The 133,123-nt window shown below is 35.3% G+C and overlaps 8 protein-coding genes and 1 long non-coding RNA gene across 10 annotated transcripts; 5 read left to right on the top strand and 4 right to left on the bottom strand.

The window, feature by feature from the left end:
* Positions 1–7,455: 7,455 nt before the first annotated feature.
* On the bottom strand, positions 7,456–16,279 carry LOC147401806 (protein NRT1/ PTR FAMILY 5.10-like). Its single transcript, XM_086443218.1, has 3 exons — positions 15,839–16,279; positions 8,558–9,108; positions 7,456–8,362 (listed from the first exon to the last, which is right to left on the bottom strand). Exons 1-3 carry the CDS (start codon positions 16,193–16,195, stop codon positions 7,534–7,536), a joined length of 1,737 nt encoding a protein of 578 aa, XP_086299344.1. The 5' UTR covers positions 16,196–16,279; the 3' UTR covers positions 7,456–7,533.
* Positions 16,280–19,374: 3,095 nt separating this feature from the next.
* Positions 19,375–28,149, bottom strand: LOC147401805 (protein NRT1/ PTR FAMILY 5.10-like). The gene is made up of 3 exons (XM_086443217.1): positions 27,717–28,149; positions 20,482–21,032; positions 19,375–20,286 (listed from the first exon to the last, which is right to left on the bottom strand). The coding sequence occupies exons 1-3, from the start codon at positions 28,071–28,073 to the stop codon at positions 19,458–19,460; spliced, it is 1,737 nt and encodes a 578-aa protein (XP_086299343.1). The 5' UTR covers positions 28,074–28,149; the 3' UTR covers positions 19,375–19,457.
* Positions 28,150–58,423: 30,274 nt separating this feature from the next.
* LOC147401804 (transmembrane 9 superfamily member 1-like) lies at positions 58,424–69,153 on the top strand. Its single transcript, XM_086443216.1, has 12 exons — positions 58,424–58,672; positions 63,557–63,749; positions 63,841–63,945; positions 64,156–64,173; positions 64,267–64,361; positions 64,471–64,623; positions 64,942–65,076; positions 65,262–65,428; positions 66,395–66,489; positions 66,657–67,030; positions 68,255–68,528; positions 68,725–69,153. Exons 1-12 carry the CDS (start codon positions 58,577–58,579, stop codon positions 68,790–68,792), a joined length of 1,773 nt encoding a protein of 590 aa, XP_086299342.1. The 5' UTR covers positions 58,424–58,576; the 3' UTR covers positions 68,793–69,153.
* A 3,447-nt stretch (positions 69,154–72,600) lies between these two features.
* Positions 72,601–73,185, top strand: LOC147401803 (uncharacterized). Its single transcript, XM_086441587.1, has 2 exons — positions 72,601–72,794; positions 72,900–73,185. Exons 1-2 carry the CDS (start codon positions 72,699–72,701, stop codon positions 73,008–73,010), a joined length of 207 nt encoding a protein of 68 aa, XP_086297713.1. The 5' UTR covers positions 72,601–72,698; the 3' UTR covers positions 73,011–73,185.
* Positions 73,186–80,084: 6,899 nt separating this feature from the next.
* On the top strand, positions 80,085–80,768 carry LOC147401802 (ferredoxin). The gene has a single exon (XM_086443215.1). It carries the CDS (start codon positions 80,146–80,148, stop codon positions 80,581–80,583), a length of 438 nt encoding a protein of 145 aa, XP_086299341.1. The 5' UTR covers positions 80,085–80,145; the 3' UTR covers positions 80,584–80,768.
* Positions 80,769–86,111: 5,343 nt separating this feature from the next.
* On the top strand, positions 86,112–90,462 carry LOC147401801 (Tetratricopeptide repeat (TPR)-like superfamily protein). Of its 2 annotated transcripts, XM_086443214.1 has the most exons (4): positions 86,112–88,043; positions 88,633–89,410; positions 89,784–89,866; positions 89,957–90,462. In XM_086443214.1, the coding sequence occupies exons 1-2, from the start codon at positions 86,257–86,259 to the stop codon at positions 89,348–89,350; spliced, it is 2,505 nt and encodes an 834-aa protein (XP_086299340.1). In that variant the 5' UTR covers positions 86,112–86,256; the 3' UTR covers positions 89,351–89,410; positions 89,784–89,866; positions 89,957–90,462. The 2 variants fall into 2 exon arrangements, with proteins under 2 accessions (XP_086299340.1, XP_086299339.1); XM_086443213.1 differs by having other exon boundaries at positions 88,633–89,866.
* Positions 90,463–91,784: 1,322 nt separating this feature from the next.
* LOC147401800 (ferredoxin-A-like) lies at positions 91,785–92,436 on the top strand. The gene has a single exon (XM_086443212.1). It carries the CDS (start codon positions 91,847–91,849, stop codon positions 92,273–92,275), a length of 429 nt encoding a protein of 142 aa, XP_086299338.1. The 5' UTR covers positions 91,785–91,846; the 3' UTR covers positions 92,276–92,436.
* Positions 92,437–102,494: 10,058 nt separating this feature from the next.
* LOC147401799 (uncharacterized) lies at positions 102,495–104,159 on the bottom strand. Its single transcript, XM_086444442.1, has 2 exons — positions 103,546–104,159; positions 102,495–103,461 (listed from the first exon to the last, which is right to left on the bottom strand). The coding sequence occupies exons 1-2, from the start codon at positions 104,157–104,159 to the stop codon at positions 102,495–102,497; spliced, it is 1,581 nt and encodes a 526-aa protein (XP_086300568.1).
* Positions 104,160–116,374: 12,215 nt separating this feature from the next.
* On the bottom strand, positions 116,375–117,082 carry LOC147401798 (uncharacterized). The gene is made up of 2 exons (XR_015178229.1): positions 116,951–117,082; positions 116,375–116,601 (listed from the first exon to the last, which is right to left on the bottom strand). It is a non-coding gene; the product is annotated as an uncharacterized LOC147401798 (long non-coding RNA).
* Positions 117,083–133,123: the final 16,041 nt, after the last annotated feature.

The following is a 133,123-nucleotide window of genomic DNA, read 5'->3' as shown; positions in this document are numbered from 1 at the left end:
AAATTTCATTAGAAAGTGGTCGAGATGACCAACGAGTCTTATAAACAAAGACCATCCCCCTTAATTTTCTTGAACTACTCCTCATTCTTTTTTCATATTCATCATTCCAGCATTATTAACATCATTGTGTAGCTTAAAATACCTTTTGAAGCAAATCAGTAATCCATAGAGTAGAACCAACAATGGAGTCGTCCCATTTTTAATGGTCAAATAGTCTCAGATTGTATCGATGATGAAAAGGTTTTCATCATCCCATCAACTAAGTCTAACATCTACCTAACAAAAAACCTTCTAAGTTTATAATTTTAGTAATCTTACCTAATATCTGACTCTATTTGAGTTATTTAAACAATCTACCAAGTCTAACATCTACCTAACAATGACCTTTTAATTTTATAATTTTATTAAACTCACCTTATCTAAGTTATCTAAATAAACTATTGCTGAGTATGTATCTATCATTCTCTCACCATTTCTCACCTACCATAAAGGCTAAAGCGAGTTGGTCGATTTCCCTATGTTCATCACATTTCATAAATTGGAAAAAGTATAGATATGCACGTAGGAATAATGAATAGATGAGGTTTGGATTAATATGAACTACCAACAACTTTTTTTATGGTATAACCACATTAGTTATCAAAATAGAGTCCAAAGTCTGATACAGGGTAAGAGTTCCATTTCATTGACAACAAAATAAGAAAATAAAAACTAATCAAATCAAAGAAAAGTAAAAGTGAAGCAGAATATACAAACAACAATATTAGACTATTTCATTCCACATTATTGTAGCCTTTACTAAGTTCCAAATTTCTTCTCTTATCAACATATTTACAAAAGACAACATTTTTAGCCTGTATCATGAGCATCATAGGCTCAAGTGAAGAGAAGTCTTCTAAATGCTTGGAAGTGAAGTTAAAAGTTTTGAAAATAATTGATGATGATTATAAGATGATGTATGCCTAGATATAAAGTATAGATGCAGCACCCTGCATCCAAAAAGATGAGAATAAACTCAAATACTCATATAAAGAGCAAAGTAAACACATTCTTGCTCTTTGTGGTGCAAGAACCTAAAAGAACTAAATTTAGAATTCATCTCTTTTCATTAAAATAAAATGGAATATCTCATGAACTAGAATTCTTCACATCCTACTAATATGGGGAAGGATATTATATATGGGAAACTCAAGTTTATTAATATTCTTCCTTTTTATTATTGCTTTTAAGCATACTAAAGTCCAAATCAGAAGGTTAAATTCAACAATTGTAAAAGCAAATACAGAATCCAAACCCAAATTAGTTATAGTTACCAATAATGCAGTTTTTACCCAAATTTGTCGTTTGACATCTTTTTCCTTAAGCCTAGACATAAGGCATATAGTTGCAAAAGGGGAAAAAATCTATAATACAATTAACCAAAACATATTCATCCACTACCCACTAGGCTACAAAGCACTTCAAAACAACATCTACAATACAAATAACCAAAACACCTTCACTATTCCCTTGAGTAAAATTAGTTTAACATGATCAAATTACACAGTTGAGCAAAATAGAGATGGAGTTACATCATTTGTAAACAAACTAATAAATATTTTTAGGATTTTTTAGTATTTTTGAGAGAAATAGACTTACAAATGAGATCTGGAGTGGTTTGATCGGTGGCACTGATAAGTGAGCTTCAATTTTTAGGATTTTTTTTACTTGAGCTCTAATTTCTTCTTCAATTTGAGCTCTGAGAGATTAAAAATCCATCAATGAAGTGACAAGAGCTCATTCAATGCTTTCAATCGATCTAAGATAGGAGATTGAGGGACATGAGTGAGAGTGAGAGTGAGAGGTTGTTTGACGCTCTCGATCGCTTGGTATTCTCGAATGTCTAGTTTGATTGAATCAAATCAAGAGGGATTTGTGAGTTTCATCTTCAACAAATCTGGTTTTTCTCTAAAACAACTGAGAAGGAGAGTTTGTAAGACGCCAAGTTTTTTTTCTTTTTTTTTAAAGAATCCGGTGGTTCGTTGGGCTTAAGCTGTAGAAAAAAAATTGTGCTTAAATGTTGGGTTTTGGGCCGACAAAAATAAACGTTGGTCATGGGCCACCAAATTTAACGCTATAATAACAACAAATTTTAACTTTTTTGTGGTAGTGTATATTCTTCTCTTTCTTCTTTGTTTTTCTATTTTGTTCTAACATTTAATGCCTTCGTCTTCAACTTCCAGTCAAAAAATTTGCTCTTTAAAACTCATCATCTTTAATATTTTCAACTTTATTGTTTATAATGAATTATATTTCTTGTAGATACATGGATTTCGCCATTACGACGGTCACCTCTACTAAGGATTGGAGTCACCACCATTCATTTTATAAGTGGGTGTGAATGGTCACCCGATGAACATTTTCGAAAAAATGACATTTTTGGCACGTAGTGACTCGCGACGGATAAGAACTAATCAAACTTTGAGATTCGGGATAAGCGGCTCGGTTGGAGAAAATGGAAGGTGTTAAGCACCCTTTTCTCCCTACCAAGTGGCGGTAACCTCAACTCAACTCGATCATTTTAATTGAAAATACAAAAATAAAAACAAAATGCCACGTGTTATGCATTTCTACCCTAAGTAGGGGGTTTGTTTTTGACTTTATTATAGCATCATCCCATTAAAGGAAATGATCCTTATAAACCTTTGCCTTGAGGACCATTCATCCTAAGTCCATCTAAAATAAAATAAAGAGAGGAAAGGATAATAGAAGAGGGAGGAGGAGAGGGTAGATAGAGAGAGAGGGGGGGTATTTTGTTGCACCCACCTTGAAGCTTCAATCTTTCTTTTCTTCTTCTTTTTCAATGTCTTCTAAGGTCTTTAGTAGTTTAGGAAAATGTTATTTTTTGTGTAATTGAAGGAGTAGAAAAGAGATGATGAGAGAATTAAGTGGAATGTAATATATATTTTTTGTGAGACTTGGGAGAAGAATTTTTGTAGTAAGAGTTGGGGGGGCCTTTTGGAAAGAGAGGGATGGGGTATTTATAGATGTTTGAGGATGGTTTGAGGGATATAATGGGGTGAAATGGGGAGAGAATAGTGAATGGCATATGTTTTAAAGGTGGGGGGGTATGAAATTAGGGATTGGGAGAGGGGTAAGTATGTAATGAGGGTAAATAGGTTGTGTTTTGATCCAAATGGTTTGGATCTTATCCAAACCATTTGGGTGAAGTGTTTGGTGAGATGAGATGATGGGTGTTTAAGAGAGTGGTTGATTGATTGAGTGGTATTTGGTTTAAGAGAATGGAGGGTGTAAGAGGGTGGTTGAGAGGGTGAGGGTTGATGTGATTTTTTTAGAGAAAATTTGATAGGTTGATGTGTGGGTAGATGAGGTTTAAGAAAAAAAAAATTGGTACGTAGTTGGATGAGGGAGGTGAGATGGGGTGATGACATGTGTCATATTTGATTATCAAGATAGTGATTGGTTGATGTGGGTAGTGGTTTGTGGGTTAAGATTATGGGTTGGATGTGAATTGGATATGGATAAAGGTTTGTAGGCTTTTTAGTATATTGGGCTTGGGTTATGGAATGGTTTTGGTTTATTGGATTGGGTAGGATTTGTTTTAAATTGGATTTTTGAGGGTGAGTATGTTTTAGGTGGTGTGAGATTGGATTTAAGTTAGGAGATAAGGTGAGAAATGTAATTTGTGAGTGTTGAGAGTTTATGAGCTTTAGGCGGGCTTAGAATTTCTTCAGATTCAGAGTGGAGCGGTGAGGGGTAAGGAAGGTGGACATGGTCCCAAGCCTCATTTTACATTTTTTATCTTTTTAGAAAATTTTTGGAATTATTGGATTGATCGAAATGCCACATGTTGGCAAATTGGACTTTTTAGGCCCGTCGGATAATTTCATTGAGAATTTGTCATTTTCGATTTTGGGAATGGCATGACGAATATTGGGAAAGCGTAGGGTAGACCGAGTCCTTTTGGTGCGCCCCCTAGACCCTTAGGGAGTCTTAAAGGCCTTGATTCTATCAAAATGCCATATTTCGATTGATTTGGGTTTTTGAGGTCCGTTGGCAATTTTTTATTGAAAAATGTGTATTTTTTGACCCTTTTGAGTAGGGGCCCATTGAAATTGAGATGTCTACACTTCCAATCCATTTATTTTCAACTTTGCCTTAATCTATAGAAAATTATGAATTTTTATTTTATTGCTCATAAAATACTATCTTGACTTGTGGTCGCGGTTAGAAAGTTGAAGTAGAGATATAATCTTAAAGTTGAATATATATGATTGGGTTTTTGGGAAATATGCCAGGTTTGGTCGGAGGGCTTATGACAAGGGTGTTTCGATCATTTTAATAATTTATTGACTAATGAGAATAATAGGTATCATCAATTTGAAAACATAGGGGTATCTCAAATATTCACCAAACCATTGACTATTTTTATCCTCTATAATTCTTAAAATAACTTATTTTGCATTCAAGTAGTTACAAATTTAATAAAATACGAAAAATGTATTTATTATTACTATAAAAAACATAAAATGATGAATGAACGACAACATGAAGTTGGTTTTTATATGTGAGCTGCTATTGACACCCCAACATTTACTTATTACACGCTTAATAAAAAATAATGAAAATTAAGTAAATGGTTGAGAATAAGTAAAAGTTTAGGTGCCAATAGAAACTCTCTCGTTTTTTTATAGATTTTTTTTTTTTTAGGTTTAGAATTTTATATAAGCCTAATCTTAATTGTAAATAAATATTGAAATTGTTTGAATGAGTGTTATAATGCTGAGATTATAAGTTGAGCCAAACCTTATAATGTTTTGAAGAAAGTGTTTTAATCTTTAACTGGAGTGTAATAACTGAAAGTTGGGGTGTCAATTGCAGTTCTCTTATATTTTTGGTAACAATTCACCGATTGGATCTGAAATTGTGAAATTGTTTAGTAAGAAATTACCAAATGGGCACACTTGATTTTTTGTTATCTTGGTACAGTGATTCAAAATAACACCAAGTAAGAAATTACAGATTTCCAATATTCTATAAATTGTAAGTAATATTTTTTAATGAAAAATCAAACATAAAATTGCATATAATAAACACTAATATATCCATAAAAAGTCATTAGTTTATCCATAAAAATCATTGATATATGTCCTAACTCCTAAAATAATTCATAATAATTATTATATACATATATATTTATTTATTGCATAGAGGGTTCGGTTCTCGATTTGATTCGGTTCTATATAAATTTGATCCAAGAACCGAATCAAATTAATCGATTCTCCATTTTCATAATCTGGAACCGGACCACAATTTGTTCCAAACCGAATCAAACCACCCCAAAGTTATCAGTTTGGTTCGATTCTTGATTTGAACTGAACCAAGTTGCACCCCTAATATAAATATAGAGTCGTCCTGGAGTGGCCTCAAGATTGGACCTCATAACACACATCTTGACATGAAAGTGGATATGAACCATAGATGTTTTTTCACTCATATCTCAAGGAAAACATCTATGGTTCCCATACACTTTCACGTTAGGCTGAGCGATGTGAGGTCCAATCTTGGGGTCACTTCACCATCATGCATAAATATAATTGAGGAACCTGTATGGCGAATTTTAGAGGATAAAATAAGTCTTATATGGAAGCAATGTTTGGTAAAATGCATTTGGTATAAAGTCGCTATTGAAGTAGTTTGTTAACTGATTTCGAAGCCATCAACCTCCAGTCACTCCAAAATTGAAGACTTTATAATAAATTATGTAGCACCATCTCAATCCCCAAACTTGCAAACGCTTTACCACAGTTTTAAAATTTGCTGAGTCGACTAAAAACTCAACGAGTCAACTTGGCTCGGAGGAACCAATTAAACGAGTCAATTCATCAAATTGGTTGAGTATACAGAGTCGGGTAAGAAACTTGATCAAATTATCTAGCTATATATATATATATATATATATATAGCATTTTGTGGATAGAAATTTTGTATTATTTTTTAATATGTAAGATTTTAATGTATTTTATTTGACTCATCTGAGTCAACTCGTGAGTTTTTTACTTGATTCAACTTCATGGACATCATATGAGTCGAATTGGGTTCTCAAGATTTAAAACTATGTCCTAGACAATCAAAATCAATTAGTGAGCTATTCTCAAAATTTTACAGATGTAAATCCCGAAGAATGAATTGCCTTGATTATTCTACAAAAAATCAAGTTGATTATTTCAATTAATATTTATGTTGATTGATGAAGACATTTTATTTCAAGTTTTTGTAATGACATTATTTATTTGATTTTTATATTTGGGAACTCATTTAAATGATTGGGGATTTAATTTGCTTATTAACGGTATTGAATATGGACAACTTGAATCTTGCAATTTCATGATTATTATTTTTTTTTTCTAAATGAGCAAAGGATTATATTAATTAAAAAAAATAGGGATTAGATTTTTGTAATTCAACAGTTCAGATTAGATTAGATTTTTTTATTCTTACAATTAAAACAATGGTATTTTGGTTATTTAAATGTTATAATGGTAGTTTGGATATTTAGATAGTAGACCATAAATTGAACAAATGTTGGAAGCATTTTGACTAGATCAACGAAAGTTCAGGGGGCAAACCTCATCTTGCATTCGGGGGGTAGGGTATCACTAATATCGTTTATTTTATAGGGTTTTTTGCTAAAATACCCTATTTTAATTTGATGATTCTTTTGGGAAAATAAATATAAAGCATACCCTATGGAAATTTTGAGAGTAATGTCTAGACATAGAAGCAATGTTTAATCAAATGCATTTGGTATAGGGTAGCCATTATGGATTTTGTTCATTAATTTGGATGAACATCAACTTCCAACACTCCAAAATTGAAGACTTCACCTTAAATGATGTAAGTAACATGCACCATCTCAATCCACAAAACTTCCATATCCAAGACCTTGGTTTCAACACTCATGAAGTCAACTTGGATCTCAATCCCCTTGTGGACTAAAAAATAAAAAATGAAAGGAAGGTTCTCAAATTTCATCGTTTCCCCTAATTTTCGTGAAGTATGTATGGAGGAAGTCTACTACTTCCCTTATCAACTTTGGACCAAACTTTAAAGGTAATGGACAGGATCACCATTGTCAATACAAGTTACCTTTGGACCAGATTGCGAGCATCACAGCCCTTTTTTCGCAAGATCTACGCTACAAACCATTGTTGTTGGCAAGATTGCCATTGTTAATCACTCCTCTTTTTGTTCTTCAAAAGGGAATAATCATGGGGTCAAAGTACAATATATCCATAGAAAATGGATTTTGCATTGATGTACATAGCGACATTGATTTCTTCCTGTCCATTTTGTTTCAAAAAATAATCCCTGAATGTGTTTGATGCGACGAACTATAGGGAATTTTTTTTTTTTGAAAGGTAAGTATAATCTGTTGATGTCTATAAATCAACCAAAGATTTTAAGAACAGAGGATCCTTATCCTCATCAATAATAATACTAGTAATGACAATTGAGCCAAGGTTATCCCCATCATATTGTAGTTGCCCTACTATAGATATAGTATTTTGAAAAATAAAAGTAGATGACCAAATCTATGGCGCTGAGTCCTGCAAGAAACCAATAAAAGTAATCCAAATGTGCTCGGTTGAGGTTGTTCGAAAACCAACTATCTCGACCGCCCGCACCAGTCGCCTTCTCAATCTCAGAAATAAGGAAGCTGCTTAGGAAGCTTCCGACTCCTAAGATGCTCGAGTAGAGGGCGAGACCTAGACTCCTTAACCTATCTGGCACTTGATCATAGAAAAACTCTTGCAATCCCACAATAGTGAAGACATCAACAATTCCAAATAAGATATATTGAGGAACTAACCACCACACACTCATAGGAATTGTCGCCTCTGGAATGTCTACCAAACCAAAATCTAGAGCAATTTTAAGCCTTTTCTTCTCAATTAGACCTGCCACCACCATGGAGATCACAGTTAAAAACATTCCACAACCAATTCTCTGAAGCATTGTTATCCCTGAGGATTTCCCTGTAATGGCCCTAGCAATAGGAACAAAGAAACGGTCGTAGATGGGAATGATAAGAACAATTGACATTCCTGTAACTGCTTGTAGTGACGCAGCTGGTATCTGAAAGCTTGATCCTATTGATCTGTCCATGGTGCTCCCTTGCTTAGTGAAGAAGGTTGAGACTTGTGCAAATACGACCCCGTACACTAAACATGTAACCCATATTGGAACCAACCGCAATACAGACTTCGCTTCTTCAACCTGGCTAATGCTACACACTTTCCAATCTTTTGTTGAATCATCCGAACTATCTGATTCTACAATCAATGCTTTGTCGAGAAATCTGTGTCATAAAGAAAACAAACCTTGTAATTGCATGTCAAATTAGATTATAGTAAACTAGTTTAAAAGCTGGTGCATAATTTCATGTATTGGGTCAATAATATGAATCCTAGAACAATCAAGAAACACAAGATTTACGTAAAAGACTTCATGTTTTGTTGTCCCGAAATAAGCAAAAGAAATTCATTTCTCTTACTTGAATTGGTGAGCACCAACATTGGGGGACGTTTGCATTGCTTCTTCTAGCACAATAGTGGATGAAGGGGTGATTCTCCAATTCCTTACTGCTGTTACAAACACTTGAGCGATTCGAACAAATGGGCTGCACTTATCTTCATTGAAACTATAACGATAAGTCTTGTATCCAAGTAAGAAAACAACAAGTGATGCTGCCATTGAAACACATGGAATACCAAATCCAATACTCCAATTCAGGTTGTCTTGGATGTAGCACATGATCAAGATTGTAATAGAGGCACCGGCACATAAGCCAAAATACCACCAGTTGAAAAATGAACTTTTCGACTTCCTCTCATCTAGGTCTCGCTCGTCAAATTGATCGGCTCCAAAAGCTTGGACACATGGCCTATGTCCAGCCTGTGCAATTGCCACTAGATACAAAGAGAAGAAGAAAAAGATGACTTGGAGAGTAGAAGGAGAAGAGCAAGAGATGTTGTTCTCAGTGTTTTGGCAGTCAGATGAGTTTAGGGAGGTAAGAACAGCTGATAGAGTTACCAATCCGAGTCCCTGTAATTTCATCCAACATGAAGATAATATTAATTGATGGAAAATACCAATGGTTTACCTATGATGACGATGTAATGAAATATGTGTTCATGATTATTTTTCATACCATTGATGACCATTCCTCAAATTTAATATATCTAAAAGTAAGAGTTGATGAATTTCCACACCTATGATAAAAAATGAATAAATTCATTGGCTAGAAATTACAAACAAATAAATTTAAGTTTATAGGTCCACGAAAATGGAGGATGAAGCACTCAAAAGCCTAGGGGATACAAAGGAGTGTGCCACGAGGCATTTCATGACCCTAATAAATACATCAGCCTCCTCGGGTAGGATGTACTACTATTTTATTTTAGGGAAAATTACTTAATAGACACCACCGCATGAGGGACTTCTTTCTAATCGTCCCTAATTTTTTTGAGGTAATCTGATGTTACAGATGGGCAGTGAGTGGGGGAAGGGGGGAGCTTGACTTGCTTTGATTAGGTTCTACTAATTTCCTTGGTTGGTTGGCCCGAAGGCTTGTTCTGATTGATTGAATCAGGTATGTAGATATGTGGAGGTTGATGGGATTTGGACCTCATCTACGCGGGTCTAGGAGTCGTCACCATTCAACGAGCTAAGGTGTGAATGGACACAATAAAACATGTTTTTTAAAATTCATTTTATGACTTCTGGTGACTCAAATGTGGTCTAACCATAGAGGTTAAGGTTAAAGAGGTTTGGTTTTGATACAAGGAAGGTGTTCGACACCTTATCTCACCTACCAAGTAGGTGTATGGCCAGAAATAACGTAAAAAAAAATGATTTTTTGAGATTTTTGAAGTTAGAGAAGATGGTAGAGTAGTTAAGAATCAAATGAAATATAGTTCGTCCTCTAGATTTGCAAAAAAAGTCAATGAGTAAGTCATATAACAAAATATATGCTAGCTGAAATTTTTTGTAGGCTTGAGGTTTTTGTGGAAATCAAAATGAATCTCACATTTTTGGCCTCCAAGCACTTATCCCAGACTTTTGTACACACTAGGGAGTATGTTTTTGTATATTAGGTTTTAAAGACATGTCCATGGATGAGACATGTTCATGAGGGAACCTTCACTTTATGAATGGAGTTGTGTCCACTAAGGACTATTTCTGTTGGTTTAGAGTGTAAAAAATAGATCTAAAGATATCTACACTTTTGACTCATAGCCTTTTAAAATAAAAGTAAAGTGGTATGTGTAATGATGTATGCATGTTATGTTCCATGAAACAACTTATTGAATGGACTTAGAAAATGGAGATTGCTTCAAATAGTGAAAACTTACTCTTTCCTCCTTAAGTCATTTACAAGAAAAAACCAAATTAGAAATTTAAAAATATTTGGAATTAAAATAACTTGCTAGGAATTTAAAGGTTCAAAATGGACTTCTAGTGGTAAGGATCCTCTCACAAAGGGATAAACTTTCAAAACAAGCAAGCCATCGAACTATGTTATTGTTAGTTTTATTGAAAGAAACTTGAAACAAAATTGGAGTGATAGGTGGTAAGGATCCTCCCACTGATTAACTCCCAATCCAACCTTGTCAATATAAGGAAAATAAAGAAATAGAGTTACACTACATTGCATGAATGTGAAAGTACATAAAACTAAAAGAATGGTGTGATAGAAAGGGAGATTTAGAGAGGTTTAACTATATAAAAATAGAAAATGAAGCTCTACACCTCACCTTAGTCTTCTTCTCTTCTTCTTTCTCTTACTCTTAGCTATTAGGATAGGTGAAGAAACAAATGGACAAAATTTTGGGGTACAAAAAGGCTTGAAGGAACAAATTTGACAAATTTTTGGAGTACTAAACTTTCCTCCTCCAATTACCTTGGATAGATCTCTATTTATAAGTTCTAAGGAGATCCTTGGGGATATAAGTATCAAATTTTCTTAGCTTCAAAATATTCTCAAGAATATCTCAATGAAAAGCTCCACATACCCTCAAATAATTTGTCATTGATGGTCTTTACACCTTTTTGAATCGTACTAATCATAATCATTAAAGGGTAGAGGTGTAATAGCTCATAAGGTTCTAGGGAACTTTATGAGGAAGATAGAAGTGTCTAAGTCTCTTGAATGTGATCAATTTGTAGAGATTCTAGTAATAATGGCATGTAATTTGTGATATGAATTTGGATTTTTAAGACAATTGCACTAGCTAAGGCTCTTAACAACTTGAAGGTATAAGTGTAAAAAGCCTAAAAGTTCTAAAGAATTCTATTGAGTGGGCAAAAGGGTAAAGGTGCCTTGATTATGGTCAATTTGCAAAGAATGTAGTGGATAAAGCCTTAAATTATGGATTGGGATGAAGGACCAATTTACCTAATTATGCCTCAACAAACTGAGGACAAGAGGGTAATTGACTTTTTGTGGGGATCAAAGGTTGACTATAATTCAAGATTAGAAGAATAAGAGAATTACTAGAACACCTCAGTGGGAAAATTATGTAAAGCATAATGTAAGGGCATAGTGGAAAAATGGGGATTTTCTTGAAGAATAAACTATTAATAGGAGGTTTAGGGGGGTAATCTCCTTAAAAATATCTAGAGCACTCAAGTGCCCTAATCCCTAATAAAACAGTCTAACCAAATAGACCTTTGGGTAGATGAGTTTCTATGCAAAATTGCATGAGTCGATGGCTTACCCAAGGTTCTGTGCAAAATATGTTAGGGCCATGGGTGACTCATGGCCCAAAAGAAAAATATCCTAACCCATGGGTGACCCACGACCAAGCTTATCATTAAACTTTAAAAAATCAATTTGAAGAGCTGCACTCCATTGAGGTGGGTCCCACTAAATTAAATTGAAGACTTGATAAATCAATGCTTTACCTCACTGGATTTCAAAAGCTCTCATCTCAATCCGGACAAATTGGAGTGTCTACAAATACACAATTTTTTTTTCTTTCTTAATGATCCCCGACTCCCATTTTAATTGGTGAGATCGATTATCCAAATTTTCAAGATGGACAATTCAAATCATTAAGATCGACATTTGTTCAAATTGTCAAGATGAGCTCAAATTATCAAGATCCACAAATCATCAAATTTGTTTATCTCAACAATTTGAGTTTGTTGTTTTATCGGGTGAGGAGCCATTTAGGAAGAAAGATTTTAACTAATTGAGTGGTTAAGTTACCATTCCAAAACTCATGGTCCATTTAGAAAGCAATCCCTTTAGAAGCATTGAAAGAGAACGGTCATTGTAAATCCCAAATTTCAATGGTGGGATTTTGATGTCCCTTGCACATGACATTCTCTCAACCGTTGAACCACGCATAGGAAAGACAGGAAAACTGCACTACAGAGGATCCGTTCCCATAGCTTGTAGGTGGCCTGTGCAGACGCACATTTATCATCCTTCTCATTTCAAAAATATCAAAAATAAAATATTCGATGATATGACAGTGATGTTAATAGTGATAGTGGTGATGAAATTGGTGGTGTTAATGGTAATGGTGAAGGTAATGAAATAGTTGTAATGATAATAATTATTGTGGTGATAATGCGGGCATTGACATTATTGTTCTATTAATTTATAAAAGAAGATCAAAGTCAATGGACAAATCATCAATTTGAAAAATTAAAGTGATATCTCAAATAAATATAAAGAGACATGTCATTATTTTTTTAAAGATGAAAATAGCATTTGTCACATAAAAAGATGGATTCCTCCAAAATTTTGAAGCATGTTTGCTTCAAAGTCAAACTTGTATTACACATTACAACTTACAATTTTACACTTTATAACATACAACAAATTTTTTATCAAATTTTATAAAAATTCGTTAAAGACATAAAATTCATAAATAAATAAATAAATAACAATTCATTTTATTCTTTTTTAACTTAAAATACGTGAATTATTTAAAATAATTCAATAATCCGAAGAATAATACTTTCATTGAAAACAAATTCGTGAAGTTTTCATGAATTAAACAGGAGATTGCTAGTAAGGATGGTGAGAGGTTATAGGAGAGACAAGACACAAAAGGTGAGCGATCAATGCACTTTTCTCTTGATGTTCAAATATGAATCTCCCTAATGAGCTAAGGAGTATTATTTGTAAGGATGCGTATGACATGGTGTAGTTTCTTCTCTTTTCGTTGGGGGGTCTGCTAACCCCCTTTAATCTTTTTTAAAAAAATGTCTACAAGTTTTGTCCCATATAGATTAAAATCAAATATTGATTGACTTAATGACTTCCCCAAGAAGAACCCAATCATTGGAATTGGATCTTATGCAGCGAATAATATTTCCTGTAGCGCTTTTAGACAGTTAGGAGAATGCCACATCCATTTTAAAAGTGTTGGGTCATGAAGAAAAAAACATAATTTCAATTTTCTTTTAATTAAATCAGATCTAAGACCTAAATATTAGAGGGCTGAGGTTTTATTTTTCTTTTCGTGTTAGTTTTTGCAGTGTGGATAAAGTGATACACGAAATACTTGCTACAGAGGATCTGCTTCCTTGGATCCTCCGTAGCGAGTATTACCTGTAGCACTTTTAGACAGTTAGGAAAATACCACATCAACTAAAAAGGAAAAACCAAGCCGTTGACAATTTGTTTAACATTGGAGGTTTGGTGGCCGTCCATTTTAAAAGTGTTAGATCATGAAGAAAAATAAAATAAAGAAGAGAAATTAATAATTGAGATTGCACTGCAATTGACTCTGCACTGCACATGCATTAGGCACTGAATCAAGGCAAGTGGTTTCTATATCTAAATTTATATTTTATTTTGAGAGCTGTTATTGGCATCTCAACATTTACTTATTACATCCCAATTAAAAATAATGAAGACAAATGCATAGTTAAGATAAATGTGAAAGTTGGGTGGGTACCAATAGAAGTTCTCTCATTTTTTTTTTTTGGTTTTAGATTTCTATTTTTTGGGTTTAGGATTTTATATGAGGCTAATCATAATCGTAAACAACTACCGAAATTGTTTGGATGAGATGTTTTGTATGTTGAGATTATGAAGTGAGCCAAAGTGCAAGATTAGGTTTAACCTTAATCAAAAGTCAACGTCCATTTTTTATGAATGTTATGGTAAAATTTTGATGTAATAAATTTTTAAGGATATTTTTAATATAAAAAAAAAAATGAAGAAGAAGAAAATAAAATTCACCTTAATTCACAAGAAAAAAATCACATTATTAATTGGTGCAATGGATCAAGTCATGTTCGTGTTGTGTTGAGGTAACAATATTCTGAAATTTTACCCAACTCAGACCCGACCCATTTAATAATCTTATCAAAAATTTAAATTCAAACTCAAACACTTATTGAATACGTAACCCGACTTGACCTGTGTAATATGCTCAATAAAATTATAATCTTTAGTAAAAAAAAAATAAGTTACATTTTCACCATCAAAAGTAAAATATCATTATAAAAAATAAAGTCAAACAACCACGCATAAAAACTTTAAAGTTCTCAGAATTTTATCCTCTATAGTGCATCGGATCATGATTTTAGATGCCACAAGGTAATGTAGTTAAAAAACTTTCTTTACTAACAAAGTAAGGAGAGTGTTTTTATTTCCCAACTAAAAACTTCATCCTTAATTATTTGAAAAATATCCTAAAACTTCTTCTATATTTTGTAAAATTTGAAATATATATATTATCAAAAAATATAACAAAATTTAAAAAAAAATAGACAATTTTAAAAATCTTTAAATAATTATTGATATTTGAAATACCTCACAAATTTCATGATTTAAATATGTTAATGAAAAAAATAACTAACCGTGTCAAAATGGGTTATGTGGGTTGACATCCGTACCCTAGGCATGACCCATTTAATAATCGTGTTAAATGTGGGTCGACACTATCATAACTCAAACCCAATTAGACTTTTGATCTAAATTCATTAATTTCATGTCATTTTCGAGACTTCTTCGTAGATCATGTTTAAATTGCCATCCCAAATTATTAAATTTTGATCTAATTATTTAAAATTTTGAGGATAGAGTTGTAATAAATTGACACTCCTTGTTCGCTCTTCAGTGTGGCATGCATAGAACCATAGATCTTTTACTTCGAGATTCACAAGAAAAATATCTATGGTATTATGCACTACCACGTTAGAGAGCCTACAAAGAATGTCAGTTTATCATTAGTCTTAAGGATATTTAGAAAAATAAAATTCCAATTATGATTTTTTGACATCCCCCTTGATATATGTCCCCAATCACATAATCATAGATCATTTCCTTGGGATATGTAAAATCATTTTTTTTTAAATTTGTATATCTTGAGACAAATGATCTACGATTAAATGATGGGAGTATAGGTCAGATTATCACGGCTAAAGAAAAATGGAATGTCACTTTAAATAAGGGTACATTTTGCACGGGGTAAATTTAATATTGTCAATTTAATAATAGTCTTTCACTAAAGATTAATGATTTTTTAATTCAACCTGACTGGCTAACCCAAAAACTCACCGACATGTCATGAGTAAAGAACAGTAGATTCTTTTGTTCGGGATACATAATTACCGACGGCAGGTCCGTCACATCGGTTATGTATCGCAAAGGACAGAATTTACGATTCTTTAGTCATATCACGTCGGTGAGTTTTTGAGTCCCCTCTCAAACGTTGAGTTCAAAAATCAGCACTAACTCTCGTTTTCTCTGTTGGTACCGTGTACACATCAAGAAAGTTAAAGAGAGAGAGAGAGAGAGACGAACCAGAAGGTAAAGGAGAGAAGAGAAGAAGATGGTCCAATAGCGTCCAAGGTAGGAATCAGCAACAAAAGCACCAATTAGAGGAAGCAGAGATGATGTACCAGACCACGCGTTCACATTCACTGCAGCAGAGACCGTGGATTGGCCAAGAGGACCAGTTAGATATGTTATGAGGTTCGATGAGATTCCATAGTAAGCAAATCTCTCTATGATCTCAACTCCAATAATGAACGAAGCAGATCTCCATCCACCATGCTTAGATCTATTATGAATTCTCCTTCCTTTGTAGTCCACCACTCCATCAACAACCACTTCTCTCCAAATCAGAGCACTACTTTCATCAGAACCAGAGTTCGCCATTTCTCACCACCTTCTCTTACTCTCTCTCTCTCTCTCTCGCTCTCGCTCTTTCTTCGATAGCACTATCAAACACTGAAGTATAAAATTAAAATGATATATTATAAATATTTCTCTTTTTTAATAAAATATCAGTATTTAAACAACATTTGCCAGATGTACCTATAACTAGCCATTCTTTTGGTTTTGGAGCTCTCTCCACGCATTCTCTGGTAAAATATTTGAGATACCTTTCGTTTTTAAATTGATCGCTCTCCACTTCAACACCTAACAATAAAAAAGAAAACCCCTTTTTTCCTCCCAAAATCCATCTTCAATCTAACCAACTTTATTGACCTAAAAATGTCCTTGTTTTTAACCTCCAGCTAAGAAAAATTCATGATTTTCCTCCCAAAAAAAGCATCATCTTCAACATTTTTTTTTAACTAAATACCCTCATCTTCATTTCTTTCCCACAAAACCTTGATTTTCCTCCGAAAAACCCATCGTCCTCAATCAAGTCAACCTGTATTATAAATTAACTTTATTAGCTCTATTCAACCTTAAATCCATTTTCAACCTCACCATAACCTTTTGTAAAAAAAATTATTTTTATGTTCAAAATTCATCATTTTTTACTTCACAAGTACTCCTATTTCTCTTGAGATTTAAAGGAGATGGAATGGAAGCTTAAAGTTGAGGACTTTTCTAGCCTCAACTACGGTTATGTTTGATAACACTTTAAAGTCTGAAAACTAGAAATCAGACTTCAAAAGTTTCATCGAGCGTCTTTCATTGCTGGTTTAAAACTTCTGAACTTCGATTCTAAATCTGATATTTAAAACCTGAAATGAAATAAACGAAAATAAAACTTTTGAAGTCTGAATTTTAAAAGTTGACCACCTCCATTCACACTAAAGTATAAAATGAGTCAAATTTTTATAATGATTTGAAATATGTATTTAATGGGTTTAGATCTTGGAGTAGATCCGAATAAAATAAGGGATCGAATATGATTTGATGTCTCTTGATCCTAGTGGGATGCAAATCCATCCATATATTCGTTGATATCTGAAAGATATATTATTTTAAAATTTATATTTTTCATATTTTCAAAGTATCATTTTCTACTACTTGAATACAATATGAATTCTTATAAAATAAAAAGATTATAATGATAAAATAAAAGTATAACAATCAACAAAGAAGTATAATGGAAAAAAGAGTAATTATTAAATTATCCCACCAATTATATGGGTTAAGAGTTTCAGAATGAGCTGATTTTTGGTGAGGATGATCTTATCATCATAGAGATCATCCTCATTAAAAATCAGCTCATTCTAAAACCTCTAACCCCATTAAAATAAGTTCAAGAATCATACATCATCCATTTTATTTTTATTTTTGTAAATCAATTTTGATGGGATTAGAAGTTTCAAAATAGGCTGAATTTTAGTGAGAATGATGTCCTCTTCATAGAGATCATCCTCACCAAAAATCAGCTCATTCCGAAACTTTTAACTAATATAAGACATGAAATTAGCTAAGGTGTGGGTTGCCCTTACTAATTTGTAGGGTGCTTTTATAATTACCCTAGAAAAAATGTTTAACATTCCAAAATTATCCAACTCAACCCAATCCGAATCAAGTAATTTGAGTTGGTTCGGGTTCGATTTAACTGAAAGCAGAACATTTTGGATACGGTTTACCTATTAGGATCCAAATTAAATTCAGATTCATGTAAAAAATTTCAGACCTCATTATGAAGATACTTAGATACAACAAGGGTACAACCCATTTTAAGCCTTGGGATCTAATGTTGAAGCCCTCTATCTGCATAACCGTTAGGATAAGATAAAAACTGCAGATTTGCTAAGCATAAGTTCTAATCTTCTAGAGATGAATACACTTATTCCTAAAAGATACATTTTCTTTTGGGAATCCCTAACATCCCAATGGTCATGTTGATGGAGAACCTCAATCGTGGGTCATACCAGCATTTTTCTAAAGTTAAAGATGTGAGTAAAAGATTTTTCCAAAGATGACTGATTTTGAGAAGAAAAGTAAGGGCTTTTGGTTGGAGGTTGAAGATGAGCAGATTTGATCATTTTTCATTAGTCTATTTTGAAGAGCAAGGTCAACGGTCACATCATCAATTTTAAAACATATGGATAACTTAAATATTTATCATTAAAAAAAAGTAAGATCTTTTTTTTTTTTTTTTGTTGACCCCCTCTTTGCTAATAAAATATGGTATGTCCAAACCACCCTAATTTTTATTCTCTAATATATAATTAGCCTCGAGAAAATATTAATTTTTAAACTAACACACTTAGCATATTTCTTTATAAAAAAAATAGAAAGAAGAATGCATGAGGTTGATTTTTAATATTTGTGATACCCTTTCCTTATTAACAAAGTAATACGACACCATAGCCCTCAAGGGCGGAGCCAAGATTTTGCTCATGTGGGGGCAATCAAGAGTAGAAAAAAATAGTTGTGGGGGCAACTCAGAGTGAAAAAAAAAAAAAAAAAAAAAATTTGTGGGGGCAATAGTGGTAAAATATTTCTTTATCCACTGTAAAAATCTGGCCATAGCACATTAATCTATAAAATTTGAAAACTCTTGTGGGGGCAAGTGCCCTCACTCTAAATCCGCCCCTGATAGCACTCTAAGTTTCATCAAAAAATTCGTATCCCCAAACCAAAAAACAAAAAAATATATATTTAAAGAAAGGTTCTCAAATTTCCTTGTTTCTCTAGCCCCATTGGGTCTAATTTTCATGAAGTATGCGTGGAGGAAGTCTACTACTTCCCTTATTGACTTTGGACCAAACATTAAAGGTAATGGACAGGATCACCATTAATGTCAATACAAGTTACCTTTGGACCAGATTGCGACCATCACTGCCCTTTTTTCGAGAGATTTACGCTACAAACCATAGTTGTTGGCAAGATTGCCATTGTTAGTCACTCCTCCTTTTGTTCTTCAAAAGTGAATAATCATGGGGTAAAAATACAATATATCCATAGAAAATGGATTTTGCATTGATGTCATAGCGACATTGATTTTTTCCATCCGATTTCTTTCACAAAAATAATCCATGAATGTGTTTGATGGGACGAACTATAGGGTTTTTTTTTTTTTGTTTTTTTTTTTTTTTTTAAAAGGTGAGTATAATTTGTTGATGTCTATAATTCAACAAGCAAAGATTTTAAGAACAGAGGATTCTTATCCTCATCAATAATAATACTAGTAATGACAATTGAGCCATGGTTATCCCCATCATATTGTAGTTGCCCTACTATAGATATAGTTTTTTGAAAAATAAAAGTATACAACCAAATCTATGGCGCTGAGTCCTGCAAGAAGCCAATAAAAGTAATCCAAATGTGCTCGGTTGAGGTTGTTCGAAAACCAACTATCTCGACCGCCCGCACCAGTCACCTTCTCAATCTCATAAATAAGGAAGCTGCTTAGGAAGCTCCCTACTCCCAAGATGCTCAAGTAGAGGGCGAGGCCTAGACTCCTTAACCCATCCGGCACTTGATCGTAGAAAAACTCTTGCAATCCCACAATAGTGAAGACATCAACAATTCCAAACAAGATATATTGAGGAACTAACCACCACACACTCATAGGAATTGTCGCTTCTGGAATGTCTACCAACCCAAAATCTAGAGCAATTTTAAGCCTTTTCTTCTCAATTAGAGCTGCCACCACCATGGAGATCACAGTTAAAAACATTCCACAACCAATTCTCTGAAGCATTGTTATCCCTGAGGATTTCCCTGTGATGACCCTAGCAATAGGAACAAAGAAACGGTCGTAGATGGGAATGATAAGAACAATTGACATTCCTGTAACTGCCTGTAGTGACGCAGCTGGTATCTGAAAGCTTGATCCTATTGATCTGTCCATGGTGCTCCCTTGCTTAGTGAAGAAGGTCGAGACTTGTGCCAATACTACCCCGTACATTAAACATGTAACCCATATTGGAACCAACCGCAACACAGACTTCGCTTCTTCGACCTGGCTAATGCTACACACTTTCCAACCTTTTGTTGAATCATCGGGACTATCTGATTCTACAATCAATGCTTTGTCAAGAAACCTGTGTCATAAAGAAAATAAACCTTGTAATTGCATGTCAAATTCGATTATAGTAAACTAGTTTAAAAGCTGGTGCATAATTTCTTGTATTAGGTCAATAATATGAATCCTAGACCAATCAAGAAACACAAGATTTACATAAAAGACTTCATGTTTTGTTGTCCCGAAATAAGCGAAAGAAATTCATTTCTCTTACTTGAATTGGTGAGCACCAACTTTGGGGGACATTTGCGTTGCTTCCTCTAGCACAATAGTGGATGAAGGGGTGACTCTCCAATTCCTTATTGCTGTTACAAACACTTGAGTGATTCGAACAAATGGGCTGCACTTATCTTCTTTGAAACTATAACGATAAGTCTTGTATCCGAGTAAGAAAACAACAAGTGATGCTACCATTGAAACACATGGAATACCAAATCCAATACTCCAATTCAGGTTGTCTTGGATGTAACACATGATCAAGATTGTAATAGAGGAACCCACACATAAGCCAAAATACCACCAGTTGAAAAATGAACTCTTCGACTTCCTCTCATATAGGTCTCGCTCGTCAAATTGATCGGCTCCAAAAGCTTGGACACATGGCCTATGTCCACCCTGTGCAATTGCCACTAGATACAAAGAGAAGAAGAAAAAGATGACTTCGAGGGTAGAAGGAGAAGAGCAAGAGATGTTGTTCTCAGTGTTTTGGCAGTCAGATGAGTTTAGGGAAGTAAGAACAGAAGATAGAGTTACCAATCCGAGTCCCTGTAATTTCATCCAACATGAAGATAATATTTATTGATGGAAAATACCTATGGTTTACCTATGATGATGATGTAATGAAATATGTGTTCATGATTATTTTTCATACCATTGATGACCATTCCTCAAATTTAATATATTTAAAAGTAAGAATTGTTGAATTTCCACATCTATGATAAAAAAATTGAATAAATTCATTGGCTAGAAATTACGAACAAGTAAATTTAAGTTTATAAGTCCACCAAAATGGAGGATGAAGCACTCAAAAACCTAGGGGATACAAAGGAGTGTGCCACGAGGCATTTCACGACCCTAATAAATACATCAACCTAGGATCAACAATGTTGAATGCTCCTCGGGCAAGATGTACTATTATTTTATTTTAGGAAAAATTACTTAATAGACACCGCATGAGGGACTTCTTTTTAATCGGCCCTAATTTTTTCAAGGTAACTTGATGGTACAGATGGGCAGTGGGTGGGGGGAGGGGGGAGCTTAACTTAGTTTGATTAGGTTCTACTAATTTCCTTGGTCGGTTGGCCCGTAGGTTTGTTCTAATCAATTGAATCAGGTATGTAGATATGTGAAGGTTCATAGGATTTAGACGTCATCTACGTGGGTTTAGGAGTCGCCACCATTTAATAAGTTAAGGTAGGAATAGACACTATAAAACATGTTTTTTAAAATTCATTTTGTAGCTTCTGGTGACTCAAATGTAGTCTAACCATAGAGGTTAAGGGTAAGGAGGTCTGATTTTGATACAAGGGAGGTATTAGGCACATTGTCTCACCTATCAAGTAGATACATGGTAACCAAAGGTTAGCTAGAAATAAAGTATATAAAAAAAATATGATTTTTTAAAGTTTTTGAAGTTAGAGGAGATGGTGGAGTAGTTAGGAATCAAATGAAATATTGTTCGACCTCTAGATTTGCAAAAGAAGTCAATGAACAAGTCATATACAAAAATATATGCTTGCAGAAAATTTTGTAGGCTTGAGGTTATGATGGAAATCAAAATGAATCTCACATTTTTGGCATCCAAGCACTTATTCCAAACTTTTTTACACACTAGGGAGTACGTTTTTTTCTTTTCTATTAGGACATGTCCATGGATGGGGCATATCCTTAAGGGAACCTTCATCTTTAAATGGAGTTGTATCCAGTAGGGGACTATTTTTGTTGGCTTAGAGTATTAAATATAGCTCTAAAAATATCTACATTTTTAACTTATAACTTTTTAAAATAAAAGTAAAGTGGTATGTGTTATGATGTATGCATGTTATGTTCCATGAAAGAACTTATTGAATGGACTTAGAAAATGGAGATTGCTTCACATAGTGGAGACTTACTCTCTCCTCAAATCATTTACAAGAAAAATCCAAATTAGAAATTTAAAAATACTTGGAATTAAATAACTTGTTAGAAATTTAAAAGTTCAAAATGGACTGATAGTGGTAAAAATCCTCCCACAAAGGGATTAACTTTCAATCCAAGCAAGCCATTGAAATATGTTATTGTTAGTTTTATTGAAAGAAACTTGAAACAAAATTGGAGTTATAAGTGGTCAGGATCCTCCCACTGATTAACTCTCAATCCAACCATGTCAAAATAAGGAAAATAAAGAAATAGAGTTACACTACATTGCATGAAAGTAAAAGTACATAAAACTAAAAGAAGAGTGTGATAGAAAGGGAAGCTCTGCACCTCACCTTAGTCTTCTTCTCTTCTTCTTTCTCTTACTCTTAGCTTTTAGAATAGGTGAAGAAACAAATGGACAAAATTTTAGGGTACAAAAAGGCTTCAAGGAACAAATTTGACAAAAATTTTGAGTACTAAACTTTCCTCCTCTAGTTGCCTTGGATGGGTCTTTATTTATCGATTCTAGGGAGACTTTTGGGGATATAAGTATCCAATTTTCATAACTTCAAAACATTCCTAAGAATATCTCAATGAAAGACTTCACATACCCTCAAATAATTTGTCCTTAATGGTCTTTGCATCTCTTTGAGTCTTACTAATTATAATCATCAAAAGATAGATGTGTAATAACTCATAAGGTTCTAGAGAATTCTATGAGGAAGATGAAAGTGTCTAAGTCCCTTGAATGTGATTAATTTGTAAAGATTCTAGTAACAATGGCATGTCAATTGTGATATGAATTTTGAATTTTTAAGACAATTGCATTAGTTAAGGCTCTTAACAACTTGAAGGTATAAGTGTAAAAAAGCCTAAAGGTTCTAAAGAATTCTATTGAGTGGGTGAAGGGGTGAAGGTGCCTTGACTCTGGTCAATTTGCAAAGAATGTAGTGGATAAAGCCTTGAATTATGGATTGGGATGAAGGGCCAATTTACCTAATTGTACTTCAACAAAATGAGGACAAGAGGGTAATTAATTTTTTGTGAGGATCAAAGGTTGACTATAAGTAAAGATTGGAAGAATAAGAGAATTACTGGAATGCCTCAGTGGGAAAATTATGTAAATTAATGTAAGGACATTGGGAAAAATGGGGATTTTCTTGAAGAACAAACAACTAATAGGGGATTTAAGGGGTAATCTCCTTTAAAATATCTAGAGCACTCAAGTGCACGAATCCCCAACAAAATTGTCTAACTAAATAGACCTAGGGTAAATGAGTTACTATGCAAGATTGTATGAGTCGATGACTTGCCCAAGGTTCTGTGCAAAATATGTTAGGGTCATAGGTGACTCATAGCCCAAAGGAAAAATATCCTAGGTCATAGCTGACCCATGACCAAGCTTATTGTTAAACTTTAAAAAATAAATTTGAAGAGCTGGACTATACTGAGGCGGGCCCCACTAGATAAAATTGAAGACTTGATAAATCGGGCTTTACCTCGTTGGATTTCGAAAGCTCTCGTCTCAATCCAGATAAATTGGGGTGTCTACAAGGTACATTTAGTCAAGTTTTTTCTTTCTTAATGGTCCCTTACTCCCATTTCAGTTGGTGAGATCGATTATCCAGATTTTCAAGATGGACAATTCAAATCATTAAGATCGACATTTATTCAAATTGTCAAGACGAACACAAATTATGAAGATCAACAAATCATCAAATTTGTAGAGATGATTTGTTGATCTTGACAATTTGAGTTTGTTGTTTTATCCGGTGAGGAACCATTTAGGAAGAAAGATTTTAACTAATTGGGTGGTTAAGTTACCATCCCAAAACTCATGGTCCATTTAAAAAGCAATCCCTTCAGCAGGGTCTATTAAGTAATTTTTCCTTAATTTTAATAAAACTAACTAGTGGGTCTAGCTTGTGGCAGCGGATTCGTTGTAACGCAATTGTCCTATATTTCCTTCTAGTACACTTGAAGTAGTGAAGAATCCATGTTGAAAAATACAAACTAACAGATCAGTCTGGTTATGATCATGATTTAGATCAGTTTTGGAAAAAAAATTTCTTTTTAAACCTGATCAGCAGCATTGAAAGAGAACGGCCATTGTAAATCCCAAATTTCAATGGTGGGATTTTGATGTCCCTTGCACATGACATTCTCTCAACCGTTGAACCACGCACAGGGAACTACAGGAAAACTGCACTACAGAGGATCCGTTCCCATAGCTTGTAGGTGGCATGTGCAGACGCACATGCATCTTTACTATTATATGAGTGAAATTGTGGAGACCTCAAAAAAAACCCATATTCCTATTGGTTCTTAGGCATCTTCTCCTCAATGTGGCTATTTTGTAAATTGGGAGTAGCTTCAGTACACTTTGACCAATATGAATGTGGGGTTTCTTGTCATCTCCTAAATCACTCTATAACGAGAGAAAACCTAAGAGTTTATTGACACCAAAATTTGGAGACCAAAAAGTCGCTACTTTTGCATTTAACCTAGTTATTAGCAAGATCATTTTCAAAAATAAAATAAAATTATCATCTTACAATTACGGATGTTAATGGATACCCATTTAACCAAAACCAATCTGGAATTGGAACCAAAACCAAGCTTCTTATTCCCTTTTTATTAGAACCAATTAGAGTTGGGTCCAAAATACAACATAAAAATCGGAACCATTAGGTCCTATTTGATGGGTACCCATGGGTACAAGGAATCAGTTTATTTTGAAAAAAAATTCATATTTCATTAATTTTAGGATTTTAATATTTTAAAATAAATACATGTTATATAAAAGTTCTTCATTTTTTTCATATAAATTCTATGTTGGAGCTTAAAATGGATCATCTCTTCTAAAAGTTTATTACTTGTAAAGAGAATATATTTTTATTTATAAAAAAAAAAAAAAAAAACCATGAACTCTTTTCTTTATTAGAAAAACATTGCAATTAAGTTGATATTTTTGTAGATTATATGTTAATTTTAAAAAAAAAAAAATATTTTACAATGAGCGTTCGGCGCAGTGACCCAGGCATCCCTCCAAAATGGGTGAGGTCTTGAGTTCAAACCCCCACCTTGGGCACCCATGGAGATTTATCTTTACTTACCTGGTATGTGTGATTTGTAGGACATTGCATGTATCCTTGGGATTTGGGTGAGATATAGTGTAGAGGCTAGTTTGTCTCACCCTTGCTAGTCGGACCTACGAGTCTGGAACCCTCATCATCAACAAAAAAAAATTCTTGAGAGCTGGAATTGATGAGTATACTTATTTCTTGGCGTTTTTTATTCCATTTATTTTATAACCAAAACCATAATTGACAAGAATAAAATTGTTCTGGTTCTACAAACATCAAGAATGGAATGGGATCCGACCCATTGAAACCCTTGTGATATTTATAATCACATTAGTTGGTTTTGAGTTTTTTAAATTTATAGAAATGTCCTTTGGTTATGTTGTCTTCAAAATCACCTTAGTTAATATTTTAAATTATCAAAAACTAATAATATACTAAATATTAAATATGATAGAAAATTAGGTAGTCTATTCAAAATAATTTTTTAAGTACTTATGAAAATTTTTAGTCATGCATGTTTACTACTTTAATAGTACCTGTGTGTTTGCATCGAAGACCTACAATAATTAGGATTTATGAATAGTTAAAAAAAATTATAATTACTTTAAAATAATCTAATGGTATATCATTACTTATCATTCAATATATTGTAAGAGTATTTTGAAATTTGAAATATTAACTACTGATTTTGAAGATAACACAATAAAAAGTTATTCTAACACGGTTACAACAATGATGAGAATGTAATTTTATTTCTTTTGATGAAAATGACCTTAATACTTGTAAGGTTAAATGTAAATGTGGGGCCACTTCCAATCTTCTAAATATTTGTGTCAACAGCCTTCTCTTGTTATAAAAGTAATTCTTTTTTTGTGCTTTAATTCTCTTCATCCTCTCCCTCATCGTTAGTGTGCTTCAATTGTAAGTCTCGTTAGCAATTTCAAATACTATAAAAATTTGATATGTGAAAAATTCAAGTTCTATTTGATTTTGAGTTACAAAATTCTAGTCTAAAATTCGGTCAAAAAGTCAATAAATGGAAAATATGCAACATATACGTTAATAGTGAAAGCGGTGATGAAATTGCTGGTGTTAATGGTAATGGTAATGAAATGGTTATAATGATAATAATGATAGTAGTGATAACGAGGGCATTGAGATTATTGTTCCATTGATTTATAAAAAAAGATCAAAATCAATAGACAAATCATCAATTTGAAAAATTAAGATGATATCTCAAATAAATGTAAAGGGGGCATGTCATTATTTTTTTTAAGATGAAAATGACATTTGTCACCTAAAAAGATGGATTCTTCCAAAATTTTGAAGCATGATTGCTTTAAAGTCAAACTTGTATTATATATTACAACTTACAAGTTTACACTTTACAACATACAACAAATTAAAGTAGTATTTTTCTTTTTATCAAATTTTATAAAAATTCATAATAATAAAAATAAAATCGTTTTATTCTTTTTTAACTTAAAATACGTGAATTATTTAGAACAATTCAATAATCCGAAGAATAATACTTCATTGAAAACAAATTCATGAAGTTTTCACGAATTAAACGAGAGATTGCCAACAAGGATGGTGAGAGGTTACAAGAGAGACAAGACACAAAAGGTGAGCAATCAGTACTCTTTTCTCTTGATGTTCAAAAATGAATCTTCCTAATGGGCTAAGGAATATTATTTGTAAGGATGCCAATGGGCAAGCACTACCATGTCTTAAGGGTATTCAGAAAAATAAAAATCAAATAATGATTTTTGACATCCCATTTCATATATGCCTTCTATTACAAAATCATTAATCATTTCCTCGAGATATGTGAAATCATTTTTTTTAAATTTGTATATCCCGAGACAAATGATCTACAGTTATGTGATGGGGGCGTAAGTCAGATCAGAGGAGTCCGGTTATCATAACTAAAGAAAAAACGGAACGTCCACTTTAAATAAGGGTACATTTTGAATTCAAGCCGACTGTCAAACTCAAAAACTCACCAACATGTCATAGGTAAACAATTTTGCTCGAGAGACACAATTACAGACGAGGTCCGTCCGATTGGTTATGTATCCCGAGGGACAGAATCTACTATTCTTTGGCCATACCACATCGGTGAGTTTTTGAGTCCCCTCTCAAAGGTTGAGTTCAGAAATCAGCACTACCCTCTCATTTTCTCTGTTGATATCGTGTACGCATCAAGAAAGTTAAAGAGAGAGAGAGAGAGAGAGAGACGAACCAGAAGGTAAAGGAGAGAAGAGAAGAAGATGGTCCAATATCGTCCAAGGTAGGAATCAGCAACAAAAGCACCAATTAGAGGAAGCAGAGATGATGTACCAGACCACGCGTTCACATTCACTGCAGCAGAGACCGTGGATTGGCCAAGAGGACCAGTTAGATATGTTATGAGGTTCGATGAGATTCCATAGTAAGCAAATCTCTCTATGATCTCAACTCCAATAATGAACGAAGCAGATCTCCATCCACCATGTTTAGATCTATTATTAATTCTCCTTCCTTTGTAATCCACCACTCCATCAACGACCTCTTCTCGCCAAATCAGAGCAACACTTTCATCAGAACCAGAGATCGCCATTTCTCACCACCTTCACTCTCTCTCTCTTCGATCGCACTATCAAAATCTAAAGTATAAAATTAAAATTATATATTATAAATATTTCTCTTTTTTTAATAAAATATCAGTATTTTAAAAACATTTGTCAGATGTACCTATAACTATAAGTTGCCATTTTTTTTGTTTTTGGAGCTCTCTCCACGCATTCTCTCGTAAAATATTTGAGATACCTTTCGTTTTCAAATTTATGAAAATTGATCGCTCTCCACTTCAACACGTAACAATAACCCTTTTTTCCTCCCAAAATCCATCTTCAATATCACCAACTTTATTGACCTAAAAATGCCCTTGTGTTTCAACCACCAGCTAAGAAAAACTCATGATTTTCCTCCCAAAAAAATCATCATCTTCAACATTTTTTTATCTAAATACCCTCAACTTCAATTTCTTTCCCACAAAACCTTGACTTTCCTCCGAAAAACCCGTCGTCCTCAATCAATTCAACCTGTATTATAAGTTAATTTTATTAGCACCATTCAACCTTAAATCCAGTTTCAACCTCACCCCAACCTTTTGTCAAAAAAAAAAAAAACCTTAAATTTTTGTATCCAGAATTCATCATTTTTTACTTCACAAGTACTCCTATTTCTCTTGAGATTTGAAGGAGATGGAATGGAATCTTAAAGTTGATGATTTTTCTAGCCTCAACTAAGGCTATGTTTGATGACACTTCTAGAGTCCGGAAATTATAAATCAGACTTCAAAAGTTTAATTCAACGTCTTTCATCGCTGGTTCAAAACTTCTAAATTTTGATTCCAAAATCTAAAATCTGAAACTTGAAATGAAACAAACAAAAATAAAACTTTTGAAATTTGAATTTTAAAAGTTTCCATTCACACTAAGGTATAAAATAAGTAAAATTTTTATAATGATTTGAAATATGAATTTAGTGGGTTTAAATCCTAGAGCATAACCAAATAAACTAAGGGATCGAATATGATTTGATGTCCCTTGATCCAAGTGGGATGCAAATTCATCTCTATATTCGTCGAGATCCGAATGATATATTGTTTTAAAAATTATATCTTTGTATTGTCAAAGTATCATTTTCTACTACTTTAATAAAACATGAATTCTTATAAAATAAAAAGATTATAATGATAAAATAAGAGTATAGCAATCAGCAAAAAAGTATGATAGAAAAAAGAGTAATTAGAAAGTCATCCCGCGAATTATATGGTTAAGGGTTTCAGAATGAACTGATTTTTTGTGCGGATAATCTCTTCATCATAGAGATCATGCTCACTAAAAATCAGCTTATTCTGAAACTTCTAACCCCATCAAAACAAATTCAAGAATCGTATATCATCTTCTCTCTTTTTTTAGTCGGTTTTGATGGGGTTAGAAGTTTAAGAATAGGCTGATTTTTTGTGAGGATGATGTCATCTTCATAGAAATCATCCTCAACAAAAATCAGCCCATTTCAAAACTTTTAACCAATATAAGACAAGAAATTGGCTATGGTGCGGGTTGCCCTTATTAATTTGTAGGGTGCTTTTATAATTACCTTAGAAAAAATGTTAACATTCCAAAATTATCCTACTCAACCCAACCTGAATCAAGTAATTTGAGTCAATTCAGGTTCGACTTAACTAAAAACAGAACTTTTTGTATATGATTTACCTAGCTAGTAGGATCCAAATTAAATTCAGATTCATGTAAAAAAAATCCAGATTTGAATATGAAGATACTTAGATACAACATGGGTACAACACATTTTAAGCCCTGGGAGCTAATGTTGAGGCCCTCTATCTGCATAACCGTTAGGATAAGAGGAATAATGCAGATTTCCTAAGTATCAATTCTGCTCTTCTAACGATGAATACACTTATTTCTAAAGATACATTTTTTGGGGAATCCCTAACATCCCAATGGTGGTGGTGATGGAGAACCTCAATCGTGGGTGATACTAGCATTTTTCTAAAGTTAAAGATGCTAATAAAAGATTTTTCCAAAGAGATTAAAGATGACTAATTTTGGGAAGAAAAGTGAGGGCTTTTGGTTGGAGGTTGGAGGTTGAAGACCAAGGTCAACGGGCACATCATCAATTTTAAAACATATGGATAACTTAATTAATATTTATCATAAAAAAAAGTAACATCTAATTTTTTTATTGACCCCCTCTTTGCTAATAAAGTATAGTATGTCCAAACCATCCTATATTTTATTCTCTAATATATAATTGACCTTGAGAAAATATTAATTTTTTAAACTACTGCACTTAGCATATTTCTTAATAAAAATAGAAAGATGAATGCACGAAGTTGATTTTTTATATAATACTTTAAGCCTTATTAAGAGTCCTTTTGCTCAAATGGATTACAACATCAGCAATCCAACACCATAGCGCTCTTAGTTTCATCGAAAAACTCATATCCTAAATAATAATAAAAACCTCAAAAACCAACTTTTAAGTTTGATCCAAGGTTTGGAAAATGGATGGGTACCGATCTTCCACATAATTTCAAAAATTAAAATTATAATTTAATGGTGAAAAATAATTTTTGTGGAACTTTTTTTTTTCAAAGTTGATAGAATTTTGTCCTCTACAACCCTGAAGCAAGGATCATGTTTTCTTACGCCACAAGGTGAGCCCAACCCGTAGTACGGCTAGTTGGACTCTTTATATTTTTGTTGTAACGATGCCTTTTGGGAGAAACATGATTGAAGCACACTCTATGACAAGTTTTAGACAAAGTCTTACATAGAAGACATGTTTAATAAAAAGCATTTGGTACGGGGTCGCCATTAATTATGGGATCTTATTCATTAATTTGGAAGATTATGTTAACCACCCATCACTCCAAAATTGAAGACTTTATAATATATCATGTAACACCATCTCAATCACCAAAATTTCCGATCCCTAGAACAGTTCTAAAATTTGTCATGTAGAAGCTCAGTCGGGTCAACTCAATTTGCTTTGGATTTCAAGGTGATTAAACATCAAAACTCGATGGAACCAAATCAATGAATTAACTTGGAAAATCATCAAGTCAATTCATCAAATTGGCCCAGTCAACTTGCCAATACATCGAGTTGAGTCAGGAACTCGAACAAGTTATCTAACTCAATAATATTTTTGTGGAGACAAAAATACCTTTTCATTTTTAAATATTAAAAACTATTGTTTAAATATATAAAATTTAATATATTTTATTTGACTCATCTGAGTTGATTCATGAGTTTTTGACTTTACTCAACTTGGTAGACATACAAAAGAGTCAAATTGAGTTTACTGATTTCGTCAATAAGAGAAGGTTGTGGCGAATCATTTCCAAGATCAACATATATGAACTGAGATTTGCTGTTTTGAAAGTTATGTGTTAAGCTGATGAACCAATGGCATGACGCCATGTGTATTAAATGAGCAAAAGTGATTGGTCAATAAGAGAAAATTTGGGAGCAGTTTAAGGGCTTTATTTTTTAATAACTTTTCAGTACGCATGGCGTCATACCATTGGTTCATCAGTTTAGCACATAGCTTTCAAAACAACAAATCTATGTTCAACATATGTAAGGACCTCCCATCCTCAGTCTTGGAGGGGCCTGAAACGAGTATGGTTTGGTGATATTGACCAAGTGGGCTTGAAAGGGTGATGACATATTTTGCTTTGTCATTTGTTTTTGACAAATTTGCCTTGAAATGCACCTTCAGCTCCTTCACCCATACCTTGCATTAACATTCTTAAAGATAACCAATGAAGATCATGGAGCCGAGTAAACACTCCCAACAAATCTTTAGAATAGTTGTGGAAACCATTTTAGTCATGCAATACTATTTAAGGACACATGCCATAAAGAAACGAAAGAAGGGCCCCACTTAGAGTTATACGTCAGTTTTTAAATCAACCCAACGAGTAAGAAATTACCGAGCTCTACACCCTGAGTTGGGAGTGTTACAGAAGAAAGAAAAAAGGAAGTTAATAGTTTGCAGCCCTACCATGAACAACGTGAAACACGATTTTAACCTATTACATAATTCAGTATCTTAGCAAGGCCAAATCTCCTCACTCAGGAAAGAATTAAATCTAAAAAACCACAAAAGTAAATTGTAAGTTCAATGCCAATTGAGGTCACCGGGATAAGGTGGCATCTTAGACTGGCAAGTGTAAGACACAAATTATAACTAGCTTGAATGAAACCAACCAAATCTATCAAACCTCAACTCAAACTTAAAATTTGTAGCATGCCAAAACCAATCTAGAGAAAACAAAAGCTCTCCCGTACACCAAGTCCTCTCGTTCATAGCAAGATACACAGGAATTATCAAGACAAGAAAGTATGACTTACCTTGACACTTCCACCCCTAAGGTACAAACTAACTTTACGAAAGAGCGAAGTCCGAGCTTCTTGATTCAGAACATATGTTAAAACAATCCACATCTGAACGATATCCAACCTGAGCCCACACCCATATTTGATCTCTGATTAATTCCTGATCTAAAACTAAGATCATATTTACCTTAGTTTACTCCCAAATCAAATCCTTAACTCATATCCAACTAGACCCGTAGCACATAAAAGTCCTTGAGCAAGTACCTATGTTAGAGCACATCCGATCACATGGATAAGTACAAAAAGGTCTGATCAAACTGATGGGACACCATACGTTAGAGACCTTTTACTTCACATTTAATGACATGCAATACTTATACATCAGAGGAAAAATCTCACTAACAAGTGATGGATTTACTTTCCAAAAACACTCAAGTACACCTTAACTAAAACAGCTCATTCTAAACGCCTGGACCAACCGTGTGATGACACTTGTCTCCTGAATTTGTCTTTAAAAAACAACCTACTGAATTGAAGGGGGGGTTGGTGATTGGCAAGTGGAAAAAAAAATATCCTATAAGAGAAAGATAACCCTGCAAGTCTACTATTCATCTTCTTCTCCATTTATTTCTATACTATCTGTGTACTAACTATATCTTCAGAGGATCGTTGGCAAACATCACATTGGGGGCCCATCCTCCATGCCTTCTCACCGTCTACCATACTAGGAGTCGCAAAGGAGTCGGAGAGATTTGGACCACCATCTTAAAGAAGGAAAAAAGGGGCAAGATCGAGGTCAAAACGTTCATCAGAAGAGGTTAACTTAGGCAGCATCAACGAGGGAATAAAAAGGGGTCAGACCACCATCGAAAGAAGCTGAAGACCATAAATGAGGACCAATCCTACCAACAGAAGAGATCAGCCAAACCACCAACAGCAACGAAGAAGGTACCTTGGATTAACCTTCCAATCATAGGATATTTTTTACTTCAAGGCGTGGAAGGTCATAAACTTTCTACAATCATCATCATCTTCAACACCAAGACTCTCAAATCAACAACAAAACAGATATTATTATGTCTCTCTCTTCTCTTCTCACATAACAGAACCCTCTTTTTCTATATCTCTTCTTCTCTACGATTTCATTCTCTTTATCTCTCCAAACTCTTGAGCAACCATATCAGGCGAAGATCTCTCTAAAACAAAAGTGACGTTCTCTCCAGCGAGGGCATCTCTTTCAAACTGTTGATTAGTAGCAGTGGTAGAAAAACCATATCCTTCTCTCTACAGGTATCTTTTCTCTTGTACTCTTTCTTTCTCTAAATACTAACCATATCTCTCTCTCTAAACCCTAGCTTTCTTTTGCCAAGACCAAGGCAACATAAGCTTTCTTAGCAACTGAGGCAACAGAAAGGATGTCTCAAGCTTTCATGCGGTAAGAAAGAAATTTTAACAACTTTTTTCATTCCTTATTTCATGAGAAGTACTGTCTTGAGCTTCCATGTGGCATTTTTTTGGTTTAAATGTGATTATTGCATACAATAAGTATTGGCCAAGGCATGAAGTAGTTATAAGACCTTTTTTGACTAATTTTACTTGGGCTATTTATTATTGATCCTCCACTTTTCTGGATGAGATTCTCAAAAAAGTCCTCTGTGGCTTTAACGAAAGATAATCCCTTTTCAATGGTTTATGCTTCAAAGAGACATTGAAAACGATTGTGCCTTTAGATATGTTAAGGATAAATCAAATAAGTTATTGGACTTGTGTCCAATCTAATACGCATTAGATTGGAATTGGATATGATCCAAATCATATTGAATTGATTCGAGGTCAAATTATTGTTTGGGTTGATTAGAATATGAAAAAAGAGATCCAATAAGATTTGGATCCAATAAGTTCTAGATCAACTCTTGTACTATGCTTACCAAGCCATAGGCTGCTACAACCTTCTTTGCTCAAGCTTCATTTAATTCAACAGTCAAATAGCAATGGGTGCAAGCATATTACAAAGATGAAATAAAATAGGACCCCACACAAACATAAAATAATTTTTTTCAAAAAAAGTACAGAGAATCTCTAAACACTTGTTTATTTATTTGGGAATAATTTGTGTTGTTTTATTATTGATTTATTTATTTATTTATTTGAGATTTTTTTTAACTATAGGATCCAAAAGAGGGGCACTAATGGATGCAACTTGGGAATGAATATGTGGTAGGGTATTGCTACCTTCCTTTAATCATACTTAGATGATAGTGCTTCTATGATTGAGTGGGGAAGAGAGATGGCAACTCATAACCAGATGAAGAGCTCATCTCAACTCAAATGGGTCCAATAATCTAGGGGTTCCTTAAGGAATTGGCACCTTCACTGAGCAATCCAACTGCTATGATGTTTAAAATGGCAATGGAGATTGGGGCATTTTCTTTTAACATCCTTTTAAGGGTTAAAATAGTCTATTTTTAGAAATTTTGACTCTTTGTTTTTTATGTACTATCTACATAAAAAGTCGGAGACGACGTCAAGTTTCTTAAGTCAAGTGAAACAGGTCTTTGTCAACCCCCCTTTTATATGTATTTATTTGTTTGCTCCCATTTTTGGAGTGGTTAGTTCAGCTATCAATGGGTGAATAAGGGTTTTACGTTGGGTATTTAAACAAGCCTTTCATACAAAAGTAATTATGATGTTTTCTAAACAAAGAGAGCCTTGTGTTTTTTCTTTATTGTTTCCTAAAGAATGGTTATATTAGTCATGAACAACGAAGCTTATTAATAAAATAGTTATATATGGTTGCTTAATGCATTCTATTATCTCACATTGTGTAGACACCCCATTTTTGCATTCGCCTGATTAATCAAGTCGTCAACCCGATCGCAAAAGTTCCCAATGATGGATGTTTATTCCAGTGTTTTATTTTATTACCAGATGTGTTTTAGAAATTCGGATGAGGTATCTCGAACTGACAAAACTTTAGAAACCACGCTACGCTAGGAAAATACTACCCCAGAAACATAGAAATCATCATCCTACAAACCAAAAAGAAGCTTCATGACAAAAATCACTAAAAATGATCAAATTACTAAAATACCCCTAACATCAAAACAACCTTAGAGCCTACATTACACTTAGGAAAACCCGTTCAAATACATAAAATGACAAATCAAAATCAAATAAATCATTTCGCCAATTTTCACAAAATTTGACAAAATTACGAAAATAACCCTCATAAAATTCACGACCATTTCACACAAAAAATTTAATAAATGATAAAAACCAACATTCCCATTGAATTCCTTACGAAAAATTGATTCCAAAACATCTTGGAACATGCAAAAACGACTTAAAACGTAAAAAATCCTCTCCGAGGGCAAATGGTAATTTCACAATTTAAATAATTAAAATTTTTGAAATTAATAAAAAAACCATTAAATAATGTAAAGTGAAACATTAATAAAATTAATTATAAAATTTAAACCAAAAAATTGATCAATCAGGTTTTCAAGAAAAATTGTTGATGGTTCGCAAGATATTTCTTTAAAGACCCATCCATTTGGGGGTCTAAAAAATCAAAGATATAATAGAGGGGGGTTCTCCAAAAATTTAAAGTCAATCAAGTAAGACTAAAGTCAAAATCCTAATCTAAACTAATCAAGTCAATCTCATAAGACTAAAGTCAAAACCCTAAATTAAAACCCTAAAGACTAAGTCAAAATCCTAATTGAAACCCTAATCAAACCCTAATGCTTCTAAAAACTTTATAAATAGGAGCCTCCACACCCTATTTTCGTATCAAAGAAAAAACCCTAGAAAAAGTAGGTGAAGAAACCTCCACAACCTCCCCAAAACCTTAATTTTGGAGCCCCAACTCCTTACCTAACACCCTTGTTTCGATTTTAGCCTAAAAAACACCCAAAAACCTCTCAAAAACATCTTAAAAATCCACACAAATTCGAAGCACCCATATCCAAGAAGGAGATACCTTACCTCGGAGATCAAAAATCAGATCCGGAGATAAGAACGAAGTAAGGAATACGGTACAAGGAGCCGTTTTCACCAGAACTGAGGGAATAACACTTTTGCAGATCGAAGGTAAGAATTTCATTATTTTTTAATCTAGGTTTGTCATTAGCGATGTAGATTTATTTGGGATAAGTAGAGACCGGCAATGACCGGGCGGGGTTGGTGCCTAACACCTTCCAACCCCGTAACATGATCCCCGGATTCAGATTTTTTGTAGTAGATTAGTTCATTATCTGTTTTAGAGTCAGTTTGGTTCCTAGACCATAATAACTAGGTGGCGACTCCCAAACCTCAAGGGTCAAAAGCGGATCCGCGCACCCCGCGGATCGAGGGCGCTTTCAGTGGCAACTCCGCTGGGGATCATTGAGGATCAAACTTGAAAAAAACCCAAGTGTGAGATGCATTGCTAGTAGGACCTTTTTTTATTTTATTTTATTTTTATTTTTAGTTATTTGTTTATTTGTTTATTTATTTATTTTTTATCATTCTCTTTGGCCTAATTATGGATCATTTGTTTGGGTTTCGAATACTTTATTTTGGCACATTTTCATGGTTCAAGCTATGATCATTCGGACTGACCTTAAATAATACAGGATGTCAAGAGGATAATAGTGTGAAAAAATGGTTGTTGAATCATTCTCATTATTTTGTTTATTTTTTATTTTTTGATCGCATTATTATTATTTTTTTTTCTTTTTCTCTTGGCATTATTTGGATTGATTTTAGTATCCTTTTTTATGATTCAATTTAAGGTTGTTTTGAGATGACCCTAAATAATGAAATATTCAAATTGACATAAATTGAGGATGGTAATGGTGGTTGTGATGAGAGTTATGATTATTTAACAAAAAAAAAAATTTGGATGATTTTTGGTGCGTTACTAAGCATATGCGGCGAATTGTGAAAAAAAATTATTTGTGAGTAATGCACTAAGAACGAAAAAATTACCTTTTTAATGTTGTTCGTGATGAAGAGAGGATTTCAGGAAAAAAATCAGAAAAAAAATTATAAATTTTTTTTTTTTAAACGTGGTATGTCATTAGCAGAAAACAGCTTTTACTGTTTTTATCTCCTTCTCCATGTTTAAAAAATGAAAAAAACAGTAAGCAGCAGTGAGAACGTCTCTCTCTCTCTCTCTCTCTCTCTCTCTCTCTCTCTCTCTCTCTCTCTCTCTCTCTCTCTCTCTCTCTCTTTCTGATCTCTCTTGTTCTTCCTTGCTTTTTCTCTCTTTCTTGATCGTTCATACGAGAGTCATATGGATCGATTGATCTGATCAACTTTTGAAGCTTGAGGAATCATGATTGCGAAGTTTTGATCTGTCAATTATTCATCGGTTTGCTCGATCTAATTATCTTTTTGACGAAAGAATGATCCATGATCAGTTAAAGCTTGAATCTTGGTAGATCTTTCGGTTTCCGATTGAATGAAATCATGGCTTTGGAATTTGGCAAGCATTTTAGATCTGTTGATTTACCTTTGAGTAAATAAAACTTGATTGGATCGATTGTTGAAGGTTTTCCGAGCAAATTCTCGTTCGATCCCTTCTTTTGATTGTGTTGAGTGATCGGATCGGGAGATCTGTTGGCGAAGGATGTTTGGGTCGGGTCGAGGTTTTCAAGCTTTATGCCTTTGAATCGATGGAGAAATCAGTTTTTGGTGTGAAATCTGTTGTTTAAATTGCTGAATTTTTTTACTATCATTACCTCAAGATTGGTTTGGATAGAAACTGAGGTCAAAATTAGTTTTCGACAAATCTATCATTCATATAATTTGCGTACTCTCCATGTCTTGTTTCAACGTACAGTTTGATTGCGATTTTGGATTGAGTGATCGAGAATTTTGAATTAATCCTCATATCTACTCAGATTTTAGATCAAGTTGTTGATTTGCAAAAGAATTAGAATATCGGATTATTCACAAATTCGATGGTTGATTGCCGGAATTTGTTTGAGTTGTGCAAAGCTTTCGAGCAACATAAGAAGGTGAATTTATCGGTTAAGATCTTCAACAATAATCATAAATCTAATGAAGGATTCCGGATCCAAATCTATCAATGAGATTCTTCCAAAAGAGAGAGAAAAAGAAATTGGGTGTGATGGTTGTATAAGTGTGTTTTTTTAAAAAAAAAAAATTTGATGGAACTTATTGGCAGGTTCTCTTTGGTGTTGAAGAAGATCAAAAAAAATTTTTGCACATCCAATTTTATTTATAGTATATCACATCTAGATGCTTGTTAATGATTTACTTGATTATAAATAAATTGGTGTGGCAAAAAAATAAAATAAAAATTTTTAGGCTATATTTTTAGTTTTTTTTTAATTAGTAATAGCTTTTAAAAATAAATAAAAATAAAAATTTCCTTTCAAAATCAATTTTGGCTGAGAGAAGTTTTTGTTTGTTGCTTAGTAAAACAAAATTCAATTTAAAAAAAAAAAAAAAGTCATCTCCTCATCTCAACAAATATCATTCTAGCATCAATTTAACATCCATTGAAATCTCGATGTATTTTGGATCACCCAAAATAACCTTTGATTGGACCAAAAAAGAAAAAAATTTATTGGTTATTCTTGTGCCCATAACTGATCGATAATTGATTTTTTTAAGTGATATGCTGATTAATTGATCACTGTTGTTATTTTTATAATGCCTTGATTGATTGCCTATCTAATGGTGCCATGATCGTGATAAGTTTGATGTGCGTATCTTTAATAATGTGATTGAAATAATGTTTGTTTTAATTCATGTTCATGTAATTCAATGTATGATGATAAGATCAGGCCCATGGGCCCATGTATTTGAAAAGGCCCCGGGCATACCCACCCTGTTTTGCACACACCACATGCACGTTTATTGTTTTACGCACTTACGCGTCCTATATAGCCAACGTGGCACTAGTGCGTGGCCTGGTCTCTTCGGAGATGCGACGTCATTCATGAAAACCACAACTCCAGTCACGTATCTTAGGGTATATCAAACTGGGGCATCAATACCGTCTGATCAGGTGATTCTGAGAAGTATATTGGTGCACCCAGGCTAGAGCGACCTAAGCCTTTGACCTATTGTGAGCCACACAGTCACATGTCCCGATTGCTAACGTAGTATTAATACGTGGTCGGTCCCCTCGTGGGATGCCAAACCATTTATGAAAGCTACAACTTTTGACTCGTACCCGTAGGTATAAAAGAGAATTCTAAGTATATCAATTGCACTTCTTATTCAAAACCGGTGCCTAAGCAAGATCTTGCCCCGCTGTACCCTACTGTACGAGGGGGATAGACTACGTCTATTCTAGACGAGAGGTATTTAAGTGGGCCCTTACTCAGCATTGTGCGCCACCTCTCAACTGGAGATCAAACTGGTTGTTTTTGGCTTTAAAGAAGTGGGTTGAGGTTTTAGATTATCACTTATACGGTATATCAAACCAAGTCACCACGTATCGAAAGGTATATAGGTGTACTTGGGCAAGGGTGGCCAGATAAAAATACATTGCACGTAGTAAGCTTAGAGTCTAGAAACCTTTCCTGTAGGTCATGACTTGAACTTATCATGGGTGTTCCCGGGTTGTTCATTGAATGGAATCTTATGAGACTTTGTGATTAATGTGAATGATGTGGATGATGAGATCAGAGTGTATGATTGTCCCCAAGGATCAAAAATGTTATTTTTAAAAATTAAAATGGGTGCACCAACCCAATAAAAAAATCCATTTTAAACTTGACCCAGTCCATCTCGATCCAACGATCATTATGGGTCGAGCCATTTAAATCAAAATGAAATTCAAACTTTTTTCTGATTCGGATTTTAAACCCATTTTAAAAGAAGGAAAATATTTTCCAGAAGAAAAATGTTTTCCAAAAGAGAAATACTTTGCAAAAGTAAAATATTTTCCGGAAGAATAAGATTTTCTAAAAGGAAATGTTTTCCCAAAAAGTTTTCTAAAAGAAAATGTTTTCTAAAAAAAAAAGAAAAGGAAGAAAAATATTTTTCAGAAAAAAATTGTTTACAAAAAATCTATTTTTGCAAGAAAAAATGTGTTTGTGAAAGTTGTTATTCAATGAAAACATTATTTGTCAATATTTTTCAAGAGTGCAATAAAATTATTTTTCTGAATAATCATTACATTGATGAATTGTTTAATGGATTGGTGCACAAAATTCAATAAAATCTTAAAAATGTTATTAAAGGGGTGACACTGAAATTGGTTAAATTCACCTTCAAAGAGGTTTAAGGGTTATCATTGTGTCTAAGCTCAATCGTCTATCGTCTAACTAGAATTGTAAATCCGGTCAGTTAGAGTAAACGTCAATATCAAATCAACAGTTAGAAATGACCTCAAAATTTCTCAACATCGTCCAGTTGTTCTTTGAAGATCATAGTGCTTCAATCCTACTGGTTATAAGCAATATCTCAGTCATCAGTCTTAATCAAACTCGTGTGGGTACTTGTCTTGAGTTTTCATGAGTCATTTGGGTTAACTTGAGTCCTTTTTTCCAGCAAGGTCATGTCTTCCTTAGATTGAGTCTACTCTTTTCTATTAAGTCAGGTTAGTTCATCGAGTCTATAGGTGTCTGTTGTCCCATCTGAAATTGATCGGATAAAGAAAATTTTTGAATACCTCGAGCGCATTAACGAATTAACTAATAATTTGATAGATTTCGTTTCTGAACAAGAAGATAAGAGTCGGGTTCAACCTTTAATCGAGAAAGGAAGGTCTTTGACCTCGAAATAAAAAATAATTCTTAAAGAGATTCAAATAGAAACCATCTTATCCCTAAAGGAACACGAGGGGATAATGAATTTACTAAGAAATTTCAAAAGACTTGTTCGTGTGATCATATGAGGGTATGTTAGGTACAAGCTTGGGTGTTGTTCAACACGAAATAGATACTCGTCTATATCGATGGAATCAAAGAAGATGTTATAAAATATATCAGCATTATCCTTACTACATCTTGAGTTTCAAATCACATATTATCAGTCGATATGGGAGTATCTTTTGAACTGATTTCTAATAATGGGTCGTACTTCAAAACATAAATCATTACTCTATGTTTCAAGTTGAAGATCCGGAAGTACAAATCATCCCCCTACCGTCCTCAGATCAATGGAACGGTTGAAGCAGTTAGTAAGAGTCTCAAGACTATCATCAGGAAAATGTGTCAATCACATCAAGATTGGTCAGAAAAATTATCATTCACGCTATGGACATATCGAACTTCAATTCGATCCTCTAGTGGAGCTACTCCCTACTCCTTAGTGTATGGCATGGAAGCAGTCTTGCCAGTTGAAATGAAAATTTCGTCTCTCAAGGTCTTGTTGGAAAATCATTTGTTAGAAACAGATTAGGTTTGTCAGCAGTATGAAGAATTAAACTTGATCGAAGAAAACGAGTTAAAGCCCTGTACCATGTGCAAGCTTATCTAAGAAGAGTCACCCGTGCATTTGACCAAAAGGTCAAAACTCATCATTTACAAGTCAAGGATTTAACTATCAGACTTCAAAGAAAATTGAACACTCATCCTCGATTATAGGAGAAAGTCTGAACCCAATTGGAGAAATTCATTCATTAAGGAAATACTGTCTGGAAAAGTCGTCAGACTTCAAGATCATGATGGAAGTGAACTACCAGAGTCAACCAACCTTGACCGGATCAAATGGTACTACATTTAAGGAGGTCATCTTTGGCCAAATCAATTTTCCTGCTACCCAATTCATTATCTCCTTTCTTAGCCGTTTGCAGTCTTTTCAAAAAAAAATTGTTTATTTTATTTCTTAGCCTGATCACCTAACCTAGGGGAGGGAAGATCCAAACTACGTTTTGGTCTGATCCCAAAAATTTGGGGTACATAGGCAACCTGAGAACTTACTTCAGGCCCGACCATATCAAAATAAAAAAATATATATAGATTCCCCGATAAAGGAAAAATCTAAAAAGAAAAAAATTCAAAAGAAAAAGAAATATCATCCAAAATGGGGAAGAAAGTTCAAGAAAAAAAAATTTAAATGAAATGCCACACAAGGGGCATTTGGGTTTTTTGAGCCTCAAAATTCCTTTATTTTTATGCCTAGTCCCAAGTCTACCTATAAAAGTCCTCCTAAGTACCGTGTGAAAAAGTCAAGGAGGGTAGCGAAGCATGATCAGACAGTAATTCTAGAACTTCAGAGGAAAAGAAAAAGATAAAAAAAAATGAAGAAGCCTGTTAAGTTGAAAACCCGGAAAGGGCGACTTAGGCAAAAATTAAGGCAAGCTCGCAAGGTTGAAAATCTGAAAGGACAACTTTGACAATAATCAGAGCAAAAAAAAAGCTTGCTAGATAGAAAACCTGAAAAGGCGATCTAGGCAAAAGCTAGAGCAAACTCACTAGATTGAAAACCTGAAAAGGCGATCTAGGCAAAAGTTAAAGCAATAAAGAAAAACAGAAAAAAAAATCCCAAGCTGAAACATCAGAAGTCCGAATCATCAAGGATAATACTTAGCTTAAACCAGGCAAAGACTCAGGAACCACAGGTATCTTATCTACGATCGATCTGAAAATGTTTACTTCCCCAAGTAAACCAAGGGAGAGAAAAGTGAATTCTATGATGAGTCTCAAAAGGAAATATTTTTTATTATCTTGAGTCTGACTCAAAATCTTCAATAAAATTAATCAAAATTAAAAGTTGGATCTTTATTGCGCTTGTGGTAATCAAATATTTCAAACCTTCATACAAGGGGCATTTTCTTTTTCCTCAAAATATGTAGTTTTTCCCCTTTATACTAGGGGCATTTTTTTTAATTTTTGCATGATGTGTCCAATGCCATGTTTATTGTCAAACTAGATGTAATTTATTCTTGAGCAATGCTAATCCTAAAAGATAATGGGAACCCCAAACTTAAGGCTACCCTTTTGATAACAGTTTTTCGAAAAACCCTTGAGGTTCAAAAGAAATAAAAATTCAGGTTTTAAATTCACAAAACTTTTTTGATAAAACCTTGAGGTTCAAACAAATGCATTCTGAATCTCACATAGGAGATAAGGCATCCATTCTGTCCCAAATCTATTCATTCCCAGATTCAACCACTCTTTTCCAGATTCATTTTCAATCGTTTCTCTCCCAGATTTATTTTTTTGTTTTTTGTTTTACTCAGCCAGATGCCGCCGAGGGTTTTCTCGAAACTATGCTCAGATGCCGCCAAGGGTTTTCTTGGAATTATGCTCAGACGCCGCCGAGGGTTTTCTCAGAACTATGCTCAGATGCCACCAAGAGTTTTCTTGAAATTATGCTCAGATGCCGCCGAGGGTTTTCTCGGAACTATGCTCAGATGCCGCCAAGGGTTTTCTCGGAACTATGCTCAGATGCCGCCAAGGGTTTTCTTGGAATTATGCTCAGACGTCACCGAAGGTTTTCTCAGAACTATGCTCAGATGGCGCCAAGGGTTTTCTTGGAATTATGCTCAGATGCCGCCAAGGGTTTTTTTGGAATTATGCTCAGATGCCGCCGAGGGTTTTCTCGGAACTATGCTCAGATGCCGCCAAGGGTTTTCTTGAAATTATGCTCAGATGCCGCCAAGGGTTTTCTTGGAATTATGCTCAGTTACCGCCGAGGATTTTCTCGGAACTATGCTCAGATGCCGCCAAGGATTTTCTTGGAATTATGCTCAAATACAGCCAAGGGTTTTCTTGGAATTATGCTCAGATGCCGCTGAGGGTTTTCTCGGAACTATGTTCAGATGCCGTCAAGGGTTTTCTTGAAATTATGCTCAGATGCCGCCAAGGGTTTTCTCGGAATTATGCTTAGATGCCGCCAAGGGTTTTCTTGAAATTATGCTCAGATGCCGTCGAGAGTTTTCTAAGAACTATGCTCAGTTACCACCGAGAGTTTTCTCGGAATTATGCTCAGATGCCGCCAAGGGTTTTCTTGGAATTATGCTCAGTTTATGTTCAGTTTATATTTACTTCATGTTCAGATTTGACTCATTTTAAACTCAAACTCTTTGAAATCTATCTCAGATTTTGAGTCAACACACTTGCACAGTTATTACATTAGTCAAGGAGAATTTTCTAAAATTCAAGGATCTGACACTGCCAGTGAGAGCTCACGCTCAAGGACCTGACATTTTTCTAGTTCGGGGAGAATTTTAGTTCAAGGATCCGAATGCCCCGACGAATTGCTAAATTAGGCTGCAAAATGAACTGTTACTAGCTTTGGCATTCGGATATCGCACTATCTACCAAAATAGATTTGCTATCTAGTTTGCTTCAACCCTCTACCAAAGAGGGGCATCTGTAGACACCCCATTTTTGCATCCGCCTGATTAATCAAGTCGTCAACCCGATCGCAAAAGTTCCCAATGATGGATGTTTATTCCAGTACTTTATTTTGTTACCAGATGTATTTCAGAAATTCGGATGAGGTATCTCGAACTGACAGAACTTTAGAAACCACACTACGCTAGGAAAATACTATCCCAGAAACATAGAAATCATCATCCTGCAAACCAAAAAGAAGCTTCACGATAAAAATCACTAAAAATGACCAAATTATCAAAATACCCCTAACATCAAAATAAACTTAGAGCCTAGATTACACTTAGGAAAACCCGTTCAAATACATAAAACGACAAATCAAAATCAAATAAATCATTTCGCCAATTTTCACAAAATTTGATAAAATTACGAAAATACCCCTCATAAAATTCACGATCATTTCACATAAAAAATTTGATAAATGACAAAAACCAACATTCCCATTGAATTCCTTACGAAAAACTGATTACAAAACATCCTGGAACATGGAAAAATGACTTAAAACGTAAAAACATTCTCTCCGAGGGCAAAATGGTAATTTCCCAATTTAAATAATTAAAATTTTCGAAATTAATAAATAAACCATTAAATAATGTAAAGTGAAACATTAATAAAATTAATTATAAAATTTAAACCAAAAAATTGATCAATCAGGTTTTCAAGAAAAATTGTTGATGGTTCGCAAGATATTTCTTTAAGAACCCCTCCATTTGGGGGTCCAAAGAATCAAAGATATAATAGAGGGGGGTTCTCCAAAAATTTAAAGTAAATCAAGTAAGACTAAAGTCAAGATATTAACGTCAATCTCATAAGACTAAGGTCAAAACCCTAAATCAAAATCCTAATCTAAACTAATCAAGTTAATCTCATAAGACTAAAGTCAAAACCCTAAATTAAAATCTTAAAGACTAAGTCAAAACCCTAATTGAAACCCTAAAAGAAACCCTAATCAAACCCTAATGCTTCTAAAAACTTTATAAATAGGAGCCTCCATACCCTATTTTAGTATCAAAGAAAAAATCCTAGAAAAAGTAGGATTTTATTTGGGATAAGTAGAGACCGGCAATGGCCGGGCGGGGTTGGTGCCTACCACCTTCCACTCATTTAACATGATCCCTGGATTCAGATTTTCTGTAGTAGATTAGTTCATTATCCGTTTTAGAGTCAGTTTGGTTCCTATACCATAATAACTATGTGGCGACTCCCAAACCTCAAGGGTCAAAAGCGGATCTACGCACCCCGCGAATCGAGGGCGCTTTCACATTGATACTTAAGAGTTTATTTTCTGTTTGTTGAGACAATTGTAATAGTCCTTGAGCAAGAAAAATGAAAGCCCTTTCTGGTACTCGGGTTGCAGACAACAATACAAAAGCATGGTATACTTTTTGGATTGCCCATCGGGTGCCAGTTAGGATAAATAGATCATGGACTACATATGTTCCTAGCTTCTGATTACCAAACAATATAGGGGAATATGACCTTTGCAGATGTGAGTGGATGATAATACATTTAAATATATGGTATGTTTTATGCAGCAAGAGTGATATCCACCAATGTTTGGTTGAAAATCTTGGTTAATTTTATTCCATTTCCATTCTTTGTAAGATTATTTGTTTTCAAAAAGTGGTTTTTATATGAAAAAAAAAAGGTTCAAAAGTTGAATGATCTTTTGAAACTTTTAGTGATCTATATACACTTGTAATAATAGAAGACTTGGTTTTAAACATAGTTAGATTGAAAAAAAAAATGGTAGGCATCAAGTTGATGGTAGTAACTCTCTAAACGTGGAACCAAACTCATTGACCAGAAGACATGTATTAATTCCTATATTTCATTTATCTTTCTTCTTGGATTTTCCATTTGCATGTCATGAAGTATCCAATACACAATCAAGTTCTTATTCCAAGTTCTAGAAGTCATGTCTTAATTCCCTTATTTCATCCATCTTTCTTCCTGGATTCATCTCCTTAAACAAAGAGACTCATTTATGAAGAAATAAAAATGATGTTTCCATCAATAATCGGAACATTCATGGAATATTATGTGCTTATGAGTACACATCAGCTCAGAAGCTATAAAAATAATAATGACATTCCTAATTATAAGAGGTTATATGACCCAACCAAAATGGAGCAAACACTACTTCAAAAAATAAATTGACCTTTATTCAAAGTAATGGTGGTGGAGCCCCTTCCATTGGTGGCCGTTCACCACAACCACTACTACCACTGGCTTCTTGAGTTTCTTAGCTCTCACCACCAACACTAGGAAGTGTAGTTATTCTCTTCCTCACCATGATGTCAAGTTGTCAACTACCCAAATGCAAAAAAAAGAAAAACAATAAAAAAATATATGGAAAGTATACAATGCAAGAAAAATTAAGGAAAAAAGCCAGATCCAATTAACTTTCGACTAAATTCAAATGTCAAATGTGCAACAAATTAGTTATCAATGAATATCCTTTTCACATTTATCATTGGTTCAGTCCTGGGATGGATAATTATTGAAATTACTAGTGGTCCTTCTCATTTGAGGGGCCTCATCTTGGGTTGATGAGTACCAACACGTAGATTTACATCATACAATCTTTTTTCAATAAAATTACAAAGAAATTATGGCCATTTAAAACAACATAAAAAATACTATAATTCTCCCATGGTATAATGAAATTCAAAAACAAACAAAAGAAAAAACTTATTTAAATTTTTTTTTAAGAAGAAGAGTTGGGGTTTAGAAAGAGAGAGAGAGAGAGAGAGAGAGAGATGAGTATGTTTTTATAGCCGAAAAACAATGTGAGTGTAGACACCCCATTTTTGCACTCGCCTGATTAATCAACTCGTCAACCCGATCGCAAAGGTTCCCAATGATGGATGTTTATTCCAATGCTTCATTTTGTTACCAGATATGTTTCAGAAATCCGGATGAGGTATCCCGAACTGACAAAACTTAGAAACCACACTACGCTAGGTAAATACGACCCCAGAAACATAGAAATCATCATCTTGCAAACCAAAAAGAAGCTTCACGATAAAAATCACTAAAATGATCAAATTACCAAAATACCCCTAACATCAAAACAACCCTAGAGCCTACATTACGCTTAGGAAAACCCATTCAAACACATAAAATAACAAATCAAAATCAAATAAATCATTTCACCAATTTTCACAAAATTTGACAAAATTACGAAAATACCCCTCATAAAATTCACGATCATTTCACACAAAAAATTTCATAAATGATAAAAATCAACTTTTTCATTGAATTCCTTATAGAAACTGATTCCAAAACATCCTGGAACATTGAAAAACGACTTAAAACGTAAAAAATCCTCTCCGAGGGCAAAACGGTAATTTTACAACTTTAATAATTAAAATTTTTGAAATTATTAAATAAATCATTAAAAAATATAAAAAAAAACATTAAAGTCAATCAAGTAAGACTAAAGTCAAGTAAGGCTAAAGTCAAAATATTAAAGTCAACCAAAAAAGACTAAAGTCAAAGTATTAAAGTCAATATCATAAGACTAAAGTCAAAATCCTAAATCAAAACACTAATCAAGTCAATCTCATAAGACTAAAATTCAAAACCCTAAATCAAAACCCTAATCTAAACTAATCAAGTCAATTTCATAAGACTAAAAGTCAAAATCCTAAATTAAAGCCCTAAAGACTAAGTCCATCTCATGAGACCAAAGTCTAAACCCTAATTGAAACCCTAATTGAAACCTTAAAAGAAACCCTAATTCTCCTAAAAAACTTTATAAATAGGAGCCTCCACACCCTATTTTCGTATCAAAGAAAAAATCCTAGAAAAGTAGGTGAAGAAGCCTCCATAACCTCCCCAAAACCCTAATTTTGGAGCCCCAACTCCTTCCCTAACACCCCTACTCCGATTTTAGCCTAAAAAACACCCAAAAACCTCTCAAAAACATCCCAAAAATCCACAACAAATTCGAAGCACCCAGATCCAAGAAGGAGATACCTTACCTCGGAGATCAGAAATCAGATCCGGAGATAGAACGAAGTAAGGAACACGGTACAAGGAGCCGTTTTCACCAGATCTGAGGGAATAACACTTTTGCAGATCAAAGGTAAGCTTTTTTATTATTTTTTTAATCTAGGTTTATCATTAGCGATGTAGATTTATTTGGGATAACTAGAGACCAGCATTGGCCAGGCGGGGTTGGTGCCTAATACCTTCCAACCCTGTAACATGATCCCCGGATTCAGATTTCTATAGTAGATTAGTTCTTTTTTATCCATTATAGGGTCAATTTGGTTCCTAGACCGTAATAACTAGGTGGCGACTCCCAAACCTCAAGGGTCAAAAGCGGATCCGCGCACCCCGCGGATCGAGGGCGCTTTCAGCGAGAGAGAGATCGAAAGAGGAATCTCATTTATAGAGACCAACAGTTCGTGCGAGTCAAGATGAGAAATCGATTGCTAGAGGGTTTCTTTAAATAAAGCTTACATACGATAACTATATTCTATTCGAGAAAGAAATGGATTATCCGTTAAAGTTTGCACTTGTTTTTGGTTTTTAAGAGGGATGGAGAAGACAAGGTCTAGAGATATGATTTTCAGGGTTTTTTAGAGAGATGAAGAAGACAAGATCTAATTTTCAATAGAGATGGACCAGACAAGATAGAAAGAAAGAGAGGGTTATATTCAGTGAGAAAAAAGAGACAAAATCTATTTTATTGTTGGTTTAAGAATGAGAAGGGTGAGGTCTGAAATGTCGGGGGGGGCTATAAAAGTAAAATGTATAGATTGGGTTTAATTTTTAGGGATTTACTTATAAATTGAAAATTCTGTACACAACAACAAGTTTACACTTTACAGCTGGTTTATTCAATCTTGACCGTCCCATCTTCTAATATCTAATGACTCAAAAAAATTGGTGCAAACCTTAACTCACTTTATGGCCTCTAAATGGCTCACACACACACACACACACACACACACACACATATATATATATATATATATATGGGAAATGTTCAGCAACAAACATTTTGACAAACATTTTGGCAAAACATTTTTCAAAACATGGGTTAGAAGTTTTGGAATGGGCTGATTTTTGGTGAGGATGATCTCTACGGTAAGGAGATCATCATCACCAAAAATTAACCCATTCCAAAACTTTTAACCCCATCAAAAATGGTTTACAAAAAATGGACGGTCCACGATTTTTCAATAGAAGTTTTGGAATTGGCTGATTTTTGGTGAGGATGATCTCCTCATCGTAGAGATCATCCTCACCAAAAATCAACCCATTCCAAAACCTCTAACCCATGTTTTGAAAAATGTTGTGCCAAAATGTTTGTTGCTGAACGGGACCCTATATATATATATATATATATGGGGGCGGTTCAAGGGCCATATGAGAAAAAATATGAAAAAACTTTCGTTTTTCAAAATAAGAGTTAGAGGTTTTGGATTGAGCTGATTTTTTGCAAGGATGGTCACTATGATGAAAAGATCATCCTCACAAAAAATCAGCTCAATCAGAAACTTCTAAATCCATCAAAAGTGATTTACAAATTAGTGATAAAAATTGGTAAAAAATCAACGGTCCACATTCTAAATCACTTTTAATGGGGTTAGAAGTTTCAGATTGGGCTGATTTTTTTTTTTTTTGATGATCTTCCCATCATAGAGATCATCCTCACAAAAAATCAGCTCAATCCAAAATTTCTAACCCATATTTTAAAATTTTATTAAAAACGACAATTTTTACATATGTTTTCTCATATGGCCCTTGAACCTGACCCTATATATATATATTCCTATAAAACTATTTTTATTTACTAGAAAATGATCATAAAGAACCTAAAAAAGAGCGAGTTAGTACTATATTTTTAGAAATGGTGAGTCAATCTAGAATAACACCTAATGTCTTACCCTCTTTGGTAATATGAGATCCCTTAGAGAGTAGTATAACTTGTGAGATCCAAGAATTTTTCTTCTTTCTTGGGGAATAATTATGTATAAATGCGGTCTTTGTATAGTGTAAAGAAAATCAAGATTCACATATATTGCCTCTTGATAGACATAGATGCGGGGAATTCGCTTATGGGCTAATTAGTAATCACTAAGAGTTTATAGTTGTCAAATGAATTATTAACGTAATTAGTTAAAGTGTTTGAACCTTGGTTAACAACCAATTTTGAGCTGGATAAATAGTCACCCAAGCGTGGTAATAACGACTAACCACAAAATTAAATGCTAACGATAGGATTCCACATCAAGGTAAGTTTGAAATATTCGATTGGTCATGTCGAAGCTGTCGTATCAACGTGCTCCTTAACACACTCTTATCGATCACATTGTCATGTTTAGATTATGTATATTTTATTTATATGATGATAGATAGATGTTTATACTTTGAAAGCATGTTAGAATTGATTATGAAATACTTGATCGAATTGATAGATTGATAGTTATATAAATTATTTTAATATTTATTTAGTTTTTATCCGGATGAAATGTTATATCAAAACCTACATGATTTAAATTTTAGTATGTTTATTCGTCACATATTGTAACTAATTGTTAGAATGATAGACATCTCGTTGAATAGCTCCTGTTACTCACCCTACCATTCACATTTTCAGATCATATGGTTTTAGAGGAGTCAGTCTTTGAGGAGGAGATTTATGATGCGATACCAGAGATAGAGTATGTGGATGAGCAACTGCCCTTGTCAATTTGAGTAGTCTTACAATTTAGTAGTTATTTCAATTTTATGTTTCAGTTTGAGACATTTATGTCAAGGCATTGTGTACCATTTTTATTTTTATTTTATTATTACTATTAGCTATCTTTATCTACCATTTTAAAGTTATCAATTTATGATATCATCAAATTAAGGATTACGGATTATTATTCGATTGATAGCTTTCGCGAAACTCTTATATAGTGTTTTTAGTAATTATCCTGCTATATTATAATTGTTAAATATGATTTGTTTTGTTATTATTACATGTCATCATGGGATGGGTTAGTTAATCACGTATCGAGATTCTAACATTTATTCATGGGGATTTATGTTAGGATTTTGAGGCATGACAAGTTTCGTCATAAATCCTAGACTTCTCATAATTTACAAGAAAATCCTATAGAATGACATATAATACCCCTTATCACCTAGGCTTTGATAGTCTTTAATACCTCTATAAGTCTAACCAATCTTGATAATTAATAAAAACTCACTAGTTTCTAAATAATTCTATGAGAGGGTCCAAAGGCCTTGGTTTTGGGTCAAATCCTAAAGAACTAGGTTAAATGACATGTAATTAGGTGATAGGATTTTAGACTTTCTAGACATTTAGGTTAGTTAGCTGTTTAACAACCTAGGGATAATCTAGTTTTTGCCTATAAGTTCTGGAAAATTCTCTAGGTTAGATAAAATAGTCAAAATCTCTTAAATTGAGTCTACTTTCATTGAATGCCATGAGATTCTCTTGAGCTCAAGCTAAGGATGATGGGCACAAAAGTAAAATTCGTCGAATTAAACTAAGCATGATAAGGTTAGGGAGGTAATAGTACTTATGTAAGGACCAATCCTTGACCAAGAGTCCTTGTTAGAAGAATTGGTTAATTACTTGAAAATCAAGATGGGAAGATCATTAAAAGGATTAAGGTGAGAATATAAGGGTAAAATAGAGGAAGTTCTTGAGGGAAAAGTCATTAAGGAGAGGGATTAAGGGGTCATTTTTCTTAAGAAAATTCGAGCACACATGAGTCTTGTAACTACTCAACAGATTTGGCCTAAAGTGAGTTTTAGCACGCCCAAAATTAAGCCTGGTTGAAGGCGACCTTCATACCATGTAAAATTTAACTATAGTCAAACCTTATGTTCGGCCAAACTTAAAAATGGCTTGGCCAATGGTAAGGTTCGACCAGGCTTAAAATTTCCTTTGAAAATGATTTTTGGACCATATTGCAACTTGATTGATGGGCCTTGACCCAAGGTATTTTTGAAAGGTTTTTAATACTCTCAGGCTTGGCATAAAAAAAAAGGAGTATCTACAAAAGATCTCATCAATTGCATGTTACTCACCCAGTAAGGCACTATATTCTTCCATATGCATATTCAATTCTAATATCAAGATTGATTGTACTTTCTTCTAACCATCAACAATACTTATTTCAAACAACTCAACAATCACTTTGAATCCATAGTTACCATCAGTACAAACATCCTTAATCCCTTCTATGTACGATTGAACTCAATCAAGAAATGTTTTCTTATACCTATCCATTAGTTTTGACCTTGTTCACATGATGTTGAGTTTCAATCTCAGCGAGACAAAAACTTTCGCTTACATTGGGATAGTTGACTGAGCATACTTAAAGGCAAATAATTCTCGTTTCATACTTGATTCAACCTTCAAAGATTTTCTATCTTTTGTACTTATTTTTCAAATCAGCTCAAGTAATAAACTTTTAGACAAATTTGCACTTTCATTAATCTTCTTCAATAGGTAAAGATGCTCGTCTTCATTTTCTTCATAAAAATGTTTGCATAACATCTAAAATTCAAACCGATCAATCAAACAACTTATTGGGATACATCTGGGATCATCAGACAGATGTTTCCAAAATCATGTATAGCACTTAAAGAGATGGGAAAAATCTTTCACGTTCAAATAAGATGATCTCATGGAGACATGGTAATTTATTAGTACTTCGAAGTACACATCCACAAGTATTAGCGTCTACTCAAACTTGATCAGAACTATCCATCTCTTCATACATTAAGTCTAATGCAATTTTAAAAACGGATCCAAACAAACCTAACAAAAAAGACTTTGATCTATGCTCATGCTTGACATGTGTCAAACTCTTCTCGAGAAAAGCTCTTATCTCTGTCATTTGAGTTAATATAAAGTTGTGTACTACTTCCTAGTTGCATGTGAAATTAGATTATGAACTACCAAGATATAGCTTTAATTTCGCATAAGAAGATTATACTTTATTGGTAGTTATATTTTCGAAATGCATTGTTATATCGGTCTATGTAACTATGAATCATTTTTTGTATTTTGATAACCAACTCTCTTTCACATAAATCCATGCATTGAGATATTGACTAAATTGTAAATAAAATCTAGAAAGACGGTCAATATAGTCTATCTCACAGTTAGAAAATACCAAATCATTTCAAATAGTCAAAAATAATTCACATTCGACATTTGTCTCAAATTAACCTTTGTAGATAGCCACCATATTTCTCAAAATGTGAAAATAACATAAGAAATTAATTGAAGATGAAAATAAATTCTCAATGGCATTCATCAAAGCTAACTCACGATCTCATAAGAGTTTTAGACATTCGAATGCCCATATATAATTTTTCTCATTCTTTGTTTCCATGTACACAAAGGAAATTGAAAATGTTAACCTAGTGCACGTCACTCTTGTAATTTGAAATAAGGCATTCTAAATTTATTGGTCTTATATGTGAAATCCATAAAAAGGACTATTGGAAAACATTGTGCTAGTTGGATCGAATTTGGATGAACCCAAAACAATTCCCTCAACACATTCGTAACTTCATCTCTTCTACTCCATTCCACGTATTCATTCTCATGTAATTGTTTCATCGATTGTTGAAATTCAATATGTCCATCTATTTCAATTAGTCAAATTTTTTTGTGTGCATTGTATATCGTTCTTAGTGTAGATACATTTGCATTGTTCTTCTACTTGATTACGTTGAGTATTTGTCTTGGCTTAACACTGCAACACATCATTTCTTTCAATGCAATTTCTTCTTAAACATTGAGCCTCCCAACGTATGAATGGCCTTCAAAATACTTTATCAATGTGTGGTTGTGGTATTCACACACAACACTATCCTTCCAATGATCATCTTCTAAAATCTTTAGTGTCTTTAATTAAAATGGGCACTCGCATTGTTTCATTCTAATATGTTTAAAATTGCTCTTCTTCGTATCATACTTCTTCTGATGGATTCTAAATTTCTCACTCCTCTCACAACAAAAAATGATTCTACGAATCCTAACCATACTGTCAGATTTTTAATAACGACAACAGTCTCTGAAGCTCTCCAAATTTCACAGTACCAATTGACAAGAGAATCACGATTTTCAAAAATCTACATTAAAATGCATTATTAGTTAAATGAATATAATTTATTTAAATGAAAAGAAGATAATTATTAAAAATAAAATTAGAGACAGATCATGTCAATAGTAAATATAATATTGGCTTCGTAGTTGGCATATTGTTGTGATGAGGATACAACATTAAAACTCTACAATAAGATAAATCAAATAATCAATCACAATGATCATAAATGAAGGCCTATTTTTGAAGATAAAGGGTGGACTGTTGAAGAGTATGGTTACATGGGATTCTCCATCTTTTGGGATGAAATGTTCAAAGTTTCAACTCCATCTTCTTCAATTTTTTGCCTTTGGTGAAGGTTTTCAACAAACAAATGGTAGGGATAGGAGAGAATGCAAGGTGATAAGGGAGATGAGAGAATTGTAGGAATGGAATAAAGTTTAGGGTTGTCAGAGTATGTTGTTGGAATTTCTCAACAAATTTTGGGTGGGAAAAATCGAAACCAACTGGTTAAAATCTAATGGAGGAAGATGAAAACAAAAGTAAAAAATTGTGGGGTGCTCTAATAATAGTAAAATTTAAGTATAATTCGCCACTTTTCAATTATTCGAGTTGCCCTTATTAATTTGTGGGGTGCCTTTATAATTACCCAAAGGTAAAATTATAATTTTTTTAAAAAACCTAAAGTGGTACAATTACTAGGGGTGCACATTGGATCGAGCAAATGGAGAATCGAACCAAGCCAAGGCATTTCAGATTGGTTTGGTTTTTAGCTCAACGATTTGATTTTGATTAACAATTTTAAAAAATCAATTGATTTGGTTCGGTTCTCGGTTCAAAGAATCCTAGAACTGAACCAAATTCATATATATATATATAGGGTCCCGTTATTTGGCCAACAGTTTGGCAAACATTTTGGCAAACACTTTTTCAAAACATGGGTTAGAGGTCTTGGAATGGGCTGATTTTTGGTGAGGATGATCTCTACGGTGAGGAGATCATCCTCACCAAAAATCAGCTCATTCCAAAACTTCTAGCCCCAGTTTACAAGTTGAAAAATCGTGAACCGTCCATTTTTTGTAAACCATTTTTGATGGGGTTAGAAGTTTTGGAATGGGCTGATTTTTGGTGATGATGATCTCCTCACCGTAGAGATCATCCTCACCAAAAATCAGCCTATTCCAAAACCTCTAACCCATGTTTTGAAAAATGTGTTTGCCAAAATGTTTGCCAAACTGTTGGCCAAATAACGCTACCCATATATATATATGGGTCCCGTTCAGCAACAAACATTTTGGCAAAACATTTTTCAAAACATGGGTTAGAGGTTTTGGAATGGGTTGATTTTTGGTGAGGATGATCTCTACGGTGAGGAGATCATGCTCACCAAAAATCAGCCCATTCCAAAACTTTTAGCCCCAGTTTACAAGTTGAAAAATTGTGGACCGTCCATTTTTTGTAAATCATTTTTGATGAACGGGCTGATTTTCGGTGATGATGATCTCCTCACCGTAGAGATCATCCTCACCAAAAATCAGCCCATTCCAAGACCTCTAACCCATGTTTTGAAAAATGTTTTGCCAAAATGTTTGTCAAAATGTTTGTTGCTGAACATTTCCCTATATATATATATAGGAAAATGTTTGGCACCCTACTATTTGCGCTACGTGTTTTGTCCTACATGGGTTAAAAGTTTTGGAATGAGGCTAATTTTTGGTGAGGATGATCTCTATGGTGAGAAGATCATTCTCACCAAAAAGCAGCTCATTTAAAAACTTCTAGCCCCATACTTACAAGTTGAAGAATTGTGGACCATCCATTTTTTGTAAACCATTTTTGATAGGGTTAGAAGTTTCGGAATGGGTTGATTTTTAATGAAAAAAATTAGCCCATTCCAAAACTTCTAACCCATGTAAGACAAAACACATTGGACAAAACGTAGGGTAAATAGTAGGGTGCCGAACATGCTCGTATATATATTGGAAGCATTCGGAGCCCCTAAAGAAAGCCAAACATTGTGAGTGCCAAACACTTTTCAAAATAAGGGTTACAAGTTTCGGAATGGATTGTTTTTTTGTGAGATTGATCTCTATGGTGAGGATATCATTCTGACTAAAAATCAGTTCATTCTGAAACTTCAAACCCTAGTTTACAAGTTAAAGAATCATGGACTGTCCATTCTTTGTAAACCACTTTTGATGAGGATTCGAAATGGGCTAATTTTTGGTGAGGACAATCTCCTCATAGAGATCATCCTCACAAACAATCAGCCCGTTATGAAGCTTCTAACTCATGTTTTGAAAAATGTGTGGCACAATGTTTGGCTCTCTTTATGGGCTTCCAAACACTCCCCTATATATATATATGGTCCCGTTCAGCAACAAACATTTTGACAAACATTTTGGCAAAACATTTTTCAAAACATGGGTTAGAGGTTTTGGAATGAGCTGATTTTGGTGAGGATGATCTCCTCACCGTAGAGATCATCCTCACCAAAAATCAGCCCATTTCAAAACTTCTAACCCCATCAAAAATGGTTTACAAAAATGGACGGTCCACGATTTTCAACTTGTAAACTGGGGCTAGAAGTTTTGGAATGGGCTGATTTTTGGTGAGGATGATCTCCTCACCGTAGAGATCATCCTCACCAAAAATCAGCTCATTCCAAAACCTCTAACCCATGTTTTGAAAAATGTTTTGCCAAAATGTTTGTTGCTGAACATTTCCCTATATATATATATATATATATATAATGGCGTTTAAAGGTCCTAAAGAGAGCCAAACATTTTTTCAATGTATGGGTTAGAAGTTTTGGAACGAGTTGATTTTTTGTGAGGATGATCTCTACAGTAAAGGTGATCATCCACACAAAAAATCAGCTCATTTCGAAACTTCTAACTCTAGTTTACAAGTTGAAGAATCGTGGACTATTCGATTTTTATAAACCAGTTTTGATGTGATTAGAAGTTTTGGAATGGGCTGATTTTTGGTGAGGATAATCTTCTCATCATAGAAATCATCTTTAAAAAACAATCAGCTAATTCCAAAACTTCTAACCCATACATTGAAAAAAAATGTTTGGCTCACACTAGGGCCTCCGAACGCCATATATATATATATATATACATTTATTTAACAAAAAGGAGTTCTCAATTTTTTTTATTTTCGTATTCTAACAAATTTTATTGCCAATTTGAATGATCCAAATGACATGACCCTAACTATTTAATGAGTTTTAATTATGAAGAAAATCACTCATACTATTAAGTAGATAATTGAGATTACAAAGATATTAATATTATATTGCTAATGTCATTCTATTTGTTGTGTTATTTGACTGAAGTCATTGATGATCGTGAATTTTTTAATTGAAAGATTTGACAATTGATGTCTCCATATTTATGTTTAGGAGACTCGAGAATCAAATTGAACCAAATCAATCTAAGGTTGGTTTGAGTTAATTCGATTGTAGGGATAGTCGGTTTGATTCCAATTTTAAATTTATGGAACCAATCAAGTTTGATTGGATTGAATTTTGCCCCCAACCCGGACCAAACGGAACCATGTGTACCCGTAACAATTAGCCATCTTGGTATGTATGCAAATGGAGCCACTCTAATTTGACATTTCGCAAATCTGAAAAAATAAAATAGGAGACTGAAGTCAGGTCTCTCTCTTTCTCCTCGAGAAAGAAAGCTAAGCAAAAGATAGCGAGCGAACTAGGGGGTTTTCTCTGTTTCTGTACATCCGATTCTACCTACAAATCCAACTACGATGCTTTCCACCGTCCGATCCTTGGATCTATTTGCTTTCTTCCTCACTCTTCTTGTCTTCATCTCTCTGACCTTCGCCTCAGAGTCCGATCACAAGGTAAAGAACAATTTGCTCTGAAATCTGTAAAGGCTTCTTCTTTTTTTTTTTTAAATTTATGTCAATCACTATTTCATTTTACTTAAAGTTTATGTCTCACAAGAATTGTAGATCGAGAGTTCGACCTAGAAATAGTTGTACTGGTGGTAGTGTCATTTGTTAGATCTCATTAGGTTAGATTTGTTTCTTTTATGTTGTATTTGATCTCATTTTTAACAAGAAATGTATGTTTCTTGTCATTTGGATATTTAGATTTGGCATATGGGTTCTCTCTCTGAGATATTTTGCTTGAATTTATTTTGGACTAGTTATTATTGAATTTGTTATGGTTCGTTGGAACTCGATGATGTTCTTTTGTAATTGGAATTCACTTTTTTATCCATTTTAAAAATGGGTTTGTTTGGGTTATTTGGAAAACATGCTTGGCTAGTCGTTTTGTCTAATTTGATCTACATTTAAGCCTAGAAAGAAAGTTGAGCGCACTTCGTAACAGCTGAAATGGGTTAGTGTATGGGATTCTTGGTTCGAGAAGATTGAAAAGAGCGTTTTGTGTAGTAGGCTTAGGGTATGTTTGGTAACACTTCTGAAGTCTAAGGTCTAGTTTTTGTTTTCTAAAGTCTTATTCTGGAAAAGTTGTTTGTTTATCATTTTTAAAAGCTTTTGGTTACAATAGAATTCTAAAACATAATGGTCAATTGACAATATTACTCTTTTGTAATTCTAATAAATTGTTAACTGAAAAACATAACATGTTATGCATAATGAAACCATCCATACATTTAACAAACAAAATCAAATGGAAAAGTGGATTGAGATGTGAACTACCTAATTAAAAGGAAAAGTGGAGAGACCTTGACAGCACAGTTGTAGAGGAAGAAGAGAAAGGAGAGGTAGAGAAGTTAAAAATAAGGGTTTTACGGTTTGAATAAAGAAGGGATAAGTGATAGAAATTACTGTTTTGAGGAGGGTATTTTAGGAAAAAATAATAATTCAGAATTCAGAAGTTTCATCTAGCGTCCTCCCATTGTTGAACCAAAAGTTCTGAATTTTGGTTCTTAAGGCTGAAATCTAAAATGAAACAAATGGCAATAAAGCTTCTGAAGTCTGAATTTTAAAGGTGGACCATCTCCATTCAGACTTCAAAAGTGTTACCAAACAGACACTTACTAAAAATGATCAATGTCTTTAATCAAGAAAAAAAGTAGATACAATATGATGCAAGACTGAAAACTAACCTAATACGATGAATTTTATGCTTGAAACTAAGCCTAAATAAACGCCATCCATAATGATAACCATGCAGAGGTCTCTATCATCCTCCTCTCGTAAACTCTCATAAAAAAGAAAGCTCCTAATGTACGATACTTCTCCATTACTGTGACTTTTAGCTGCCATTATTTGCATTCCATTCCTCAATGTACGGCATGAAATAATGACTGACCATCATTGAAACTATTGAATGTGGTTCTCACATTAGTGGTCCTCGAGGGAAAATTCCATCTATATAGTCCAAACTGTGTAATGCAGTGGCACTTCTTTCAAATTCTTTGCTTGGCACCTTCTGATTTCATGTTCTTCTATTTGCTTATAAAATTTAGATATGCCTTTATTGCTCACTGGAATTATGAAACAGTAACAGTGTTTGTATCAATGGGTGATCCTCAAAATGTTACTTCTGCAATGTCCACACTTTTGACAATTTTAAATTATGTTTATAGGGAGAAAAGGTACCTTTTGTTTAATTGGTAACTCTCAACTCTCAATTAAAATAAATATATTACCTTTAATGTGAAACATGGCTTATTTCCATCATTTAATTGGTAAAATTTTGCAGTCACTGTATTGAATATTTTCTAATTGACATATTGCATGAGAGACATTTTACTTAGAGGGAGGATGGGAAATAGGATTCTTTTGATGTGTTTTGGTTGTACCAGAAGTTAGAAGTCAGAAACTTCAAAGATAAAGCTAGTACATTATTTTTTATTTTTAACAATGTAGGGTATCTTACATCTCTTTTGGTATATGGACTAATCCTTATAGTCGCACACCTCAACCCTACATAAGTTTCCCAACATGCAACAAGCTAAATCAAGAGGCCACCCAGTTTCGAACACATGGCTAGATAGTATGCAATTTGCCTAGTTTGTAACACATGTTATTCAGGTATGATCTTAGATGCATACTTGCCTGGGGACACAACTGCATAGTTAGCAATAATTCATGGTTAACATCAGAATTTTTTCTCTATTTTTGTACTTCCAAAATTTAAGGATTTTTTTAAGTTATTTTAATACTAGAATTTGCAAGCAAAGAAAAAGAAATTTACTGCTCTGGACATCTAGTCAGTACTGGAATCGAGTGGATTTTTAGAGTTAAAAGTAGGGATCAGCTGTAGTAGGTTGAATAATGGATTGATGTTGAAGCTTTTGGAGTAATTTGAGGGTTATATTGACTGGTTAAGGACTGTGAGTATATAATGATGTTATAAATTGGAGGAAAAAAATAAAGAAAAGAAGAAATAGACAAAAAAGAAAATAAGAGGTTATGATGTAGCAGCAAATCCAACCCCCACTGTTTCAGTTGCAGCAAACTGTGTGTGTGTGTTTGGCATTTGCGTGTGCACGCTTGGAAGGGAGGTTTAGCTGCTGTAGCAGGAATTGCCTTTTGAAACAGCAACCACACACCAACAGATTGTGCTGGTTGAATAGCAGAGGAAGATAATAGAAGAAAGAAAAATAATGTACCTATGCACAATATCTGAGCAGCCCTCTGTTGATACATTGCTATTGGGCCTTTCTTTCTTTTGGAAAAAAAAATACAATAACCCAACCAGTAAAAAATGTTTAAACTCAAATTATCTTCAATTTCCTTTGAGAGGCATGCCTTGTGCTCCTCCTTGAAGTCGCCCTACATATAGTAGTTTATACAAAGTTTATATTAATGAGAGTTTTGACAACAGAGATGATATTCCTAATGATAGTAGCTGGCAGGCCATGATTGCGATGGAGACTATTTTGGATGCCAGGTACTCGGTCGAAGCATGAGCATGACTAACGACTTGAACACTTACAGGATGAAACCTTGGCAGTTTGCCATCTAGCCTACTCAGTTAGGAAGCTTATTGGTGCTTAGACATGCATGGCTTTATACAGTGAGCCTGGCATTGAATTATTATTAGGTTCGTGTAATCTATAGATTGATGAACGATTCTTTATCATCTTATGAGCGTATAATCCCCACTTTATTGTTTGGTTAGTGTGTTATTGTTGGTACGTAGTTGGACCTAGTCTGCCTGAAAAGATGTGACCCATTCTGCATAAAGTTGGTAGTGTTTTAAATGAGAGCATAGTCACCAAGTCGGGGTTCGGGAATAAGTCGGCAAGGGAAAAAGTCGAAAAAACGTAAAAATCGGAATAAAATTGAGAGAAAAGCAGGAAAAAATTGAAATAGTATTAAGATAATGTATTTTTTTTCTACTAAGTGGTGTTATCATTTATATCATCAAATCCTATTTTTAACTAAAAGAATAAATGGTCTTTGAAAAAATCCTTTTAAAAGTGACGATTAAATTATATTTTTTTGTTTAAATCGTGACTTTTTCAAAAAGTTAGGATTAAATCGCAACTTTCGTTTAAATTGCGAATTTTTCAAGAAGTCGTGATTTAATCACTAGTTTTTAAAATAACGATTTAAACACGACTTTTTGAAAAAGTTGACGATTTTAGTGACTATGGCATTTGAAAAATGCATCTTTCTAGGTACATTAAATGCATTGCATGCGTGCTTGATGTAGATAGACTTGCAGACACGTATCTCAATGCCTATAATCAATGCGTAAGAACCATTATATTTGAAGTTTTGTCATTTGGTCAGGTTAAGATATCTCCTGTGACCTTGGTCTCTAAAGTTGTCTAAACAATTGAGAAGTGGGGGATGCTGCTAGACTGATTACTATTATTACACTCACTTATCCTGTCACCGAGGAGAAAAGAGAGTGGAAAATGAGCAGAGATGGAATATCCGTATGATAGTCTCGTTTTAAACCGAGGATGTTTTATATGAAGAAGCTTGTGCTCAGCATGTTATATTTTAGGTTAGATCGATGTATGCAATGCTAGTTAGTTCCAAGGGGAGATCATTTTGAACGTACAAAAATACCATCTATATTGGTCTTTTCCTTTCCCTATGCATCTGCTTTAGATAAAACTCTTACTGTTCAAAATCTTATTACTTGTATATGTGTGTCATTATCGATTTTATGTGATGTGTAAAGCTAGTGGTGATAGCGCCAATCATCTAGTCATCTACAGCCTCAGGGCTCTGGGTCTATTTTTTATCACTTTTCTGCATTAACTGGATTCTTCTATTCTCTGTTATAGCTCTTTTTAGTAGTAGCTCAGTTATTCTTTTAATCCAAAGGTAGGATTCTATGGATATTGCTGGCATTTACAGTTTGTTAGAGTGTCTGGAAAGAAATAAATAAAAGGACCTTTGAGGGAAAGGAAGACTCCTATGTCTTTGGGGATTTTGTTTTTCAAATGGGATTCAACTTAGGAGGTGTGAGTTAGGAGCTTGTCTGAGTCTAAGTCGGTTGTTTTCCCCTTATGATTATTTTCTCTTTTGTAGGTCACCTCAAACTACTGGCTGCTTCTTGTATCTTTCTGGTTTTGGGGAATGAATCTGTTACACTTTTAATTTTTATTTTTTTATTAGAGGAAAAGATAAAAGAAAGTCATAGCAGGCATAGACTTTCTAAATAACAGCACTGTTTCTTTCCTGTAACTGTAAGCTGGTGTTTTGTTGTCTCGTGCTCACTGATATTTAGATGGATAATTTTTTATTGCATGTATATATGCTGATGTGAGGGGTTTGTTGCTGCAGTATCAACCAGAAGAAACAGTTACCCTATGGGTAAACAAGGTTGGCCCTTATAATAATCCTCAAGAAACATACAACTACTACAGCCTTCCATTTTGCCAGCCACCTGGCAGTGCTGCTCACAGGTGGGGTGGACTTGGTGAGGTTCTCGGTGGAAATGAACTCATCGAGAGCCAGATCGAAATAAAGTTTCAGAGTATGTAGACCACCTTGTTTCATCCTTAATTTTTTTTTTGTAGTATGGTTAACAAACAGCATTATTTGATCCCCTCTCCCTCTCTTTGCAGGAAATGTGGGTAAGAGCTCCATTTGTGATATTGAACTGGATGCGGAGAAGGTTCAACAGTTTAAGGATGCAATTGAGAATACATATTGGTTTGAATTCTTCATGGGTATAATTTCATTATATGCTTCCTTTTTGCAATGCTCTTCCCCTTCGTGATTTATAAATTTTGGTATATTTGTGGGACTTCTATTTTGTTTTATATATACTGCTTTGCTGGGTGACGGTGTTTCTATTTTGCATTTTCTTTTAATTGGAATGCTTACTCTATTTCTTATTTTTTTTTCTTTGTTCCCTTCATGCTGGGTTCACGTCACAGATGATCTGCCGTTATGGGGTATGGTTATGTCACTTGTTTGTTCAATTTTTGGGTCATTTCAAACAGTTTGATTTTATTCCTTATGCCTGGGTAAATTATCTCACTGATCAGGGTATATTGGTGAATTTCATCCTGATAGAAGCAATGATACCCAGCACGTGCTCTACACACATAAGAATATTACTATTAAACACAATGGAGATCAGGTTTCTGGCTTCTTTAATTCCATATGGATCATCATCAGTTTTTTTTTTTTTTTTTTGTTTCTTTTATGACTATTTCTTGAGTTAACTTTGCTTTTTATATTTCTTGCAGATTATTCATGTTAATCTTACGCAAGAAAGCCCTAAAACCTTGGAAGTGGGGAATACATTAGACATGACGTATACAGTCAAATGGATTCCGACCAGCATAACATTTGCACGGCGTTTTGATGTTTATTTGGACTACCCTTTCTTTGAGCACCAGGTGAATATTGGTTATTAGTGGCGGCATTCGTTTATATATTTTCTAACATGAGTGCAACAATAGGTGTTATTTATTTATTTATTTTAAATTTAACACTTTTTTTTTAAAATTGTACTTGCATTCTCTGTTTGTTATAATATGTTACTAATTACAAAAGTGAGACCTTTTTTTTTTTGATAAGTGAAATTAAGACATTGTTGATGGCCTCGTTGCAATGAGTTTTGTTAAGAAACTGCTATCGTTTTTGCTCTTGAATGTTTATTTTATATTGTTATTTATTACGTCCACTGAGCTGTATATTTGGGCTGCTATGTGCAGATTCATTGGTTCTCCATTTTCAATTCATTCATGATGGTTATCTTCCTCACTGGTTTGGTATCAATGATACTAATGCGAACACTTCGAAATGACTATGCAAAATATGCTCGGGAAGATGATGATCTAGAAACTCTGGTAATGTTTCAAGTTCTACTTTACCTGATTATAAGTTCTTTTCATTTTTAATAGGATATTTTGAATTGTTATAAATGAAAAACAAAATGTTTTGTTGAATTTTCTGTTATTCGTCTTTTGAGTACTTGTTAATAAATGCTAATAGTCTGAACTATGGTGACTATTTTCAACACTTGATCCATCAGGAAAGGGATGTGAGTGAAGAGTCTGGTTGGAAACTTGTCCATGGAGATGTTTTTCGTCCTCCTCGCAATCTGGTTCTACTTTCAGCAGTTGTTGGGACCGGTGCTCAGCTTACGATGCTTGTTCTACTCGTTGTCCTGTTAGCAATCGTTGGAATGTTGTACATCGGGTATGTTGTGGAATATTTTTGATCTGGAATGTACATTTATGTCTGTAGAGGCTTGTTTTATCAAGTTTGTTAATGATAAAATGCTTTTTATTGGGAAATATTATCTCTGCTCTTATTTTTCTTTTTTCAATATGGATTGACTGTCTATTTTTTTGGATTGGTAAATGATTTATTTATTTATTAAAAAAAGGTGGTTGATTGACCAGCCTATACCAAATATTAGAAAAAGAAAGTTACAAAAAGAAAAAAAAAGCAATACCCAAAAACCTACCATCTATTTTTGATCAATGAATAATATATATTTTGCTAGGCAAGCAAGAGTAGTGGTTGGCAAGAAGGTGGGTTGACTTGAACCCTTGTTGTGGGATGGGATCAACACTCCACATGCCTTGCCAACTTAGCTAAGTTGGCACCGGATTGTCCATGTTGGACTGGTAGTGATCCTATTATTTTTTTGATAAGCAAAATATTTCATCAATAAAACAAGGCCAGGCAAGATGACCAACCAAGCTAAAACACATACAACGAGTCTATCTAGATTGGATACAACACACCCTCTTCCAATTGGCTATCATATCTTCAAAAAATACACCCCTAAACTCCTTAAAGGCTTTTGACCAGAAGAAATCAAAACCTAGATTTGAGAGAAAAACGGAACGGGAGTCACTAGCTTTTACCAGTCTATTTTGTTGGCTGATTGTTTATCTCTGTCTGAATTGACTGTTTTGTGCAAGCTTTTTCTTGTTTGCGTTAAAATCTGCTTCATACTTTTCCTTGGCTATTCCATGGCCAGTTGACCTCTGTGCTTCGTTCATTTTTTGATTTGTTAAAATATTGTTTTTTCTTGTTTGCGTTAAAATCTGCTTCATTACTTTTCCTTGGCTATTCCATGACCAGTTGACCACTGTGCTTCATTCATTTTTTGATTTGTTAAAATATTGTTTGAAATGTTATTATTTTGGTTAGGCGAGGAGCGATTATCACAACTTCTATAGTATGTTATGCTCTTACATCATTCATTTCGGGTTATGTGAGCGGGGGGTTGTACTCACGCAGTGGTGGTATGTATTTCATCTTCGTCATCCACTAGTTAGCTCTTCCCTCATCTTTTCATGATGTATACCATTGAATTGTTCAGATTTTATTGTGTTTTCTGTCCAATTTAGGGAATGTTTAATTTATTATTTGATCATGGTGGTTTATATTATGTGCTGTGTCATCTGGTCAGGTAAAAGCTGGATAAAGTCAATGATCCTCACAGCGTCATTATTTCCATTTATGTGCTTTGGGATCGGGTTCATACTGAACACGATTGCTATATTCTATGGATCTCTAGCGGCTATTCCTTTTGGCACAATGGTGGTTGTGTTCGTCATTTGGGCTTTCATATCTTTACCTTTAGCTTTTCTCGGTACAGTTGTCGGAAGAAATTGGAGTGGTGCTCCAAACAATCCGTGCCGTGTGAAGACCATTCCTCGTCCAATCCCAGAGAAGAAATGGTATCTCACACCATCTGTTGTCTCACTCATGGGGGGTTTACTTCCCTTTGGCAGCATATTCATTGAGATGTATTTCATCTTCACATCTTTCTGGAATTACAAGGTACATAGTTTAGCTCTTTTTATATTCAAACAACTCGAGAAAAAGTTTTTACAAGAATTACAAGGTACAAGTTTTAAATTTTGAAATCAAATTTACGTTTCATTTTGAAACACCATTTTTTAAAAACATTTTTGAGAAAATTACGGTGAGTCCTGTTGTTACCAAATGCTGTTCCATGACCATTAAAGTGGAGATAACTGTATCAGTCCCTATCTGTTACTGTTAAGTGTATATTTTCCTCAACTCTCGGGTGTGTCATACCCCAGTTAAGCCTCGTGACCCTCTTATATTAATAGTTCTCCCCCTCTCCAACAGATCGATCTTTTGGATTGGTTAACATGGTATCAGAGCACTAGGTCATGGGTTCGATTCTTTTCACCCTTATGGGTTAGGGGGAGTGTTGATTGCATATTTTCCTGCACTCTCAGGTGTTTCATACCCCAGTTAAGCCTCATGACACTCTTATATTAATGGTTCTCCCCTTCTTAAACAGATCTATCTTTTGGAGTAGTTGGTTGGTTAACAGTTACGCCATGCAGTAAATATATTTATATTGAGTTATGCAGTTTGTTGGGGGATTTGGAAGGAGAGGAACATACATATTTTTTAGGGGAAGGAGCTTCACATTCAGGATCTTGTTATCTCAATATTGGCCTTGTTATTTTTTTGGGGCAAATTGTTCAAAGAGTTAAAGGGGGACTTCTTTCAAGATTTTCTTGTAAGATGGGATAAAATTTGTAACTTGGGTATAGTATAGGGATTTATTTAAAATTTTTTTTTTTTTTTTTTGAGCAGTGGAAGTTCACCTTGACCCCTTTTCTTTTCTTCAATAAACTTTTAAACTTTTTGAAAGAAAAGTATTGAATTATGAATTTTATAAAATTTTTAATGTATTATAAATTCTATTAATTCAGTAAACGTTTATCCTTTGATATTCTGAAAAACTTGCAGATATAGAAATTAAGTTACAAATTAAGTAGTATGAATTTATTAATTTAATTACTAAAGTTTTTTTTGTTTTTTTTTTCATTTATATATGTAAAGAATGTGAAATCGTCCTGAGATTCATCCATGTCAGCACATTCTTGAAAAGGAAATTTGTGGGTTGGGTCAAGGTTGATCTTAGTGCTACCTGACTTATGTTGATCTGGAGTACCGTGTGCTTGGTGTTGAGTTTATTTATGATCTAATTATGTCTGTTTCCTTTTTCTTGCTCTGACACAGGTGTATTATGTCTATGGGTTTATGCTACTGGTTTTCCTGATTCTCATTATTGTTACTGTTTGTGTCACTATTGTGGGGACATATTTCTTGCTGAATGCCGAGAACTATCACTGGCAATGGACTTCATTCTTCTCTGCTGCATCGACTGCTGTCTATGTTTACCTCTACTCCATTTATTATTACCATGTGAAGACCAAGATGTCAGGCTTCTTCCAGACAAGCTTCTATTTCGGTTACACTCTGATGTTTTGTCTCGGTTTAGGAATCCTCTGCGGTGAGTTTTTCTACTCAACTTTTTTTGTTAATATATGTTGTCTCGGTTTTTGTTTGGGTGTGTGCTTCACCGAGCGTGAATGATTATATTTAGTTCTATCTTTTGTCCATTTGGGAGATTTCTGTTTCATTTGAGATTTTGCTCTGTTATGCTTCGTAAAGTTGGGTTCATTTGTTGTCTGTGTCAATATGTTCAGGGGCTGTTGGTTATCTGGGCTCTACTTTATTTGTGAGAAGGATTTACAAAAACATCAAATGTGACTAGTAATGTGTCAAGACCAATAAAACCTAAGAGTGCTTGCTGGAATCGTCTAGTTGAATCGAAACACAAGTCTTTGGAAAGAAGCCTGGTCACCTACCTGATGGATGGACTCAAGGTGCAACATTTACATATGGAAACTTTGTGGCTTCTTGATGGGGCTTAGGGAGGCTTAATTTTTTCTTCTTCTCAGTTTGTAAGTGAAATCCTTCTTTCTTTTTTCCGTAGTTTAGTGATTTGTGTTGTAATCCAGAGTCATTTTACTTTTTGGATTTAAGTGTCAGTTTATTAGTAATGAGTAGAGACGACCACCCCATGTAATGTAACAATCGCCTGTTCAACTTTTATCCTCATGAATTTTTCACCATTTTGTGATACAAAATGAATTGTTTTTGTTGGGATGTTTCCCCACCACCCTGGTTAATAGGAATGCTTGCAACAACAAGAGCTATTTCACTTGGGATGCTCAGATGGTTGTAGCCTTGAAAAAAATACATTGATAACCTATGTAGACTAGTTGATCGCTCACTGTTCAACAAATCAGATTCCAAAGGAGTCTTTGGTCCAAGTGGATTCGAAAGAATTGTTGTTAAAAGCAATATGGAAATCAACGAATGCATCTAAGCTCCAGCTCCCTAAAAACTTGTGACAAATGAAAAAATATAAATTCATTAAAAAAAAAAAAAAAAATTACTCTTGTGAAAGGTAATAAAAAAACGACAGCCGATTTATGACTTGAGAAACAAATGTTGGAACTCTCAACAGAGCTAAAGCACTAATCCCTAGTCCCTACAGGTGCCCGTTTCAGCTGGAAAAAAACTTTGAGCAGGCAGGCTGTTTCAAAATTATCCTCTATTTTCAGGAGGTATTTCAAATTGTGGCCAAAATGAAGGGGCAGGAAATAAATTCAAAAGGTCATGTGTCTTTTAACGAGGAGGTTCCTCCAAAATTTTGAAGCGGTTTTTGAGCTGTTTTCACCACCACCAATTGTTACAAGTAATGGTTATTGAGTGATATTATTATTTTCTTGTGATAAATATTTAAATGTATTTTTGATCATTTATTTTATTTTATCTTTAGAAGTTTTTTGATAAAACTTTCATTAGTAACTTTTTATCTCCTATTACACCATTAATTGTCTCCCAATTGCAGTTATCTTGAGTATTTCATTCTAATCACCACTTTTTGACAAATAGTAACAAATATTTAATGTATTTTTGATAATTTAATTTACTTTAACCTTAGAAGATGAAATTTGTAAAGTAACTTTTTTTCCTATCACGCCATTGTAATCTCATAATTGCAATAATCATCGACATTTCATTATAATCACTACTTTTTAACCCATGAGAATCAAGTTCTATATATAAAGATGGAAAAATATTTAACAATATTGATGGAATGGGATTCTTTAGAAGTGATTTTCAACATTTGGAACTGGGGACCCATTATTTTGGGATTACTTATGGTTAGAGTATCTCCAATGGTAATGCTAAAATTGTCTTTAGTAATTTTAATTTTTTGAGATAAAAAAGTGAAAAAATATCAAATTTGAAATGATGCGCTCTAATGCATTGTCTTAAATTCAAATGCCATATTTTCATTTTTTTTCATTTTTCTCTTTATTCTTCTTTTCTTATTTTAATCACAACCATCCATTATATCAATAATCATTCACAATCATTCATTCTACCAATCATATATCAATTCACAACTATTCAACATATCAATAACTTTATCAATCACAACTATTTATTCTACCAATAATCCACAATTATTTATCCTACCAACCACATATCAATCACACTCATCCATTTTACCAATAATAATCTACAATCATTCACAATCACTTATTCTACCCAACTCCATTTCTTTTAATTTCTATAAATTCATTACTTTTATCATGAATACTCATATTCAAACACACTACAATAAGTAATTTAAAAAAAGGCATTTTGAGAGGAGATTTTGATGAATTTTCATCGGATGAAGATCGGAGAACGAATGTCGTGCAACTTCTTGTATCGAAGTTCTACGAAAATACACAACAAGACAGTCAACAAAAACATGTTAATTCTTCAAAAGGTTGACTACACATATATCGTGATAGAAACTCCAGTAATAAGCAACTAATTAAAGATTATTTTTCGAAGACGTTTTCAAATGTGTCGTTCATTATTTATTCGTATCTTAAATTCTATACAATAATGCGATGATAATTTCATCAAAAAAATTGACGCCATTGAAAATGCCTGATTATCTGGTCTACAAAAAATGACTGTGACAATGGCAATGTTGTAGCGTTGTGATGTGGTAAAAAATGTTGGAAAAAACTTAAAAATTTGACTTTTCAAAAAATTTAATAGACAATGGTAATGCTATAATATAAAACATCTTTTCACCAACTATGTCAAAATTTGAAATATCTCATTCGTAATGCTATATTTGAGATCTCTCATCTCCAAGGCTATGTTAAATGGGACTTCCAATTCTAAAATATGGCATAGTTTACAAAATCTGACCTCCAACGCTTATATGAAATGATGTGCTATATGTAAAATAGCTAGTACATCATCTCAAATATAGTATTACGAATGAGATATTTCAAATTTTGAAATAGTTGGTGAAAAAATATATTTTTATTATAACATTGATATTACAATTAAATTTTTTGAAAAGTCAACTTTTAAGTTTTTTCCAACACTTTTGACTGCATCACAATAGCTACAACATTGCCATTGTCGTAGTCATCTTTTGTAGACCAGATAACCTGTTGTTTCCGATAGTGCCAGTTTTTTAGATGAAATAATCATCGTGTTACTGTATAAAATTTAAGATTCGAATAAATAGTGAACGATACATTCAAAAATGCTTTCGAAAAATATTTGCTGTGTAACAAGATTATCATCGAAATAATATTTAATTAGTCACTTATCGTCGGAGTTTCTATCACGATATATGTGTCGTTAACTTTTTGAAGAACCATCATGCTTTTGTTGGTTGTCTTGTTGTGTGTCTTCGTAGAATTTTGATGCAAGAAGTTGCACGACATTAGTTCTTTGATCTTCATCCGATGAAGATTTATCAAAATCCCCTCTCAAAATGACTTTCTTTAAATTACTCATTGTAGTGTGTTTGAATATGAATATTTATGATAAAATGAATGAATTTATAGAAATTAGAAGAAATGAAGTTAATTAGGATAAATGATTGTGAATGATTATTGGTAGAATAGATGGTTGTGATTGATAGGTGATTGGTAGGATAAATGGTTGTGAATAATTATTGATAGAATGAATGGTTGTGATTGATAAAGTTATTAGTATGATGAATGGTAGTGATTGATATATGATTGATAGAATAAACTGTTGTAGATGGTTATTGATATAATCAACGATTGTGATTGATAAAATTATTGGTATGATAAATGATAGTAATTAATATGTGATTGATAGGATGAATGATTATGGATGATTATTGAATTAAAATAACAAAAAAAGAATAAAGAGAAAAATGAAAAAAGTGAAAATGCGACGTTTGAATTTGAGATGATGCATTAGAGCACATCAATTCAAATTTAATAATTTTTCATATTTTGATCTCAAAAATTAAAATTGCTAAAGTCAATTTTAACATGACTATCAAAGAAGTTCTTAGCTCTTTAACCCTTTTTGACAACTTAGTGACCCATAAGTACCCCATGGATTCTAGTGTACTTTTGTTGAATTCATGGGGATATTTGTGTCCATTGGAGGAAAAATTGGGAGACCTTATCTTTATGTACGACATTATCATTATCTGTTGAAGATAGGGTAAGATAAATAAGAAGATATGCCAAGGTAGATAATTAGTTTGAAAAAAAAAAACAAAAACAAAAAGTATTTGAGATTTGTGAAAAACAAGAAGAAAGAAATGGACACATTGCAATTAATAGGTCTCCCAGTACTGGGAATAGTTGCAGCTGCCGCTGTTACCTTTTATGCAGTAAGCTTTGCAGAGATTCGAGAGGTAGGTGTTCCAAACCCCACTTTTCTTCGTTAATGAAAAATATTAAAAATTCTTCCAATTCATTCTGTTGGGTTTAATTTTGTTTATATTTTTCATAATAAACAGAAATCTTTTAAAGAGTTGGATGATGAGTCAGATTCAGGGTTTAAGTCATCTTTGAGCTCTAGAGAACGTCGATCGAGAAGAAAAGCAGACAAAAAGCAATCAAGAAACTGAACTTAAAGTGTGCACTTCTGTTTTGTTTGTGGATTATATATATTTTTTATTATTCTCCTCCTCTTCTTCTACAAATCTATTTTATGTTTGTTAGCCATCTTCTAAAAGGGTAATCTCGTAAATAAATATTGGGCGGTAGCTTGATAGTCCATTTTTATTGAACTTCTTATATTTATATGGCCCCTCGCCTCAACATCATCCATCTCTACTTATAATATTTTTGGAGTTTCTAAATTATCATTTTCTCATCTTCTTCACATACTTAGGATTTTCAATGGAAATTACAAACATTTCTGACTATTTTTAATTTATTTTTACCGTTAATGATTAATGGAAATTTTGAGCATTTAAATGTATTTTTTGATTTATTACAACAAATAAAAAATAAAAAAATTTAAATAAAAATTGACAAACTAAATTGTGATTCGAATTTTTTTATTTTTATTTTTTGAAGATTTCATCTAACTTTTAGTTTGAGTGCCTTTTTTGCAACTATAACATATTCATTTTGAGTATTTTGAGAAGATATATTCAGTCTTGGGTTTCAACCAAAACAAAAAAAAAAAAAAACTGAATCACATTTATAGCGCCGAGTTCAGCATTTACAATGTCAAGTTCACCAATTTTTATTTTCTAAGTTAAACAATTTTATCATCGAGATCAACATTTTTTTAAGAAGGCTATGAAAATAAATGACCAATGAATTTCCAAAATTAAAAAGAAGTGAATTTACTATCTTCAAGACATGGCGCTCTAATTTGCTCAAAATCACAAGAGAGAGCTATAGAAGAAATAGCTGCAAAGGATCCATTCCCTAAATGTTTAATAGATTAGAAAACATGTTATAAGAGGAATCTACGGTCCTCATGTCTCCTTTATAGTAGTATGGTTTGACCTCTCATATGCAGGGGTATGAATTTTGGATCCCTTTTCAATACTTGATTAGAGTCAAGTCTCAAAGGAAGAGAGATTGGAAGTGGAATCGATTTGGTTCTACTAGGAGGAACCAATTTATTTTTTAATATTATTATAAAAGGTTGAAGGCTTCCCATCTTTCAAAGTTAATTGATATTTGGTAAAGTTTTTGAAATTCCCATATAATCTATGTTTTCTAATTTAAAATGTCCATCTTTCTTCTAAAGTCATTACTCGTAAAGAAGATGGATTAGTTTTTTGGAGAAAACCTAATTCATGTCTATACCAAAAACGAATTTTGGGTATGTTGCTGATGTTTTTAAAGAGGGAAATGCTGGAATAACACAAACAGAGACACAAATGATGTGGTGGTAGATGCTTCTTGCTCATATCTCGCAGAATAGCATCCACGGTTATGTGTGTGCCATGCCACCACATCATTGTGTCACCTTTGTGTTTCTCTTTGTGTCACCCCAGCACGACTCTTTTAAAGATAATGTGTTGTTTGTTTGAAAGAAATTTTTTTTTGCAATCATTTGTAAAATATATTTTCTCATTTTTTGATGAAAAAAAATATGCTTGTAAAGAAGATGAAATGTCTTATCAGTTTCGTTAGAATCAGAACCGATGGCTACTTGTGGTTTTTGACCGTTTCAATTCCAGTTGTTTTAGAATGGGAACTGAAAATCATCAAGAACTAGAATCGGAAAAATATGATGGTCCTGATTCAAGATACCTTAGGAAACAAAACCGACCCATCGACATAAAAAGCAATTTAATCAATAATAGAAATCCTAGCAGAGAGAGAGAGAGAGAGAGAACTATAGAAGAAAGGAAGAAACAATCATGGTCTCATCTCATTCCGGCCTGAGATGATTTCTAAGACCATAATTAACATATAAGTGGTGTAACATGATTTAAAATATTTGAATGTATTGGAATGCATCCGGATACATATTGACATCTCTATCATGGTCTCATCTCATTTCAGTCTGAGATGCTTTCTAAGACCATAATTAACACTTAAGTCGTGTAAACATGATTTAAAATATCTAAATGTATTGGCATGCATCGGCCGATACATATGGACATCTCTATCATGGTCTCATCTCATTTCGGCCTGAGATGATTTCTAAGACCATAATCAACACATAAATGGTGTAAACATGATTTAAAATATCTGAATGTATTGGAATGCATTGGCCGATACATGTCGACATCAGTTGAGACCGATATGAAACATTGACTCCAGAAGATTGAATGTTTTGGGAATATCATATTGAGTGTATCAGCCATATCAATTTTTTCTTTTACTGAAACATTCAATCGATATGATATTTTAAACCTTAGGTGTAAAGAACCCTTTCTTTTTCTTTAAGTTATTTTTTTTAATGAGTCCCAATCCTAATTTTTCTCAAACAAGTTTTAAACCGACAAGCTCATTTTATTTTTCAGGTTAACCTTAACAGGTAATATTAAAGGCTAAAAAATATAATCTTTAATGTTAAAATGGGTTCTCATGAAACTTCATTTTGCATTGGTTTTTCAAAATCTTACTCAAGTAGTAACATCGCTTAAACTATTTTATAAATAAATTTTGAACCAATTGAAAGAAATTCTAGATGGATTTTGATAACTAATAGAAGGTTATACTAAATAAGTAAACTTAAAGCAATTATGTTACCATTTTCACTAAGGTGGCAATAATAATAAATTTATTGAGAATATTATAAACTCTGAATAAAATATTTTAATGATCTTAGCTAGAGATCTCTCGTCCGAATACATTTGACCTAACTACAAGAAATTCGGTCTACAACAGCAGACTTTCCCACCGCTAAAAGTAGCTATATATCTGCCACTACAGTCTATAACGATGGATTAGTGGCGGAAAAACCCACCATTAGGTTAGATTCACAAATCATCTATAGCGGCAGATTTCCTTCTCACATGATTTCTCCCTTCATCTCTTATCTTCTTCCCCTTTTTACAATGGCCTTAGCCCCCTTTATATAGAAAAATCTTAATCCCCAAAAAGAAATCCTAATTATAATTAGATTACAATTGTTATTTTTACCCCATACAAATTAGTAATTATTTAAAAGGGAAGCATCCTCTTAAATTAAGATTCTTCCCTAATTAAATAAAGTCCTCTCAAACGATGTCACATGTCGATTGGTGCGAATGAACAATCCAGATGAAAGTCAATTTTTATCCATCCACAATAAACATGTCTAAGATTAGAACAAGTAGGACTTACAACTCACAACCAATATATCAGTAACAAAACAACTAACAAAAAAGATTCGATGAAGATGACTCTCTTACCAGCTCACAAAAAAAAAAAAAAAAAAAACTATCATTTAAATATGAGTCGTGATTTTCTGACACCCCCTGACTTGGCATGTGCTAGAATCATAGATTTTTTTTTTCTCACAATTGTACTTCCCCATAAATATGTGCAATTGTGTATCTCGAGGAAAGAATCTATGGTTCTAACACATTTCACATCAATGGGCGTGTGTTTACAATTGTTACTTTTACCCCATACAAATTAGTAATTATTTAAAGGGAAGCATCCTCTTAAATTAAGATTTTTCCCTAATTAAATAGAGTCCTCTCAAACGATATCACGTGTCGATTGGTGCGAATGAACAATCCAGATGAAAGTCAATTTTTATCCATCCACAATATACATGTCTAAGATTGGAACAAGTAGGACTTACAACTCACAACCAATATATCAGTAACAAAACAACTCACAAAAAAGATTCGATGAAGATGATTCTCTTACCAGCTCACAAAAAAAATAAAATAAAAACTATCATTTAAATATGAGTCATGATTTTCTGACACCCCCTGACTTGGCATGTGCTAGAATCATAGATTTTTTTTTTCTCACAATTGTACTTCCCCATAAATATGTGCAATTGTGTATCTCGAGGAAAAATCTATGGTTCTAACACATTTCACATCAATGGGCGTGTGTTTACAATTGTTACTTTTACCCCATACAAATTAGTAATTATTTAAAGGGAAGCATCCTCTTAAATTAAGATTTTTCCCTAATTAAATAGAGTCCTCTCAAACGATATCACGTGTCGATTGGTGCGAATGAACAATCCAGATGAAAGTCAATTTTTATCCATCCACAATATACATGTCTAAGATTGGAACAAGTAGGACTTACAACTCACAACCAATATATCAATAACAAAACAACTCACAAAAAAGATTCGATGAAGATGACTCTCTTGCCAACTCAAAAAAAAAAAAAAAAAAAAACTATCATTTAAATATGAGTCATGATTTTCTGACACCCCCTAACTTAGCATGTGCTAGAATCATAGATTTTTTTTCCCACAATTGTACTTCCCCATAAATATGTGCAATTGTGTATCTCGAGGAAAGAATCTATGGTTCTAACACATTTCACATCAATGGGCGTGTGTTAGAGGGGGGTGTCAAAAAATCATTTATATTTAAATATTGTGTGTTTTTTCATTCTAAATATAAACATGATACATTTAAAAGCAGGATATGGTTGATTCACAATTGATTGAGCAAGATATTGGATTCAATCCATGTCATTTCGCAAATCATAGACCCATTGGAAGAACTCATGTTGCAAATTTAGCTATATAACTTGCAAAAAAGCTTCGAATCACTTGTTCAAGCTGGCCATTGGCCCTCAATCTTTGACTCCTCATGTGGTCGTAATCATATACCAAACTCATGTCAATAAATCAACTTAGTTACTAGTCATATAGGATTCAATCGAATTTTGGGTTTAATCTGATCCATTGACATCCTAAGTAGAATCATGATTTTTAAAACTTGAAAACTTTATTCAACTCCAATATCCAACTTGTAGACATGGGATTTTCATTTTCGAAGATCTCTACTACTTGGATTTGGAGTCGTTATTATTCTTTTTTAGAAAAGAGTGTAAATGAGTACGCAAAAAATAGTTTCAAAATTCATTTTTGGTTGTAGTAGCTCTCCTATGAATATATAAGTGTGTTAGTCCACCTAAGATCTAGGTAAGGGGGTCTATATTAAGAGATAGGGAAGGTGTTAGATACCTTATTCCTTCCACCATAGGTGGTAACCTTTAAAAATGATAAATTTTCATTTTTATAAATTTTGAGAAAGAAAATCGATAGAGAAGGAAAATTTGTATCCTCAAATTTAGAGGGATTTTGTTTTGGCTTAAATCATGGAGGTCACCTCATTATGAAATGGACCTTATTTTGTCTAGGCCTACAAGGCTTACATTTTTAATGGAAATGTACTTCTAAAATTCAAAAAAAAAAAAAAAATGAGGAGGAAAGATAGGAGAAGAAGATGAAGATGGGAAGGATGAGAGAATTACATGGTCCTATTACACCTTACCTTGAAGTTTGTATTCTTTATTCTTTTCTTCTTCTTGACTTTTTGGTGGAATTGTTCTCAATAATGCATTTTTGTTAGACTTTTAGAGAGTTGAGTAGGGGTTTAAGAGGGTTTTAAGGAGGTTGTGATAAATGACTTTAGGGGTGGGGGTGTTCAAGCATAGGTTTTTTGACAGGGAGATAAGGATTTTTATAGGTTTTGAGGATCACTTTTAGGGTTAAAAATGTCAAAGATAGAAAATTAAAGGATAATGATATGAGGTGTAGACATTGGAGGATTGTTATTTTGAGGTTGGGAGAGGGGTATTTGTGGAAGGAGGTGGAAATGGGTCATTCTTGATCCAAATGGGTTGGATCCTTTAACCCATATGTATTGAGTATTATGCAGGGTTAAAAGGTATGGGTGTTAATCGAAAAAATGATTGTGTAATGGGGGTAACTGTAGATATTTTGGGAGGGTGGATGAGATAGTGACATGTGTCCAATGGTATGGGGTGAGTGGGTTAGATAAATTGATTAAGAAAATTAAGGTGTGGAGGGTATGGAGATGACTTATGTAGTATTTTGAAGAAAATGTGATGGGATTAGGTTATGACTTTGGTGTGGGTTGTGATATGAATTATGTAACTTTTAGGGGTGTTGATGAGGTTGGATTTTGGGAAGTGGGTTGTGGTTATGACAAGTGTCACTCATTGTATAAATTTTGATTGATTATGATCATAGACATGAATATGGATTTAGGTTAGAGTTAGGGCTTGGGCTTAGGATAATGATTTTAGATTGGGTTTTAAGTCTAATGGAGTTAGGGGTTGGGGGTTGGGTTGAGTTTGATTAGGTTATGGTATATATAGGATTAGGTAGGATTGAGAGGTGGGGTGGTGAGGGTATAAGTATATGGTGGGAGGTGGTCCATCTTTAATCCATAAGCCAAGCAAAGAGGTCCTAAGCCATTATTTGAAATAAAACAAGTAATTTTAAGGTTTGGGTCTTTAAGCCTATTGACGAGTTTTCTTAAAATAAAAATATGTATTTTTTGAGCCCTTTTCAAGTGGGGTCGTTCAAATTGGTCTACACAACTAATAGAGTCAAGTCAACAACTTATGAGTAGACTTGGATGAGTCAAATAAAATATACTAAAGTTATAGTATTGAAAAATAATTATTAATTTTTTAAAATAAATAGAATTGATACTATTTGTTTTCCAATAAATACTATATTTTAGGGTCTTCTTGGGCACACGGTAAAATGCAATAAACATACCTAGAAAATTGAATTTTGTACTGAAAATTCCCTCCTTTTTTTCCCCAGAATACCCTTAGATGCTTATTCCCAAAGTATACTTAGTGCACTTTAACTTGTGCCCTAAGGGCACACATTAACAAGACCCTATATTTTATCAAATTGACTCCTGTGAGTTGATGAGTTGGATCAATATTTAAGAGTTGAATCATTTGTTCTATTGAGTTGAGTCATCACATCATCAAGTTGAGTCAACTCAGATGGATTTCGAGTCGACTGGGCAACTTGTTTTATTTTTTTAACTATTATTTCAATCATATGTATGTGCTTTCTCAGATCTCAGCATCTCACAGAAGTGAGGACCATAAATCTTGAGAGCTCGTGGCAACCACAACCACCAACCAATACACTTTTGATCTTACACCATATAAAATGATAAAGAGATAAACCGAACCACACCTAAATGCCACGTGGCAGGATAGGATTCTTACCAATTCATTCTCTATTCCTTTTTTCTATCCCACTCTCTTCCTGTCATTAGAGCTCCTCCTCTTGCCCAAAAAACAAAATAATAATAATCTACCAAAATGGCAACTTCAGCCACATTTTCCGGCACCATGGTTAGTGCCTCGTTCGCTCGACACCAACCCACGACGAGCCTTCGGGCTTTTCCTAATGTCGGGCGAGCTCTTTTTGGAGTCAAGGCCGGGCGTGGCCGAGTAATGGCCATGGCATCCTATAAAATTAAATTGATCACACCCGAAGGGCCAACAGAATTTGAATGTCCGGACGATGTTTACATTCTTGACCAGGCCGAGGAACTTCAAATCGATTTGCCTTACTCGTGCCGGGCTGGTTCTTGCTCCTCTTGTGCTGGCAAGGTCGTGGCTGGGTCTGTTGATCAATCGGATGGTAGTTTTCTTGATGATGAGCAAGTAGAAGAAGGATGGGTCCTCACTTGTGTCGCTTATCCTGTAACGGATGTCACTATAGAGACTCACAAGGAGGAGGAGCTCACTGCTTGATTGCTGATTTAAATGTTTGCATTGAAGTTATTAGCTTCTTAGTTTTTTGCTTGTGTGTCATGTGGATTGCAAATGTTGATCGTTATAGCTTTTTTGCTTGATGGATTAGCTTATGAGCTTGTTCATTCAAATAATTTGGTAGTTGTGTTTGTTTAATGTTATTGCTATAATTCTCTTTCCTACTACTTATAGTATCCAAATTTAAATTCAACAATTATTTGGTGGGGGTTGGTTTAATTTAATTTGGCTTATTCCAGGAATGATTCCAATTTTTTTTTTTTTTTTTGGGAAATTTTGGTTCTTATACAAATGATGAAGTTTTTTTTGTTTCTTCCTAAAAAAAAACCTATCGACTTCAACCTCCCTAAAAACACCGTCTTCTTCTTGAGATTTAGAGGTTGACAAGATAGAACCTTGATGTTTAAGGGAGGAGGTGATTAATCGACAAATCACCGATTAATTCATTGATTTGCCAAATTAATCAACGAATTAATCGACTGGCTTATCTTGGTCTAGAGATAATCGATTCTATATTCTTCATCAAATAATCATAGATATTCAATGTTCGGAGAAATATGTTTAGTTCCCACATTTGTTAGATTTGGCCTAATGATAATTGGGAATATTTTACTATTATATTGAGGTTGATCTGAAATACCGAAAACAACTTAGTTTGGTTTGGATGATATTAACTCTAATGTGTAGATTATGACTAGTAATGTACCCACTGGAGTGTGCAGGCAGTGGCCTTTGTGCATATGGTGTCGAGTAACAGCCATGAGAGTAACCACATTGACACAGTTGGGGTTCAAAACTCGCTTTCACCTACTAATTACAGGCCTTCCATGGACCAAAAACCCAACACAGTAGAAGCTGCGAAGGAAGAAGGGCAAGATTGTCATCCTCTTGCTTAAGAAAAATTCTTGAATCCTTAAGAAAAATTCTTGAATCCATAAGAAAAAATGGAGAACTAGACTATCTAAGAAACAAAATTCAATTGATACTACTGAAGAAAAAAAAAAAGCCCCACGCAATTCATTTTTTGAAGCTTAAATAAAGCTACAGACTCGTAATTGGACCATATTTATCCAAAATAATAACGATTCGAGAACTTAAACATGTAAATGTGCCTAAAATTAGATAATCCAACTGAACCCAACTTTGAAAATCCTAAAACAATTAAAAATAGCATGACATTCACTAAAAATAATAGGTTTTAACTTCAAATTAAAAATTGATCCCAAAACCATTTTTTTAATATGCATGAGAATAGCAAATATATATACTAAAATAGCAATTCTTATAATCAGTCGTAAATTTGTGTTCATTGAAAAGTTAAAGTGTGCGGAGGCAATGGTATACATTCTGGTCTTGTTTCTTCTGCTCCAGGCACTATATGAAGTCTAATGTGATACGTGATGGATTATCACAAGTTCATGATTGACAAGAATGCATTAAATTTCTTGAGCCAATGATTCGATACCGGTGAGCGAAATCCGCATATCCTCTCCCTTCCCCGTCAACCTCACACCACCAAAACATGCTAAATGGCATTTATAAATTTTGGGTCTACTGACTCCATGACCCTTTGCTCTTATGCACCAAAATCAGCTTCATTGGAGATTCGTAGCCATTGGATATCAAGTACGGAAAAAGTGCACAAAAAGCTTAATTTTGAATCATAATCATAAACCCATAAAAGAGGTAAGGAAAGAGGCTCATGGAGTCCCCTTCTTTGCATGGATGGATGAAAGATAAAAATGATGATGGACAGCTTGCATGGTGTGGTTGTGCTGATGGATATATGTTTGGGGGGGGGGGGGGGGGGACAATCCCGCAATGTAGTGAGGTGATCTGTTCTGTTATGGGTTTTTTGGATTGTTCTACAGCTCTAAACTCAAAATTCCAATTGAAACAACATCTCAATCAGATCTAAATCAAAGTTTCAGATCTGATCGAGAAATTTGCTGAGGTTGAGAAATTAAGTTTTCTCATTAAAGATCAAAAATCAACAATGAAACACAAGGATCAACGATTGAGAAATTCATTTTTATTGAAAAACAAATAAGTTAAAATCCACGATAAAACTCAGATTCAAGAGAAAAGATCTAGAATTATACATATATAAACACAAACCCGATTGTACCAATTCAAACCAGATTTCGGATCGCTATACACTATGGCAATCTGAAATCACTATATACACTGTAGCGATCTGAAATTGCTATTCTCGACACTTGGATCTTCTTTTCTCCTGACAATCACTTATTTTCTTCATTTCTGTGGAGGATATTTCTTGCTAGGTACCAAAGGAGGACACGTGACACCTAGGGATTCGAGTCAAGTACAGAGATATAAGGGTAAGCTCGGTGACTCGGTTACAAACCAACCATGAGTTTGGGTTTTGGTTGAAGAAAAGTAGGGAATAAATCAAAATGAATTAAATCGTCCCTCATTCGGATCATCCATTTGCAATATCAACACATATTCCGAGGTAAACACGTGGCATCTTTTGAAAATGGTTATTTTCCTTTTTAATGTAATAATTAATTTAGGTAAGGGTAATCTGGTCCATTGTATTTTAGTAAGGGTGATAACTCTTTTAAGGTTTTTCTATAAATAGGCCTTGGAGGCCATGGAAAAAGGGGAGGGAGGTAGAGACAAAAAGGATGGAAAGAGGCCATGTAACCGCGAGTTTGATAGTAGAAAGGCTCCTCGAGCTCGTGGATGTAGGTACGATTGCCGAACCATGTAAAAAATCTGTCTTTTATTTCCCTTTTTTATGTTTTTATTACCATTTTGCGAATAAAATGTGAAAATCGTGATGGAGGTTGATCTATCCCAAAATCGGCCTCCACAATTTCTCTTGATTTTTTGGTTTTTTCAATCTTGAAATCTTCCATTTTTTCGTATTGTTGGGTTCATAAAGCTCTGATTCACTAATATGGTGGCTAATTCCTGATCGAAACATTAACACTGTGGGTGGCCCATTATGAGGTATGACAAATCGGAGAGCCCAAAATTACTGACCACAACCTACGTTCAAACTCACTTTCACCTACTAATTACTGACCACTAATCTCGTTTGCCTAGTATGAAAAAAAATAGTAACCATCAACATCCCTAATAAAGTTCCTCGGACCATTTATGGTTCATGAACGATTTTTCTCAAAATGAACAAAAGTATCTTTATTTGCAATTTTTTCTCGTTTTACAATGACTATTAGTGGATCAACTTAAATAAAATTAGGTTGGATCCAAAAATGAGCCAAAATTATTATTTTGTGAGCCAAGTAAACTTTCTCCTAAAAAAATTCTATCAATTTTCCCACAAAAATTAAAAAAAAAAAACATAAAATTTTCATCAAATCTTTTCTTGGTGCAACCATTCAAGCGCATGGTTAGCAATATTGGGTGTTATTCTTGTTGTGCAAGTGTCTTGTACTATGTTTCCTTTTTTATGGTTATAAAAAGAAATTATGTAATATTTTCTTAAGGGAATTTTTCTATTTTGGGATTTTTTATTTTTGAAAGACAGAAACATTTTAGCAATACCCTAATTTATGAATAAAGATATTTAGGATTGTAAAAACACAAGGATTTTCCTCTTCTAGGGTTTAAAAGAGAAATGGAGAAGGGTATACAAGGGTTTTTGGGCTTAGGTTTGGGATAAAAATCTTGAGTGTTTTTTCTTGTATTATTCTTCTTTGATTTCTTAGTGAAGAAGCTTGGTCCTAATTTGTGGACGTAAGCACCTTGTCAAACCACATAAATTCTTGTTCTTCATGTGCGCTATGTGTTTTTTGTTCTCTTTACTTCATTGTTGTTTCACAATCTGTTATCAAAGTCAATCGGGTTCGTACAAAGAGTTAATGAAGATTGACTATGCTTTTTTTGAGATCGTACTTTATTTTCATTTAGGGTTTAATACGATGGAAGTGAAGAGTTCGAAACACGAAGTTTGAGATCAAGAGATTCAATGGGAATGATAATTTCAATCTATGGCAAAAAATGGGGAAGGATATCCTGGTTCAACAAGAACTGGCTAGAGCATTGAAATGGAAATTTGGTAAATTAGAAAATATGACAAATGCAGATTGAGAAGACATCGAAATGAGAATGGTTAACACTATTTGACTTTGTCTTGCAAATGATTGTGAGGTGAATCTTACAATTCAAGATGACAAGTGAAGTTCCTTTTCTATAGTTAACTAGGTAGTCGGCTCAGGGAAACTACACATGATAATTAGCCATGTGATTGAGTTAGGATGGATGAGGATGATTTGTTAGTGTGTAGATAGTGGTGCTTGAAGGTCAATGTTTGTTTGCAGTATTAGCAAATAGGTAGCTGAGTTGAGTTGATTCAACTTTGAAGTGAAGTTACATCCCCTGCATAGGTGATGCAAAGTTCGTTGTGGAAGACATGTGCAGGGTTTCTCTCAAGGTGGTTTTGGTATTTAGACCAACGTGGAGCGATAGTCATGTGTGATAAATTATTGTCCCAAGTCTTTAGTGTGACAAAATTCAAGTCAAAGTGGAGATTGTTGTGCAATTGTTTTCTATTCTATTTCCATTTTAAGGTTACTAAAATGGAACTATGTAATATTTTCTTGAGGGATTTTTTCTAGTTTTGGGAAATAGAAGAAGTTTCTTAGCAACTCTTGATTTTATGGATAGGGTGTTTTCTTATTCTCAAATTTGAGAGAGAAATGGAGAGAAGTGTACAAGGGTTTCAAGGCTTGAGTTTGGGATTAAAATCTTGGGAATTTTTCTTATAACATTCTCCTTTGATTTCCTAATGAAGAAGATTGGTTTTGATCTGTAGATGTAGGCACATTGCTGAATCACAAAAATTCTTGTTCTTTATATGCGCTTTGGGATTTTTGTTCTCTTTACTTTATTGTTGTTTCACAATTCTTATTTAGTGTGTGAATTTTACGTTTTCACATATAATTAATAATATTATATATTATTTTTATTTAAGAGTCTTGATAGCACTATTTTTTTTTTTTTTTTTTTTTTCTGAAAACCCTAACCCATTTATTCTCCATCCATAAAAAGGGATAGTGAGGTAAGGGTTGGCAATGGGTCTAGTGTGGGTCAAATGAATCATATATTCAAATCCTTTTCTAACTCTATATCTTATTTTTTTCTACCAACTTTTGCAAAGGATATTCATATCGGACTATTTATCCAAATTTTTTAAAGGATATTCACATCTAACTTGTACCAAAAATTCAAATAGATATCCAAGTTGGATATATATACCTTATTGTGAAAATGACGAAAGAACCTTAATTTTGGTCTCTCATTGTGAATTTACTGTATTAAAACTTGGATAAACGGATGTTCAGATCAGATAAGACACTTATCCCTGTCTGACCCAAAAAAAATTCAGATAAAATAATTACAGATTACCCAAATTTTAAATGGGATAAAAAATACTGTACCCATACCCTAATAACTTGGGTCGGATGAGTTGGGTAAGCGGATATTATCTGACCCATTGTGTGTGTGTGTGTGTGTCATTCAGGGGAGAATATATATGTATATATTCTTTTTTTTTTCATCAAAACAAGATGAATTTTTGACCAATAGAATTTCATTCCAGCCAGAGTCCACTCTTTATTTCGTTTTTGTTGTTGAAAACTCTCCCTCTTTCTTCAAGTTTGAATGTTGAAACAAAAGACCCCAAAATGCAATTCTATTGCAAATACCTCATTGAATCGGTTGTCTAAGCAACTCATTTTCTACATTTCCCTCAACAAATCTCTAACCACATTGCCTCATCAGACACAACAACCACCTTCAATCCAAGATCCTCAACAACTTCATTTGGGTACCATCTCATTAGACTCCTCTACTTATACTAATCTCCTCAAATCCTCCATTAAATCTGGATCTCTAATTCATGGCAAACTCATACACACCCACTTGATAAAAACATCTTTTCATCAATGTATTTTCCTACGAAACAATCTACTCAATGTGTACTCTAAAAGCGGTGAAATCGATATTGCCCATCGCTTGTTCGATAGAATGCCCGAACGAGATGTCGTTTCGTGGAATTTGCTAATTTCTGGATATTCTCAAGTGGGCTTCTATGGAAAAGCTATGGACGTGTTCAAGAAAGCTAGAATTGCTCATATAAAACTCGATAAGTTCACCTACGCTAGTGCTTTGAGTGTTTCTGCTCGAACTGGGGATCTAGAATTAGGTAAGCTAATCCACGGCTTGATTATCATTAGTGGATTGGGTGCTCGAGTCTTTTTGATTAATTCACTTATCGACGTGTACTCAAAGTGTGGTCGGGTTGATCAGTCTCAAATTGTGTTTAATAATTCCTATGAGTTAGATGATGTTTCGTGGAATTCTTTGATTGCGGGTTATGTTCGAATGGGTTTGAATGAAAGAACCTTAGAGGTTCTAGTTAAGATGCACCAATGTGGCGTGAAGTTGAATAGTTTTGCATTGGGTAGTGTTCTAAAGGCATGTTGTTCGCGCTTCGATGGTTCAAAAGAATTTGGAAAAATGCTTCATGGATGTATAGTAAAACTTGGGCTAGATTTAGATGTTGTTGTCATGACCGCATTGCTTGACATGTATGCGAAGATTGGGGATTTAGAAGATGCAATTAGGGCTTTTAAGCTGATGTCCTATCGAAATGTTGTCATGTTTAATGCGATGATCGCTGGATTCTTCCGATCGGAGACTGGAATTTGTGAAGAATTTGCAGTAGACGCTTTGGATCTCTTCTCTGAGATGCGAAGGGAAGGATTAAATCCCACAAAGTTTACGTTCTCAAGTATACTCAAAGCATGTAATGCGGTTGAAGCTTTTGAATATGGAAAGCAAATTCATGCTCAAATCATAAAAAACAATCTCCAATCTGACGAGTTCATTGGAAGTGCTCTTGTTGACTTGTATTCTCTGTTTGGTTCTATTGAGGATGGACTTCGATGTTTTCATTCAACCCCAAAACTCGATATTGTCTCGTGGACGTCCATGATTGCAGGGTGTGTTCGAAATGGCCAATTTGAACATGCACTCGGTCTATTTTACGAACTTCTGTCATTGAGAAGAAGACCAGATGAATTTACGATATCGAGTGTGTTGAGCGCTTGTGCGAATTTGGCTGCCGCAAGATTAGGTGAGCAGGTCCAAGGGTATGCTTTGAGAACTGGAATCGGACATTTTGCAATTGTCGGAAACTCACTGATTTGCATGTATGCAAAATCAGGGGATATAGATGCCGCTAATCTGACATTTAAGGAGATAGAGAACCGTGATGTCGTGTCTTGGTCTGTAATGATCTCAAGCCATGCACAACATGGTTGTGCAAGTGAAGCTATAAAGCTCTTTGATACGATGAAGAGTTGTGGTATTGTACCAAACCATATTACGTTTCTTGGAGTTCTTACTGCCTGCAGTCATGGAGGGCTTGTGGAGGAAGGATTCCGGTAAACCCATCAATTGAAGAGTTAATTTGCATGAGTTTCAATTGGGGTTCAACTTGGTTTGGTTTGGTTTCTGGCCAAATCAGAACCAAACTAGCATAGGTCGGTTCCACTAAATAAGAACCAGAACCAAATTGCCTATAGAACCGAACCAAACCAAACCAATCAAAAGTCAGTTTGGTTACATGGGTTGTCAATATCGTATAAATCTGTTTGGAAGCAACATATTTTTAATTAAAAAGATAAAATAAATAATGAACATGAAATTTCATATAATAAGTCATTAATCTACCCATTAAAAAAACCATTAATTTATCCATAAAAAAGTCATTAATCCTTGTCCGAAAACCTTAAAAGGTATTAATTCATTAAGAGTTCGGTTCTATACAAGACTTGAACCAAGAACCGAACCAAATTGATTAGTTATCCATTTTCTTAACCCAGTACTGAACCGCAACTTCTAACAAACCAAACCAGATCAGTCCAAAGCCATTGGTTTGGTTCGGTTCTTGGTTTGAAACAGACGAAATTGCACCCCTACTTTCAATTTGAAATGACTGAAATACCCACTCAATTTGTTAATGATTATCAGGTACTTTGCAAGCATGAAAAGAGACCATGGATTGGATCCAAACGTAAAGCATTATGCATGTATTGTCGATCTGCTTGGTCGTGCTGGAAGACTGGCTGATGCTGAGAATTTCATCATGAACTCAGGATTCGATGACGACCCCGTAATGTGGCGAGCCTTGTTGGGTGCTTGCCGTGTCCATGGGGATTCTGTAACGGGAAAACGTGTCGCAGAGCGAGTAATTGAGCTTGAACCTCAAGCAGCCGCATCGTATGTGCTTCTATACAACATCTACTCTGATGCTGGCATACAATTGCCCGCCACAAAAATCAGAGACTTGATGAAAGATCGAGGCATCAAGAAGGAGCCTGGTCTAAGTTGGATTGAAATTGGGACGAATGTTCATTCTTTTGTAGTGGGAGATAGGTCACATCCGATGACTCAAATAATTTACGAAAGATTGGAAGAAATGTTGGAGAAGATCAAGAATGTAGGCTATATTGATGAGAGGTCTGTTTTCCATGACTACCACAGCGAGAAACTAGCGGTGACTCTTGGGATTATCAGTTTGCCAAAAACAGCTCCTATAAGAGTGATGAAGAACTTGAGGGTCTGCCAAGATTGCCATACAACGATGAAGTTTTTTTCAAAGACGGAAAGGAGAGAGATCATTCTTAGAGACCCAATTCGGTTTCATCGCTTCAGAGATGGTTCTTGTTCTTGTGGGGACTATTGGTAACAAGGTTGATAACAGATAATGCTTGGATTGACTAAAGAATGACTGATGAGTGAGATGGAGGTGTTACTTCCTTGGCAGAATATTGATCACTTTGGAAGAAATTTTTTTATGGTAAGCTTAAGTGAGGATCCAAATCCTCCAATTGGTGTGTTAATTTTGTCGCCAATGTGCATAGATATCTGACTGTGGCTTGGTCACGCTCATGCATCAACAAATCTAAGCATAAAGCACAGCAAAAGTAGGATTTTGATGCTCACTGATAGTTAGACGGTTAATTGGATCGCGTCCTTCTCGATTTTATATAATGATGTTGTGGTTTGTTTCTGCAATATCAACTAGAAGATACTGTTAGCCCATTTCATATTCAAGGCTGACACTTATAATAAATCCTCAAGAAGTGTACAACCCTTACACCTGGCAATGCTGCTCATAGGTGGGTTGAACTTGGGTGAGGTTCTGTCCAAAATATACTCATCGAGAGAGAGATCAAAATGAAAGAATGAAAGTACAGAATATGTAAGCATCCTCGATTTATCCTTAATAATATTATTATTTTAGTATGTTTAAATACTGTATTATTTGACAATTAGTTCCTTTTTTCTGCAGGAAATTTGGATAAGAGCTTGATTTTTTGTGAAGGCTAACAGTTTTAAGGATGCAATTGGGAATACATATTGGTTTGAATTCTTCGTTGTTACATCTTTGTAACATGTTTTTTTCCTTTATAGTTCACTCCCCATTCATGATACATACATTTTGGCAGATTTGTGGGACTGCTCATTGTCTTATATATGCTGCTTTGCCGGGTTATGGGGATTCTGTTTTGGTTTTTCTTAAAATTGGAATGCTTAATCTATTAATTTATCCTTGTTCCTTCCATGCTGGATTCAAGTAGCTGATGATCTGCCTTTATGGGGTTTGCTTTATATCACTTTTATTTGTTAAAATTTTCAGTCATTTTAAACAAATTGATTTGATTCCTAGCTGATGTCTTACATGCTTTTAGTGCTTCCTTCAGACATTTTACAAACTTACGAGAATCCGACACTTACATTAGTAGAAATTCTTTGGAGAAAGTATTATTGGATTCTGAGAACCTGTTTGGATACACATAAAAAATGTAACTTTTTTTTTTTTTTTTTTTTTTTTTTGAAAGTTAAAATTAAAAAGACCTTTTTGGATTCATTTTAGACAACTACTTTTAAAAAGTAAAAATCTTTATATTTTAAAAAGCAGAAGAAAATTACTTTCTAAAAATTACTTTTTCCCAAAATTACCTTTTTTTCCTAACTACTTTCTATCCATACGGACACTTAATATGAGTGAAAAAAGTTGAAGGGATTAATTGATGAAGCTTCTAAAATCGAGTTAACAAGTTTCCAAGGAAAAAAAGAAATTTTTGCAAAATGTGAAAACTTGATGAATGATTGTTTAAATTCAATTTAGAGGTTTATAATATGTTTTTGGAAACTTAAATTTGCTAAAATATATGTTTCATGTCTTCGTTGGGGGTTTCATCTGGCTAATCACCAAAGCGCTTTTTTTGATTTCGTGTTATTTCTTGCAAAATGATCCAAGGGTGTTGCAAGTATGATTTGGAGAGATTTATAATTATTAAAATAAGTTCCATAAATTATGTAGCACTCGTTTTACCAAAATTGTTAAATTTTCTAAAATGGGATTTTTCTCTGTCCCAAAGTCATTTCTCTCTTACTGAAAAATGTCAGGAAATGTATAGCTCACCATTAATAGATTGATCCAAGAATAATACGAGTCCTGTAACATCATTTCTGTTGCAGTTCAAGTAATTTCCATGGATCAAGAACAGCCATCAACCATAAAAAATGGGGGCAAGCGAGTTGCATCTAAAATTTTATTTGATTTTTCGTACCTGCCTACAAAAAAAAAACAAAAAAACAAAAAGAAAAGCGATGATACAAATGATATACCATCAACTGATGGAAAATGCTGGAATGACACAAAGGTGAGAAAAATGATGTGGTGGCGCACCCAAAACCATAGACGCTTTTTACTCGTATCTCGTGGAAAAGCATCTACGGTAATATGCACAACACCGCGAGTTTTTGTCACCCTTGTGTCACCCTAGCACGACTCTTAATTGATTGAAAATTCTTAAGTCGTTTAATATGATGATTTTATTTAAGAGAGAGTCTATTGCCACACCAATTCATACATAAATCATCAAAGAATTGTACATATCTTGTGTTAGGCATTAGCAAAAGTGTGCTGCAATAAAAGCTCTTATTTAATGAATTAGAGCTCATGGCAACCACAGGCACCTTCCAGAATATAGTATTAAAAGAAAGATAAAGCAAATCATGATATGGTGCCACGTGGTAGATAGGATTTCTTACCTTTGCTAACCCAATCCGGACTATTTCCTTCAAGCTCCTCCTCACATCATCATCTACATTATACTCTCTCAAGTCACTAGAGCTTCTCTTTCAACAAAAAAAAAAAAAAAATTCTACCAAAATGGCAACTTCAGTCACATGTTCCGGCACCATGATTAGCACCTCCTTCGTCCGACGCCAACCCGTGACGAGCCTTCGAGCTTTTCCTAATGTGGGCCGGGCCTTATTTGGAGTCAAGGCCGGGCGTGGTCGAGTAATGGCCTATAAAGTTAAATTGATTACACCCGAGGGGCCGCAAGAATTTGATTGTCCGGATGATGTTTATATTCTTGACCAGGCTGAGGAGTTTGGTATCGAATTGCCTTACTCATGTCGTGCTGGTTCTTGCTCTTCTTGTGCTGGCAAGATCGTGAGTGGAACGATCGATCAATCGGATGGTAGCTTTCTCGATAATGAACAGATGGATGAAGGATGGGTCCTCACTTGTGTTGCTTATCCACTATCCGATGTCGTGATAGAGACCAACAAGGAGGAGGAGCTCACTGCTTGATAATCTAAAATGTAAATGTTTTACTCTTAATCTTGAGGATTGGTTCCTACTCTCTCTTGTCTCTCAATCCCTTCTTTTAATTTTCTTTTTATCTCTTGTTTGTTAGTTTTGTATCCAAGGACATGGTTTTATTAATGGTGTTGTTAAAGCTTTTCTCGTGATGGGTCTATCTTATGAGCTTATTTCTTTCATCTCTTCCTCACATTTGGTAGTTTTGTTTGTTTTAAACTAGAGATGTGTGTGATAACCATATTTAAAATCTTTTTGTCAAGACATCATCTAGCTCAAGAGAAAATTCAAGAATGGCTCGATGGACATTTTAATAGATAAATACGAGAGAGAATGAGATGGTTCAAAATTTTGCATAGTTTCAATATGTTTTGATGGAATATATTCCAATTTTGATTGAGACTAGAGTGACGTGTTTGTTGGAAAAATACTACAAACATAATAAACATGGATGTAGGATTTAATCTTGAACAAAACATAATAATCGGATCGAAAAGCAATAAACATTAAAATACATGAATTCACTTCTTCGATAATCTGTAAAGATCACTTTGACCTTGATCTGTGAAAAATAAGTGTACTACTCCAATTCTGCCTACACCTTTGGTGATGAGAACCTCTATCTCAATAATAAAATAATATGTGTAGAAAGGAGGGGATGACCACCTATTTATAAAAGAAGATATTAGGTTTTCTACCATCGTAGAATTCTAGTATTAGGTGAATACTACTTAAACTTTGATAGGATGTTCACTAACCTATCATATTTTATGTTGGTAATCAATGCCAGACCACAAGCATGATTTTCAATTTTAGCCTTAATGTTTTGAATAAATTACAATCCAGTGTTTATATATGCGAAAAGATCATAAAATAATTTTAATAATGAGTGGTGACTTCAATAACAAGGCTACTTGTTCGATGAGCGCCGCGTGGAATTGAAGCAACAAATGCTATAATTCATCCAGAGGTAGCATTAGTATTGGTCCCACTCACAATTTCGAAACACAAGCACACATGCGGTTTTACCTGTGTATACTGCTTAAACATGAAACACAAATGTCACCATAGTCACGCACAGTTTTTATTTATTTATAAGGATGAGTTACAGAAACCTATAGAAGGGAAGTGGTTCTTGAGCTACTAAAGACGCAGGAAATAAAGAAGAGAAACAAAAGCAAAGGAAAAAAATGTGAAAGAGAAATATTACGAGAGTGTTTGGTTCTGCTAAGTCAGACCCATGAGGAAGCCATGGTCATTATTGGTTGCATCTAGAACCTTTTGCTCAATCTCGGGAACTTTGAGGACTTTAATATTCACCTCTTTTTATTTCTTGGAGTGTTTGATCAAGAACCTTCATGAAATCTGTAAATGCTAAATCTTGCTCTACAATATTCCTCCCTCTCCTTTCTCGGGCGGACCTGCGAATTAGTCCACTCCGACAATCAAGTTAGAGACTATAATCAAATCTATAAAACTTAATCGAATTTTCAGAGAAAAGAAGAGGAGAAGAATCCCCTTTTTACCCATGGTCCTCTGATTTTTTATAAACAACCAATTTGATCGTTTCATGTCCCATTCTCTGAGGTAACTCAAGGCAGTTAGCTTACCCTCTGACATGTCAGCTGCGGGGGCAATTGCAACTGCTCTGTCAATCCTGGTATAATCAGAGTTGATCTGACATGATATGGGTTGTCAGAGCTGTCAATCAATGGCACATCTGTCAGACTCATCTTGCCGACTTATACTGACATTTGATACCCACAGAGCAAGCCATCCATGCTACTTAATGGACTGGTGGTGTAGGTTTGAGCTAGACATTCGTGCATCCGAGGAGTTTTATCAACTGGGCCCATATAGCAGTCCATCCGAGCTTCGAGTCCATATCTCCGAGCATTATTCGAGTCACGTGTCTATATTCAAGAATTTCCCCCAATAATACCCCCTCTCGGGGACTCGGGCAAAATGCTCGGGTGCTTGAGAAATTATTCCAAAAAGTGGAAAGTTGACACGTGGCAAGCTCTCAGCGTGCTTCGGCTTCGATTAATGATTTTATTACGACGAATCGTTACTTAGCTCGTTCGTTTTTCGAGGGCGGCGGTCGGTGGGGCTGTTCTCGTAAGGCATGATCTGCCTGTTAGTTTATACGGCGCAATTATGTTCAATGTACATGTGGCGCTCTACAGTTTGCTTGATTCGCATGCGAAGGTCGAACGGTCATATCGGATCTCCAAGCAATTAATGCCTCATCATCATTTGCTTAAGAGATCCCAACCGTTGATTTCAAACGCGCATCTCGAGGCCCCTCAGGTCTATATACCCCTTCCATCTCATTTTTCTCGTTTACCTTCATTCTTTCTGCCATTACTCTGCCTCTCAGTTCTCTCGCGCCCTCTCAGCTTCTGCTTGTGCCTCTGTTTGTGCCATCGTTGTGCCTCTCAGTGCCCTCGCGCCACCAATTACTCAGACATCCAAGGTCCCCAGATTCCTTGAGGAAGAGATAACAAGGTAACCAGATCAAGGTCTCTCCCCTCTCCTTTGCCCCTTATCCCCTTTCCCTATTTTCTCTTTAAAATGGCCAGGGGGAAGTCTTATTCCCCCGTTCGCCCTCCTCTGGACATCGTTCGGGATGCCTTTGGTGTCCCCAGCAGTGTGGGTCTGTCTTATGTGGATGAGACCCTTATCCAACGCGGATGCTCCCCAGGTACCACTGTGGTACACTGGGGACAACTGAAGGCTGGCCTCCGAGTTCCCCTTAGCAGGCTAACTCGAGAGGTCTTGAACTTCTACAGGAGGGCTCCCGATCAACTGAGCGAGAACTTCTTCCGTCTAATTCATGTTTTCGAGCTAATGAATGACAGACTGGAAGAAGGTCTACAACTCGGCTTGCCGAACATTAGGGCCCAATTTGACCTCAAGAAATGTCCCAACAGGCCAGGTTTCTTCTATCTTTCTAAGAGGAGAGGGAAGTCGTCCTTGATCGAGCTTCTTGACTCGGACAAAGAATGGTTTTTATTTCCGATCCGATTGTCCAGTCAGTGGGAAAGCGCTCCCGGGGACGAGCTTCCCCACTTGACACACCACTACTTTAATCCACACGGTGAGTCTTACTTGTTACTTCCCGTTTATTTTTCTGTAGTCTGTATTTCTTTATCTTCTGGAATTCGTTACTTATTGTTTAAATGTGCATGCAGGTCCGAGCAAGGATAAGTTCCTAGGAGAATCGGTGGTAATCACCCATCTCCTCGCAAACCCCGGCCTCTACGACCAGGTCACCGCACTTCTACCTCCAACTGTCCGCTCCTCCGACATGGCTCTCCAATCCAAATGCCCTCCACCAATCCTGGGCTCCGACTTCGAAGAGGACATCGCAGAGGTTCCCCCCACCCTGCCCACTAAAACTCCCGGGGTGGGGCGTGATGTCATGGAAGAAGAGGAAGACCATCAACTTCTTCTTAAGAGGTTGAGGAGGGGGCCCCGCTCCCTGTCCCCCGTGCTCCTGGTGCTATAGTTGCCTCCCCCTTCTGCTGCCGAGGGGGCAAGTCAACCAGTCGAGCTATCTCAGGCATCCTTGGCTGGTTCGGTACAGAGGGGAAATCTGCCCCCTCCTTCCCCATGGGTAGTACAACCCATGGTCGGGGGAAGGCCGGTATGGACAGGGACTCTGCCCTGTCCAATCCAGCGGTAGCCTGGGCAATTTTCGAAGCGTCCGCACTACCGCGAGACGTGGAAAAAACTCGTCGTAGTTTTGCCGGTAACTCAGCAAAATTTTCCAACGATGCCTTCTGAGCTCTGGTCGCGGTAAGTTTTTCTTTCTTTTTCCTTCCTTCAACACTTAATTTCTACACTGGCTACCTTCTAACTCTTTTTCTTTTTTCTTACCAGGCGCAACATGTCGTGGCCAAGCTTGCGACACTTGTGCGGATATCCTTCATGCCGCGAAAGGTTGCATTCTTCAGCTTCAGGCTGAAAGGGATGCGGCTGCGGCCAATTCCTTAAAGCTCCAATCGAGCTTGGATAGCGCACTATCCAAGCTGGAGTAAAATAAAGACCGCTTGGCCCTGGCGGAGAGGAAGATCGCTTCCCTAGAAGAGCTGGTGAAGGCGAAGGAGGTGGAGCAAGAGAGAGCTCTCCAAGACCAACTCAACTCCCTCCAAGCCCAGTTGGACTCTTCAGAGGAGGCTTGGGAGAAAGCCTACAATAAGCTGAAAGCGAAGCTAAGGAAAGTCAAGGCTGCAGCAAAGATGCCGGAGGTGACCCCAGAAGCTACACCAATCGCTGCTCCCGAGCCGACTCTTGAAGTTCCAACTGCACCAGTTGATGACCAAGCTTCCGATGATGCCGCGGCCGTAGTAGAAGCAGATGCATGATTTTTTCTTTCTTTTGTAATACACTTTTTATAATTCTCCATGTAACTTTCTTTTTGTATTAATGGAATTATATTTTGCAATTCTTGTGCCTTCTGCTTTCTGTTCTCTCCCTTTTTCCTTTGCTTTCATGTTGAAGTTTGTTGTTAATTCCAAATGGTTGCCGTGGAAATCGGCACTTGGGGGGGCGAGGTCTACCCTTACACAATCCTTTCAATCTGGGCCAAGGCTTTGACTTGAACCAACTCCTTGGTTGGGCTCGGCTCCTATTGGCCGAGGCTTTCTCTTAAACCAACTCCTCAGTTGAGCTTGGCTCCCGTGGGGGGCCAAGGCTTTGACTTGAACCAACTCCTTAGTTGGGCTCGACTCCTGTTGAGGGGCCGAGGCTTTCCCTTAAACCAACTTCTCAATTGGGCTTTGCTCCCGTGGGGGGCCAAGGCTTTGACTTGAACCAACTCCTTAGTTGGGCTTGACTCCTGTTGAGGGGCCGAGGCTTTCCCTTAAACCAACTCCTCAGTTGGGCTTGGCTCCTGTGGAGAGCCAAGGCTTTGACTTGAATCGACTCCTTAGTTGGGCTCGACTCCTATTGAGGGGCCGAGGCTTTTCCTTAAACCAAATCCTTAGTTGAGCTTGGCTCTCGTGGGGGGCCAAGGCTTTGACTTGAACCAACTCCTTAGTTGGGCTCGGCTCCTGTTGAGGGGCCGAGGCTTTCCCTTAAACCAACTCCTCAGTTGGGCTTGGCTCCCGTGGGGGGCCAAGGCTTTGACTTGAACAATTAGATGTAGGTGTAGATAACTCCTTGCTTATTGATAGTATTGTTTTAGGTTGAATACATTCCATGGCGACTGAATTACATCCCCTGTCGATGTCTCTAAGTAGTATGTTCCAATTTCCCCGACTTTGCTTACGATGTAGGGTCCTTCCCAATTAGCCTAGAGTTTTCCACTGTTAGTTTCTTTCGTATTGGAAAATACCTTTCGAAGCATCAAGTCGTCGACTTTGAATTCTCTACGACGCACCTTCCGATCATAAGACCTATTCAACACCTACTGGTATCGTGCCAATCTTTCTATGACCCTTTCTCATGTCTCGTCCAACAAATCCAAACTCTGAGCTATCATTTCGTCGCTCAGCTTAGTTTCGGCCACTTGTATTTTGGTAGTGGGAATCTGAATCTCGGTCGGGATGACAGCTTCTGTCCCATAGGCTAGTGCGAACGGAGTGAACCCTGTTGCCCTCCTGGCCGTAGTCTGGTAAGCACATAGGACGCTGTACAACTCGTCCACCCATTTTTCTTTATGCTCAGCCAATTTCTTTTTTAAGTTTCCGAGGATTGTCTTGTTGGATACTTCTGCCTGCCCGTTGCCTTGTGGATACCTCGGGGATGACTAGAGTGACCGAATCCCGTACTCCTTGAAGTATGACTGTACACGATTACCCTTGAATTGTGTTCCGTTGTCGGAGATCAGTGCATAAGGGATTCCGAAACGTGTTATGATGTGCTCCTAGGTGAATTTGATAACTTCCTCCTCTCTAATTCGAGTGAGTAGAACAGCTTCGACCACTTAGTAAAGTAATCTGTAGTCACTAGGATGAAGAACTTACCCCCTTTTCTCCGAAGTAGAGGTCCGACAATGTCCATCCCCCATATGGATAATGGCCAGGGTGACTTCATAGGGTGGAGCTCGCTGGCTGGTTGTAGATGCATGGGGGCATGTTTTTGGCATTTATCACACGTCTTCACGTACTTCTTACAATCTTCCTGCATTCTCGACCAAAAATAGCCCTGATTGATTACCTTATTGGCGAGTGATTGTCCTCCCGAATGGTTGCTGCAGATCCCCTTATGGATTTCCGCCATTATGAGCTCGGATTCCTCCTTATTAAGGCATTTCAGAAGTGGTCCCCCGAATGACATTCTATAGAGTTCTCCTTCAACGATGGTATATTTCCCGACATGCCGTAGCATTTTTCTTGCTTCCTTCTTATCCCGTGGCAGTACTTTAAAATGCAGATACTTCGTGTATACTTCCATCCATCCCAAGGCTCGGCCTACCTGTGCGCACTCCCCTTCGTCGTAATCAATGCTTGCTTTAGGTAAGTACTCCACCGGTAAAGCCCGACTTTCTGTCTCCCCTAACATTGAAGCGATGTATGCCAACGAATCTGCATGCCTATTTTCATCCCTCGGTATTTGACATATCTTTACTTAGTCGAATCTTTCCATCTCCCGATTCACCGCGGATAGATATCTCGCCACCCGCTCATCCCTTGCTTCGTACTTACCATTGCACTGATTTGCTATGAGTTGCGAATCGGTGCACACCGTAATTCGGTCCACTTTCAGTTCATTAGCCATTTTCAGCCCATGGATAACTGCCTCGTACTCAGCCTCATTGTTGGATGCATCGTATCCGAGCTTGATTACCTTCTCGAGTCTGTCGTTACTCGGCATTACTAGTACTATTCCTACGCTTGATCCAGAATAATTCGACGAGCCATCGACAAACATTCTCCAACCTGCGTGTTTATCCTATAGTTCTGTTTTTTCCACTATCTCATCTCCTTCTTCTAGCTCTTCCCAGTATAGGTCCTCAACCGGGAAATCTGCTAAGAAGTCGGTTAGCACTTGCCCTTTTAGAGCCGTTCATTACTCGAACTGCAAATCGTATTATCTGAAAATCACTGCCCATCTTGCCATTCTCTGGGATTTCTCCGACCTGTGCATCATTTCCTTTAAAGGACTATCCGTCACAACTCGGACACGGTGTGAGAGAAAATAAGGCCTAAGCTTGTGTGCTGAGTAAACGAACGACAACCCCACTCTTTTCTGTCTTTGTGTATCTCATCTCTGATGGACCTAGTGTTTTGTTGACGTATGTTCTGTTTGGAAAAGCTGTATATAAAGTTGCTGATGCTGAATTAAGTTGCTGAAGCTGAGAGAAAGTTGTTGTTGCTGTTGCTGAATTGAATATATTGTTTTGTAACATGCTATTTAATTGTGCTGTTAAGATGTTGAACTGTTTGGTAACCCGCTGTCTAAAAATTGCTGGATGAAATTAAAAATAATATTAAAAAAAGAAATTATTTATTTGATATAAATACTAATATGTTAACAATAAGTATAAATGTTGATAATTTTGTTACTGTGTTTGGGCCCACTTGTTGAACATGGAGATTGTGCCTGCTCAATTTTCCACCGGTGCTTATCTTGATGAACTCGTACATACTCGATGATTCCTATAAAATATGTTGTTATTTCCTAGTTATTCTTTATTTCTATTTTGTTGTTTGTAAGCAGATTTTCTTGGCCTCCTTTGTATAATTGATTTATTTTTTCTAACAAACTTCTCAAATAATTTTTTATTTTTATTTTTGGTTAGTGGGTTCAAATTTGTTTTTGATGTTTTTGGTATTGGATGTAAAATCGATTTGTTTTTAGTATGGTATGAGTACCAAAAGATCAAGGCCTAGGATTCACGTTGTTAATTTTAAAAGCATGACGGTCTCTCTAATATCGATAGAAAATTTGGGGAGTTAAATAATTTTTTTTTCCTTTTTTTGAGTTTCTATTGGCATCCCAACTTTTATTAATTATAACCCAAATATTATTACACTAGTTCAAACAATTTTAATAGTTGTTTTACAATTATAATTAGGCTAGTATAAAATCTTTAATCCAAAAAATAGACATCTAGCAAAAATGAGAAACAAGAAAGGGCTTTTACTGGCACCCCAATTTTTATTTGTCCTCAATTATTAACTCTCTTTTTTTTCTTTCTTTTAATTTGGGTTTAATAAGTAAAATTTGGAATGCCAATAACAGTTCGTTATTGAAAATAAAATTGAATGGGCTCCAGCTGGATGCAAATCGTTAGTTTGAAAATTAGGCGAGGTGTATCAAATATCAATTAAAACATAGGTTTTAAAATCTACTTTTATGTATTTTATAAGTGCAGACAACAACTTTGGTGCAGTGGGGTTATATATTATATTATTATTTTTATTATGTATGTTGTCAGTATGAGAAAAAGGGGTAAATTCTAATATACCTCAAAGGTAGGGGGTTAAATCAGAGTTTTTTTTTTTCTTTAAAAAATTCAATGACTTGCCCCTGGGTAGCTCTGCCCCTAACCCCATCTCAAGCGAGAGTTTTTGAATTGGTGGTGTTGACGTTGAGTCTTCTAAGTTGAAGGACGAATAGGTCAAAGAGACTCGTGTGTGGTGTCGAAGAAGGTTGAATCATGAACCTGATCAGGGTTTTGGGTTTTGTAGGAGATGGGTTGAGATGGTGGAGGTGAAAGGGGAGTGGGAAGGTGGAAGAGGCCATTAGAGAACTTTGAAACAGTGAAGTAACATAGAGGATTGAAGAAGACGAGTTGAATTTCACAAACCGAGTTACGAACTCGGTGCTTCAATCAAGGGAGGAATCGGGTAGAGTTTTATCAACTGTGTGATTTTACTGAGGCTCGTTGAAGAGTTGGCAGTCGAGAGAATCGGCTGATTTAGCCGAACGAATCGGCAACTAAAATGTGTTCTCATTGATTCCAAACACAGAAGTTTCAAAAACGGAATGAGTTCGGTGTGATTTTAGCCGTGCGAAGGCTTTTCCAAACGGAGTAGTAGTAGATAGGGTATTCCCGTCCCAAGTCGACTTTGAAAAGAACCGAGCTTACTAACGATGAGCTGGTTGCCAAATAGATTCCTAACTCCTCCCCTTCCTCTTGAGAGGTAAGGATTGGTGATTGCCCTAGGTACTTTTTCAAGTTGTTAAACGCCAATTCACATTCTTCGTTCCAGGCGAAGTTCTTTTCTTTTTATAACAACTTGAATAGTGGGTGGCATTTGTCGGATACTCGGGAAATAAACCTATTCAACGCTGATATCCGTCCTGCAAGCTTTTGTACCTGTTTTTGATTACTCGGGCTCGGCATCTCCATCAAAGCACGGATTTGATCTGGGTTGGCCTCAATACCCCTTCTGGTGATAATGTGTTCGAGGAATTTCCCTGAGGAAACTACGAACACGCACTTCTTCGGGTTCAGCTTCATCCGAAAACTCTTCAATCGGTCGAAAGTCTACTCGAGGTCTGCCATATGGCCTTCCGCTTTCCTACTTTTTACTAACAAGTCGTCAATGTACACCTCCACAGTTCTCCCGATCAATCCCTCGAACATTCTTGTCACGAGCCTCTGGTAAGTGGCCCCGGCGTTCCTCAAACCGAACGGCATGACCTTAAAGCAAAATAGCCCTTGCTCGGTGATGAACGACGTTCTCTCCTGATCATCTGTTGCTAAAGGAATTTGATTATAACCTGAGTATCCGTCTATGAACGACATTCTTTTATGCCCGGCCGTAGCATCGACCAATCTATCGATTCTTGGCAGGGGGAAACTATCCTTTGGGCATGCCTTATTGAGATTTGTGAAGTCGATGCATACTCTTACCTTTCCGTCCTTCTTCGGTACTGCAACTATGTTGGCTATCCATTCTGGATAATCTACTTCCCTGATGAATCCCGTCCTTAATAGCTTCTCGATTTCCTCATTTACCCCTTGCCTTTGACGGGGTGACAGTCTCCTTGGCTTCTGTCGAACAGGTCGGAATTTCGCATCGACGTTCAGTCTGTGGCATACGACCATAGGGTTTATTCCTGATATATCCTCAAACGACCATACGAACACGTCCTTGTTTGCCCTTAGTAGCTGAACCAATGCTGTTTTCTCCCCCTGCAACATTGTAGTGCCGATGTTAACCAACTGATCTCCACTATCGCCGAGGTCTACGGTCTCAACTTCCTCAACTGTCGCCATCCGTTCCTATTGTGGCTTCTCCTGTAACTACTAAAATATTTCTTCTTCAACAGGTGAGTCCTTCCTCTTCTTCTGGGGGATGGCCCCGGCGCCCCACTCTTGCTTCAAGGTCAGGTGAAAACACCGTTGCGCCATTTCCTGATCACCTCTGATCTCCATTACCCCTTCCTCGCTCGGGAATCGAATTACTTGGTGATAAATTGAAGGGACTGCCCTCATTTCGTGTATCCATCTCCTTCTAAGGATTGCGTTAGAGGCTGAGTCTGCTTCAATCACCACGAATCTCGTCATCACCACTTTCGTTCCTACCGTGATGGGGGGTGTGATTTCTCCCACCGAGCTATTGGAAGCCCCATTGAACCCGTAAACCACTGTCTGGGCCAGTTCCAAACTATCCGAAATCCCCATCTTTCTTGCTGCACTCAAAAAAAGAATATCCACTACGCTTCCAGGGTCCACCAGTATTCTACGAAGCTTGACGTTCCCAACTGGGAGTGTTATCACGAGAACGTCCTGATGGGGCATTGCCGTTCCCCTCAGGTCATCTTCCGTAAAAGCTATCACCCGTGCATCCGTTTTACTACCTATCATCTCGGCTACCCGTGCCCCCGACGCTACTTGGTTGACACCAACCATATGTCGGATCCTTTTTACTCTCTTCCGAATTATCTGTTTGGACGGCCTTCCAGCCCCCAACACTCCTGTGATGGTATGCACTATCCTGCGCTCTTCCGACTTACGGCGTCCCCCTTCTTTCGGCCACCTAGGTCTGGGTTTTCGTTCACCTCCCTTGGGGGTCTCCCTTCTTCTTTCTCTCCCAGACGAGATGTATTTTTTGAGCTTCCCTGCTTCAACCATATCCTGGATGATATGGCGCAACTTGTAACACTCCTCGGTTGGGTGGTCCTCTACTCCGTGAGATTCACAATATGGTTTCCCGGGTTTCCCCCTATATCCTCGAGGTGGCTGGATGAAACTGGGGTCGCTCCTTATATGCCTCAGTATCACAGATAACTTTTCATTAAGCGGTGTATACACCCGGCCTCTCTTCCACCTTGAATGGTCATTTAACTATCTCCGCCTTTTCTTTCTCTCTTCCCCTCCGAGCTCGGCCAGTGCTCTTGGTACTTCGTGGCCTCCTTCGCTGTTGGCCATTATTTGAGTGCTCCGCCTTCTGCCCTTCACAGATTCCTCCACGAGGATATACTTCTCCACCTTTGAATACAAGTCATCCAAACGGGTTGGATTAGACTTAATCAATGACTCGTGTAACCGTGTTCCCGGGATGACTGCTGTGATGTATGCCGCACATGCAGTTGCCTCGTCCATGCCTTCCACATCTATCACCTTTGTTCGGAAACGAGTCACGAAAAATCGGATACTTTCCTCGACTTCCTGTCGAAAATTGAACAAAATGTTAACTCCGACTTTCTTCTTTCGCAGATGCACGAACTGGCCAATGAACGCTTCCTCTAGCTCAGAAAAATTCATGATGGACCCAGCTGGTAACGCCTGGAACCACATCATGGCCTCGTGCCACAGAGTTGATGAAAATAGCTTGCAAAATAACAGATCATCGTTCTGGTATAGCACTATTTGGCTTCTATAGTGAAGAATGTGATCCATAGGGTCCCTTGTTCCGTTATAGGTTTCAAACTTCGGGGCATGGAACGCCCTTGGGGGTTCCGACCTCATTATCATTGGCGAGAACGGTGTCCCCTTGAGCTCCTGAATTACGTTACGCACATTTGCGCGGGGTCCTTTCCACGTGCAAGTTCCTCGTCCCTCCTCCTTAGCATTTCCTCCACTTCCTTTCTCATCATTAGATCCTTAACTTCTGAGCTTCTTTGCTGCGTCTTTGCTACCACTGAATCTTCGGTCCAATCTGCCTCCGCCCGCGCTGTTTGGACGGTATGATCCCGACTTTGTTCTGCACCTAGGCCTTCCTCAATTCCAGCGCACTCGCCTAGTTTTGGCCAAAGTTCCTCATTCTCCCTCCTTATATTTGTTATTTCGTCATTCTGCTTCTCTAACCCCCTACGCATTTCCTCCCTCATCTCCATGAGTAAGTTGTACATTACAAGCATAGGGTCTTGCACATTTGGAGGTGAGTCTGCTGGTAAGGGGTTTGATGGCTCTCCGCGTATTTCGCCCCTGTCTCTTCCCATTTTGGTCGTTCTTCTCCTTGTAAGTTTTTCACGGACGGCGCCAAATTGTAGATGCTAAATCTTGCTCTACAATATTTCTTCCTCTCCTTGCTCAGGCAGACCTGCGAATTAGCCCACTCCGACGATCAAGTTAGAGATTATAATCAAATCTATAAAACTTAATCCAATTTTCAGAGAGAAGAAGAGGAGAAGAACCCCCTTTTTACCCATGGTCCTCTGATTTTTATAAACAACCAATTTGATCGTTTCCTGTCCCATTCTCTGAGGTGACTCAGGGCAGTTAGCTTACCCTCTGACATGTCAGCTGTAGGGGCAGTTGCAACTGCTCTGTCAATCCTGGTATAATCAGAGTTGATCTGACATGATATGGGCTGTCAGAGCTGTCAATCAATGGCACATCTGTCAGACTCGTCTTGCCGACTTATACTGACATTTGATACCCACGGAGCACACCATCCGTGCTACTTAATGGACTGGTGGTTTAGGTTCAAGCTAGACATCCATACATCCGAGGAGTTTTATCAACTGAGCCCATATAGCAGTCCATCCGAGCTTCGAGTCCATATCTCCGGGCATCATTCGAGCCACGTGTCTATATTCGAGAATTTCCCCCCACAAAATCCATGGATAAGATTTTTGAGTAGATCGAATAAAAATGGCTCCAAGTCTCTTAGACCTTTGGAATTGCAGAGAGATAGAAAGTTGAATTTTTTATTTTATTTTTTAAAACATGGTTGCTGTTGTTTCTCTCTTCGATTGAATCGAAAAAAAAATCTCTCAATGGTGAGATCAATCACACAAAATTGATTGCAAAGATTCTTGATCTACAATAGGTCCTTGATTAGTACTCTTCATGATCGTTATAACCAAACTACCCTAAAGAAAGAAATTGTTCTTATATCCAGATTACAGAAAAAGAAAGTATTTCTATTCATGCATGAGTTTGAAAATCAGAGATCCTGATAATTGCTGCATCACGCCCAATTTCTAAGTCTAAGAACCTTTGTGAGAAGAGGAGCGAAGGAGAAATGACATAAGGAGAGAGAGATATCCTTAGTTTTTATTTGATTTGATGCCTCTCCACCACGCACAGATTGAAGAGAAAAACTTCTTTTTTTATTTACTAACAACGCACCACACACAACAACACCGATTAAAAAAAAAATTAAAAATTCATGACTCATTATCTCAACAACCATCACTCCATCCTCATTATTTTATTAACTTTTTTTTTCTTTAAATCTTGAATTATTTAGGATCATCCAAAGTGTCCCTCGATTAGATCATAGAACAAAAACAAAAAAACAAAATAAAATGCCAAAAATCCAATCCAATGATCCACAATCAAGTCAAAAGAATAAAAATAAAAATAAATAAATAAATAAAATAAAAAAACTAGGTGGATTTAGCAATGCAATTATATTTGGGACTTTTCAAGTTTAATCCTCAAAATTATTTCCAGTGGAGTCGCCACTAAAAACGTCCTCGATCTGCGGGTGTAGATTCACTTTTTGGCATTTTGGGAATCATCACCTAGTTTAACGGTCTAAGAATCGAAACATGACTCAAAATAGATAAAAGTACTGATCTACGAAAATAATGGGTCTAGAGATCACGTTACGGGATTGGAAGGTGTTAGACACCAATCCCGCTCAACAAATATTAGTCTATACTTTTCCCAAAAATTTTACATTGTAAAAATGACCTAAAAATTAAAATAAATAAAAAATACATTTTTTTTACTTAGATGATTGCGACGGTTGATTTCCTTAGAACTGGCGAAAAGCGTTTTTCGTGTGAGTCTTCTTACTTTTGTCTTCGTTGTTAAATCCGCTTCCGATCTCCGAGATGAGGTATTCTCCTCCTAAATCTGAATATTTTCTAGTTTTTCTAGGTGTTTTGAGGGTTTCTAAGTGTTTTTTTTAGGATTTCTAAGTATTTATTGTGTAAAAAATAGGGTTTGAGTGTAAGGTAAGGACTTAGGACTTCAGATTTAGGGTTTTGGGAAGGCTGAAGAGAGTTTTTGACTCTCTTTCCTAAGGTTTTTCTTGACTTGAGTTTAAGTTGTGGAGGCTCTTTTTTGTAGAGTTTTTGAAAGTTTTTCAGTTTGAGTAAGTTTCTTCAAGATAAGACTAAGTTGTTTAATTAAGGTTTAATTAGGTCTATTGAATTAGGATTTTAATTCTTACGTACAATGAAGATTTTTAATTTTTTTTTAGAACCCCCTAATTATATTTTTAATATTTTGAGACCTTAGATGGAGGGATATTTTATAAATATTAGGTAGGTCCCACTTGAATAAGTAGGCTACCACTCAAAATTTGACCCATGGGTTTGATTGATTACTTTTTTTTGTTCAAAATTTTAATTTAATTTATTAAGATTTTACTTTACATTTATTAATGTTTTAATTATTAATTTTGAAATTTAAAATTTTTAGGGCTGAAAAATTATTGTTTTGCCCTCAAAAAGGATTTTTAGGTTGAGTGGTATTTTTTTGATGTTTTGAAATCAGTTTTTTTTATAATAAATTCAATAGGAGTATTGGTTTGTGTCATTTATGGGTTTTTTGAGTGAAATGGTTGTAAACCCTACGAAGGGCGTTTTCGTAATTTTTTTGAATTTTGTAAAAATTGACGAAACAATTATTTGATTTTAATTTGTTATTTTATGTGCTCGAAAAGGTTTTTTAAAAGAAATGTAGGCTCTAAGGATATTTTTATATTGGGGGTTTTTTTTGGTAATTTGATCATTTTTAGTGATTTTTCTCATAAAGCTTCTTGTTGTCTCAAAATGATAATTTATATATTTTTGGGTTATATTTTCTAACGTAGTGTGATTTCTAAAGTTTTGCTTGCTTGAAACGCCTCATCCAAATTTCTGAAACATATCTAATAACAAATAAAAAACATTGGAATATTCATCCATCATTGGGAACTGTCGCAATCGGGTTGACGAGTTGATTAATCAGGTGAGTGCAAAAATGGGGTGTCTACAATACTGATGCTGACTAGGTTGGAGCCATAGATGATAGGCAATCTACATCTGGTTACTTTACTTTTGTAGGAGATAATTTTGTTACATGGAGAAGCAAAAAAACAAAATGTTGTTGCTCACTCAAGTGCAGAAATTGAATTAAGATGTATGGCGCTTGGACTTTGTGAAGCATTGTGGTTGAGACTTCTCTTGCAAGATTTGGGTTATCCATCTAGGCACCTATTCGACTATATTGTGACAATAAAGCAGCATGTGATATTGCCCATAATCCAATTCAACATGATCGTATAAAGTATATCGAGATAGATAGATTCTTTATTAAGGGGAAGTTGGATGAAAAAATTGTGAAGTTGCTTAAGTTTTGATCTGAGGATCAACTAGCTGACTTCTCACCAAAGCACTCTCAAATTGAGTTTTTAAAAATTTTAGACCAGTTGGGCATGTGTGATATCTATGCACCATCTTGAGGAGGAGTGTTGAGATTTCCTTTATTGTAATTCGGATTGGACAAATCGTATAGTTGTAGGACATTGATTTAGAGCTAATTTATAGGGAATTAGTTTCCCGATTTAGTTATCTAATTACGCTAGGATTGTGTTCTATAAATTGAAATGATCTTGATCTGTAAATAGAATTTGAATACAATTTTAATCCCCATATTTATTTTTTTGAATTTAAGCACATATACCTTATAGTGGCGGATAAATTGGTCGCTATAACCGCTTATAAATCCACCGCTATATGTCTATTATGACTGATGCTAATTCCATCATTAAATTTGTAATGACGACTGAGACAAAATTGATTTTTTTTTCCGTCACCAATCCATCGCAATAGGTTGTAGTAGCAGATTTCCCACCCTATAACAACTGAAATATTTATTGCGATAGACCTTTTTTCTTGTTGTAATAAACATTTGGGGGTACTTTTATTAAAAGAAATTTGTTTAACTAGGCACACATTAACAACACCATAAAAATAAGTTTACTTGATCATTTTAAAAAAAAATCAAGTTTTTTCAAAGAATGTTTTCCATGTTAAATTTTGGAGTTGCTAGTGCCGCACCAACTTTTACTATTGCCACACTAATTTAAAATCTTTAATAAACAACATGGGGTTTGAGAAGTAACTCCAAAAACAAGCTATTGTTTGATTTGTCTATTGTTCTTCTCATCTCTCGTCTAAGAGAAAACAACCATTGTTGACTGGAACAAGGTTCTCTCTCTCTCTCTCTCCAGCAACTTCATTCTACAGTAAAACCTTAGATTTTCTTTCACAAAACTCAGCGTGAGGGATTTGAGTAGTTTTCCACAATCAATCACCAAAGAGTTGGCATGGAGGAAAAAGAGGAGGGAGCACTCCGCCTTCTTCATCATCAAAAAGGCGTGACTTCTCAGACCTATGTTTCCATTGTTGTAAAATTTACACATTCAAGTATTCAACATGACTTTCATTGTCCCAATAGAAACTAATCAACGCATATCTCAAACATACATATTCATGTTAAATCAAAACAGGGTATGGTTATTTATCTTGTGCAATCGCAATTTCTTTGATTCAATGTACTTGGAGGTGCGTACTTTAATCCACGTTCCTCCTCGCTTTTAAAACCCCAATTGAATTTGATCCATTTTATTGCTAGACTCAGCTTTCCCCTTCTCTTTATGTAGATCGGCTGGGTTAGTGATTGATGGATATCACTTCTTTTATTTTGTTGTTTCTCCACAAATCTTTATGTGTTTAACTTACTCAATATGGGTTAGTCAATCCCTTTTATAGATGAAAGTTGAAGACCTAGAATCATTCCTTTAATAGATTTCCTATTCATCAAGGTTTCCTACTTAACTTTAGAGAATATAGAGTTCTAATTATATCGGATTTCTATTAATATTGATATTCCTAAATATCATAGAATCCTTGTGCGATTTGGAATCAAAACCGTGAAGGTCAATGAGGCCACGTTCATAGGTTTCTAACATCCAGAACTTAGAATCCCCCCACCCCCTCTCCCTCTCTCTCTTTATTGTACCATTGCGATTTGGGGATTAGGATTACCTGGAACTAAAAAAATTGTTTGCAAACACAACTTAATATGATGAATAAATAATAGATTTTTATTCTTTATTTCCAATTTTTGTTCCAACACTAGAGATTCAAATCATTCTTTACTTGAATCTATGGGTAATTTCCAACAAAGAAGGTTTTGTAGGTAATTTTTTACTTGAATCTATGTTGATTTAGTAGGCGTCAGATGTGTTTGATGAATTGTATAAGAGAAGAATAGATACAACTTGAAAATCCAACAAGATTCATAAATGGATTGATTAGCACATTTCATATAGTTGCTAAGTTCCTCCTCCAATTTTCAATGTGATAATTAGAGATTCAAGTAATTTCCTACTTGACTCTGTGGGAATTTCCAAGGAAGAAGGTTCTATGGGTAATTTTGTATTTGAATCTAAACTGATTTAGTTGGCATCAAACGTGTTTGATGAATTGTGCAAGAGAAGGTGTAAATTTTGGAAAGTGTAAAATTCCTTGTCTTGCACAACTAGGTTAGTTGCCTTTCTACTTGCTATTGTTGTGTTTTTACTCAAAATTCTAAATGATTTGCACAACTAGGTTAGTTGTCTTTCTACTTGCTATTGTTGTGTTCTTAGTTAAAATACTAAATGATTTTAGATATAGCAGATATGCTATTGAGCCACTGTTTATGGTGATGCATTGTCCTTAACAATGGATCTCGGATGTGAATCTCATATAGAGAGAGGTATAGAACACATCAACTTTTGGTATGAAGATTTTGTGCTCAATATTCATAGATGTGTGGTTCTTTGTGAGACATTGACACGAGAAAAATGTCAAGACTTTGTTTTGTCCTTAAGCATTGGTATGTAGTAATAAAAAGGTGTGTACATTTGTTTTTTCAATAAATGGTGCACATTTTGTTTTTTGTTGTGTCACATATAATTTAATTAATTGGTGTGGCAATGGTAAAAGTTGGTGAGGCAATAGCAACTCTTGAATTTTAATCAAAGTAAAGAATGGTGTATGATGTGGCAATTTGTGTAGCTTTAGACAGATCCATGTGGAAGTAAAATGCCATGTTAAAACTTTACTCTAACTCTCCAAGACTGTTGAGGGCCCATGGAGTTTTTATTTAGAAAACCTTGGTTCAATTATGTTTTTGACAAGGGGGCGGTTGCTTGCACACATCGAAATGGCTCAATGCACCCACTTAAGTGAGTTTTGTAAAAAAGAAAAGTAAATTACCATTTCACCTTTTCATTTTACCTTATTGCACACCCACCACTACCTACCGAACAAAACCCCCAAACCCACTTTCTTCTTCTTCCTTCCTTCCTCATCCTCCTCTTCTTCTTCATATTCATCTCCTTCTAAGTTTTGTGAGAGGTTGAATAAATGGAGATTAGGTTTTAGGTTTTTTTTTTCAAGTTATCTTATTTCTTTGAAGTTTTTTTTACTTTTTTGCATTTAATCAACAGGGAAGATGGAAAAACTACTATTAAAATCTCAAAACGATGATTTTGAATCAAAGACATCGAAGATTTTTTGATAGTTATGTTCGATAGGTTCAGACCAAATTTGTTTTAGCACATTCGGTAGGTACCTACCGAATATTACAAATTCAATTCAGTAAGTACCTATTGAATCTTACAAAATTAATTCAGTATGTACCTACCAAATAAAATTTTCTCATGTGAATGACTTTGCCTCGGTTAGAAGTGTTTAGGGTAAGAAAAATGAGAAAGATCAAAGCTTAAAACTCTCATTGAAATCTTTTTAAATGCGAAAAAGAAGAAAAAGTGAAAGCGAGAGCGAGAGAGAGAGAGAGAGAGGAGGAAAGAGAAGAAGACTGGTTTGGTACCATTAGGTGAGTGAAATAAGCAATTTAGGTTCAAGTATATTTAAGTGTGTGTAGATAGTTATTTTAAAGTTAAGGTGGGTATCCTTCCTAACTCACTTTTTTGGTTCTTTATCCACTACATAAGTGTTATCTTTGCTTAAACTTGGAATTAGATATTGGTTTCTTAGTTTGTTTTTCGACAATTCATTTGCTTCAATTTCTGGAAATTTCCCAGATTTTATTTCATATTTGAGCAATTTTAAGATCTCCACTAAATTCTATAAGGAATATTCGACAACTTGATGGAAATTCCATTTTTTTTGTTAAATTTCTCCTAATCTGAATCTCTGATGGGGTTATTTAGACTTTCCCTCTATATTTTGTCAATTTAGATATACCCCTATGTTTTAAAATTGTTGACATGCCCCCTTGGACCTGAGAGATTAACGTAAATGACCTAAATGTCACCATCTTTAGCCTCTCAAGCTAATATTCTTCCCCAAAACCCCCCAAAAGACCAATATGTTGGACGAGGGGAGAACTATGAATATAAGAGGGTCACATGTCATAATTAGGGTATAACACACTTGAGAGTGGATGAAAATATACACTCGAAACTCCCCCTCACCCATAAGACTAGAAATTAAGAATCGAACTTGTGACGTATACGAACCTAGCGTTTTGATACCATGTTAACCAACCAACTACTCCAAAAGACTGATTTGTTGGAGGGGGGGGGACTCTGAATATAAAAGGGTCAAAGGGCTTAATTGGTGTATGACACACTCGAGAGTGGAGCAAAATATACTCTCAACAAGAATGAGATTTGATTGATTCTCTTGAATTCTTCGATGAATAACAATCAACTCTAATAGGATTTATATAGAAAAACAAATCCAAGAGATGTAATCCTAATCTAATCAAAGCCCTTAAAATACGATATTTATCTTAATCCTCACATGAGAATGATTTGTGCATTACAATGCACCTTATTACTTTGCATCATACTTAATAATCTAATAAAACCTAGTCATCTGTAAATTAATTTTTCTTTCCAAAATCACTCATATTTAACATTAGGGTGAAGTTTTCAGCCCTCTTCTCCAAGCTTAAGAGTCTATCTTCTTCAATCTTTATATTGCACAACTACTCGTTTAACTAATTTTGTCCCCACAATTAGTCATCTTCAACTTGAGGGTGGAGTTTTTCTTTTTCAACCTTAGTGTAAAGTTTAAGATCTCATTACTTCAACCTTCAAACTGCAAGAATGAGATATGGTTTTGAAGAAAAAGAAAATCGATGGACTTCTAGGTAGAAAAATCAAGGGTTTCCACTTAGACATTGAATGAATATAGAAACTCCTTCAACATTCAACCCTCATAACAAGATAAGTTTTTGGATGAGAAGAATTGATTATTATTATTTTTTTGTATAGAAAAATCAATGATAGTAACCCAAAAATCAATATTTCTCTATAATAGAAGGAAGATAATGGATTGAAGAAGATGTTAAATAAGTAAAAATAATATATCATTTTGGAATTATACTTGAAAATGATAGAGTTTTTAGGTGAGAGATAAGAGATTTTGACTTGAGGTTGAAGACAAGGGCATTTATGTCATTTCAAGTTAGTCTTTACACAGGACCTAGGTTAAGGGGGGCTTGTCATCAATTTGAAAAAGAAGGGGGTATCTCTAATATTGATAAAATTATAGGAGGCAAGTCTAAATCACCCAATCTAATGATAAGAAATGATATCTCATTAAAAGTTAAATTTTGCGAAGCTTAAAATTGTTTCACTCATCTGTTTCTTTTGATTTTAGGTTTTGAAATACCTTGGAAAATAAGCATTTTTGGTAGAAAAATAATTTTTTGAGGTTTTTTGGTAGGAAAATGAAGTTTGAGGTGTGTTTAATGCATCTTATTCTTAACATGTGCCTTACATGATAACAAAACCCTTGATTTTTTTTATTTTTTAATTTTTTCTAAATTTAAATTTTAAAACGAAAATGCCAAAGTGACTGTGCAGGATGGACACTACATTAGACAACTAACTGACATGAAGATGTGCACAAAACCATAGTGAGATATGAGTGAAAGACATCTACAACTTTGTGGATAACTCTTCATCAGCTCAGTGTCTAACGTAGTATCTTGTGCACTCTAAGACAATTCATTTTTATATTTATTAAGTTGTCGGAGGTTTGTCTCCATTTTTTTTTTTGCTTACTCTGGTCTGCCATTGCTTATGGGTTTTCTTTTTAGGGTTATTTGATCAAAATTAAGCATTATAATTGATATTTTAATATACTTCGTGACAGTAGGTGTAGTTGTCCCTTTGTTAATATTTTAGCTAAATAATGTATGTTTCTTTTTATTATTTTACAAAGGATTTTATTAAGAGCTTTAGATAGGAGAATGAAAGACTATGAGGTTGGCCCACCAGAGATTCATAAAATGAGAGAAAATGAAATGAAGAAAAAAAAAAAAGGTGAGGGGGTGCAAACCATCTCCTTTAAAATAATATCAAAGTAAATGACCTCTAGAGAAGAAAAAAAGGAAAAAGGCAAATAGATCAACTTTGGAAGAGGTCCAATGAAAAGCAAGACAAGGTCCAAATAACCCCGAATTCCAAACAACCTAAACAAACACTAAAATTTTTGGATAAGTTTTTCTATATTGTTTTGCCATGGATATTGGGATGGAAATTAGGGACATGAAGTGAACATGGATGCTAATTCAAACAATAAACATTATGATAATTGACAATTCCAAACTGGTCACAATCACATTACTTTGGAGCCACACCCATAATTTTTCATACCTATAGCTTTCCAAGTTTCAATCTATCAAACAAAACAACACTTAGGGAGTAATAAATACTCTAATCAAAGAATCATAACATCACCTTAATACTAGAAGAACAAGTGAATGAACAGGTTCGACTTAGTGATAAAAAAGAAATTAAAAAAAAAAAAAAAATTAGAAGAAAGAGAAGAGACAAAGATTGCTAGAGTTGCAAATAGACTACGGATTTTAGAGATTACAGTCAAAGAAAAATATGCATACATGGCTAAGAATCATTATGTAAATAAAATGTTACAATAGGGACAATTTTATAAAGAGTCGTTCTAAACTGACTTCGTTGGACATTCCGTTGACGTAACAGTGTTGATTTTTTCCTCAAGATACAATCGGTTTTCTCCACACTGCCATGTCAGCATAGTGTTGAGCGAGTGTCAAATGAAATCAGTTCAACGTTTTCTTTTATGAATGGTATAGACTATCATATGTCAATACTAGAACAATATAGAGAGCAAGGGCGAAGCTAGTAAAGAGCTTGTGGGGGCAATTGCCCCCATAGAACTTTGAGACAGTCATGTATTTTCAACTAAATACATGCCTCATTTGCCCCCACTCACTCATCTCCCTCCTTATTTGCTCCCACCCCATCACCTCCCTCCAGTTTTTGTAAGTTTTGTACCAAAAAAATCCTTTTAGCTTTGTTTTATAAAACACCGTACACATATCCCCTGTTTAAGTAAACAAATAGAAATATCACCGTTTTAGTATAATTATGTTTGCTTTCAAGATTTACTTTATTTCCGTAGCATTGAATATTTTGATTATCAAAAAGAAAAACATAACAATGGAAGAATTTAGAATGACAATAATATTTTCATGATCTAGACTAATAGTATTCGATTTCTCCTTCATACAGCTCCAAGAAAGAAATTTTCAGCACTCAAGAGGCCTTGTGTACTAAAACAGTGATATTTCTATCTCTTTACTCAAATGAGGGATATGTATACTATTTTATAAAACAAAGCTAAAAGGGTATTATCGTTTTGTAAAAACTTATTTACCAAAATAGTAATTTACCATTTTGGTAATTAAATTGAATAGTGTACTGTTTTGATATATATTTTTTTTCAATTTTCAGTGCACATTTTGGTAAATTACCCTAATAAATTTCCCACTCCAATATTTGAGATGACGTGTGAGATTATGAAGATAGTTCTAACCAATCTTGGGGGACCTATACCAGGACCTGTCTTCTTGGACTTTGTCATTTAATTCTTCAGCCTTGTTCTACATTTTTCTCTGTTATGAAGTTTTGACATTCAATGCATATCTGAATGCTCTATTATTCTGAATAATGGACTCCATGTCATTTAAGCCATGTTTGGCTAATCTATGCAATTGTTACAATTGCGGAAAGTGTTCTCTTCTCGGGAACTCATATATCATCCAATTTAATTTATCAAAAGCTTGAAAACATTAAATAGAAGATATATACTTGAATGTTTTGTTACAGAAATTCTTTGTTTGCTGTTATTCACGGGTGTCTTAGCCATTTTATTCCCTGTCGAAAGCTCACACACTATGCTGCAACCCTTCTGATCCCACCACGAAGACATCGAGTCTAGTCATCTTGGGTGACTTAGTGTTTCCTCACTTCATATTTTACGAAAAAAAAAATATTGCTTATGTGTTTTGGCCTATGCAACTTGGGTTCTACTGATGCCTGTTTACATGTACATTATTTAATTAAAAAAGAAAATGAAGCTCTGCCTCTTCCCCTCTCTCTCTTAGGATCTATTTGGCTTATTAAACCAGTGAATGTTACAAACCTCACTGATTTTTAGTTGTTTTGAAGCCATTCTGAATTTCAAAGTACAAAACTAGTACTATTCCATCACATTAACTCCCCAAAAAAAGGTTTAATAAGTGTAGGAAAATTGCAATAGTTGTGCCTTGGAGGTTTGTTCAAATGCATCCATAGTTTCAAATTGTAAATATTTTTTTTTTTTAAATGTGGGTTTATCATTCAATTAATGGTTTTGATTTCATTAGGCATAAATTTTCATTAAACATGGAGAATCAACTAATTTATGATGCTCTTGAGATTTTTCCGAAAGGAAGACTCAGCAGTTGTAATAACAAACACATTGATAACCCTCTTGAACATTGGCAAGACAGACCCCATTTCCATTCTTCAATTGAAAGCAGTGTTGCTTGCATGATGGGAGATTACAGCCACCAGGGTCCATCACTGCTACGCATCTCCTACTGTTTTCTACTTCACTCTTCATCATCTCCACTGCATTCTCACAAAAACATAGTAATTAATTAATAAATAAAAAACAATACGAAAAATTAATATTGACAACGTGACTTCAAACAAAATCGAACGAAGAAACAAGATTTATTTAGTCAATCTAGTGCCCAACACCATTCAATATCCCATGAACAATTGAGATGGGAAGATATTCCTTATGGATGATGGGATAGGAAACCTGTACTTCTATTCCCATCTCAGTGATCCATAGGACACTCATCATTGGATCCTAGAAATGTCCTTTTTTTGTGGTGGTAGAGGGGGGATCAGACTTTGATGATGATGAGACCCATTGTTGAAATCTACATTAGAATAAAACACATCAATGTACCTGACGAAAACAAAAATATAACTAAGACGCCAAATAGAAGACAAGAGAGCTTCATGGCCATTACTTGGATTCCCATTTGAATCTAATACTCAGTTTCTTTATATAAACAATTAAATTAGGGGATGCAAATGGGTTTATATTAAAGTGTTGGCTCACATTTTACCAATATGGAAAGTTGGATTTATTAAATGTTTTAGTGGGAAAAAAAGAGAAAGCACATGTTTAGTTGAAAACCCACTACTGGTGGGCTCTTCTCAACACAATTTATGACCCAACCCTACAAAATCTCCTAAACCTAACCCATATAATGAAAGAGATGACGTTTCATGTGCGCTCTACAGCCCACTTGACACTACCCTCCAGCGCATTATAACACCTAAAATGTGAAATTAAAGAGAAGGCAGCACTTTAATCGACTTTTCTGACCTCAAATGCACGTCATGATGCATAATCTGAGATGTAAGGAAGAAACATTGGTTCCCTAGGGGATCAGTACATGCTACCTAATTAAGGATCCATTTCCATAGGACACCCTAGGTAATTTCCTTCCATCTTAGTCATTCATTTGATGGAGAGTCTTCAGCTAATATTTTTTACTAAAATAACAATATCATTTATTTTATGACTTAAAATTGATAATATCCATGAGAAAGTAAAAGATAATCAATTTTGTTTAACTAATCTGTGCCATGAAAAGACAATAAGGACTTGAATAATGATGAATTGACCTCAAGATTGTACCTCACATCGCACATCTTGACATGAAAGTACATAGGAATCATAGATGTTATTCATTGAGATGATTCCTATACCCTTCCACGTTAGGATGTGTGATATGAGGTACAATCTTGAGGTCACTCTAGCATGACTTTACTTTATATATATTTATCTCATATTCATAACTTGAGAGCATTTCCTCTTATGCTTGGGATGGTTTGAAACCTCAAATTAGCTAATAACCAAACAATTCTTTATCAATATTATTGCGTACTAGTAATAATGGTTTAAGGTGCTTTAGCAATTTTTATTAAAGTTTTAAATAAATTAAATAATTGTATAAACATTTTAGTTTTGCTACTATGACACAAGTATTGCTTCCAACTTGTCATATAATAATCAATATTTCATTATAATCATTGTTTTTATCTATTTAAGAAAAGAAAATTACTTCATAAAATTGATGAGGTGAGATTCGACAAGGTAAAGGCGTTACATAGAAAAGTTTCATGTGCCACTATACTTATGGAAGGACGATGGGATTCGAACCCATCCACATGCCCAACGGCCTTATTCGGCCGACCCGGAGAATGGACTTCCAAATTTTGGGAGTGGGCTTCTTACATTGTGGTATCAAAGATATTGGAGGATTGGCTCCCAAAGCGATGGAGAAAAAAAAAATGAGACCCAAAACAGAAGAATATGACAACAAATTAATACCATTGACCTTGTTGTCCACTTTGAATCGATCACCTCATTGATTCATTCGGAAGCCGACTAGATTTTACGTTAAAAATCAGTTTAATCCAATTTGGGCGGGTTTGACATGTTTGAGTCAGTTTAGCACTCTTGAGTCTGAGCTGACTTGGATGATCCGATGTTATTTGGATGAGTCAAGCACCCTAGATTGATTCAAAAGATTTAAATAAATATGTATTTGACCTTAAACGCATTTATTTTTCTTATTGAAACAGGATTAATTGATGGTGCTACAACAAAAGTCACAACTATTCAAATAATCAAAGATCCACTTGCATCTATATGAAACAAAAACACCAGCTTGAATCATACCAGTTGGTTCGGCCGAGTTGAAGCGTGGTTTAAAACTCTTCCAAGACTAAGATGACTCACAAGAGTCATCTCAGTATCATTCAAGAATGAGCAAGACATTCAATGTAAATCATCCTCCTTATCGTCTTGATGGATAACTGACATGATTTGGGCAATCTTTTGAAAATATTGACAGAGCGAGTAAATTTTGACCAAGTCAATTGATTTTTTGTATTTTTTTATTAAAATAATTATTTTTTAATTGAAATATATATTATATGTATAAAAATATGATCTTGTGATTAAGCATCTTCTAATCCATTTATTTTCTAAATTTTTTTATTATAAATATTTGTATATAAACATATTAATAAATAATTGTAAATCAAGTTGAATTATTTATCTCGTCTGAGATGAGAGGATCCAAATGAATCCACTCAATATTCATGGGGTGAGACAATCTGATACCAAGTTTTAAAACCATGAGTTGAAGTAGCATCCAAGATTTTTGTTTTTCGAATTGGTAAGTCTTTTTTGTTTATTAACTTATATTTTCAAATATTGGACAAGTCAATGGACAACTCGATCCTCAACCAATTTAGGGCCGGGCTTTGCACCCATCATTTGTGCTCGTTGCACCCACTTAAAACAGATTTTGGAGCTTGGAGTAGGTTGGATAAATTATAGACTATAAAGGTAAGTGGGTGCATCGAGCATAAATGGTGGGTATAAATAGGACAATCCATTTTAAAACCATGCCTCAAATCAAAATGGGTTAAAATAATGGTGTAAATGGGTCGGTTCAACATATGCCTAGAATTGAAACCTAAATAAAATCTTGATTCGAGTTCTTATTGATTTCGATTCTAGGTATGAGATCCTTAGAATTAGAACCAACCTGATATTTATTAAAATAGATTAAAAAAAAAATACGTATCTTGTAAAATAGATAATTATTTATAAATATAACAATTTAACTTGTAATTACACAATTGAAAATTAAGATTAATAATAAAATTTTCAAACAAATCAAACTTTTGAGAATAAAAGTGTAGAAAGTTACATTATAAACCATTTATTTATGGTTGAAAGTGTGTAAATATATGAAAAATGAATGAAAGTAACTATAATAGAGAAAAGGTAAATATTAATAAATATAATAAATTTATTAATCGGTCACCCATCAGATATCCTATTCTTAACGGATCCTTAAGATGGCTACCCATAACCAGACCCAAAAATGATCGGATCTATGTTGGTAGTTAGGTTAAAGTTTTTGAACTAATTTCTGTTGCTGAAAATTGAAATGGATGAGTTAGAAGTCTTGTTCGTTGGGACTTGAGCGAGGAGTATGAACTATGAAAGCCTTCGCTTGTCCTTCATTCATGCCACGAAGCATACGAATCCCAAATTGAAGAAGAACAACAACAACAATATAAAAAACCCATCAAATTGAAGAAGACTCACTTCTCTTTGGCTTGAAATTCCAGGTAGTTCCCCCTCACTTCATCCATCCTTGTTGTCTTTTATTTTTTTGTTTTTGTTTTTGTGACGATCATTTTCATGAAAACTTTTGGATGCTCAAGTACCCATCAATTGGAATTAGTTTTCTAATGCTAATGTTATTAATTACTAATTATAATTCTATGGGTTCTTTTACTCATATAAGCCGTTTTTTTTTTTTTTGAATTCCAATCACAAGATTCATACCTTAATTCATTCTAAGCACATGCAGTCTGTAGCCTGTACCAATCAAACTAAATAGAAATTTTTACTAGCCAACTTTAAGACTGACCATGTTGTGTGGAGCAGGATGTTGGGAAGAAGTCAATAAATATTTTTGTAGAATGTGTATAGCAGAGTTGATGATGTTGAGATGGATAATTCTATAAAAGATTCCTGTTGGAGATTAGAAAAAGATGATTGAGATAGTTTGGGCATGTACAGTGAAGATCAACGGCGCACCACTGAGGAGTGCTTTGGTGCAAGTTGAAGGCAAGAGGAATGAGGAAATGAGTGGATGGAAGAAGTAAGAGAGGATATGAAGATGTATTACATGATCAAGGATATGGCCAAGATAAAGTTGAATGAAGAAATATGGTTTTTGATGCCAAACCCTATATTTGGGATAAGGTGTATGGTTGATGCATATGTTTAGATTTTTGAAATTTATTTCAATTAGCCAACAACCTTTGGTAGGGCATCACTTCCATTGTGGGAGCTGACTTTTTTAACCCCATACAATTGCCATAGTGCCATGGTTTAGGTCCCTCTAGTGTATCCTATGGGTACAACATGTCTTTCTGAGCCCAAGGTTCTTGCGGTCTAAGCCCGAACTATATTGTCCACTGAAAAGACAACTCATTTAGTTCAATTTGATATTAATATTATTTGTGGGTAAAAATCTGGTGTTTTGATCTCCACTACACCTTGACTAAGTTAACTTGATCCCCTTTTATTGGAATCGGTCCTCTTACAGGGTCTACTCACAAACGGCACTTTGATGCTCAAGTAAGAAGTTGGGAAGTCGTCAATCACCATCATCATCATCTTACGGCTTATCAAATTCCTACCACTACCAATGAAGAGAGATTGATCCTTTATAGAATTTTGCCAACCTTGCCAAATGTTAGTGTTGCATACTCCTAGTTCAATATGTTTCTAGGTTATGGAAGCGTGGTCGTGTAGTTTTTCATTATAGAATTCCATTCCTGTATCTTTCTATAAACACGTGCATCGCTTTCCTTATAGTTATAAAGTTTGTTTCCCCCACGAATCTTGTCCCTAGAATTTAAGGTAAGAATCTCATTTACCTATAAAAAAAGGGTGAGGATCTCATTTACCACAGCCTCACGTGCTTACAACCTTCCATATTTATTGGGTTTTCTGGGGACTCCAGGGCACTTATGAACACCAAGTCTCGCTCTCGAACCTTATTATTATAGAACTCCATTGGTTGGTAAGCATGTTGTGACTTTGACTGCCCAATCTTAGCTCTAGTTTTTTTTGCTGCTCATATGCATGTATCCTCATCTCCTCCAATAAAAAGTTGGGGCCTTGGTTGCACATATTCACTTGTTTTAACAAGTAAAAATCTATGCAACAAAGATGCCAAGAAGTGTGTTAGTGCCCAACAGTAATATAAAGTGACAGACAGACTAACTGTACCACCTCTTCATATGCATGTACCCTTTTCTCCTCCAATAAAAAGTCGGGCCCTGTTTTGGTTGTACTGACCTATTAACATGTTTTAACAAGGAAACATTTATGTGACAAAGATGTTATCCAGTGTGTCAGTGCTTGACCTAAAGTTTCAGTTACACTACCTGTACCATCTCGACAACTCGACGTCCTCTACAGTTTTATGCTGGGAGATATGTTCTTTTAGAACATGTTCACTTCATGTGAAGTGTACAATATGGAAGGACATATTTACATGATATGATATACATTACGATCACATAGAAAATATAGAAATAATAGCTGAAAACAAAATATTAGAATAAATTAAAGATCTTTTTAGTTAAGTGTCTCTGCATGTATCTGCTGTATGAGTACAACAGTAACCGTCACAAAATATTCGTGGAAATTGGAATGTAACATTCCTTTTTACAAAGATTAAAATGTGTGAAGACAGGCAGGCAATATCAAAATAGAGAGGAAAGACTGTAGGTTTTGAGAGGAAACTCTCAGATGCTAGATGAAAGAGAAAATTAATAACCAACAACCTGTTTCTTGCTTCTTCACTAGTCTCTTCTTTGGGGGCTCCAAAAAAGAAGACTGAGGTTATCAAGTGAAGAAAGGACAATGAAAATTAAGAAAAAAGTGTAGCATCCTTATACTCATAAGGAAATCTCTTAACTCCCTCATCCATATCTAATTTTTTTCATTATGTTCATCTCTTTTATATTGTACGAATCTAGGTTATTTGAGAGATTGTGTACCACAATTCAATGCCAAGGGCAGCCATGCACACCACGTTAAACATGGAAAATTCTTAGTAAGCAGGTGTCCTTGTTGCATAGTAGGGGGGCAGGGGGAATGAAAGAATGGCTCTAATTGAAAAGAGAGATGTTTTAGATCAACTAAACTTAAATCTGTAGCTCTCAATGTATCTATATATATATATATATATAGGCCTTTACAAGAAGCTTCTAGACTGAACTATGATACAGTTACAACTGACTAGGATACAGTTTCAACAGAACAAATGAAAACCTAACGAATTACCTAGTGTAAGACAGAAATGGGAAAACTATAGTGTACTGTTTATACCCTCCCTCTAGCTGAAGATACACCTTGTATCATAAGCTTGTCTCTGATACATGCAAACTGAGAAGAAGATAGGACCTTAGTGAATACATTAGCTGTTTGATCAATGGTAGACTCATATTGAACATCAATTTCTTTATTGAGAACCTTTCCACATATGAAATGATAGTCCACCTCAATGTGTTTTGTTTGATCATGGAAAACTGGGTTTGATGCGAGAGCTGTGACCCATATATTATCACTCCAAATTACAGGCGTAGCAGGTAGTGTAACTGACAGGTCATGAAGAATCATTCGAATCCATGCAATTTCGGTTGCAATGGAGGCAAGAGCACGACATTTGGTTTGCACCTAGAAAAATACAATATCCTGTAGTGGATCAACAATCTGCCAAATCACCTGCCCAATCAGCATCATCATAGCCACTGAGAAGTAATGGACCAGGCTGAAAGTGAATACCATACTGTAGGGTGCCGTGCACATAACGTAAAATACACTTGACTGCCTTAAAATGATGCTCAATAGGAGCATGCATATGTTGGCAAACTGAATTTACATCAAACGTAATATCTAGTCTGGTAATAGTAAAATATTGCAGTGCTCCCACAAGTCGCCTATAAAGAGTGACGTCCAGAAAGAGTGTGGAAGGAGCTGTCCGGTCAGGCTGTTGTGAGCCAATTGGAGTAGCACACGGTTTACAATTACCCATGCCGGCATGTTCCAAAATATCCGCAGCATACTTTCTTTGTGAAAGGAACATTCCCGAAGGGGTTTTTAAAACTTAAAAACCCAACAATGATTAAGAGAGCCCAGACTTTTCCTATCAAAATTATTGTGTAACTCGGAGATCATTGTTTTACTTGATGTAAATCCTTTGGAAAGTAGAAATTGAGAAAATTGCTCATACCATGGTTGTGGTGCTTATTTTAGCCCATAGAGTGCCTTTCAGAGCTTACAAACATGTGTTGGACAGGATGGATCAATAAATCCTTGGGGTTGCTGCATATAAATTTCCTCATTGATGTGTCCTTGCAAAAAAAGCATTGCGGACATCAAGTTGCTCAATCGACCAAGAAAAATGAAGTGCTAAAGATAAAATAAATTGTATTGTAGCTTGTTTCACCATAGGACTAAAAGTCTCATGGTAATCTACACCTCTCAAGTTGATGAAAGCCCTTCACCACCAGGCGTGCTTTGTAATGAGCAATGCGACCTTGTGCATCACGTTTTTACTTTACATACCCATTTACACCTGATAATTTGTTTATTAGGAGGTAGATGATCAAGTTCCCAAGTACCTTGACGTTGAAGAGCCAAAAATTCCTGAGACGTAGTTTGTCTCCATTGTTGAAGTTTAGCAGCTTCGATGTAGCAATTGGGCTTTGTACTAGTAGATCCAACAGATGAAACAGTAGACAAGCAAAAAAGGCTTTTTTGGTTTTTTAATTCCATCTTTCATTCTAGTACGCATAGGATGTGAAGGATGTGATGGCTCTCTGGATAGCATGGTTGGAGGTAAGGGTGTGATGAGATCTTATTGATGAGTGTTGTATTGTGGTCATTTTTACATGTTGGATCTAGGTAATATGGAATTGGTTCAGGTGTAGGTTCGCTTATATTGTTATCTTGTATATCACTGATATGTGATGTAGGATTAAGACCCACTAAAGGAGTTGTAGGCACAGGAGCATGGTGTCCACCAGACCCAGAAAAGGGAAATAGATGTTCAACAAATTGTACATGGCGAGAGACATGAACGATACCGGTAGAACAATCTAAACATCGATATCCCTTGGGTCGACCACAATAAGCAATGGAAATACACAGTTTTGAACGAGGTTCAAGTTTGACTTTCGTATTGGGCCTAAGCCATGGAAAACACATACAGCCAAAGACGCGTTGAATATTGTAATTTGGTGGGCGTTTGAATAACAGTTCATAGGGCGAAAAATTACCAAAAGGGGTGTGGGTGCCTATCAATTAAGAACGCAGCGGTAGATATGGCATCATTCCAAAACTTGGTTGGCATTGAGGCTATATTAAGAAGAGCAAGAGACGTTTTAATGACATGTCTATGTTTTCATTCTACAACCCCATTTTGTTCTGGGGTATGCGGACATGATACTTGATGTCGAATTCTGCTAGAGAGAAGAAAAGTCTCCAACTTGCAACTGGTGAATTCACCACCACCATCACTATGGAAGGTAGTTATTTTGTGTTTTAAAAGAGGTTCAACAATGGATTTTAAGTCCTTTAATGTATTGAACACATCAGATTTCTTAGTTATTGGGTAAATCCATGTAAATTTAGAATAATTGTCTCCAAACAACACATAAAAGCGAAGTCCTTGAAAAGAAGCTTCTGTGGCTGCCCCCCACCCCATCAGAATGCACCAACTCTAAAGGAAAATTTGATCTAGTAGAGGAATTATTAAAGGGGAGTTTATGACTCTTGGCTAGGGAGCGGCCAGTACAATGCAAAGTATCAATGCCTCTAGAGGACAAATTTAAAAGAAAAAACAGACTGTAAACAAAGCTTTGATGGATGACGTAATTTGTTGCCATGTAGGAAGACTTGAATTAGAACTAAAAAGAGATTGAGGAGATTGCGAATTGGTTCCTTGAAATGGGTATAGACCATGCTCACTATGTCCACGAAATATAATCCTGTTCGTGTTCTTGTCCTGTATCGCAAAACCATGAGCATCAAATGAAATAATACAATTATTATCTCTAGCAAGTTTGTGAACGAAAATGAGATTGGTAGAAATTTGTGGAACATGTAAAATGTTCTTAAGTTTGAAAGATTTCAGAGGAGTAGGAAGAAGACTTTGCCCAGTGTGATGAATTGAAAGGGAATGCCCAGTACTTACTGCCACATTGTCCGATCTGTGATAAGGAGCATGAATGGACATGTTTGACATGTCGGATGTTACATGTTTACTTGCCCCAGAATCAATTTACCATGAGGCTTCGGATTGCAATGGATGTGATGCAACAAGTTCTGACTGCAGAACAGACAAAGGAGCAGATTGTGGGCCTTGAAATTTCAAGTCTAGCATGTGGTAACATTCAACTGCAGTGTGGTTTCTCTTTCCACTGATCTGACACCATATTCTTGACTTGTAAGAAAAACCACCACGCCTGTTAATGCCATTGCTATTGCCACGGTGACCATGCCCTTGAAAATTGTTGTAGCCTCTGTAATTACCAGGATTAGCATTCACACTGTAATTATTCTTGTTAGAAGTAAAGTGTTGAGAAGAAGATGCAGTTATGGCTGTGGAGATTGTACTCGAGATCTGTGCAGCCTTAGTTGCTGCTGTGGCATAAACGGATTCCTCAATCTGAAGAAGACGATGTCATTCGTCCAAAGAGATTGCATCTGGTCAAGTTCGAAATGAAGTCTTGAAAGAGTCATACTCAGATGCCAAACCATTAAGAATATGAAGAAGTATGTCTTCTGGATCGAGAGAGCATAGAGCTGCTGCAAGTTTATCAGTGATAGTTTTAATGGAGCTAGAGCCTTTTTCAACATGCTGGAGATCATATTTCAATTGTAAAATGTTGATTCTAGATCTAGAGGTATATCTTTGTTCAAGAAATACCCAAGCAGCCCTAGCTTGTTGAATATCAAGAAGGTATGGAAGAACAGATTCGCTCACAGTGGCAATGATACAAGTAAGGATTTGTTGATTGAAAACAACCCATTCGGCATACCTAGGGTTCTCCACCATTTTGCCATTGGATGATCTCATCTTTTTGGGTGGTGGATCTTTGGATCCATCCGCAAGAAAGCGAATCTGATGTGCTCTGAGTGCTGTGAGGAATTGTGTCTTCCACACGAGATAGTTTGAATCATTGAGCCGAACTGTGATGAGAGAGCTCATATTGGAGATAAATGCTTGAATAAGAGAAGTTTAATTTTTTTTTTTTTTTTTTTGGATTAGTATAATATTTTGAAGAAAAGAGGGAGAACAAAGGAGGGAGGCCGAGGAAGCCTCTCAAAGAGCAGCGAAACAAAGGAAAAATCTAAAACATCAATGATTACATAAAAAATTTCATCTAAAAACAAAATCATCAAAAGTAATCCCGTAAACTCTAAGTTCTGTTTTGACCAAAGGTACAAAAAGCCCAAGATCTCCAAGAAATTGCCGTGAGAGCTTCTCATCTTACTATTGAACACCTTGTTATTTCTCTCATTCCACACCCCCTAAACAATAGTCGAGGGAAGCATAGTCCAAAGGAATCTTTTTTTTTTCAGGAGAAAGCATTAGTGGCCCACTCTTCTAACGAGGAGAACTTATGAGGAAAGACCTAGTTAATACAAAATAGACCAAGGAAAGTTGATCAAATATTATGAGAAAAAGAACAATGAATTAAAATATGATCAACAAATACCCTACCCTTTAAACAAAGGGGATAACAATTGGGAATGATCCAACCCCGTGCAATCAAATTATCCATCGTAAGAATCCTCTCAAGGGAAACCAACCAAACAAAAAAAGAGATTTTAAAGGGAACTGACTTGGACCAAATGATGGACCCCAAGAAGGATTGCTCAGCAAAAGGGATGAGCCACTTATGGAAGGAACTGACAGAGAATCTCAAATTCTTTGCCCTCGTCCATTCCCACCTATCCTGTTCACTTTCGTTAAGATGAAACAAATGCAAGAGATCAAGGAAAGATGTCACCTCTGTTAGTTCCCAATCATTAAAGTTTCTCCTAAACCGCAAATCCCAAGTAGAGCTGGAATTGTTGCGAATTAAACATTGTTGGATCGAGCAGTTCTTCTTCAGAGAACAGGTGTATAAGGATGGAAATTGAGTTTTCAGAGGTGATGTGTTATACTAACTATCCTCCCAGAATCTGATCTTGTCTCCCGTACCCGCTTTGAATCTGATCCCTCTCTCGAAATCCTCATTCACTTTTAGAATCCTCTTCCAAACATTACACCCATACAAGTCTTTAGCCTCGCCGCTATACTAGCCTAGCCTCTTCTCCCTGTACTTGGCCATAATGACCCTCCTCCACAGACTACCCCTTTCCTTGCCGAACCTCCAAAGTCATTTCCCTAAAAACGCTTTATTAGCTAATCTAAAACCCATAATCCCCAACTCTCCATTCTTCTTGGACATGCAAATCACCTTCCATCTGACCAAGTGATACTTCCTCCTACCATTTTTGTCATTCTACAAAAAATTTCTTATGAGCCTTTCTAATCTAATTTCGATGGACCTAGGAAGTGTGAACAAGGAGAGACAGTAAACCGGGATATTCGTCAAGATGCTTTTGATCAAGGTAACTTTCCCTCCTTTAAGGAGAAAATAATTTTTCCTTGAATAAGAGAAGTTATTTACCATTAGATCAAAGATCAAGGAAGAAAAGGAAGTAAAAAAATTTGGATATTTAGATTTGCCTCAAGTCATTGAAGTAGCAGGAAGGGCTAATGCCTTCATGATGGGATGAATGCCCAAGGAACGAAAAGAATCCCAAGGAAGGAGAGGAAGGGAAGAAGGAGAAGATGTCTGCTCAAAGTAGTTGATGACCCAAAGACTCTTGGTGATAGAGAAAGGATGGATTTTAGCTACATCAACAAGGGCTCATACCAGAAAATCAAACCAAAACAGTGTCTTTAAGCTTCCTTCAGGGATGTTTAAAACAATATCAGTGATCTTGTGGGTGGGATCTGTCATTAATCTCAAAGCAACAACTCATGAGAATGTTGATAGAATGTTGGCAAAGCTCTGTTAACTCCTATATCTTTCACTCTTCGTCTCTGATTCTCTCTTTCTTTCTCTCTCTCTCTCTCTCTTGCTGCCACCTTCTCTCCTCTTCTCCTGGATCTCTCTGAGGTTACTAGCAATTCATCTAGTGACATTGCTGGTCGTCTTCAAGATTCAGAGAGGTCTTACCTCGTAAGTGTTTGATAAAAGTCCTAAACCAGCTGTAAACATTCAGATCTAGAAAATGTTTGCATTTTTGAGGCAAGACATTAGGTTGGACCTGCTCTGGAAGTTTGAGCAGGTGGCTGTTGCTGCTATGTAGTTGTACCGATTATGGATGTTGGGGCTGCTACTGTATAGTTGTAGTTTGCTAGTTGATGAGTCTGGAAGTTCGAACAGGTGGCTGTTGATGCTGCTGGGTCGAACCAGTATTGGATGAATTAGTAGATGGCTGTTGAGGCTGCTGCTGTGTAGTTGAAGTTATAGTTATTAGTGGACCAGATGAACTAAAAGTGTTCGAGGAAATGAAAGTTAATCTCAGATCTGTATACAGAGAGGAAAAATAAAAGATTGAACACCGAGTATCAAAGATGAATCAAGGAATGGGAAGCAAAGTTCTGAAGATCGAAGCCAAGAATTTTGAGTTTAAAAGATGTTAGGTGAAGAATTGCAAAGGGTTACTAATCAAGGAATCTAGAAGACGTTGGACCTCTCAAATGACTTTGCTTTTGGAGGAAGGGATGTGGCCCTATAAGGTTTTAAAAGCAGTAGGGGCAGCAAGTGAATCTTTTAGAGACAAGTTCTCATTCGAAGGGAATTTTCTCCTAACAACCAAAGACGCTGACAAAGGAAGAAGATTTCTGAAAATTCAGAGATTTTCAAACTTGACCAAAAGATTATCAGTAGTGTTCCCTGAAGGAAGGGAAGGTGGTGGGTGGAACGAAGTTAGTTTGGCTTTGAAGCTTCTTTTATAATTGGAGGTAACCATGTCCAGCTGGAGAGGGGAAAACCAGGGACCTGTTCTTGACACGCGATGGATAGATGTAGCTAAAAGAAGCAGAAACATTTTCAATAGTTTGGGAATGAAGCTTCGTCACATATCACAAAGAAATATGCTCAGATACTGAAAGAAGAAAATGTAACAAAGGAGAACAAGACATTTTATGAAAGTGCGAAAGCATCAGTATCCCAAGTTCTAACTGACAAGAGAGATAACAGTAAAGGAGCCTTTGGTAGATGGAGTTGTGCACTGATTTGTGAAATGAAGTCAGAGGAGTTCGACTGGGCAGAGTTTTTGAGGATATGCAGCCTTGCTTTAAGATAGAAGGGGACTTTCGATAGGAAGCTTATTAGTTGGGGTAGTTATAAGAGAATTCCATTCTTCGGGAACAGATTTGAAGCCTCAACAATAAGAGATTTGCACGAGGTGGTAATCAAAGACAATTGCGTCTTTATCAAGTCCTGGTTTGCAGACGCCAATAGCCTTGACTCAAGCTAGAGAAAATCTGTAACTTAGATCAAAGTTTGAGGGATTTCATTCCACCTTTGGGATGAATATGCCTTCAAACTGATTGGTAATCAGTTAAGAGGTTTGAAAGAAGTGGATTTCAAAACCAAATGGTGGGAGGACTTTACCTTCGCAAGGTTGAAGGTGGGATTCCCAATATGGAAAATCTTCAGGAGCTTGTGCATGTATTGTGGAGGTTACAGATTCAGAGTTGGGATAGAAATCGACACAGTAAAACAAGATGAGGTATTGGTCATTACTAGTGCAGTTGATACTTTAACAGTAAGGACGAATAGGTAATGCAAAAATCAGAAGATTGTTAATCGATCAGCTCCTCTTATGGAACCCAGATCTGATTTGGAAGCTCAGAGGGAGAAGGAGAAACCTGGACTTAACATGATAGGGCTGGAGGAATCAAAGCCTGTGGAGGCAACCGTATAGAATAAGGTGGTCATATTTCCTATTTGTAAATCAGCGAAGGGACAGTCTAAAATATTTACACATGGGGGCAATGCAGTGCAAGGTGTGAACATGAAAAGACCACGTTGTAGGGGTATAAAGCTGGTTAGGAGACTTGGACAGGTGGCACGAATTCTAAGGTACTGTAAGCTCTTGCGACGGGGAGGAGTGATGGAACGTAGCAAGAACGACAACCATGTTCAAATCGTAACATGTGGTAACATCTTGTCTGTAGATGGGGGGCTCATATTGACAACCTAGATTAGGGAACCACAAAGGGTAGGAACAACTCATGGATTTTAGTTCAAGAACAAGGTCAACAAACAACGAGTCGGGCGGGAAGCGCATCTTTGGGCATAGAACAGGTTGTGAAGATAACAAAAGCATATAAACAGAAGAAAGGTGAAAGTGTTCAGTCCAAGCACCATCTTATTGCAATAACTAGAATCTGGGACAGACTTCGAGCTGATCTTTGGCACCACCCTGCTAGATTGAAAGTTGTGGGACCTCCAAGTAGTAATAATAGAGGGATTGTTAACCCAAGAGCTTCGAAGGTGGGAGACTTTACTCCCCCATACACTCTTCCTTAGGTCCTTTCCTTGTATCCTCGTGATAATTCCTACCTTGTTTTCCATAAGGGTTTTGTGTTAGCTTCTTTGAAATTTTCTTGGGATGCCTATCTGTTTGTTTCTCGTGGTTTTTTCTATGTGGACAGGTCTCGATTTTCTGTAGCTTCAATCGATTCCTTCCAATCCTTTGAGCTTGTCTTAGAGCAAGAGAGAAGTAGGGAGAATAGGAAAAATATCAGTCAGTTAGCTTTGGTATCACTACATCCTACTCAGAAACCAATCGAGGTGGAAGTTGCTCATCGGACAAAGATGTATAACAATGGAAATTGGGCCGACAAAGACAAGGGTGAGCCATCAATGGCAATGCGTGAGGAAGAGGTAATTAGGACAGAATTGGAAATTGTGGAATGGCTAGCTAGCAAAGCCCTGAACTTGGTAGAAGATTTTGGTATAGTCCCAGAGACAGTGAATAGAGAGTGGTTGTCGGGGACTTGAGAGAGAACTATTCTAGAGGAGCAACTTAATTGCAACAATAGAGTGTATGAAATTGAGAAGTTTGGGTACATAAATTCGGCGAATAATCAAGAAATTTGTAGCTATAGGGTTAGTGAGCATAATGAATTGGTGGTGATTGCCCCCTTAGAGATGACAAGGAGATTACTCAGAACAAAAGCGAATAAGGAATTGGTCAGGGTGAAGAAGAGGTAGGTTGTTTTGGGTCTTTGTTTGGTTTCCATGACGCTTCTGCTCCCAACACAAAGTTGCTTGGCAGACGTTTCCAGTAACTAAGATCTAACACAATAAGGACCAGGTGCCCGAAATGGCCAAATGTTAAGAACAATGGAGTACCCTTGTTACACAGTACCTATAGTTCATATGAAACTTCTTAAACTTTCAAAACTATTCAGAATATTAAAAAATATAGGCATCTCTTTCAATGGATAAAAATCACGAATATAGTTCTATCCACTTGCAGTCTCTTTTGAAGCCGGAACATCTAATTCCCAATCACCATGTAGAAACTGAAACCCAAACCTAGATTCCTTGGATCTTACCAGTGAGACGTGATGTTCTTTGTAAGCTTATTGATTTGAACCATGAGAGGTTTCCATAAACTTATTCATGTCTCACATCAGTTAAGGCCTTTTAATGCATGTTTTCAGAACTACATCCTTCAACAATAGACAAATCTCGGTGATTAGTATAAACAGGACACTATAGTTTTATCATATCAATCTTACACTAGTTAATTTGTTAGGTTTTCATTTGTTCTGTTGTAATTGTATCCTAGTTGGTTATAACTGTAAGTAGTCAGTTGTAACAGTATCATAGTTCAGTCTAGAAGCTTCTTGTAAAGGCCTATATATATTGATACATTGAGAGTTACAGAGTTAAGTTTGGTTGATCTAAAACATCTCTCTTTTCATGGTATCAGAGCTATACCATGGACTCGCATCCTCTTGCTTGAGCAGCCATTAATGACTATCAAGCAATCTTCAATCCAAATTTTTTTTATTTTTTGATAAGTATAAAATATATTAAAGAAAATAGAGGAACAAAATACAAGAAGAGAGGACCGAGGTAGCCACTCAAAGAAAAGCAAAAAGGAAAGAAAAATACCAAAACATCAAAGATAGCACAAGGAATTCCATCTAAAAACAAAGTCATCGAAAGTAGTTCCTGCAAATTCTATGTTCAGATTTGACCAAAGGTACAAAAAGCCCAAGATCTCCAAGAAAATGTCATGAGAGCTTCTTGCCTTACCTTTGAACACCCTGTTATTTTTCTCATTCCACAACCCCCAAGCAATAACCGAGGGAAGTATTGCCCAGATGAGTCTTTTTCTGGAGGAGAAAGCATTATTGGCCATTCT

This window comes from Akebia trifoliata, chromosome 5 (assembly GCF_017979445.1).
Source record: "Akebia trifoliata isolate Shusen 1 chromosome 5, ASM1797944v1, whole genome shotgun sequence".
Classification (NCBI taxonomy): domain Eukaryota; kingdom Viridiplantae; phylum Streptophyta; class Magnoliopsida; order Ranunculales; family Lardizabalaceae; genus Akebia; species Akebia trifoliata.
This window is presented reverse-complemented; position numbering and strand designations above follow the sequence as displayed.

Coding starts and splice junctions, on each gene's coding strand:
- LOC147401806 (XM_086443218.1), bottom strand. CDS start 16,195: ATGGCGAACTCTGGTTCTGATGAAAGTAGTGCTCTGATTTGGAGAGAA. Junction 9,109..15,838: donor CTTCTCTCCTTTACCTTCTG/GTTCGTCTCTCT, acceptor ATGAAATTACAG/GGACTCGGATTGGTAACTCT. Junction 8,363..8,557: donor GTTGGTGCTCACCAATTCAA/GTAAGAGAAATG, acceptor TTTATGACACAG/ATTTCTCGACAAAGCATTGA.
- LOC147401805 (XM_086443217.1), bottom strand. CDS start 28,073: ATGGCGATCTCTGGTTCTGATGAAAGTGTTGCTCTGATTTGGCGAGAA. Junction 21,033..27,716: donor CTTCTCTCCTTTACCTTCTG/GTTCGTCTCTCT, acceptor ATGAAATTACAG/GGACTCGGATTGGTAACTCT. Junction 20,287..20,481: donor GTTGGTGCTCACCAATTCAA/GTAAGAGAAATG, acceptor TTTATGACACAG/GTTTCTTGACAAAGCATTGA.
- LOC147401804 (XM_086443216.1), top strand. CDS start 58,577: ATGCTTTCCACCGTCCGATCCTTGGATCTATTTGCTTTCTTCCTCACT. Junction 65,077..65,261: donor ATGATGATCTAGAAACTCTG/GTAATGTTTCAA, acceptor TTGATCCATCAG/GAAAGGGATGTGAGTGAAGA. Junction 66,490..66,656: donor GTTGTACTCACGCAGTGGTG/GTATGTATTTCA, acceptor TCATCTGGTCAG/GTAAAAGCTGGATAAAGTCA.
- LOC147401803 (XM_086441587.1), top strand. CDS start 72,699: ATGGACACATTGCAATTAATAGGTCTCCCAGTACTGGGAATAGTTGCA. Junction 72,795..72,899: donor GCTTTGCAGAGATTCGAGAG/GTAGGTGTTCCA, acceptor CATAATAAACAG/AAATCTTTTAAAGAGTTGGA.
- LOC147401802 (XM_086443215.1), top strand. CDS start 80,146: ATGGCAACTTCAGCCACATTTTCCGGCACCATGGTTAGTGCCTCGTTC.
- LOC147401801 (XM_086443214.1), top strand. CDS start 86,257: ATGTTGAAACAAAAGACCCCAAAATGCAATTCTATTGCAAATACCTCA. Junction 88,044..88,632: donor CTTGTGGAGGAAGGATTCCG/GTAAACCCATCA, acceptor AATGATTATCAG/GTACTTTGCAAGCATGAAAA.
- LOC147401800 (XM_086443212.1), top strand. CDS start 91,847: ATGGCAACTTCAGTCACATGTTCCGGCACCATGATTAGCACCTCCTTC.
- LOC147401799 (XM_086444442.1), bottom strand. CDS start 104,159: ATGAGGTCGGAACCCCCAAGGGCGTTCCATGCCCCGAAGTTTGAAACC. Junction 103,462..103,545: donor GGGGAAGAGAGAAAGAAAAG/GCGGAGATAGTT, acceptor TGTGATACTGAG/GCATATAAGGAGCGACCCCA.